Source organism: Neolamprologus brichardi, chromosome 8, assembly GCF_056152115.1.
Source record: "Neolamprologus brichardi isolate AB-2024 chromosome 8, ASM5615211v1, whole genome shotgun sequence".
Lineage (NCBI taxonomy): Eukaryota > Metazoa > Chordata > Actinopteri > Cichliformes > Cichlidae > Neolamprologus > Neolamprologus brichardi.
Genome location: NC_142111.1, coordinates 2,959,826 through 3,077,402, shown reverse-complemented (window position 1 = coordinate 3,077,402; position 117,577 = coordinate 2,959,826). Strand labels below are relative to the sequence as shown.

At 40.6% G+C, this 117,577-nt stretch overlaps 3 protein-coding genes across 8 annotated transcripts; all 3 read left to right on the top strand.

The window, feature by feature from the left end:
- The first annotated feature begins 459 nt into the window (after nt 1-459).
- On the top strand, nt 460-40,158 carry radil2b (Ras association and DIL domains 2b). Its single transcript, XM_087845271.1, has 18 exons — nt 460-934; nt 3,833-4,038; nt 5,308-5,482; nt 8,586-8,818; nt 9,795-10,216; nt 16,616-16,912; nt 17,033-17,413; nt 17,951-17,988; nt 18,074-18,300; nt 18,506-18,618; nt 22,689-22,953; nt 26,484-26,656; nt 30,631-30,775; nt 30,856-31,022; nt 35,341-35,827; nt 35,906-36,102; nt 39,542-39,681; nt 39,758-40,158. The coding sequence occupies exons 1-18, from the start codon at nt 807-809 to the stop codon at nt 39,849-39,851; spliced, it is 3,888 nt and encodes a 1,295-aa protein (XP_087701397.1). The 5' UTR covers nt 460-806; the 3' UTR covers nt 39,852-40,158.
- Nucleotides 40,159-48,531: 8,373 nt separating this feature from the next.
- sult2st2 (sulfotransferase family 2, cytosolic sulfotransferase 2) lies at nt 48,532-60,612 on the top strand. Its single transcript, XM_006796948.3, has 6 exons — nt 48,532-48,789; nt 54,984-55,195; nt 57,389-57,515; nt 58,412-58,506; nt 58,617-58,797; nt 59,310-60,612. Exons 1-6 carry the CDS (start codon nt 48,651-48,653, stop codon nt 59,417-59,419), a joined length of 864 nt encoding a protein of 287 aa, XP_006797011.2. The 5' UTR covers nt 48,532-48,650; the 3' UTR covers nt 59,420-60,612.
- A 3,448-nt stretch (nt 60,613-64,060) lies between these two features.
- On the top strand, nt 64,061-115,425 carry wu:fj29h11 (uncharacterized). Of its 6 annotated transcripts, none has more exons than XM_087845266.1 (48): nt 64,061-64,401; nt 64,735-64,922; nt 69,167-69,984; nt 71,430-71,619; nt 71,710-72,068; nt 72,506-72,625; nt 72,705-72,902; nt 73,036-73,176; nt 73,679-73,939; nt 75,774-75,954; nt 76,060-76,226; nt 76,336-76,476; nt 76,559-76,737; nt 77,271-77,443; nt 79,207-79,431; nt 79,524-79,633; nt 80,143-80,358; nt 83,280-83,406; nt 83,503-83,722; nt 83,824-83,971; nt 85,215-85,392; nt 85,500-85,677; nt 87,360-87,486; nt 87,597-87,716; nt 88,272-88,422; nt 88,512-88,624; nt 89,130-89,280; nt 90,198-90,446; nt 90,730-90,942; nt 95,430-95,611; nt 95,728-95,911; nt 96,350-96,492; nt 99,330-99,511; nt 102,337-102,596; nt 102,696-102,933; nt 103,017-103,200; nt 104,592-104,718; nt 104,909-104,995; nt 106,307-106,492; nt 106,572-106,834; nt 107,013-107,161; nt 108,895-108,979; nt 110,128-110,242; nt 112,124-112,255; nt 112,342-112,593; nt 114,250-114,391; nt 114,500-114,656; nt 114,735-115,425. In XM_087845266.1, exons 3-48 carry the CDS (start codon nt 69,178-69,180, stop codon nt 115,146-115,148), a joined length of 8,925 nt encoding a protein of 2,974 aa, XP_087701392.1. In that variant the 5' UTR covers nt 64,061-64,401; nt 64,735-64,922; nt 69,167-69,177; the 3' UTR covers nt 115,149-115,425. The 6 variants fall into 6 exon arrangements, with proteins under 6 accessions (XP_087701392.1, XP_087701395.1, XP_087701393.1 ...); XM_087845269.1 differs by having other exon boundaries at nt 64,061-64,922; nt 69,167-69,835; nt 69,932-69,984; XM_087845267.1 differs by lacking the exon at nt 64,735-64,922.
- Nucleotides 115,426-117,577: the final 2,152 nt, after the last annotated feature.

Sequence of the window (117,577 nt, the reverse complement as noted above, 5' to 3'; positions counted from 1 at the left end):
TAGATAAATAAGGATTAATTTGAAAGGTAAATCATTGCAAAGCTAGAATCTAGTAGATTTAAGAGTAAAAGAAAAAAAAAAATCGGAACTGCAAATTAGAATAATAAGCCTACATTAATAATAATAATAAAAAAAATCCTGCTGTGATCTGCTTTCAGCCAGAAGATGGAGTGATGGACACAGAAATCTTGGATTCACTCACTGCTCGAGTTCCTCTGTCACATCTTCCACAGCAAGAAAAGCGGTGCAATGCTGTGAAAGCTGGGATTTAAAAGGTCAGACGAGTTCTTCAGTAAGGTTTTATTTTGAAAGTTTCAGTGCGGGTGGGCGGGTGTGCGCACCCTTGGCGCTTTCAGGCAGTTGCGCTGTCGAAACACATCTGGAGAGCGGGTTCGTTATGAATTTGAAACAGGCTGCTTCCTTTGGAAGCGGACAGGATACGTCATAATGGCAGCAGTGTTCATCAGATGTGTCCGCTCCCTGGAATGACATCAGTAAGATATATTTCAATCACGTGTCAGCGTCCCAGAGACAGTTAAGAGATGAAGTTGTAACTGGAGAAGCTTCGTCGCTGTTGTTGGACTGAGCAGTCCGTCAACAGCTGGATGAGGGTTGGAAACATCTGCAGCGCTTATTCCGGAAAATGAAGCAGCAGCTGGATGAATTTGCGCCTCGGTTCCTGAATGGAACATGTCAGGAATGACGCAAGGCATCACCGGCTGTTCTCCAGTCGAGCACGAGAATAACCCTCTCTGATCATTTAGAATAAAACCACTTTAACGCAGCACCAGGTGGATCAGACAGGAATGAGTCGGATTAAAGATTCCTCTGAGGAGCTGCGCTCTCTACCACCAAGACCCCCGAACTTACCTGCAGCTCTCCCAAAGAGACGGTTTGTCAGGCTGGGGAGGAAGACCAGTGATGGCTCTCAGCAGTGAGTATGAAACACGTGCTAACAAATGCGTATTCGTGCCAAATTGTGTTCATATGCACTTTAATTAACAAGTTGTTCACCTGACCAAACTTTTGTCTGCCTCATTTCACCTTTACTTCAGTCTTCATGCTTCCTGTCATTTGATTGTATTGTTTGGCATGCTGTCTGACTGTTGTTGTATGCTGTTATGTATTCAATCCTGATGTGTCCTGGAACTTGCGATCCCCTAAGCCACTGGATATAACAAAGCATGAGGTCCACGTTCACACTGACAGACTGTCTGTGTATTTGAACTGTGAACTTGACTTTAACTGTAACAAAAACAGATGATCCATGTTGGTTGTTCACCTGACAAAACATTTGTATCCCCAAGTGCAAGTTTACTTCTGTCTCTTTCTTCCGATTTGAATGTTTTGTATTTCATGTAATATTAGTCCCAGTCACTGTGAACAGGAACTGATCGGAAATTTTAAACTTCAAGTGACTGAATGGGGTCATTTTTGGCTCAGTCGTGTTTTTACATAGATTTTTAGAATTATACACACATGCATTTGTCAGTCTACTTCTCCTATAGCATTTCACAGTTCAGTTTTCCACTTCTTACTTTTTTCGTAGTGTTTCGCAGTCATCCATGGCGAACAGACCTAGAGTTGTAAGAGTGGTAATGCTTTATAATATAGCCATCCACTAAAAGCACAATCATCCTGCAATTAAGTGGAATTTTGATGTATATTATTTGAAATTACTAATAATTATATTTAGATACAAATACTTAGGCGCACTTGAATAAGTGGGCAACAAGTCAGATTTTGTTAGGAAGCAAAGAAATATTTACACTCTAAGTAAATTTAAGTAGTATGTAAGTAATTTTAACTAATGAATACTTGTTTTCCCACAAAACCATCAGGTAATTGCACACAGCTCAGTTAGGCCATACTTTAAATTACTTACAGGATCATTTCTGTCTCCTTTTCTGTAAAATACCTGTAAGTTAGGCAAGGTTATCCCACTCTAAAATACAGTTCGCACTCTAAAAAGTACAGGGAAATCACACAGTACTTAAAATTATTTATGTAGAACTTAAAATGACGATACACACTTATGTAACCACATAAGTTAAATTTACTTACCGCATAATTATTTCTTTGTTTCCTGTAGAATATGACCTGTTACCTTCTTAAGTATTTGTATGTAAATATACTTCTATTGTTATTTCAAATAAAATATATTGAAATATTATTTAATTACAGTTGACAAGCTGCACTATAAACTGTTACTGTAAGATTTACTTCTCCAATACCTTCAGGCAGAGTCATCAATTCCACGCTCATCGTCCACTTTCTTACATACATCTGTTCAACCACTCATTGACACAGATATCTAATCAAACAGTCACACTGCAGGAACTCCATTTAGCCATTTAGCCATAAGTAAGGTGACCTACTGAATTTCAAACTGATCATGAGAATAGGGAAGAATGATGATTTAAGTGACTTTAGATGTGGCGTGGAGATGAAAATGCCAGAGCTCAGAGGAGAATGGTCAGACTGCTTTGAGCTGATAAGAAGACCACAAACTGAAATAATAACCACTAATCAAGTGCACAACATATGTAACCTTGAAACAGATGGGTTACACTAGCAGAAGACCACGCTGGGTACCAAACCTGTCAGCTAAGACCAGGAAACTCAAACTATAGGTATCATACACAACGAGAGCCATTACAAAAGTATTTCATCATAAAATAAAACGAGGTTCTAAATGAAAGATATTCAGCAAAATTCACCTTGCTCTACAGGGACTTATCCCACGAAGAAACACAACCATAAAGATGCCAGCAGTGAAGCTGCACTAACACATACATGGACAATGATACTGTCACACTGAAGTTCAGTTCAAAGTTGTAAAAGCTCAGGCAAGTGGTTTTTAATTCAACATGGACACATGAACTTAAGTTTGGTACAAGTAGAGCTTTGCAGTATTGTTACACACCACTACACACACTGATGAACTCAGCTACTGGTGCTCGTCTTCCTTTTTTAAGACTATTGGCCTGATATTGGGGTGGCTGTAGTTCAGGTGGCAGAGCGGATCAGCCACTAACCAGAAGGTCGGTGGTTCAATCCCAAGCTGCAAGTCTGCATGACAAATATCCTTGGGCAAGATACTAACCCCATGTTGCTCTCCGATGCATCCATCGGAGTGTGAATGTGTATGAATGTTAGATACTTAGCACTTAAGCTTAGAAGTGCTTGTGTGATTGGGTGAATGAATTAGCTGTATAAAGCGATATGAGTGCTCGGACAGAGTAGAAAAGCGCTATATAAGAACCAGTCCATTTACCATTCAGAAGCTGAACACCAAACTGAAAAAATGCCACTGCGTATTTCTTCTACAAATAAACCCACATTTTGAGCTGAGAGAACTTGAAGGAGCTTTCATTATCCTCTAATGCAACTGCTTATGTAGGAGTGCTAAGATTATTAATCAGACATGTAAAATCGTTTATTTCCAAGTGGTGGCGTAACTGCAGAGAACCTTTGAACCATAATGATAAGTAGCTTAGAGGCTCAGTCTGAAGTAAAGCAACACTTGATTATTTCATTCATGTCCCAAGAGAGCTTAGAGAAGCATGGTGAAGGAAACCAGACAGGTCAGAACGGTATGTGCCCAGCATATGTGCTGCTTTCAAGAATGGACATGATACTTTATGATTCAATTTGCTTTTTCTAATATCTTTGTTTTGGTTCCCTTTTTTTGTGGCTGATGATTGTCTGATTGGTTGAAGACACAACATGTCTTCCTTGATCTTGAACCGATGTGATGGCTTTATCAGTCCTCCAGCTGGTAAGTGTTCAAAATGTTTCTCAAACACTCTTTTTTTACTTTTTTATTTAGCAGTTCAGCTTCATCCACTGGAAGTTCATCTGCTAGTAGATCTGCTGAGGGCGTGGCCATAAGACAGCCCTGCAAAAGCCGCATTCGTCGGAACACCCACCGCCTCTCAGGTGTCTTTCTCCGCACCCCCACCTCCACCTCAGGCTCCATGGCACTGACTGCAGGACTCAAGTCATCATTGTCTGTCCACACCAGGAAGGGAAGCAGTACGTCACAGTGACTTTACTTTCTCCCTGCATGTTTACACTCAGGATTTGTTGTCATTGGAAGGGTGCTAATGCTACAGCTAGTGGGTTTTTTTAGCACAAATGACTTGTGGCTCTGGGATAAGTGATGATGTGCAAGACGATGACCCAAATGATATCATCAGAGCTATTTTGGCACTAATTTGCAAGCGCTTTAGATTAATACCAAAATCTTGCATGCTGGCTGAGCCAGTTTAGAGTAGCTCAGCCTCTGCTGTTTTCATTTTAATAATAATTGTTTTGTTTAAATCAAACAATAATACTAAGTTAAACTGGCTGCATCAGTTGTGTAGTTTGTGTTATAAAGAAGTCGTGGGTCATTGATTCATCAGCGGGTCATTGATGTACAGTAAGGGGCTGTGGCTCAGGGTGTAGAGCAGGTCATCTACTATCAGAAGGCAGGAAATTTGATTCCTAGCCAGCCAAAGTGTCCTTGGGCAAGATGCTGAACCTGAGTGAGCCTGAGTTGCTCCCATTATGTTCACTGGAGTGAGAATGTGAGATAGAGAGCACCTGGATGTAGAAATAAATGCTAGTGTGATTATATAGTGCTTTGAGTGTTCATGTAGAGTAAAAAAGTGCTATATGGGAACCACTGCACTTACTGTACATTAATTTTCACCATATTTTTTCATTACATTGTCCTTCAATTTTTGGAAAGTCACAAAAACAAAATGCATTCAAATACAAATATATAAATATGCATTCTTAAATCGGTTAAAATGGTTTTGAATGACAATCAGCTAAAGAGAAACTGAGGAACCAGCCTAAACTGCATCAGTTAGCATCAAACTTGTTTTACTGCATGCTTTTCCGTCAAGGGGGACCTGTTATACTTTTTCAGGCTTCAGGCTGTTCTATCCACTCAATTTCTGACAGTTTTTCTTCTACTCTTGGCTCTATATGATGTGACGATAGAGTAGATATACCGAAACTGGCCCTGAGCACAGACGCCCCACCAACCTTCTGTTCAAACCTTTTGTTTTTTAATGAACAGCAACTCAGAGGAAACCTGACTTAACCTGACTTTAAGAAGGAGGTTAAAAAAAAGTAAATATAGTATTTACTAAATGTGAATCATACAAAGCTACTGTAGCAGAGTTAAGAATAAAACATGGAGCTCCTTTAATAAAAACTAATTTTTGTAATCACATGTAAAAGTTTGGCCTTTCATCAATAATACCAAACCACAACTGAGTAAAGCATTAAACCTCTCTTCCCTTTCTGCAGTGATCTCTGCAGATGCTTTAATTGCAGAAGACCCATCTGAGCTGTCCAATCAGATAACTGCCCCAGGAATCCTGAAGATCTTTGGAAATGAAATCCTGGAAGGAGCTCACTATAAAAGCGTCCTTGCCACCACGCACTCCAGTGCAAAAGAGCTTGTCAAAGAGGCCCTTGAACGGTGAGACCATGTGTTATCTGGGAACGTGCGTCTGCCTGCCATATGTGCCTGCTTTGTGTGTTTGCTCATACCCTGGCTGAGTTATGTATATCCATATGCTTCTTCTGCTGGAGCGGAGTTTGTATATCAATGCAGTCAGAATAGTTTTATAGGCTGGCTATAGTTCTGATGAAAGGTTAGCGCATTTACGTTTCTGTGTTTAGTATTGTATATTTCAGATGAACAAAGTTGATATGACCCGTTGCTCTGTTTGTTATAACTGCAGTATAGTGCACACAGGCCCACTGAGTTAGTATTGCTGAAAAGGACCAGAGAAAACCACAGGCTTGTGTTAAAGACAGCCAGTGTGGCCCAGCTCCGAGGCAGCCTCTAGAGAATCAGTGTCTGTCAGCGTTTGCTTATATTTCAGCCAAAAAACATAATGGGATGATTAATGCAAGCGGTATTCACTTTGTAGAGGAAGGAGTAAATCACGACTCTTTTCTCTGCAGCAGTGACATTTAAATATGCCATTACTACATTATGCATTTAGTAACGGTTCAGCAAACAGTCTCAAATAATTCTTTTTGTGTGTGATGAAAACAGGTTTATTGTAATTTTCATAAGATACTGCTTTGACTACTTCAAAGAAACAGAAAAAAAGGAGGGTTTGTTACATCTGGAAGACAAATGTGTCACAGCTGCATTAATTCCTTTAATGTTAACCATTGACCCATTACAATATGTAAAGTTAGAAATGGTGCCAACAGTGAAGAAACCACTAAGAATCACCCCTAGTTTCTACAGCTTCCATCAATTAAACCAAACATTTTAGCCTCTTGGAGCTAATTGTTGAGTTTCTAACAGCCTGAAGCATTTTTTACTTGGTTCACTCCCAGCAAACCCATTTCCAGCTCTTAAAAACCCACTACATGCACGGCAACAAAGACAGACATAGTTAGCAACTAGCTGGCAAATAAAGTTGGGTTTTAGCATCTTTAAATACAGATATTTCCCTCAAGAGCCAATGGAAATCGAATTAAAGCCGAAAGGAAAGTGAATATTGGATTAACATTCAACAAGCAAGCACAAAACAACTCTAAAGTTAAATATTAATTCTGTTGTATGGACAAATGTGCAACTAGTTGCTAAGAAATCTATGCACACATAATAGTTTGTCAATGATATGTTAAATTTGTTAGGTTGGATGCCCTCTACATAAAAAGATGAAAAAGTGAAGCAGGATTAAAGGCTTGAAGATTCAGTTAACAGGCAATGCTTGCTAACATTAGCAGTAGCGTAATGGCTTAGCAAACAGTAAGCTAGTCAGTTTGACTTATTTGACCTTGTGTTTGTTTGTCCATGAAGGTTTATCAGTCAAATTATATTGATAAATTGTAAAGTTAGTACAGTACTGTAAGGCGCAGACTTTCTTTTAATTTGTAAGTGTTTTTATTAGCAATAGAGCTCCAGATTTTCTAAAAGTCTTTTAGTTTTTCTCTTGACGTTAGCTGCTGATTCAATCCCGTCCTTGTACCTGATCATTTTCAGAGGAATGTTTCGGGTTTTTTATTTTACTTACTTGTTTACCACTTAACACTGATAAATGAATCATTCAAGCACAAAAACTCATCTAATTCAAGGGATGAATCAGTGTTGTGTCTACACATAATAGACAACTTAGCAAAGAACAGTAAAGTTTGTTACTAAAAGCTTGTCACAAGCACACAATTTGTTCCCATTTTTTTAGCTGAACCTACAAAAGTGCCGAGGATAACAAAATCTAAGGGGCATAAAATTTTATTTTTGTACCAACAGGGTAGAAATATATCCCAGAAATATATTAGCCTGAAAATTGACATATCTCAGCATTATGCAGTGTGTCCTTAAAAATGTTGAGGAATGTTAAGTGATGGATGAAAGCAAATGTGCCAGATGAACATTATCTAAAAGTCATGTTCTTAAGAAACTGGAAAAAACCTGAAACAGGGTCAGATAGATGCATCTCACCCCCTTCAATTGAACCATCTACTGTTCATTGAAGCCTCGACAGAAAATTGGGGCGACCGCTCAGGGGGTTGGGAAGCGTATCTGTAACCGGAAGGTCGCCGGTTCGATCCCCGGGCTCTCTGTCCTGGTCGTTGTGTCCTTGGGCAAGACACTTTACCCTACCGTCTACTGGTGTTGGCCAGAGGGGCCGATGGTGTGATATGGCAGCTTCGCTTCTGTCAGTCTGCCCCAGGGCAGCTGTGGCTACAACTGTAGCTGCCTCCACCAGTGTGTGAATGCGAGAGTGAATGAATAGTGGAATTGTAAAGCGCTTTGGGTGCCTTGAAAAGCGCTATATAAATCCAATCCATTATTATTATTATAAAATGTTTCAGTGGAGAGCTCAAAAAGTGATTCTTAAGGAAGGAAAGGGGAAAGAAAAGACGTAGACATGCCAAATTATGCAAGAATTAAACTGAAAATCAATGGCAACGGGTCTTAGGGGGTGATTAATCTTGTCAAAACTGATGAAATTATGAAAACAGATGCTTTAATTTCTTTCTCAACACGTGAATAATACCAAACATTTTACCAATGCTATTAGCAAACCTGAATAGAAAAACAATATAATCAGTAAATTGCTGCACTTCCTTTCCATTATCCTAGTAAAGTATAAAGAAATTAGTTGCACTTTTACATAGTACTGCATGTAATGTATATAAACACTTATGTGAAAGCAGTTGCTTTTGGTGATGAGCTAATATTGCACTCAAGAACAGTCTCTCTCACTTGTTCAGAGCATTTAAGCATTGTTGAGCTCAGTATAAAGTTTTGCAATTTGCTGTCACTTCTTTTAAGAAATTTGTTTCTAGACGCAGCAGAAGGGTGTTTTACGCAAGAAACATTTAATAAACCCACTGTGAAGAAACAAGCATAGTTAGCTGCTAGCAAGCGAACGTAAACCTTGAGTGCTTCTGAATGTAATGCTTCGGTTAAAGTCTCAAGAGAATTAATGATATTGTCCATTATTGTTGGCAGAAGGGTGAGACAGTCTCAGGAGAAACTTTGCTGCCTACTGTTTTAGTGCTCTGTCTCTGGGTTTGAAAGGATGATAACATGGCTAACTGTGATCTAGGTATGGCCTGAGAAAGGAGGAAGCGGAGTCCTACGTTCTCTGTGACACCATTGGTTCCATTAGTAATCATCCGTGGAGAACAGAAGGTTTCCGAGTACTGGGCGACCATGAAAAACCCCTCCTCCTGCAGTCGCTGTGGAAACCCAGAGATGGTTTGGCAAGACGATTCGAAATCCAGAAGAGAAGTTCAGTAGAGGAGAAGACATCCAAAGAGAAGGATACCATCACTGCTGGTACGCTATAGCCACAGGGCAATAAGGAGTTATCGCTGCACACTATACCACATCCTGAACCAGGGTGCATGCCCTGGAATAGGAGTCTTCACCAGTAAATGAAGCATTGTCAGTGTTAAGCCCAGTTTTAAAGTTCTCACAGTAAAAATGTGGTTTGTTGGCACGTTGTTGTTCCAGTGAAAGTAGGCCAAGCCACATAGGCCAAGCTATATTTTAATAGGTCTACTATTTCTTTTTTTTCCTTTCTTTTCAATTTCTGGTGCAAATTTGGGGATCACATTTGCTCTCAGTTCCATTAAAATGTTCTTTAAAACTTTAAATGTAATTGATGTCGCAGACACACTTGTTTAATTAGATTTCTTCCAGTGACACACCCTATCTTTTGTACTTCACTGCTTGCTGCAAAATGCTGTAAAAGATTTACACTGCTACAATATCTAATTGGCCTTACAAGGCATGATGTGACAGAAGAAAAACACCAGAACTTTCCACAGATACCTGACACAAACGCTCCGTGGTACTGTAACAGCACTGGCTGGACTATTTTCTACAATCATTTCTACTAGGGGCCCCAGCTGTGGTTGACACAGCTGTGTTCGTAGTGTTAGACTGTGTCCTGTTATGTGTTTTGCTTTTATGAATGGCACAGTTTGTGATGGCCTTCTATCGGTGTCAGCTCGTAGATGCCTGCTGCGGGGGTGACGTTTTTTCTTCTTTTTTTCCATGAGCTCTGTCTTTCTTTCCACTGAGGTCTGTTTCCTGTATGGTGCTTCTCTGTGTTCATCCTGGCATAAACACACCATGGACAAATGACCGAGGCTCACACACACCTCACCTTCAGGGAGAAAAAAAAAGGGTGTTGCTCTATCACCACATTCCATTAGCCCTGAGCTCTGTATGTTTTTACTGCAGCTCAGTTTGGATGTAGTTAACGCTATTCCCAGCTCTCTTATTTGTTTATTCATCTCCCTCTCAGGTATCAATGCTCAGGCTCGTAAGCTGCAGAAGAGCCGCTCCAGAGTGACCTCCACCCTCATAGAGAAAACCATGAGCCGGAGCCAGAAACTGTGGAGGAGCAAAAGTGAGATGGACCTCTTAGAGACCAAACACGACGCAGATCACGAAAAACGTGTCAAGGATGAAAGCGAGTGCCCGAATCAAACGTCAGTGCAAAGCTTTGAGCATCCAGAACAGAATCACATTCACAGCCTTGCAGCTCCCTCAGAGGGGGCCAAAACAGAGAACCTGTGTCCGTCAAGGCCGAGAGGCGAGCAGGAAGTAGAGGAGTCGGAGAGGGAGGAGACAGAGAGCAGCGACGATAACACCACACAGTACTCTATTCACCCTCCTCACGACTGTCCATACCTGCTACTGCTGCAGGGCTACAACCCCGCGCAGGTATCATATCCAAACACACGCTCTGCATCTGACCCTGAAAAGCAGTTTTCCAATCATATGTCAGCAGCAGTAGGAAACAGTAATGCCTGTCAGTGCTTTGGCTTTTTATACATGTTCGAGTGTTGAAATCGTCCCTTTAAAGAGTTTAGTAGCGGGTGAGTGGTGTTTTTATATGATAAAAAAACCTAAAAAGACAATAGTGTAAGTTTAGGGAATGGTCTATCTGATTTCATTTTTATTTTTTCTGGCAATTTGCCTCTTCGGCCAATAGGACAAGACAGGAAGCATGCAGAAAGTGATAATCAAACTGAAAGACTTTTGGTTACACTGTGTACTTTAGCTACTGTTTTATTTACCTCACCTTCAGAACCTTCAGCAACAACCAAGCTTTACTTACCTCAGAGGTCATTATTTATATGATCGCACTAAAAAGACTAGCGGTGTATTTTACAGTGTCATTGCATTAGCATTACTGATGCACACAAGCTGAATTGGCATTAAAGTGTCATGACAATTCAGCTATTACATAAAGTTTATCTTTATAGTTAAGTAATTAATACTTTAAAGGTTTCTCAGGGGAAAAATTGTGAATTTATTCTCATGAAAGGTGAAACCCAAACTATATTTCAAGTTATTATTACCACTTAACTTTGATGTCCTCTACTGCTACTGCCAGAGCTCCCTCATTTATTTGTTCTAAAAAGTTGCAATAGCTATCATATTATGTTAACAGAACCAGCAGCATAACTGTACACTACATACAGACCTAAAAAGTGTGTATGTGCAACATTTTAAAAAATTGTCCTGTTCATAATAAGTACACATGTGTTTTTACTTACTGTGTGGACGTTTGTCCTGGATGCTGAGTTTGGGTAACACTACCAACTGTTCACTCCCACAAAAGAAACAAAAACAAAAAATAATGGCAGACAATACTATTGGCAAACTCATTTGGTTATTTCCCTTAAATTTTCTTCTTAGGCATTGCCACTGCTGATCATCTGCATCTGTTTGGGACTTGACCAATCTGCAGTATTTTTATCCATATGCATGGCAAAGATGTAACGCTCCTCATTTATCCTGGTCCTGGACCAGCACGATCACTACATTGACCCCCTCACCCCACTGTATGGTTTATTTTCTCTTAAATAAATCATACTGATTCAAATTAGTTTCACACCATGCATTTCCCCCAACACAGCTACTCTGTACAGGCTCTATGGCCCACCAAAGGGGCTCACCTCACACTTCCTAAATATAGCCTGTATGTATAAGATGGACAAGGCCACTGTGAGGTCACCCATTGGTTAGTGAGGTCTCATTCTGAAGCCTCAAGCAAAGCATTTTTCTTGTGTTCCTCTTGGAGCTTAAACCAGACAATTCATTTCGCTTTATATTGTAAGGTAGACCCTACAATAATACATACAGAGAAAAACCCAACAATCATATGACCCCCTATGAGCAAGAACTTTGGCGACAGTGGGAAGGAAAAACTCCCTTTTAACAGGAAGAAACCTCCAGCAGAACCAGGCTCAGGGAGGGGCGGGGCCATCTGCCGTGACTGATTGGGGTGAGAGAAGGAAGACAGGATGAAAGACATGCTGTGGAAGAGAGACAGAGGTTAATAACGACTATAATTCAGTTGAGAGAGGTCTGTTAACACACAGTGAGACAAGCAAGTAAAGAAGTGTTAGGTAAATGTTTGGCAAGCTTCTCAAACCCTGTAATGTTAACATCTTAAGATGTTTTGAATGGTAACACTTTCTAGGATTAGGATTAGGAAACTATACTTTTTTGCAGTTGGCCAGATTGGATCTTAACATTTTATCTTGTACTCATAGTTACATTTTCACTATAACAATGATTCTGTTTCCAGTGTTGGGAGTAACGGAATACACAAAATATGAGTAACTGTATTCCGTTACAGTTACTGTTTAAAAAGGTGGTTATCAGAGTACAGTTACTTTGTTGAAATAAATGGATTACACTGCGATCTTTTCCTGTTTCATATGTTAGGCTATGCCCTCTCTATTTTTGGTAATTCCACGCATTGCTGGAAACCCAAACAAAACACGCATTAAGAGGCTCTAATGTCTGTGTCTCAATCTCGGGGCCCATGCCACCTCTACTTGCGGCCTGCATAATGACGTGACAAAATATTTTTTTAAAGTATTATTCCAAAAATTATTTAATATGAAGGCTATAGGCAGAGTGTTACAGGCATAGCATGTATGGAGCATTGCAGCCAAGAAGAGTGCCTGAAGAGCCCAGTTGTAAGTAAGCTAATTAGACTCGACTGTACACCGTGTTCGTGTTTTCCTCCCAAACAATAAGTTCTGTTGGAGCAGCCTTTCAACGCCTCTTTCTGTCTCTCGTTAGCAGAGTTGACCCAGACAAAGTAAAGCTAGTTTTTGGCTACGAGCCCGTATTAGCCAGAGGTCCCTTTACTACGATTCGGAGCCGCGGACCTGTTTTATTTACGCGCGGAATAATTTTCTATACGAAATCACTGCATAAAGTGCAGCCTCACCTAATGTCCACCCTACTGTTACTCATTTTATATTAAGATTAAAAAATCTAGTTGGTATTGGTATGGTGAGTTTCCTTCAGTAATAGTAACAAATCACACAGCAATAGTACATTCATGTAGTTGTAAAAAGCATGACAATATATTAAGTAATCCAAAGTATTCAGAATACGTTACTCTCATTGAGTAATATAACGGAATACGTTACAGAATACATTTTAGGGCATGTATTCTGTAATCTGGAGTGGAATACATTTTAAAAGTAACCTTCCCAACACTGGCTGTTGCTGTGTCTTCTATGTCAACTGCTGAGCATGCTAACTTTTGACTGGAATAGCCAGTTTTAGCTTCAGTCTTTTAGCACCATGCAGTTTTCACCAGACAATTTAATGAGTTGTTAAGTTGAAATGCATTTATATAAAATTCATAGAACGAGAACTTGCTTTATCAGTTAGCTAGGTAGATTCTACACTTAAAAACCGCTATAGTCAGTCAGTAGCTCTGCCTCTGTTAAGTGTGGTTAGCTAAAACGATGAGGTATAATTGTTGGGCACGACTCAGCTAACGGTAAATTTAGACTGCTCTACAGTTTTAGCTGCATGTACGTTGTTTTCAGCTTCTTTAAAAAATATTTCCATATGCAAACCATTACATTTTAAAGTATAGTGTTACATGTGCTGTAAAATCCATTGTTTTCTTAAGTGAAAGCGAGAGGCAGCGGAAAGAATCATTATTGTGAAGGTCAGTGAACAGCACGTAGAAAAACTGTCAGTATAAAAACACTGTTCAGGAAACAGAAGAAGACAAGCCTGGCACTGCTTCCTGACTGATTGCCAGTGGTTTTTTAACTGTGGCCAGCAGCCGCACACATGCACACACACACATACACAGATTCTCACACACTGCAGTGCTTTAGCTCTGCGTCACAGCTCTTTCCCAAAATACCCTTCATAAGAATATAATCATGTACCCCCAAGATATACTATTATAAAGGTTTAAAGAGTTTATTCGTGCATTAATTCAGCTTTAATCTGTCCAGTTGGAAAACACAAGCATCACAAGGGGAATGTCAAACATAATAATCTCTACACACTATGCTTGCCACTCACTGGGGCTAATAAAACATTGTTTTGTTTAATCAGGCTTGGATCTAGATTTTAATTCCAGTACCTCCACATGATCAGACTGCTAAGCTTTGTTTGAGGGAGACTGTTACGTAGCTGATGGTGGACTGACGTAATGCACTAAATTCAATCTTTCTTTTTGTTAGTGGTTAACAAAAGGGCTAAAGTGTGTCGTTGTGTCTCCAGATCACAGCACTATCCATAAAATGAACTCAAGCATTACAAAAGCACTCATTACTCAGATTTGAGCCTTTTTTTTTTATAACATTTTTTACTTCTTTACAGACCAAACAAAGTCAAATAGTCTGTTAACATGTTGCAGATATGTTGCTGATTAACCACAAACTGTGTATATAAGATCGATGTGGCCGACTTCACGTTACCCTTTGGTTTGTGAGGTTTGCAGCATGTGTCAGATCAGCATCATTAACTCAGTAATGCTACCACAGGAACATAATGGCAGTTAGCTCAGTGGACACAAATGTGTGAGGTTTGAAGTGTATGCTTTTCTTTCTTCTGCTCATAATTTTCTCAAGATTTTTTTTTAATTGTTGTTTTTTTTCCACTGTCTATATAATTGGCAAATAGACAGAAGAAAATAATTCTTGAATGCAAACCTATTACTAGAAAGTCTAACAAGGACATTCAGGCGCTATTTAAGAAGCACCTTGAGCTGATGTAACATCTGCAACATCTGTTCAACTTTAATTTTGACGCTATTCTTCAACCGCAAGTAGACTGCTGCTGGCTCTTCAGTGATTGATATGCTTTCTTAAACTTGGGCCATCAGAATATGTATTTTTTTCTTTTTTATTAAAGGTACAGTGTGTAAAATCTTTTCTTATCCCTCCAAATTCCCACAGGAGCGCTCGCTGCCATGTATTTTTAATGAATTCATTCCGAGTTTGTGAGAATGCATCAGTTTTTTAGAAGATGTACATATACACTAATCAATGTATATTTATGAGTACAACTGTCTTTTTTTCTACTAAATAATGTCAAAAGATTACTTACTGTACCTTTAAATTGTGCTCCCAAGTCTCTGCAATCAAGGTACAAAGAAATTAATCAGACAAAAATATCAAACTATCAGTTTTTACCTTCTCTAAAATATAGGTGTAGCGTTAGCATTAATAGTAGTGTTCCAGCTACGATGGCTTAGACCTCAGAGTTCTGTCTGGGATGTCTATGGCATTCACACCAGTAGCAATTTGCTTTATTGCTGATGGATAGTTGATAGCGGACATTCCAGACTTCGATTGCCTGGATAACTGTCTTGGGCGGGAGACAGGGTACACCCTGGACAGGTCGCCAGTCTGTCGCAGGGCTAACACATAACCACATATGCCTAGATAACCCTCAAATATATTTACAATCCTGTCATATGGTAATTAAAAATATGGTTTGAGCTCAGTGACAGTCACTTCAGTTGCTCGCCTCAAAGTTCAGAAAAGTTGAACCCAACTGAAGTCACTGAATGTCACTGATTTTGTGTCAGCACAGATTTCCATGTTGGCATTGCCTGTGTGGACACACTTTTCTGTTACTAAATGCAGTTTTTTACCACTGTTTTTACTCAGGTACAGCATGCTAGCATTCACTGTGCAGACACTTGTCATTGAATTGTATTAAGCAGATCTTTGCATTCTTGTTTTTTAGCTTTCCTACTATCACTAAATCCTCTTCAGGCAACCATTCATAGGCTATATTAGAAGTATTGGAACCTGTCACTGGAACATTGTGCAAGTTCTGATTTGAACCAAAACTATGATCCATTCTAAAGCTTTTGGTGCTTAAACACAGCATGTCTTTATACTGTCTTCCTTCTCTCACCTCAACCGGTCACCAGAGATGCCCCCCCCCCCCCCCCCCGCCCCCCCGCCCTCCATGAGCCTGGTTAAGATGGAGGTTTCTTCCTGTTGAAAGGGAGTTTTTAGTTCCCACTGTCGCCAAAGTGCTTGCTCATAGGGGGTCATATGATTGTTGGGTTTTTCTCTGTATGTATTATTGTAGGGTCTACCTTACAATACAGTGCGCCTTGAGGCGACCGTTGTTGTGATTTGGCGCTGTATGAATAAAATTGAATTAAACCAAGTAGATCTGAAAGTTAAATGTAATCAAAGAGCAGGTAAAACCAAAACAATAATACCAAAGTAAAAAAATAAAAATCTCACATGGGAGGACAAGTAATCATAATGCTTCTTTATATACTAAAAGATAGGGATGCACCGATACCGATACCGGTATCGGGTATCGGCCTCGATACCACATTTTCTAAAGTACTCGTACTCGTTAAAAGTCCCCCGATACCGAGAACTGATACCACGGTCTGAGACCTGTCTATGTTTGAGCGGCATGTAAGGGGTTAATCACAGGCGCCGTTATTCTGTAATATGTTGCATACAACATGCTTTTCATTTTAAATAAATGTTCTTAATTCCAAACTAGTCCCTTGTTTGTTTGTTTTTTGGTAAATTATAGGACTAAAGCTGTTACCTGCAAATTTAAATCATGTTTTTATTAAGTACTCGGTATCGGTATCGGCGAGTACTGAAATGCAAGTACTCGTACTCGTTTCCAAAAAAGTGGTATCGGTGCATCCCTACTAAAAGAAATTCTTCGAGCATGCCTGAACAAAGGAGCAGCAGACAACGGCACTGTACAGAGTGGAATACATTTGAGAGAAGATGAGTATATAGTGAACTCTTGGTGATTGTTTGGTAACTTGTCATTTATTTCTTCACTCAGGACTTTGTCATCTACCTCCTTGCCAGCCCAAATATTGTTGTTGGTCAACAAAGCGGTCACAAGGAAGGGTCAAAGGCTGATATCCTTCTCTTTGCCACTGATATTCTTCCGAGACACTGCTACTTCCTTCGCCACAGCGCCGTTGCACCCACCGTTCTCTGCCCGTGTCAGGATGCCGTGGTCACTAAGAATGGAAAAGGGCTGAGAAATGAGGAACCGCTTTGCTCTGGTGATATTATTGGGTTGGGACAGCACTACTTGTTTCTTTTCAAAGACCCTCTAGCTTCAATGCACAAGGTAACGGCAGATTACCTTCACAAGAACCAAAATCTTTTACTTTTAATCAATTTGGGATTTTTCTTATGTGCAAATCCTGCTTCATGTTTCTTGTTTCTTGTTTCTTTCTGGAAAATAAAGGAAGCAATCAGTGATGCTCTTGAACCCAGCCTGTCTGCCGCCTCCTGGACTCTAGGTCACACCACCTCTGCAACTACAAGCGAAAAGATCCTCTGTAGCACCTGCATCGCCTACCAGAGCCCAAACTGCAAACAGCCCTTGAGCGGAGGGCCTCCATTTCTAAAATCACCTGAAGGCCACAGTCTGACTCTTAGCTATGCAGCTGAAGACGAGGACATTATTGTGAAGGAGATTGTTGCTATGGGGAGCAGTAGTAGACCACCATTGACTGTTGCATTCCTGTTGTGCATGTGTGTTCAGTATTCATCAGTTTGTCTTCAAACGTCAGACCTACGCAGGCTCCTGCTGCGTATTGCAAGTGGAGTTCAGAGTGCCATGTGGGTGAGTTGTAGTAAAAGACATATAAGGAGCTCTGCCACATTTTAAAGTGGAGCATAACAACAACAAGCAGAAAAAAGTTGCTCCAGATGCGTTCAATGTCAGGAAATCACAGATTTCATGTTTAAAAAAGGATGTGCACAGGTTCATATTTAAAGAGATCCATAGCTGGTCGCCATGATGAGCTTACACAGTCTTTTTCAATCATCTGCTTCACTGCTAACCAAAGGAGAGGTCACTTGCAAGTGTTGCAGAGTGCATCCAGCACGAGCACACCGAGACCAAAGAGAAAATGTCTGCAGGGAGAAAATCAGGCTGTTCCAAAAGTTAATTTCCCAAAGCAGAACTTTCTTCAGGGACTAATCATTTCTTAGGAACTCAAACTGCTGTTCACTGTAGCAACCAAGGACTGAATTACTAAATTAAGTTACTATCTGAAGAACAGAGAAATACTGTGTTATATCCCCCAGATGGCTCTGGCTTACAATTTTACCTATTGCTATTGTAAGTCACTCCAAAACTTTTAATCTTGTCGTGCAGGAGCAGACCAAGGAGCTGGCTGCAGTTCAGCCTGAAGTGTAAGCAGAGCTTTCTTTATTTCCCCGACACTAATTATATTACAGTTCACAGAGAACACTGCACAGCTTTCCTCCTGTGTTGCAGTCTCAGGTGCGAAGGTTCGAACCCAGAAGACCCCACTCTTCTCTGCCTCCAAGAGTTGATCCCTGGACTGCACCCCCTAGTGGTGTGGATGTCAAACAGCCTGGAGCTGCTGCAGTTCATTCAGCACCAGCTGCCTCTTATTCTGGAGTGGAGAGCCCGAGAAGAGGAGGAACAAAAGGAGGAACCAGAGAGGGAAGATGATGAGAGCAAGGAAGTAAAGAACTTGGGTTAGTTGTTTAGGTGCTGTAGAGAGCCGATAATAATTAAAGAGGAGCTATTCTGCTTGATCTCTGCTGGCATAATTTAAAATTCATAATATTCCTTATTTATCTTATACCGGGCAGTAATGCAACCAACATTATGAAGCACAGTCCACATTTCCAACCATATGATGACATGACATTTATGCATTTCTGAATGTATACCTTTCAGTATTGTTAGAGCTTCTGATGTCCTGCATCCGTTCAGCCAGCGAAGAGACGATAGCTGTCCTAGAGGAGGTCATCATGCTCGCCTTTCAGCAGTGTGTGTACTACTTCACTAAGGTAACAGAGTACTATCAAGGAAGTGACTCAGTGGTGCGGTTTACAAATTGCTGATTACATATGTCCTTGGTTTAACTGGAAGGAAAGAATCTGACCTGCATAGACAACTTGCGGATCATCTGGTCCACCCTTTGCAAATGGCTGAGAATAAAGAGCTTAGTTAGCATTCCAGTAGCTTTCTAGCAGACAGAGCAGCAATGCTGCCAGACCACACTGAGTGCATTGTGACATGGGAGAGAGGCGGGACACCAAGGGCCTTTGTGTGTGTGTGTGTGTGTGTGTGTGTGTGTGTGTGTTAGCAAGGAACCATTTCTTTCAACTTTTTATTTGCAGAGAAAGGACTTTGTGCACATATTCTCATGCTAACAAAGTTTCAAATGTCTGCATGATGTGACAGTTGTACTAATGAAGTAATGAAGACCTACTTTTTTTGCACCCTTTTAGCTTTTCTTTTTTTTTTTGGTTTTCAAGCTTTGTAGCTTTTCTCTTCTTTTTTACTCTTTCTTTCTTCCTTCTTAGTTTGGATGTTTCTTGCCAGTGAAAACACACTGTATCCCAGTAAGTTAGCATCTTGTTAGTAAACTATGATTCCACCTTGAGCAATAAAAGGGCCAGGTTTCCCAAAGGCAAAAAAAAAAATTATTAATTCAAATATACAAGTGAAATGTCTGTATTGGTATGTGGCTGTCTATATTTTCTAGAAGTTTAAGAGTTAGTCAAGCTCCTTTCCATTATTTATGCTAAGCTAGGCTAGTTGTCTCCTTGTTCTAGGTCCAATTTTAGCTCCTAGACTAAAGACTGATGTTCATACTTATCTCACAGAAGGAAAACTAGTAAGCAGATTTTGCCAAGTTCCTGACACTAAAGGGAAATCATTTACAGTTCTTACTCTGTATGTTTGTATTGATTTATGTTGTGCTTTATTCACACAGTGTTCCTTGGGAAAAGAGAAAAAACATATTTTATTGTAGCCACAGTATCCAGTTGTGTGCACTTTCACTAAAGCGCCACACCCATGGAGCTCTGCCCAGGAAAGTTTCAGACAAATTTCCAGTTAAGTGTGTGGGTGTGGGTGAAAATAGCATCCAAAAAAAGTTAATCAGGAGACTGTCCTATTTTGGAGTCATACAGTTACATCTTTAGGCTGATAGTTGATATGGAAGTCTCCTCTTCCAGTTACCGTGATGCTTCAAACGAACAATGCAGATTTAAAGAGTTCTGTCTTTTCATGTATTAGGCCACATCCAATACATCATTAGCACACTGCCAGCCTGACATGCTGACATGTTAAAGATAGAAAAACAGGTCTCACATAAATTCTGGCAGCTGCAATTTTTTTTTCTTAAACAATTTTCCTGTGAAGGAAGGAACTCAGTAATATGACCCTGGTTCTTTAAAGGGGGAAAGTGTTGGAGGATATGGTCTAAATATTTGCCTACAGATAGTACTTTCTAACATGATGCATAATTTTACCTTTTAGAAAATTTAATGTTCAGCTGGTTCACCTTAACTTCTCTCCTGCACCGTTTTTTATTGGAGTATATCCAAATTAACTAATCAACTGGTAATATTTATAATTTCCTTTTCATTGTCAGTTAGTTATCTCTACAAAACAATTTACAAATTAGAGCAACTAATAGTTCGTTCGGCTGTGTTATATCAACACGTTCTCACTCCCAAAGCGTAACATTTTAGCTAGGTGACAAATCGTCAACATATTACGTTTTCGGCTACCCACCACGTTCCTAAATGACGACCTCGGAACAATGAGGAAATATGAGAACCGTATGGACTCAATCTACACATGTTCGCTCTTTTTCTTCAAATCGCTTAGAAACACGCTATTTAACATAATTAAAGTCCTGGTTAAGGTCAGGAAAAAGGTTATGGTTAGGGCTAGGGATAAGGTTAGGTTTAGGGCTGGAATACAGGGCTGGAACGTCTATTACCGCGGGAGCGTCATTGCACTGGATTTCGGCCATAACCCACCGCGTACCATAAGAACGCCGAAGGTCTCCTTTCACGTTCCTCGGGAACGCCGCGGGACGTGACAAAACGTCGGCATGTTACGCCTCGGGAGTGAGAACTGGCTCGTTATATAATGGTACAGCAGATCACGAAGAACTTCAGGGGACACAGGAAAGCACCAGTTGTCCCAGTTTTGACCAGATATTTAGATGTTAACAGGGTATTACAACAAACTGCCACCTTCTCCACCAAAATACTGTTGCTGTTGTTTTTTTATCCATCTTGTAAACTTAAAATTGCTGAAGGAAGATAGATTGACTGGTAAAGTCAAGTACAGTTAATCTCTGTCTCTCTTCCACAGCATGTCTTTATCCTGTTTTCCTTCTCTCACCTGAACAGGTCGCAGCAGATGGCCCCGCCCCTCCCTGAGCCTGGTTCTGCCAGAAGTTTCTTCCTGTTAAAAGGGAGTTTTTCCTTCCCACTGTCGCCAAAGTGCTTGCTCATAGGGGATCATATGATTGTTGGGTTTTTCTCTGTATGTATTATTGTAGGGTCTACCTTACAATATAAAACGCCTTGAGACAACTGTTGTTGTGATTTGGTGCTGTATAAATAAAATTTAATTTAATTTAATTAAACCACGTAGATCTTATTTTAACTGAATGTAGCTTTTAAAACTTTATTTTATTGTAATCTATTGTATGAATCGTTCCTGAGCCAAGGATGGGTTAATGTGAGGTATTATTTGTACTGCATAATCTTGATTACCAGACAAAAGAGAAGAGGATAAAGTTATTTTCTCTGCTGATTGAACTCGTTTTCTTCTCACATAGTCTTCTTTGTTTTTTGCTTTTTTCTGTTCTTGTCCTGTTAATCCAGGCATGTTTTGTCATCCGTCACGAACGCCACAACTTAGAAAGCTCAGAGCCATGAGGCCTGTGGTGTGACCACTGTTAGTCTACAGTCGCGTTTTATGTAGTGTAGCTTGTCTGAGGCAGTATAAAGTTATATTAAATCCTGACAGGTTGCTCCACAAGGTGACCCAGGAAGAAGCTCTTGTTGGATAACATTATAACTCCTCCTAAAATTCAGCTTTAAACCTCAGCAGACATGCTAAAAGTTGGTGAAATAAGAGCATTTCATGGCTTTCCATCTGATGTGAGGGTTATTGCTGCGGGATGGAAAACAAAAGGCGCCACTGGTGAGCAGCTATTGCAGCTGAAGACATGTCGTGATGAATAAAGGCGCACTTTAACAGGCTTGTGGGCAGACTGCGTGTTTACGTGTTCGTCACAATGAATGCAGTTTTATGTTTTTTTACCCCAGGCTAATACGTGCCATGGATGCATGCGGTAATCCCAGAATCCAGTGCTGCTGAGTGAATAAATCCTCTCTGCCCTGATTCCACTGAGAGATATTTTCCAACCAGCAACATTTGCAAGATTATTTGCTTTATTGTTCAGCCATTTCCAGCGTCTTATGTGCAGTGGGATCCGTGGTCGTTACGTTCTCCTGTTCATGTTCGGCCTTTCCTAGCTGCAGAGCGTTATAGTGAAGGTAAACTGATCTCCTCAGGGTGGATTGCTTCAAAACTCTTCACTCAGCAGTTCTTTATGCAGTGCAATGCCAAGCCCACACGAGCCATATTCAGCTTTTTAGGAATGTGATCTATGGCTGGAGTTGGCCTCGGATGCTTGGTGGGTCTAAGAGTGAGATCGGAGAGGAAGGGAGATGTCTGTGTACAATTAGCCTGAACAAAGCTGCCGTTGTCCGGGCTCGCCCTGAAGAACACCAAGGGCCTTTCACTGAAAGGAAGGAAATGTTAGAAACTCTGTCTTTTTTATTTCTGCGAGCACTGGTTGGGTCTACCCAGTCTTCTATCAGCTATGTTATAGTGTGAGACAGACATGCCAGGAAATTGTGGGTGGTCTGAATTCTAGGTTAGGGGGTTACACGTTTTATTTTATCCTGCTAATCAGAACATACACCACACAAATGAACTTTTCCAACCTCAAATTGACCCACAGGAATGATCAACAATTGCCAGCTCCACATCAAAACTGAGTGACTCTAAGCTGCACATTTGTTTCCTGTCTCACAAGGTCCTTTACCCAATCCTGCCAGGACTTCTGGATTGCAATCCGTTCAGGGAAAATCCTGACCCGAGTACAGCCAGTGAAAGCGCTCAGGTCCTGGGTAGCGGAGGACTGCAGGTCCCTGGGGAGATCCAGCAGGTGGTGGAGGTTTTGACCGAGTGCCTGACGCTAGTCTCAGACTGCCAGGTTCACTCGGAGATTTCCTCTCAGCTCATCAGCTACCTCTTCTACTTCATCAATGCATCACTCTTCAACTCGCTCATGGAGAGAGGTACGCTGGTTGCTTGGGGTGTTCCAGTGTCTGTATCATAGACTATATTAAAGATGGATGTAGCCACTGTTTGCTGCATTAACCTTTGAGAGTTTTTTTAGGCAAGATGACCATATTTGGATAAGAGAAAGAAATGCTCAGTGACGAGTTAGAAAAGTGCATTCATAGACTGCATCAGTCTAACCCACAGACAAAGATACCTAATAATTAATATTAGCACATAAATACCACTAAATAAAAGAAGCACAAAGCCCTTAGATATTTAGATATATTTGGATAACCTGGAAACGGGTACATTCTTATTCAGTCTATTATCAGGATAACTAATGTCAAATATTTTGAAGCATTTTATAAATTACGCTTGAATTTCAAATGCCACTAGAACATAAAAAAAACCTGCATGTATTGAATTACTGGTCAAATTCGACCTTTAACCCTCTGAGGTTTAAAGCCTGATTTAGACTTCTGTGCTGAATCTTTGTAGAAGCTACAATGTAACCGATCTACTGTAAGTTAGCAACACTGTTGCCAGCATTTATGTGGGTGCTTGTGGGAATGCTGGGAATTCTTTCCCTCCTGGGTCCCCACTATGTGCTGTGGTCAGATTTTTTTCGGGGCAAACATATTTGTCCGTCAAGTTTTTCCACATCATTGTACATTCCCTCACATCCATTCCCGTAGTTTCGTCAATCTCGCTTCAGGAACTTGCTGACATTTGTGACTCCTTGTGCTGATGCTACGATTATTATTCCTTATATTGACAATGATTGTTACCCTTGCACTGATAAATTCAAAATCTGCAGTGAAACAGGAGCATAGGTCGAATCGATGATACTGAACAGGCCAATCACAGTCGCTGCGGGTTGCCTTAACGCAGCTTGTTGTTAAATTTATAGAGAAGTGCACGTTTACGCCGTAAGCTGCCTGCAGTGTTTCACAGGGGTTTGTGGTTAATAATTATGTAAGTAAGTAAAGACTTTTTTTTTAGACAAAAACAGGTCACAAATTACTTTGCAGAGATATTAAAAACAAGGTCAAAATGTCAGGTCAAACACCTTAGTCATGAGGATAACACAAAACGCAAAAACAGTAGAGCACTATCTAATTACAACATAGCTATGGCGTAGAATTCCCATTCAAGCATAAATCTCCAGTAAGTCATCACTGGGACAACCCCAAGCCGAACACTAACTGAGTATGTCGTTATGTTTTTATTTATTTACTCTGCAAAGTCTCTGCTTTCAGGAACCAATTATTCCAACCGACGCAGACCAAAAACTATGTTTTAAGAAAAAACTGTTTACTACAAGCTCGTCACACCAGTTTAGGATTAACATAATGTCCATGCTGATGGATGTCAAGATCCCCGATTGTGCTTCGGTAAGAAGCACAATTTGGTTTGTGGTGTGATGCACATGTCGTAACCTGTTATGTTGTAAACTGTTTGGCTGTGCTTGGAAAAGAAAGACAAATTTACTGCATAAAATATCGTAACTTTCGGACTTCTGCTTTGCCAGCTGATTGCTTGGTTTCGGACACCAGCTTTTCAGTCTGGTAACTCAAGCAGGCTCTCCTCCACACACTCCTCATTTATAAAGTGCTTGGCCCCCAAATGTTAAAGCTAGCAGGTGGATTTTCCCATTTCAGTACAGGTAGCTAAACAAGGAAATCTACTTACTACTTAAGAGACAGAGACTGAAAGTGGACACTATATCTTTGGTTGCTTAGAATAAAACTCATTGTTGTAGACAGAGGCAGCACAAAAGTAACCCTGCCCTTTCTCCTTGATTTTCACTGGGTTATTGGTTCTGTCACTAGTTAAAAATGTCTGTGAGCTGCAACCAACCAACCCGGTGAAGTTATGTCCTGTACTGGCACAAGATGGCGCTAAACCTGTTCTAAAAACTATTAAGGCTTATTTCTTAAATCCAGCCTCACAGACTGTGTTAAACATATGACAGCTTTTAAAAGCAGGGCTCTATAGTGTAAATTAGCCTTTATACATGTAGAGTGTTAAAGTCTGGAACATTTTTTTCTTGACATGCATTAAATCTCAGTAGCTTTCACTTTTTATCCAAATCTCAAAATCTTTTAGTAGTTTGGCATAGTTGCCTTCAAGCTCTTTCAACACGTTTGCTGGTTCGAGCGTCGTCTTTCCTGATCGTCTCAGCTGACAAGTAGTAAAAAGTGAGGTGGATAATTTTATAGGTCAGCAGAATCATTTCACTTTTTCAGGTCTTCACAGTTTATGCCACGACTACTTCTCAGTCTTTCGTCTACTAGTGAATTATCCTCATCAGTCACAGGAAGATCAGATTGTTACTATTAAATGGGAAAACTGTGTGAATGTTCTGCCCTAACTTTGTAATAACATTTACACTGAGTCACATTTGTCATGAATTTCTTTGCACTTCATCTTTTCTTCCACACTGGCACAGAGATTGTGATGCATCATGTATGGCTTAAACCTACAGTTTAATGTTTGGCATCCCATATGGAAAAGAAATAGTAAAAACATATATGATTTATTCATGAAAGTGGCCACTTTCTCATTACTTTCATATATATTTTTAGTAAGTATCCAAAACATACAAGTTTCATTATATAATTTTTCAAGGGATCTTATCTGTTTTCACTCTTGTATACTTTTCATACAAGTTTCACACAAGACAGATACAAACTTTATAAGATTTATATATATCTTTTCCATATGGGATCTTTTCCCGTATATCTCTTGGCTCATAATTAAGTTCTTAAGGCCTGAAAGTTTGTGTACTAACAGAAGTTACATTTAGTTGTAACTGCCCTGCCCTCTAGTGGCCATCAAGAGATTTAGCAGTGGCTGCAGAACTTGTTCACTTGTCTCCTTTGTATTTCTTCTGAAGTACGAAGGTGCCGACTTAAACCTAAGTGCTTCTACTGTGGGAAATTAACAATATGCAGTAAAGATAAAGGACATAGCAGTCGTCTGTTTCTTATAATTCAACAAACAAATGAAAGATCTAAACATACCCAACTGTAATAACCATAAATCAATAGGTTACAGCAGGTTTTTACCAACATAAAGAGAAGTTGAGATTTCTACATTTTCAGTTATCATATTGGCTAAAATATAACCATGTGTGTAAGTAATTAATACACAAGAGTTTTAAAAAAAACATTTAAAAAAATATCATCATCATATAACAAACTCATTAACCCTTCTAAATAACCCTACCCCCCAAAAATTGGGAGAGGTTGACAGGGATGTCAAAGGTCCTTAAACTATCAGCAGGACCAATACCTGCTCCTTTGTGGAAGGAGGAACAGCAGGAGCACTGCAAGAACTACAAAATGACCTCCACCATGTTGCACCTCACACTGTCCAGTGATGCCCAAGTCCAGATCTGGGAGGAGATCCCCCAGGACACCATCTTCAGCTCATTAGGAGGATTCTGAGCTGTGCATATATAGTTGGGAGACTAATATCTAAACTTACTGCACATTATACATTAGTACATAAAACATGTTTAATACTGTTGTGCACACAGGATCTGAGCCAGGGTTCTATCAGTGGTCCAGAGGTGTGCGAATACGAGCCAATCTCGACCTGCTCCTTGACTGGGCCCATGCAGCCGGACTGGGAGAATTAGCCTTGGAGCACACACACACACTCTCATCGGCTGTCAATCTGCTGGCAACGCCTAGAAAGAATTTACTGCAGGTAAAAACACACACACACAAACCCGCATCCTGCAGAGCTATAATTATCTCCAGACACACAAAGGGCAAAGAGTTTCTCAGAACGGAAAAGGGGAGTTATGATGTAGACAGCATGACAGTCTACCTTGAAAATGTTATTGTGTTATTTCTTCAAATAGTTTGCATTACAGTATACAGCACCTGATGTTGACTCTTATTTCATATCTTGTAATAAATCAGTCGATTCAGAAGCTGAAAATGTTGAATCCTAATCCTCCCTCTAAATCTCGTGTGTCTCGTGGCCAGCTGCAGGGGAAACTCTTACTAAGAAATTGGAAGGAAAATGAGAATACAAATTTTTCTTCTGTTCATAATTTTTATGAACAGAATTTAAAAGATGAGATGATGAAAGATGAGATAGCCTTTATTTGTCAGTTGCAGTTGCCCACAACCGAGATGACAGACCTTGCCGACCGTACATACTAGGGATGCAACGATACCAATTTTTTCAAACCGATACGATACCGATATTTGGATCTGAGTACTTGCCAATACAGAGTACAAAAACCGATACTTCTACCACACACACACACACACACACACAAATGCAATGAATTGGAAGACAGGTTTTATTATATTCTCTGCTGATAATAAATAATATCTTAATAAAAATGACCACAAAAAAATTTCAAGTGAAAAATAAGCACTTCTGTTAAATTATTGCAGAGTCTCCACATTGTAATTTAACAAAATATCACTGAACTATTGGCACTGTCTCAAGCTTTCAGAATAATAAATAAACACTTCTGTTTATTTATTATATTTCATATCGCAGCTCGAGTATGCTGAGAAGACGGTGCAATCCTATGTTTTCCACAACTGGCATTGGCTGGTCATCCAGAGCAATAAAATGAGTCAGAGCCTCTGTTATTTTAACTGCCCGTGGATTTTCTCTTGACATTTTTCTTCGCTTTTCCAAAACCTGAGTTAAATTTGGCTGTTCCGGTCCACACTGCTGACATTTTGTTTAGCCTAGCTACAGCAGCCTCCAGTTTCTCTTTTTTATCTGGAGCTGCCAGTCTCACTCGCCTAACCCTGTGCCTGTTTAGCGCGGGATGTCCCCCTAGTGGCCAATCTAAAAAACTACAACAGAAATGACAAGCCACCCTCTGATTAATGAAATAAGTTGGTATCGGTTCATGGTATCGGTTAACTTTTACGAGTATGAGTACACACACATTTTACAGTATCGGCCCCGATACCGATACCAGTATCGGTATCAGTTCATCCCTAGTACATACAATACACAAACATCACATTGGGGAAACAGGTCAGGCTAGGTAGCAAGGGAAAAAACATAGAAATGTGTAACACAAAAGGATAATCCAGGAATGCACAGATATCGTGCACATAGACACACCATAACACAATAAAACACAGACAAGTAACATGGGAGAAGATTCCAGTGTGTACAGCTGGATCTGGGACCGCTGCAATCTTCGATTGCGCCTCCAGCTGATCCGCTGTCCACATCGGATGGGAGGTAAGCATGGGAGGAGGCGATGGATTCGAGGGAGCAAGGGTGGTAGTGCGTATCGGTATCAGTGTACATGTTTCCTGCGTGTGTGTGTGTGTATCCCGTGTTCAGCTGAGAGAAAGTGTCACTACGCCGGTTAAGCGAAGGTCAACAGTCTCCAGTGGACCCAGGTGGCCTTGAAGGAGGGACAAAGAGTTCTGACAACAATCCTGTTATCATGGAGAATTTGTTGTTCCAGTCAGCTTCAACCTTGGCAGGCCTTCAGCTGGCGCCAGTGGGATAGCCGCATGAGTGAAGATGGTGAATGTTTGGGTTTAGTGCGAACAACTGCATCTAATTTTTACAGTTGGTCTCTCAATTCCCGTTCTTCTTCTCCAAGATGTTATCCACATTGCAGAGCCATGAGCTTCTCCAAGATCTTATCCATATTGCGTTCAATAACACAGTCTGAGTACTCACAGCCCTGCCGATTGTCTATCATTTCGGCGAGCCTTATGGGATTTTGAACAGCTGTAGCCGCTTCTTGTACTTCGATAAGCCAGGTCCAATCAGCCAGAACTCTGTTATCGTGGTTCAGAATTGGTAGATGTCGTTCAATGTCCTCCAACGAGAGTGTCGCCAGACACACGACGCAACTGACCATCGAGTATCCAGCAGCAAACGTCTCCGCAGGACAATCGGGCTCTCCCAATTCCGTTACGGGACCAGTTGATCAAATCCATAATTCTTTAGGTTTTAGAGAACAAGACTGAGAAACTCTTTGAGGGTTCGAGTTAGACGAGACTAGAAAAAGACATAGAAGCAGCAGGGAGGGAGAGGGTGAAAGATGCATCCACCTCTGAAGAATAAAAAGATATACCATTCTCAAGCGTATTCCCTTGCCGGTCGTGCGATCGAACATTACAGCCTTTGGTGGTCTCAGAACCTCGCCTCTGCTTTTCGCAGATGATGTGGTTCTGTTGGCTGGTGGCCAACAGGTGGCGGCCTCCAGCTCGCACTGAAGTGGCTTGCAGCCGTGTGTGAAACAGTAGGATTAAAAATCAGCACATCCAGGTCTAAAGCCATGGTCCTCAGCTGGAAAAGGGTGGAGTGCCCACTCTCGGTCAGGGACACGTTGCTGCCCCAAGTGGAGGAGTTTAAGTATCTCAGGCTCTTGTTCATGACTGAGGGGAGATTAACAGAAGGATTGGAGTGCTGCAGCTGCAGTGCTGTACTGGTCCATCGAGGTGAAAAGAGAGCTGAGCGTACAAGTCAAGTTCTCGATTTACTGGTCGTTCTACGTCCCTACTCTCACCTTTGGTCACAAGCTCAGGGTAGTGACCCAAAGAATGAGATGCAAGCGTCAGAAATGAGCTATCTCTGAAGGGGGGCTGGCATCTCCCTTAGAGATAGGGTGAGGAGCACACGCATCTAGAAGGGGCTTAGAGTAGAGGTGTTACTCCTCCACATCAAAATGAACCAGTTGAGGTGGTTCGGGTTAGCATGCTTCTTGGGCGCCTCCTTGGTGAAGTGTTCTGGAAATCTCCTACCGGCAGGAGGCCCTGGGCAGACCCAGGACACCATGGGATTATGATATCTCTCAGCTGGCTTGGGAATGCCTCTGTGTTTCCCTGGAAATGAGCTACAGGAGGTGGCTAGAGGGAGGGAGGTCTGGGCTCCTCTGCTTAGGCAGTTGCCCGGCCCAGATAAGTGGAAGAGAAGGAATGGATGGATGGTTTGATGATGTTTCTCATTCCAGTATTTAATTGACGTACTACACTTAGCCTAAAGGCATCTACTTGCTTGCCCTGTGTTTGCTTAACGTCATATTTAAACATGAACTAATTCAACAAAATGCTGGAAACATTTCTTAGAAATTTTGGTCCATAGCGATGTGATAGCATCCCACAGTTGCTGAAGATTTGTTTGTTGTGAAAATAACGTTCCCCAACCGAAAGCATTTCAGACCAAAGTCTTTCTTGATGGATAGACAGCTCAACTGCTGCTCTGGAGGTAGAGTGGGTGATCTGATATTTAGAAGGTCATTCTCGTCTACATATTGAAGTGTCCTTGGGGAGTATACTAAACCCTGATTCAACAGTCTGTGTGCAGTTGATAAATTGCCTAGTTCTGTTTACACCTGTGGATGAATGTGGGTAGTTCATCAAGTTCAAGCTCAAGCTGACCGAGACATCAGGGTCACCCCAGTCAGGTTTGAGGGAAACTGGCTTAAGGTCGTTGGTCCCAGTTTTTAGGTACTCACCTTTAAATGGCTGCTTTTCACAACAGCATACAAACCTTTCCGTTGAGCAGCTGTAACTGTGTTAAAAAAAGACAACTGACTTGTAGAGCTTCTTATATAGCGCTTTTCTTTTTTTAAAGAAAGTTTTTATTTCACTTAACAGATGAAAATGTAGTAGAAGAATCATTCTAATGCACTGTGTGTGTGTGTGTGTGTGTGTGTGTGTGTGTGTACACAGAAAACTTGGGTTTCTCTTCGCTTAGACTATCCTGCCCTGAGTCCAGCCCAGCTGAACCATCTTTTGAGTCTATATAGCCCAGCATCGCCTTGTAGACACACCTGGACTCCTTCAGTGCAGGAACAAGCTGCAGCACGCCAAACAGGTGAGAAGTGAGTGTACTGTGAACACAATAATCTTACCTTTCATTTTTTTCATTTTAATACACTCCGTCTTCTTGCTTAGCTGACATTCTTGAGAGCTTTGACACCCACCATCCACTGGTGCTGCCAGACGTGGGCTACCAGCTTCAACTGAGAAGAGCAGTAACAGATTCAGCCCTGAGGAGAGAACTGGACAAGCTCAAAGAGTTTATCTCCACCTTAAATCTCTCAACTGCCGAAGACCACAAGGTAAGAAAGTATAAAGTTTGCACATAAAGTCAGATTGGAAACCTTTGCTGAAAAAACATATATCAGAAAACTTTCTCGCCATGCTAGCGGCCTTGTGAGGCTACAGCAGCATTAGCTTTAGCTTAAGCGCTAGCACCGCTAAGCAAACAGTGTAAAACCAACCATGTTGATTTTTACTGCGTTTACCTTCTTAGTCTGTAATGTTAGTCGGATGACACTTGCTAATTAGGAGTAATAACTGCTAATTAATAAAGTTCAGCAGTTCTTAGTCGATCTGACCGGTTTCTTAGCTCTTCTGAGTGTTTCTTTCCAGTAACTAGAATATATAATGGGGTATTTAGCAAGTACAAATTCAAAGAGCTAAACAAAGATTGCACATAGAAGTGATGTTCAACAGGTAGCCACATTATCGGTTTCAAATGAAGAATGTTATTTAAAAAAATGTTGCTTCCAACTGAAAAACAACAAAAAATGTCTAGTACCACTCAGTCCTTTTTCAAGAAAAACTTCTTGTTCAGCTTTTAGCTTGTCTTTAATATTCAAATTCCAGTATTTAATAGGTATACACTCTGTCACTGAGAGTAACAGTCAGTTAGCATCAGTGTTGGGTAAGTTACTTTAAATTAGTAACTTAGTTACATTACTAGTTACTTCTATCAAAAGTAACTCAGTTACTTCAAGTTACTCGTTACTTTCAGAGTAACTAGTTACTAGGGAAAGTAACTTTGGTTTTACTCAGAATTCTCTTGTTAATGTGTTGCTTCCATAACTGGATACCTAGCAAGATTGCCAGTCTTCTACCTTGCTTACTTGCCACAAGTGCACTGTGCCACCTACCAACAGAAAGGAAAAAATAATGTGCACATTTCCACGAGAGAAATCCCACGCCTGATTCTATCCTAGCCTGCTTTTTACATCCAACACAAAAACTGCAGTCATGGTGCTTTCGATTGTACTCAGAACTCGGAAATTCTGCCTTCTGAATAGGAAGATGTAGGCAACACCAGACTGCAGATGAGCTGCATACAGGGCTGGACTGGGACAAAAAAAATTGTCCCGGGCATTTTGACTAGAGACCGGCCCACCATTATAGGAAAAATCTTAAAGCCTTTGAATGAAAATAAACACTGTTGTGACAGTGATGTTCACTGTTCTGATGGTATATATGTATCAATCTATCAATCGTTTGTTGTAAGACTCAGATAATTATTTTTTTAAAAGTGAGACATTTTAAATGAGAATAAGAAAAGTATTTCCTTGTGCCCCCCTTTCCCTTTTAATGCCCTACATGGAACCCTGGCAACACTTTGCTAGACCCGCCCCTGCACAGTTACCAGCTGTCATCTCCTGGTTTCATCTTCATGTTTCCCTCTCACCACATATTCAAACCGATATCATGACCAGCAGGTTTACAGTTGTGGCTCCAGCAAACATCAGCTGATACTTAATTAATAATAAATAAATTCTAACAACAGCTGATCAAGCTTAAAAGTGCTGCTGTTGTTTAACGCGACATCCGCTGGTTTCCTCTTTCTGGCGCAAAGTGGGCGATAAACAAACAAGAGAGAAAAGCCGATCAGCTGATCATTGATCAGTTTCATGATTGAAGTAGAAACAGGAGAGGGGGGGTGAAAGGATGAGAGAAGAAGAGGCAGCTGTGCAGCGTAAGCACAGAATAACTCCAACTTTGTGTCTTTTTTATTGTAGCTTTAGTCCGGGACAAACTGTGTTCCTTTTCAGCTCAATACAAAACGCGTGATATTTTCTCTGAATACGAATTCCGTTTTTTACAGGACGGTTGGCAACTCTAATAATTAACCTTATGAACAAAATAAAGTTCAACATCAGTAACATAGCACCCACCCAGCTGTATAGAAACTCCGTCATGCTAGCTAGCACGCAGTACGAAAAAGTCAGCATAATGAAAATAAACTCCACCTAAACCTGGTTTATATCTGACCCAGATGGACTGCAGGTTATAACTTCTTACCTGAAGTTCAGTTCACCTGACACTCTCGGACCAGCGGCCGCTTCGGGTCTCTCCTCTTGCCTCCCTTTTCCTTCATCCACCTGCTGGCTTCCACCACTTGCTAATGTTAGTGAATCTGTGGAAGCTCCGCGATAGCCACCATACGAAGTAACGAATAACGAGCCTATCTAAATCCCAGTAACGAGTAACGCGTTCCTGGTTTTGGCATAATAACTAGTTACCGTGCTCGTTACCACAATAATAACGTAGTTACTGTAACGCGTTACTTAATAACACGTTAGTCCCAACACTGGTTAGCATAGAGACTGGAAGTCCCAGCTAGCCTGGGCCCGTTTAAGCGTTAAAACATCTGTCGATGATTTCCATGTATGAAAAACTAGAAAGCTGATCATCTGTGAAGGTTGTCAGTCATCCAGGTCATCGTAGTCTAAGGAGCTTGGAAAGAAAAAACTCTCCTGAGTTTTAAAACATGTGGTTATCCTAATTGGGCTTTCATCAAGTCAGCAAAGAGGCACCGAAAAGATGACCAGACAACAACGAGGGAGGATCAGAAAGACAAACGCAACAACATTGTCATCCCCTATGTAGCAGGTTTATCAGAAAAACTCAGGCGAGTCTTCTCCAAGCATGACATCCCAGTATACTTCAGACCCAGCAACACTCTCAGACAAAAACTAGTTCATCCCAAAGATAGAACTCTTAAACACAAAATTAACAATGTAGTGTATGTGCGAGGAATACTCAGGAATGCTCAGACCTCTACATTGGAGAGACCAAACATAAACACATGACACAACATAGAAGAGCCACCTCGACAGGACAAGACTCGGCGGTCCACCTGCATCTAAAGGATAAAGGTCACTCTTTCGAGGATGCCAATGTTCACATTTTGGACAGAGAGGACAGATGGTTTGAAAGAGGAGTGAAAGAAGCCATTTACGTCCACTGTGATCGACCATCTTTGAACAGAGGCGGTGGCTTATAACACCAACTGTCTGCCATCTATAATCCAGTTTTGAGATCCCAGACGCCTTAACGCCCACTCACATCCTGGGCCTTCTGACCTCAGGAAATCACATGATAGGGTGGGGCTAGGCTCCACAATGAGTTCACCCGAAACCCTGGCTGATTGTGACCTACACCCGTTTTCACACCTTGGCTCGTGTGATTAGGTAGAGGATCATTAAGGGGTTCATTGACCCTCTACAGGGGATACTCCCACTGGGTTTAAATCTAGGACTCTCCACCATTCGACCTTAGAACTGAAGAAGCTTCTCGGATGAGAGGTGAAATTGTCACGATCCTGGGTCTTATGACCCAGTGTTTTGAGTTTAGTTTATTTGGATGTTTATATGATTAAGCTCATGAGTTTTTCTAGTTCTTTGTTATTAGATTCCCCTTGTGTCTTCCAACCCCTGTTAAGTCTCCCTTGCCCTTCATGTGTTTCACGTCTGTTATGTTGTCAAGTTCATGTAGTCATGTCTGCGTTTCATTATGTTTCCTATTTTATTTTCTAAGAGGTTCTGTGTTTTGTTTTACTCTTTCCCTGTGACGTTGTTATGTCCACGTTGTGTCTACTGTGCCTTTCTGTCCCATGTTTCAGGTCCCTATGTTCTGTCTTCTCAGTTGCTGTTAAGTTTGCATGTCTAGAGTTCAGTCAGTGTGTTTCCTGTTTTACTTTGAAGGTTCATGTCTCATGTGAGTGTTTCTAGTTTTGCTTCCCTTGTCTTGTCCAGCCTTATTACTCCCAGCTGTGCTCTCCTTCTATGTCTCATTCCCTCGTTATCCCTCTGTGTATTTAAGCCCTGTGTTTCTCTTTGTCAGTGTCGTAGTCTCCCTCATGGCTGTGTTTCCTTGCGTGTCAGTTTATCCATGTCCCAGTTTAGTTTAGTTTTCCATGCCGTTCTGCAATAAAGCAGCTTTTTGAGTTTAATTTTGTTGTCGTGAGTTTTGCGTTTGGGTCCTTCTCCTGCCTGTACACAGCCGAAACATGACAGAAATGTCTTCAAGCAACTTAAAGAAGTCCAGACGTTTTTTCTTTCAATGCTCCTTAGACTAGAAAGCTAATCGCAGATCTATACCAGAGCAAGGGCAGATGTTAGGCCTGAAAGTGACCATTAAAAGTGAAAAATCAACAGCTCGAACATTGCAAGCATATGTGTTGCACATTTCACAGTCACAAGTTCTTCATCGGACAATAATGCAATAAAAAAAATCTGGTGACACCCTTTTTACCGTTTACATCATGTTACAATGAACTATACTATGGTGGCTATTTTTCTGCTCATTGGTGTCATTCATGCTGTTCTAATGTTATTTGTCCACCAGGGTGATGAGATTCAAATGGAGGCTAACCTGACTAATGTGGCTAATCTTCAAAACAGCAGTCTAGAAACTTTGAATACATTACAAGCTGATTTGAACTTATGGGAGCCTAATGACCAAAATCACCAGTCCCCTTCAAGTACCTTTGCTCCCTTACCACCTTCACCGCCATCACCGCCATCACCATCATCGCCGTCATCGCCGTCAACACCATCACCCTTTCCTCTCTTCACCAGCTACCTGGATGAGTTCAGCTCCTCTGGTGCCAATATTTTGTCCCAAAAGCTAAGAAATCTAGAGCTGCAGACAAGAGAGACTGAGACCAGCGAGTCGAGGAGGTCAGTCCTGGACCCCTCCTGCCTCCTCACCCCACCTAACAGTCCCCTCATACTAGGTCGAACTGATCAGGTGAAGGAAGACCAAGACAAATGGATGAAGTCTGATGATGAGACACTTCCCTGGCTCTCTGGTGTAGATGCACACGATGAAGGTATAGAAAGACATTTCCATTCCTAGTTTCTTCTCTGCGTCTTTTTTTTTTGAACATATCATTTGTTTTACTCTCCAGGTGGATTAGTGTTTCAGTGCTTAGCTGCTCTCAAAGTAGACCGCTTAAAGTCCGATTGCAGCAATATGAAAACACTCGTAGAACTAAAAGAAGAAGAGGAGGAGCAGGGAGATGAAGAAGAAGCAGATGAAGAGGTTTTTAGCCTGGAGCTGGAGCGAGGTGAAAGAGGGATTGGTCTTGCTCTAATAGACACAAGGGTAAGTCAACGACAATTTAAGCTGCAGACAGTTTGTCACAGGGCTAGCAGAGTCTATGGCACAGCTAAGATTTTCTGACGATGAAATTTCAAGAGTAAAGTTGAAGATCTATTTCAAGAAAAAAGAAAAAAAAAGATTACAATTGTACCACAGCTGCTATACCCTCTGAGTTACTGCAATCGTACGTCAGAATGGGTTTTAGCAACAAGGAAGGAAGTGGTGTCTCTTTTAGCACATAGAGTTAGTGTGGTGAGGAGTATGGAGTAAGCTGTGTCTGGTCAAGCTTTGTACAAAATGCTGGTAATGAACAGATGTGAGGTTATTGATGGTTATGCCATCGTGCAATAAAGACGATGTATGTTGTGGCCCGATACTCCATCACAGCGCTCATTTTAATAAAAAGAGATAAATAACATTTTTATGTTTTTGGAAGAGGAAAGAGAAACATTGTCAAGAGATTTATTCTAAAGACACTTCTTCAGCTAAGAATCTAAAGGTAGAAACACACAGACGTTGCAGCTTTTACTTGCAAGAACGCTCACACCAGAGTGGGGGCCCTGTGATGTGCTCTCTGTTCCTGCACTTGTCTTTATTTATACACAAAAATAATTCATATTCATAGGAAGAGGAATGTTAGCGCGTATGTATGTGTATGTGTGTGTGTGTGTGATCCTGAAGGACGTGGCCCCTCTTCTTGTTAGGGAGTGCAGATAAAAGTGTCCAGCTCTCCTGTTCCTGGCAGGAGTGAAATAATAACAGCTTGTTCAGCTATTATCGCTGTGAGAAAGAATTTATAAAACAAGTCTTGTAGTGGACAACAGTCTAAGTCATAAAAAGGTCATCATGCAGTATTCTATCATATGCAAACTTATATCATTAAAAGTCTATACTGACTACTAAGTACAATTTTATATTGACAAACATTTTGATTTTAAAAAATATATAATAATAAAAGGTTCAGAAAGATATAATAGAATTTTCACTGCTTAAATATTTGTATTTTCCCACACAGGAAAAAAAATCTTGTGATTAAAAAGGATTGAATTTAGCAGTTGTTGCTGGATAAGGACAAATAGCTAGCAAACATGCTACTGATTATCATTTTGTCTGAGTTAATAATCAGCTTTATGTTTTGTTTTTCTTTTTATTAGTAATATGTTAAACTTGTTTAAATATTTGCAACATTATAATTATTTAAAAACTGTGTTTTACCATTTAAATAATTTTTTTTAATTATTATTATCTATTCCATTATTTTTCTTTTTTGCTGCTGTTACTTTGCACAGTCCACTTTCTGCTGTGACACGACTAATTTCCGAGATGTGGGACTAATAAAGGTTTATCTTATCTTATCTCTGCTAACATAGCTGTAAACTTTTACAGCTAATACAATGAAAAGAAAAAGAAATAAGTTTTGAGTAAGCATTGAGCCACCAACCAACCTAATAATGAAGTGCCTAAAAATACAATTTAAAATGACTCTTTGCTAGGTATGAAAATGTGCCCGATATCCTCTGAAAAACTTTGAAAGAGCTGGACAGCTGTTACTCAAAAACACTTAAAGTTTGGCTTCTTTGAAGCAGAGTACAGTACTGTGTATCGCAGACACTAAAGCTGATGCGCCAGAATGTCATACGAACGATTCCTTAAATACAAGGGGGAGCAAGCGAGTCAGATACCAAGGGCACAAAGATGAAGCAGGTCTGATCAGCAGCAGTTTATTTCCCGAGGCAGTAGAAATAAAACAACCCAAATACTAAGAAAAAAGTATATACCAAAGGCCTATGTCCCTTCACCACACTCCCTGCCGGTAACTGATGCCCTCAGGGGTCGGTGCGTTGGTGGAGCTCACTCCCGGTGACTACTTGGCGGGGCCTGGTGCCTGTTGCTCGGTCAGGCCTCTTCCGGGGCAAAGGGGGCTCTCGGGCCTCCGGCCTCTGGGCCTGCAGCTCGGTTCACTCTGGCACAGCTGGCTGCCAGCAGAGCCGGCGGGCACGCCACTGCAGCCCCCTCTGGCTTCTGCTCCGTGGCTACTGGTCCCTCGTCTGGGGCTCTCCTCAGCTCTTCCCAGGAGGGTGGCACGGATGCCCCTCCGGTGGTCCTCCTTGGGCTCTCGCACTCTGGGGCCTCTGGATGTCTGGGGCCTGGATCTCCTCCATGCCTGCTTCATGCCCTGGGGGACGGGGCTATGGCTCTCTACACCCTCTAGTAGACCATTACATGGGGAAACCTTTTGAATACAAACGCGCCGATCCACACAGGTGTACACACGGGTGTTCACTGTTCGTAGACATAAGCTACACCTCTATTGGCTGCTATTTCCAAGCACATTGTGCGCTGTCGGTCCTGCTTGCTACACAACAACATTCAATATTTAGTATTTACTGCTGTTTACACTTAGCTAGATTAACGTGATGGTGTTGTGTTTAGTATTTTGCTTGTTTTCTATTCTTTTTCTCTCAACAGGTGATCCAGGAGATTTTTTTTCCCCCCCTTTCTCACTGTCCCTCTCCCCTTCTGTTTTTCTTTTCCTTCATCTTTCTTTCTCCCTTTCCTATCCCTCAGTCATGTCTGTCCCGTCTGTAACAACTGAAAATAAAATAAAATAAATAATAACAACAAAGGTCGATCAAATGGACCAATATGGCAATGCCGTGATGATCCATTTGGCAAAATAAATCCATTGGGTATCCTTGTTGGTCTTCAGACAACAATTCTGACGGCTAAAGAACCAAATGGGACAGGCAAAAAAAGAAAAAAAAAAGAAAAAAGTATATAATAAAATGTTCTCCATATGCTAAAATTCCCACGGAGACTAGATAAAACAATTCTAAAACCCATAAAAATACCATTTTCTACTTGCACTAAAATCCCCTGGTGTAATTGTCCCACAACCCCAGATGAATGCTCATTATGGGCTCCACGCCAGCCTCGTCCCAGAATGACGAGGAGGAGCCTCCTGTCCCCCTCTCGTCCCTTCACTGGGCCCGTCACATCCCAGCCCACCTCGCATTTTGCACCAGAGTCCGTCCCTATCAGCTAATTGTCCCATGCCCAGCCAATCCACAGTGGATTAAAACAATGTCAAATAAAACACTAAAAAACATGCAATACGAACATGAATAAAATCATGCAATAAAAACTACACTCGCAAATAAACGCTAAAATCAAAATAAAACCAATATAAAAGATAAATGCAAAGTTCCACTGTGTGACAACTGTACTTGAGTTGTTAACAGCAGATGTGTAACACTAAAAATATATGTATAATACATAATAACTGTATATTATTATGTATTGTGGCATGAATTATATTACTTCATGCCATTTATATATAAAAAATATAATGCAGGTAAAAATAAGGACCGTTTTAAAAACCTCACAGTCAGAAACAGTGAAATCTTTGGTTTAATCGAGAACTCGACACCTTATGTTTCAGGACACGTCTTTGAAGGCGAAGGGCATCTTCATTCGTGCAGTGGTCCCGGACTCTCCAGCTGCCCGGTGTGAGAAGCTGTTACCAGGAGACAGGATCTTGGCTGTTAATGGAATCAGCCTTCTTGGACTGGACTACCAAAAGTAAGAAATCGATCACATCTCATATTTTAAGAATTTGGCACGAGCAACTTTGTTTTCATATCTTTCCCTCTTTCAGCGGGAGGGAGCTGATCCAGTCGTCAGGGGCCAGACTGAGGTTACTCGTGTCCAGATCAGACTGGATGGCTAAGATTATACAGAATGAGTGCTGACGCTACATTTGCTGAGAGACTTGTGACACACCATCAGCACTTAGAGATGATTCTGAGAGCTTTTGGAATTTTCAAGTTAAAGGATATGGACAATTTAAAGAAACTCTTCAATCTTCTATCAGGTTTTAGATGTTTTGCAGCTTTTTAATTTACATCACAGTGGCATCATAGTCCTTTTTTGTGTGTGGTCAAGGTTACATTAGTGTTATCATTTCCATTGGTAGAAGACAAGACCTTTTCTCTCCATGCTCTCTCCAACTACAACACCATCATCACAGGAACAAGAAAGCTGATGCAATAACACACATGGAACATTTTTCCACAGAGGAAACAGAGGGAAACTCAAACATGCAGACACAGACTTACACAGAACAGAGGGTACACAGAGAAACATGAAGGGCAAGGAATCGAAACTAGAAACCATAGAATAACTCACAGAAGTACAATAATACAAAAATCACAAAGAACTAAACATGCTGGGTCGGGAGACCCAGGACCCTGACAGTTCTCCCCGGTTTTGCAATAACATTTAACATTCAGACATCCAGAAGTAAGTAAGTTTGCTAGCTTGTTGACATGTTGATAGTTGATATACCATACTCTGATTCAAATATATTTTTAAAAACACAACAACAAACAAAAAATGAACATGTAGACCACTGCAACAACTGTAAAGGTAAATGAAGACAGAAATCTAAATTCCAGCAATGTTTGGAGGGTTAGTGAAGTGAGGCTTCTTGACATATGATCATCTGCTACTTATGACAATAAAGCACATATAAACATATCAACTAAGTGAAGATGTAGGATGTGGATTCAGTTGTTCTTATTGTACATGTCAAAGAGAAGGCTCTGAAAACTTCAGTCAAGAGAACATCTGAAATAAGACCATCTAAAACATTATGTTACTGGATGGTCTGGATTTCATACCATGAACAAGTCCTGAATACTTTGGAAAACAAAGGTGTTTTTTTCTAACTGTATATGTCTTGGCTCTTCATTCACATGTCAGTGTTTAGATTTTCACACATTCTTTTTTTTGCATTTATATATGGACAAGAAAAACAAAGATTTTGTTACGCAATGTCAAAGTTGTACACCTTTTTGATGACAAATTGTGCTAATGTTTGTAGGTTTCTTACTGGCTAACGTGTCTATAAACAGTTAGGATTATATCACTGCAGCAGAAGTGGAGAAAAAAACAAAAGCAGAAAACCCCTTTTTTAAAAATAAAATATGCAGATTAAAAGCCACTTATGCAGTGCCTTCACTTTTTCAGACTGTCTATTTTTATATTGTCTATGGCTGCATATCAATAACTTGTAAAGAAAGAAAAATAAACAACTTAAGAGAAAGTTGTTTATTTTTCTTCAATCATAATTGGAATTTTCTCCTTCACATGTTTATATATACTTTTTTTTTTAATTTTTAAATGAGAGTGGACAGAACCAAGAGACAGGAAAGAGAAAGAAGGAAAGAGAAGCTGGGAAGTGAGTTTACAGAAGGAGAGGGAAAAGAAAAATAGAGGAGAAGAGGGATGGAGAGAGAAAAGACGCTGAAATCATAGCAACAACCAACATATGCAAAAGTAACACTAAATAATAAATACTGCATGTTACTGAGCAGCACGCAGTGCTAATAATGCACAATATGTTTAGAGGCAGCAGCCAACCCAGACAGTGTGTGTCTGAGTAACCGTGGGAACAGCTGTGTTTGTATTCAAAAGGTTTCTCCATGTAAGTGTCTAATAGTACGTGTGGGGAGCCATAGTCCTGCCCCCCCCCCCCCCCCCCCCCCTCCCCCGGACATGAAGCAGACATGGAGGAGATCCAGGCCATAGACATCCAGAGGCCCCCCAGAGCACGAGAGCCCAAAGGGGGACCACCACAGGGGCACCTAGAAAAGAGCTGAGGAGAGCCCCAGACAGGGGTTACCCAGCAGCCACAGTGGGCCTTCAGCGATGACCATGCAGGCAGCCGGCCAGCCAGAGCAGGCCGAGTCCTGGTCCCAGAGATCCGAGAGCCCTCATTGTAATTAAACATTTTGAGCCATCACCTCAAAGCAAGTTAAAATCAAATTTACAAGATTCCCTCATTTCTGTGTACTCCAACTGTGTAATCCAAAGACATGACATTAGTTCAAGTGGTAACTCCAAATTGGCTAAAGGTATGAATGTCAGTGTGAATCATATCTGTTATTAACCTCTGTCTCTCTTCCACAGCATGTCTTTTATCCTGTCTTCCTTCTCTCACCCCAATCAGTCGCAGCAGATGGCCCCGCCCCTCCCTGAGCCTGGTTCTGCCGGAGGTTTCTTCCTGTTAAAAGGGAGTTTTTCCTTCCCACTGTCGCCAAAGTGCTGCTCATAGGGGGTCATATGATTGTTGGGTTTTTCTCTGTATCTATGAAGCGCCTTGAGGCGACTTTTGTTGTTATTTGGCACTATATAAATAAAATTGAATTGAATTGAATTGAATTGAATTGAATTGAAAGGTTGTCTCTCTGTTATCCCTTTGGTAATTGGCTACATGGCCACAGTGGGGATATGCTCCAGCCCAACTGATACCCTGAATTGGATAAATTTGGTAGAACAGGTCACCTACTAACTGGAAGGTTGGTAGTTTGATCTACAGAGATTGCTAGTCACGCAAAACATAAGAATTACAAAATTAAACGTAAATTTGGAATTTCTTTGTAAACCAGTGTAGCATCTGTCATTTTGACACACGGTCCAAACACTTTGACACACTTTTCTGCTCAGGTATAGCCTTACTGTGGATAGCCTGTGCAGGTGTGAAGGCGTTAGCGCGGTTAGCTCGTTAGCGCAGTTAGCTTGTTAGCGCAGTTAGCTCGTTAACGCGTTAGCGCCATGCAGCCCCACTCACGGGGCGATCTGCGCTAACTCGCTAACAGAGATATGCCATGTTAATGCAGTTATGCCGTTAACATCATTTTAATGAGATTAACGCTGACAGCACTTATTATAATATTAAATTTGGGACACATCATCAGTGGACCTTGGATTCATTGGGTGTTTCAGCCACCCAATGAATCCATTGGGTGGCTTATTTTATTTTATTTTCAGTTGTTACAGACGGGACAGACATGACTGAGGGGTAGGAAAGGGAGAAAGAACGATGAAGGAAATCCATCACTAGACACCCTCATCAGGAAGGCCCTGCCAAGGTTGATCAGGCCCAAGAGTGTGTCACTGATTTACGTTAGATTGTTATTTCTCTTCTACTTTCTTCTATTTAGTTAACTACAATTTATTTTCTTCTATCAGTTCAAAATGAAAATTAATACTTACCATTTAATATTTAAGGAGCCTCACTTCTTCAAAGGGATAGAAAAGGTGATAGAGAGAAGTAAGACAACTGAGACAAGACAGGAGAGAGGAGAGCCGGATGGGGGGCGCCTGATCTGGCATCCCCCCACCTGATCGGATCGGGCTGTACGCTCCACTGAAAGGTTTTCCGTCAGTGCACTGCAAGAGAAATGTATGGAATGCTGTGGCTACTGTAAAACAAATGCTTCTGTTTAGTTAACCAGCGACATTCCTAACACTGTATGTGTATTCAACTGTGCAAAGAGGGATTTAAAGGAATTTCAGAGAGCACTTGAAGAGATGGAAATTTAATAAAGAAGGCACAGATGAAGCTGAAAAGAGCAAAGGACAAGGGTCAACAGAGTTGCCAGTAACCCTGAAATGAGGTATATGGGGACAGGGTACTTTGACCTAAAACTGAGGACCTTCTGATGACTACTGAATACCTTTAGTAAATATTTGAATACCCAATAAAGTATAAGTCAAAGTACCTATCAGTAAAGTAAATAAATAAACAAATAAAATGGCCTGTCCTGTCTATACTATGCACAGCAACATCAATGTAAATACAGGCACAGGTATTAAGACAGGCAAACGAAACAGATCTGTTCAGCTCAGTGTTTTCCACCAATAGGAATGCGTGTGCAGTCATCCTTCAGGAATGTTCTTTGAGTGTTAAGCAACAATTTGAAATATTTTTTACTGTGAACAAAAACATTTTATAGAAAATCCTGTAGGATATATATCACAGCAAAACGTATAATAGACACGCCAAGTCCATCGCATCCACCGTGTCAATTTCACATTTTAACTCTCTGAAACATGAAATGGACATGCATGCAGATGTTGCATTAATGTATGGGATATTCACTGTGAAGATGTGAAGAAGTTAAAATTGGAACAGGCTCATGAAGTTTATAGTGGTTTGTCCGCTTAATCTAAAACTAATTATACTCTCCTGAAAGATGCTATGGGGAGGTGTTTGGATCCTTGTGATAGTGAAGATTGGAACTGTGTGAATTATTCTACATGGAGGAAGTTACATAATGAAACAGTCCAGGAATTTTGATTTGCCTCACATAGGCTGGTATGTAGAGAGTACACGCCAACTGATAATGATACACATATGTGACACAAGACTTGCTGGCAAGGGATCATTTTATTACACATGTGGGATGTAGGATTTTGCATGCTACTCTTAGCTTGTGGGGATAGGTTAATTGGATAATCCAAATTGCCACTAGGTGTGAATGTGCGAGTGAATGAGAGTGTGAATGGTTGTCTGTCCCTGTTTGTTGGCCCTGCGACAGACTGGCGACCTGTCCAGGATGTACCCCGCCTCTCGCCCTATGACAGCTGAGATAGGCTCCAGCGCCCCCCGCGACCCTGAAAAGGATAAGCAGAAGCGAATGGATGGATGGACTCTTAGCAGTGCTAAACCAGCAACATTAGCGGCTGCAATAGATTTGACTGCAGAATTGGAACTTATTAGAGGTTTGCGAAATGGCCACTTGGCTCAGGATAGTAATGTGTGGGGCTTGTAGAACAAAAGTCAAAGAGCGATGGGCAGCTGGAAGTTTTACTTGGTGTAGTGGAAGGACTGAGGCAAGAAGTTAAATCCTTGCAGAGAGCAGTTCAGTGCCTGAAATTGGAGCCCATGCATTTTGCTTCTATTCCCACAGTTGTCTAAGGAGCTTGGAAAGAAAAGCGTCTGGACTTCTTTAAGTTGCTTGAAGACATTTCACCTCTCATCTGAGAAGGAAGAAGAGGGAGAAGAGTGGGAATAACTGTGGGAATATATATTCCCACAGTTATTCCCACTCTTCTCCCTCAGCCTGCTAGTTCCAGTAACAGGAGAAGGGTTTTGGTAGTGTGACTGTAGTCCACACATATGGTGAAATTGCCCTTATTTCCAGGAAAGGAGGCGTGCATAGGGCCCAATACCTGTCCATCCAACCCTTTTGGTATCTGTCAGAGGCTCGGAAAGTGCTAAAGAAGGTTCTGAATCAGGGGCGATTCCAGGATCAGAGCTTTGGGGGTGCTGAGCACCCAGAGAGCTGCCCAGCCAGAGCAAGATAAACTTTACACGTCACGATGAGACTTCTTCCCCGTCTCTCTCAGTCCCTGCATCCTTAAATATCTCCAGTTGTCCCGAGTTCTCTCTGACTGTCTCCTTGGTGCATTTAAACCCCTGTTCCTCCCTGTCCTCGTCGTCTGTTATCTTCGTCTCCACTATCAGTCATCATAATTTTACCATCTCTGTACAAGTCTGCAAATTTCTTTATTAAATCATAAGATTCTTAAATTCATCAAGTCTCTCTGTGCCTGGGTTCTCGTCACAAAACATGACATCACTGTTTTGCACATTTAAACACAATTTAATCCCCACATTTGTGAAAGAAATGCAAAACACTTTTTTGAAAAGTCTGTAACAAAACCATCAAATCTGATAAAGGTTATTTAAATGCTGCAAAAGAAGAATGGATTGGAATAAAAAAAACCAAACATATCCTAACCTTAATTACTGGGGGAGAATAATGAATGATGCTCATTTTTGTGAGGTTTTGTGAGGTTTTGACCTCACAAAACCTAACAAACACATTTGACAGACATGGTAGTTTTGCATTCATAGATGAGATTATTATTGCCTGTTACCTGTGGTAACGCAATTTATAATTAATATATATTCTGTATTCAGTTATGAAGGTTCTATTGTTGTTTGCGAGCTGCCGTTGAGATGCTTGCATGTGCCGGGGCTGTTGATGGTTTGTTTGGTTGCAACGATGGGCGTAGCTGTGGGAAGCTTATTGTTTTTTGTTGATGAGTGAGTATAGGGGTGGGATTTAATAAGTTTTCTTCGTCCCACTCCTTTTCAGGTAATTTTTGTTTTTTGTTTTGTGCACTTGATGTTCAATATATGTATTTTTGTTGTGCCTGAAATGAACAAATAAATGAATGAAAAGGGGTGCTGCCGGCAACGAAGATAGATAGAAAGGGGATTGGTGTTCTAGTGTGACGAGGTAGGCTAGTTCCCTTCCTTACTTAGTATAGGGCTGGGAATAAGATGCCACCTATAAGTCCTTGCGGACTTTAGTTGCCATTGTAGCGCCAAAAAGTCATTGATTGAATTTAAACTGTGTTATATATAACTTTTAAGCCTTAGTATATGTGAAACATACATTAAACGTATCCCTCATGAATGATATCAAGTTATCTTGAACCACAAACAACATTCCTGTCACAAGGTAGAAGCCACAATCAGTTTTTTGACAGAGTGACTTTAATATATCCGTTATTTAACCCATACAACATCTGATTGACATTAAAAATGTATTTTTTAAGACCAATCCGGCCAAAGGATAGCAGAAATATAACAATAGATCTATAAAGATATTTTAAGTGGCCAAAAAGGACGGGATTGGTAACACAAACATATTTTAAAAAATATGTAATTTTTTATTTTTATATATAAGCCCTTTGCAAATCATGTACACTAAAGTCTTTTTACAAATATAAGTAAAGACATTACACATAAAAACACTGAAACACAGACCAGATCAGATCCCAAGGGAGGTCTGGTGTTTCTGTAAGATCAGCATCGTTGTTTTATTGTCGGAGGGAACGTAGACGGGGAGAGGTGAGCCAAGTTCAGGCTGGGAGCTGTAATCGGAGCTCCAACCCATAGCTTTGGTTTTTAAAGAATGGTTTTGACTGTTTGCAGTGCCATTCATTTACATTCGGTTGTTTGCAGTGTAAAGATCCCTTTGTGCTGTTTTTTGCCCTCCCTCGGGTACATAGGTGGCCTCCCTTCAGCCTTTGTTTGTAATCCTCCTTTTAAAGTGCCAGCTGTGAAATACAGTTTTGGATCTTAGCTTGCGTGGCAGTGTTTTATTTTCGGCTCTCTGACTTATAATTGTGAATATTACAATTATCAGCTCTAATAACAGCTCTATTATCCCAACAAACAATGAAAAATAAATAAATATATTGTGTATTACTAAGTCCTTGAATTTTACACGAATCGTTCAATGATTACTTGGTCATGAATGCTTGAGCTTTGACGAAGAATCGCACACTTGTTGGAAAGTGACGCAAACAGAAGCCAGCGCGAGACCACAGGAGAAGCGGGAGCTGCGCTACTAGTGATGGGATTTCCGGCTCTTTTTAGAGATCCGGCTCTTTCGGTTCGCCTCACTAAAAAGAGCCGGCACTTTCGGCTTCGAACCGACTCTTCAGGTTGTTTTGTTGCTTTAATTAATTTATTATTAACAATAATATAAAATTATGCACAAAAGGAATTACTAACGTAAAAAAAGTGGTTTTATTTATATATGTTTATATATAAATATATGCGGTGGCCCCTAGAGACAAAACAAGTACAAACTCCAAATCACATTTCTAGCATGAACTGAATTTCCAAAGCAGAGCTACTAGATCACTTAAATTACACAATTGAAAGCATGAAAGCATATGTGTATTGTTTGTGTATTTATACACAGGCACTCATATATATTCAAATAATTTAAAAACAATGTTCATTTACCTGTTACTACCACACACCAAATCCGGTCGTTGGTACTTGCTGGCTTGTGTAGCCACTAGGTAACAAAAGCTCAACACTGCACCTAGCATCCTGGAGCACTTCTGTTGTCTTTTGTACGTGTTTTGAGTTTTTATGTGCTTCGGAGTTTGTACGTGTTTGTATGTGTTTTGGAGTTTTTACGTGTTTTGGAGTTTGTACGTGCTTCAGAGTTCGTACGTGATTTGAAGTTTGTATGTGCTTTGTCTGTAGGGGCCACGGTAAATATACTTTTATTTATTCACTCCACATAAAATGTAATACATAAATCATATAATACAAAAATCAACTATTCACATTTCAGCTTTTAACTATTTAAAATTTTCAGCTTTTTCCTTTTAGAAATTTAAAGCGAAACAACACAAAAAACTGCAAACCACAACACAATTAAATATAAATTAAATATGAAAACAAAAAGAACATGCATATTCTCTGTCATATGGGCCTGCATGAATAAACTTTCTGAATCCTTTATCATCTGCAGCTGAAAATAGTTGTGGATGATTACTATACCTTTCTAATGTGATGTTGTTGTCCCTGGCTTTCTTTCTCTCCCTCTGGCTCTGTTCCTGTGCTACTGAGTGTAACTACCCCCTCCCCCCCTCTTCCCAGCGTAAAGCACAAGGCTCGCGTGCTGAGTGAAGCAGAAAAAAAGTGAGAGAGAGAGAGAGAGAAAAAAAAAACCATGCGGCTCGCAATAAGGAGCCGGCTGGCGTCGTTCACGTCAAAGAGTCGGCTCTAAGAGCCATTTCGTTCGCGAACGACCCATCACTTTGCGCTACAGTCTCGAGCTGCAAAAACAGTGATAGTGCGTTAAGTTGAGACAAAGTCCAGCAGTTTTTCAGCTCGAAGCTCTCAGAGCTGTTTTCAGTGAGTTGCCTCTGCTTGTTGAAGCATGACTGAGACAGAGTTATACACGCTGTACAAAGGCGTCTATGTGCCTTCAAGTCTCCATCCGCCCGAGAGCCTCAGGTACTACGAGGAGTTTGCGTTTCGTCCGGATGACAAACTTATTGTAACGTACCCCAAGTCTGGTGAGTGATCGCGGTTCGACGGCAAATGGTTTCTTTTATGCTAACGAGGGGTTTGTTTTAGTAGTCTGGGAGAGGATTTTTCAACCTGTCGTTTTCTTATTATAAGCAGCAATTACACTATATAATCGTCCTGGCGTTGGTCTAACACGTCGTTTAAAACAAGGATTGCTCTTCGTTTCCATTTTATGCGACCACGTAAATGGTATGTATTTAGCATTAAATTTCATTGTGGGGTTTATTTTAAATGTGGGAACCTTGTTGGAAAGCTCTCATCCCCGACTGTCCGTTGAGTCTCCGGTAGAAACAGGTCTGTCAATGCTCGGCGTCTAAATATATGCAATTCACCCCAAACCTGAGAACCTCATTTCTCTGGATTTATGCCTAATGTCTTTGTGTTGACTACAGTCTATAGAAGCAATGTATGAAGGTTATAAAATACATAAATTACCTGTTTTATATTACATTTAGTATATTTATGACTCTGTGTTATTGTATAACTAGTCCAGTCATTTTAGTCCACTTAAAATATCTCTATAGAACTGTAGTGTTGTATTTGTAATTTCTGCTGCCCTGTTGGCAAGATCTCTTAAAAATAAATAAATAAATAAGTGATGTCAGTGAAAGCTGGATAAATGAAGGATCTGCCTCGTGATAGGAATGCTCCTAGCTCAAAATGACTGGATTTCATTCATGAAAGATGTGTTTGACACATGTTTTACAGATTAGAAGAAATTTGTTTATAACAATCATTTTCTGGGAAAGACTGGAAGTCACTTTTTTGGCACAACACTGGTTTTTAAACAGTCCTGTTACAAGCTAGCAGCTGCAGGCCCTTCTTAGCATAGTGACTCTGATCTTATCGAGAGAGCAGCGGAAGTGCCACAAATATGAAATGACAGGTCTTTAAAGAGATTTTAAGTGAGCAAAAAGGACTGGACTGATTCTAATACAGGTACAGTGGCACAGAGCAGCTGTACCTGTATTAGTGCATTATACCTGCAATATAACAATATACAAACCCCTCGTAAAAATATTTTCAGTACATTCTATTTATCAAGATCAGCAATAACATAAAAAAATCACAGAATCACTTTTTGGAACAATGCTGGTTTTTCTGAAGAGACTGACCTTATATACCCTATATGAATGTGCTGCGTGGTACTAAGGCTCAAAAATGTCTTCTGGCACTTTTCTTTATGTTTTTATTAAAGGTGCTGTGTGAATGTAGTTAGAGTGCTTGTGAGAATAGGTGAATGTTGTATGGAGTGCTTTGAGTAGAAACTCTATATAAGAATCAGTGTATTTACAACTTAAAATGTGATGTTCAGTACCAGAATGATGTTTTTTACTTGCAAAAACAGAGGAATACAAGTGAAGTTTTATTAGAGTTTGGACATATTCTCTACAAAGTATTTGTGAACACCAAAAACAATCAGCGGGTGATGGATGGATTTAAAAGGACAGACATGAAGTGGACTAGATCCCCATAGATCAGCTCTGTCTTAGACTGGGACTTTAGCTTGGATACAATGTAAAAAGTTAAATAAATACAGTGCTAACTGAAGAAAATGGATGGCTTATTGTGTTTTAGTTTAAGCTTTCTCATTATTACAAGAGAAGAATGCATATTTAGGGAACTGTGTACAACTGGTTCATTGTCAAGCCAGCATTCAGTTTCGCTTAAATGGCAAGACAGGTCTGAGCAGCACAAACGAAACTTTGTGCAGCACAAACCAGCACAGAAAGATCGGTCAAAAGACCTTTTAGTAACAGACTCGTGAGTAGAACATAAAATGCCCACAGACTGTCCGGACCGTACGATGCACAATCACAAGGTAAGGCAAACAAGTGAAACATATATCTGGTCTAGTACATTAAGGTGAAAGATTCTGGAACTCACTAATTTCTAAACCCTGATTATTGTCACAGTTCTGGGTCTGGGGACGCCGGGTTTGTGTTTTCTGGTTTTTGAATATTCTTTGATTTAGTGTTATTCATGTCATAGTCTTTGTATTTCTTGTTTCTTAGTTATTTTCTGTATTTTTTAGGATTTAGGTTGTGTTTCTATGCTTTTGCTGTATTCCACATTTCATATCTAGTCACCTTTTTCTCTATGTTCATGCAGCTCCTGTGTCCAGACTACGTCCACACGTACACGGGTATTTTTGAAAACGGAGATTTTCCGTTTTCGTTTTAAAAAATAATCCCGTCCACACGTAAAGGCAGAAATGAAGGAAAACGCTGCTAGGAACATGCCAAAGCAACAGGTGGCGATATATTCCTAACCGTGCAGAAATGTTGGCCAATCAGAAGTCTAGAAGCCTCGGTGGGAAAAAGTAAACAAAGCTGGGGCATAGAAGCAGAACTGAGTTGTATGTGTGGAGGGACAGTAACTGTGTGTGTATATGTAAGCATTTCAACACTGCAGAGAGTAAAATTAACAGTAACAGTATTGTAGAAATTCATTTCACCGAAACAATAACGTGGCGCACAGTGTGACGTCAAAAAATGCGCACACCTTTGATGCTGCGTTTCCTCCGTTTTTCTCATCCACACGTAAATGCAAAAACGGAGTTTTCAAAAATATCCACCCTGGCCGGAGTTTTTAAAAATCTCTGTTTTCAGTGACCGAAAACGCCGTTTACGTGTGGACGAAAGGTGCAAACGCATAGAAAAATCTGCGTTTTCAAAAATACCCGGGTACATGTGGACGTAGCCTGTGTCTCATGTTTCCTGGATTATTTTGATAGTTCCTTGTGTAGTGCTTAGTGCAGGGGTGGGCAATCTCAGTCCACGAGGGCCGGTGTCCCTGCAGGTTTTAGATCTCACCTTGGGTCAACACACCTGAATCACATGATTAGTTCGTTACCAGGCCTTTGGAGAACTTCAGGACATGTTGAGGAGCTAATTTAGCCATTTAAATCAGCTGTGTTGGTTCGAGGACACATCTAAAACCTGCAGGGACACCGGCCCTCGTGGACTGAGATTGCCCACCCCTGGCTTAGTGTGTTTAGGTTTTCTTCCTCCCTGTCTCGTTATGTTTGAGTACTCCCAGCTGTGCTGTCCTCCCCTGTCTCATTCCCTCGTTATCCCTTTGTGTATTTAAGCCGTTTGTCTTCCTCTATTTGCTGCCGGATTATCTGCATATCTCCCCTTGTGTTTCTACGTCTCGTGTTTCCCATGCTCCAGGTTTCCATGTCTCAGGTTCTCAGGTCTTTAGTTTCCTTGTACTTGTTTTTTACATTTCTCCCAGTTTAGGTTTCGCTAGTTTAGTCATTGTCACATTTGGCTTTGTCTGTATTCTGCTCCGCCATAACAAAGGCTCACTTTCAGTTCAAGTTCTGTTCTATCTCCAGTGCTTGCGTTTGGGTCCTCCACACTCCACACACTGCCAGCGTAGACGTGTCAGAACAATCTGGCCACAGCATGGACCCAGCACTCGCTCCTTGTGAGGAGCTCCAGGAAGACTTAATTCACACAGTGGATTTACTGTGCGATCAGTGGCTGGATAGGTCCAATAAGGAATACCGTCGTGGTCATAAAGATTGTAGCTAGCCGGCTACAAAGCCTGGTTTCCGGCTTCCTCTTTGTAGTGGACTTTCTCCGACCTTTGATTACATTTCCCCTGAGCCTGGAAATTTAAAGTCTGTGTTTTCAGAGACAGAATCATCTGCTCTAAGGACTTAAAGAACTGTGTTACTCCCACTCCTCCCTGGTCTGGAATAATAATTCCAAAGATTGTTTATTCTGAGACTGTGTGACTGTGAAATTGGGCTCCTCAGAAACTGAAACTCCCCCCAGAGGCTGAGCCTGTGACCTCAGCTGGCTCTGCACTCCTGGAGGCAGTGCAGCCTTCTTCTCCTCCTCCGTCAGCTGGGAGCTAGGCGAGTTCATCCAGCCAGCCATCCCGATCAGATTGCATGTGCTGCGCAGCCCCAGCTGCTGCATCCTGAGCCAGCTGTGTGCCCTGCACAGCTCCAGATAGCTCTGCTTCATTCAGAGGTTTCTGCACCTGCTGGCCCTGTTTCGCCTCAGCCGAGCCCCTGCAGCCTCCTGTTTCAGCTGGAGGCTCACGTGAGCCCGCTCAGCCATTACCTGCCTCAAGTCGCGCCATAAAGTTTATACCACAACAATAAAATGTATTATTATGACTATCTTCTTCAGTCCTGCTGTCTCCCTGCCGGATCTTCTCCTCTTTCCGTCCACGTCTGACCTCACCTCGTATCTGCTCCTGTTCCTGGAACAACAGAAGACGCCTCCCTGACTAGCCTTGATTATTAATATTATGCTACTGATTCTATTTGTTATTTAAGTTTGAGAAATTCTGTTCGGACACCCTCAGCCCAGTACGATGTGTAAGCGTGTTGCAAAAACCCTCTGCACTCTACATGTTAATCAAGATAATTCAATTCAGTCAAAGCGCTGAGTGAAGATTTGACCCTCAAAACAGAGCGCCAACTCTTTAATGAGCACATCGCAATGTGTGCTCATCGCACTCATTTTATTCCTAACACCTGCCCGTCCACGTCCATCCACCAAGTCATGTCAACACCAGCCGCTTTGATGGCGAAGACTCACACTTAATACCCTAGAAAGGTGGACTCCAGACCTGCTCTGCTGTCACCGCCACTTCCCACCCAGTCGGCCTCCTGACCTACTTCGTCTCCGCCGCCGCCACTTCCCACGCAGTTGGCCCCTTCTGAACTGTCTTGTAGTGATGTGCGATACCACTGATTTTCTTTCCGATCCAATACCAAGTAATATTCAGGGTGGTATCGACAATACTGATCCGATACCGATACTTTGTACAAAAACGTATTTTATTTATTGCATCTCAAATCCTAGCGTCACAATGATTACAGGACATCAGATTACTTGTTCTTATCACTTAATAATGCAGAGTTCATCATATAGAAATAAAAGAAACTGAAGTTGTGGCTATTTGAACACCTTGCCTGCCTGCAGCACTAAAGGACTCCGTGAGAGACGTCACCTGTCCCTGTTCTCCTCTTCAGTTCGTCTCAACATACGCTCGTCATATTCTGTGATATGATTTACTCTGAGGTGTTTGATAAGGTTAGTGATGTTGCCACAACCATACACGCCAACCCTCCCGAGACCGGGTCCTCAGGTGGAAGCAGCCTCCGAATTTGGACACCCCCGCTGTTTCCGGGCCGGCCAATAATAACGGTGACATTTAACGTATTTTATCCAATAAATAAACCCTGTAAAATGTATTTATCTCCCCCCCTCCAACAGCCTTTTTGAATGTCTCCCTAGTATGGCCACAACACCTCACTCTTGGAGCACTTTTTTGCCACATGTACCGCAAACCACGTCTCAGCTGTTTGTGGAGGTAAAATAAGTCCGCACACGACTCCAGTTACGCTCAGCCATTGTTGTGAGTGCGCACGCCAAGGGGCTGCCAGACATTTATACAGCCGTATTTCACACATGACTATGAAAGGCGGAAGAGGAAGTAGTTCCTTTGAATGTAGACAATCCGAATGTTATAGTTTCTTTCCACTTCTTCCTGTTAATGAACTACAAATTTACTCTAAATTACTAAAATATCGATATTTTAATGTGAGAATCGATTCTAGAACATAAATGACTGGTATCGGAGGAATCGATATTTCAGGATCGATCCGCACATCACTACTGTCTTGCGGTTCACCTCCTGAGTAGATTTGTTGTGTCTTGTTGTAGACTCTGGGTTTGGGTTTTTTGCTTCACATTTTCCCATTGCTTTTGTTTTACATGCTCCAGGTTTCGATGTTCCATTTTCCACATCTCAGGTCTTTAGTTTCTTTGTACTTCTTTTTCAGGTTTTATTAGCTTAGTCATTGTCACCTTTTGCTTTTGTTTGTGCTCTGCTCTGCCATAATAAAGGCTCACTTTCAGATCAAGTTCTGTTCTCTCTCCAATGCTTGCGTTTAGGTCCTCACACTCTCTCCACTCCACGTCTGCCAGCGTAGACGTGACAGTGACAGCCATGGTTTCTTTCTGTTTATTGAAATATGGGCTTCAAAATAACAACTTGAAGTTGTTACCCAGGTGGCAGTGAGGCATGCTTAATCAAAATTGACACTGTATTTTAGAAAGTTGGTGTACAATGACACTTTAATAGCTCTAATATTGGGAGGCCCAAATAAAAGCTAAATCCAAACATGAGATTGTTTCTTTTTTTGTAGGTACGACATGGATGCAGGAGATGCTCCCTCTCATCATGAGCGGAGGGGATCCGGCCTCCGTTGAGACTCTCCACAACTGGGACCGTGTTCCATGGCTGGAGGAGAATCGAGCCCTCATCCTCAACCTTGAAAAGAGGCCGTCTCCACGCATGTTTACAACTCACTTCCACTACAGCATGATGCCGCCATCCTTCTTTGAAATTAAACCAAAGGTAGGTCTGCCACATAGTTTGGTTCGTGGGTCATTAAAGCTGTTAATTTAAATGTGAAAGGGGATGTTTTATGGGTCTCTTTAATTCCTGCTATAGAGTAGCAGCTTCTCCTCCTTAATAATAAATAATTGGCATAGATATGCTGTGATTCATCCAGGCATAATCTGAGGCTACGTCCACACGTACACGGGTATTTTTGAAAACGGAGACTTTCTTTTTTCATTTTAAAAAAATAATCCCGTCCACACGTAAAGGCAGAAATGAAGGAAAACGCTGCTAGGAACATGCCAAAGCAACAGGTGGCGCTATATTCCTAACCGTGCAGAAATGTTGGCCAATCAGAAGTCTAGAAGCCTCGGTGGGAAAAAGTAAACAAAGCTGGGGCATAGAAGCAGAACCGAGTCGTTTGTGTGGAGGGACAGTAACTGTCAGGGTTTTAATAGTTTTGCAATTTTCATTAGTTTTTATTTTTATTTAGTTTTGACTTCAAATTTTCAATTTTATATCAGTTTTAATTAGTTTTTACCAATTGTTTGCTAGTTTAGTTTAGTTTTTATTTTTTTGAAAATCCTTAGTTTCAGTTTAGTTTTGATTAGTTTCAGTTATAGTTTTAGTTGTGTTTGCAATAATTAAGTGTAACAAAATCCCAGTTTCATCATATCAGTCATTCTGCTCATCCTTGGGTATGTTGCTATTCCAGCTACCATACTGCACCCTGGACAGGTCGCCTGTCTGTCGCAGGGCTAACATGCAGAGACAGACAACTCACATTCCCACCTATGGGTTCTTTAAATAAATAAATAAATAAAGGCAGATGAACAACCATTGATACCAGGCAACTATAAAATGTATATCTTGGCCCCAATGAGACTATTAACTCTTGCAGCACCGGGTGTTCGTAATTTTGGTTCAAGTGAATTGATAAACTTTTTGAAGGTAATTGACTCACACAGTTATGTAGATATCCCCGTCCTGTTGTCTCGGGATGCATCACGCTGCCTTGCCTGGGGTTAGCTTCTGTTTTCTGGGGATGAGGGTTGAGTGTGCTCCCTTACCTTCTCAAGGTAAGCTAGGTTAGCCTTCTTGTGTGAGCTTTTCAAGTGCACTTTAAGGTTTGTGGGATTTTTTTCCCTTTAGAAATGTCCCTCATAATTTGTCTGTTTCCACTACAAGACACTTGCTTTATCCAAAACACAGTCATATTCAAAGTAATCCCAAATTGGACTCTGGCGCTTTCTTCCAACTTTTCCTGACATGATTCTGCGCGAGGATGGAGCAGCAACACAGACGACTCGACTAACGTACTGCCACCTGCTGGCATAATGAGACAGCAAGAAAAAAATCTGGAAACTAAACTTCATTTTCACCCTTGACTATTGTATGACACGCACACATCAATGAAAACTAAACACATTTTTGCTATAAATTCAGTTAATTTTAGTTCGTTTTGTGAACACTCATTATAGTTTTAGTTAGTTTTCCTTTTTTTGTTTTCATTTTTATTTCCGTTAACAAAAATGTTTTTTCACTTCTAGTTTTCGTTATTTCGTTAGTTTTCGTTAACGATAATAACCTTGGTAACTGTGTGTGTATATGTAAGCATTTAAACACTGCAGAGAGAACAATTAACAGTAACAGTATTGTAGAAATTTATTTCTCTTAAACAATAACGTGGCGCACAGTGTGACGTCAAAAAATGCGCACACCTTTGACGCTGCGTTTCCTCCATTTTTCTTGTTAAATGTGAAATTTAACAAATTGTTTTCTTGAAAAATGTGAAAGTCTTTGTCAGGTTTCCTCCGCACAGAGAACTGATGTGGAAAGAAAATGAAATAACTGAAAGAACATTACAACACAATTTAAAAGACACAACAACAAGAACAGAGGATTTTTCATTACTCACCACTGACAGCTTCTTATGAGACCTCAGGCTATTACTTAGTAGTTCCTATAAGAAATACAGGGTTTGTATTCTGCTGTGCCTGTGTCCAAGTGTCTGGCACGGCAAAGTAAGTAACCATACAAAAAAAACAAATCACCAGTGAGAAGGTCTGTGATTGCATGTGAAGGACAGGTTATGAACTCAAAGTGCTTTGTCTGTGTAATACATACATTGTAGTTTTATTTGGTCATAAAGCTACAAACTTAAATGTTGAATGTTTAAAGTGAAGTAATGATTTGTCATTACTCCAGGTCATCTATGTCATGAGGAACCCCAAAGATGTCTTTACGTCTGCTTTTCACTATTTCGGGTCAACTTCATTCCTGGTGAAACCAGGCCCACAGAGCGAGTTCCTCCAGAAGTTCCTAGATGGACAAGGTTGTTCTTTTTTTTTTTTTTACTCTGTATTAGAACAGCAGGTGACATTTAGCCTTTTATTCAGTTGTATTTTACAACTGGTAACAAGAGGAATAAGGATTGATTGATTGATTGATTGAATCTTTATTTTGAACATGTTAAAAAAGTACAACAACATAGAATTAAAAGAGACAAATAAACAAAGCAAAACAAAAAGAAAACGAGCAACCACAACTACAAATAACTTTCATGTTCAAAAAGGAGCAGGAAGAAGCATGAGCTTATTTAATCCCACCCCTTTTCCACTATCTAGTAATCAATAGACTACAGAAATACCTCCTTGCAATTACATTATATGTCATGTGTATTTTTTTTTTTAAATTCTTCTTCTTTTTTTTTTATATATATATATACATATATGTTTCTATCTATCCATACATACGTATATACACATACGCACATATACACATTTTCAATAACCCCAGTAACACCTCAAAGGATACACAACCTACAGATATATATATACCCATACCAACATACCCGTGCACCCGTACACACATGAAAATATTAGACAAGAACACCCTATCAAATCTCTACCTCTTCCCTGTACCCTGTAAAAACCACCTCCTTAAACCGCTTTTTAAACTGCGCCATGCTCGGACTTTGCTTTATATCTTTACTTAGTCTGTTCCACAGTTTCACTCCACACACAGAGATGCAAAAACTTTTTAATGTTGTACGGATACAAGAATGTTTTAAATTTAATTCCCCCCTCAAATTGTATCCCCGTTCCCTTTTAGAAAACATTTTTAGAATATTGTCAGGAAGCAGGTTATTTATTGATGAAGTTGAACCATTAGTGCAGAGAAGTTTGCTATTGTATTCATAATAACTCAAAGGGAATCTTTTTCTTTTAGTTATATTTGGTTCCTGGTTTGACCATGTAAAGGGTTGGCTCAACGCTAAAGATAAGGAGTCCATCATGTACATCTCCTATGAAGAACTTTTAAAGGTGAGAACATTTGCAAATGCTTTCCAAATAATTTAAACATGAAAAAAGAGTCGTACACTGAGAGTCGTGGTAAGAACATGAGCTGAACGGTGTTTGTCTGCACGGTGCAGGACCCGAAGGACTCTGTGACCAGAATCGCTCAGTTCATGGAGAAATCTCTGGATACTGAAGTAATAGAGAAGATAGCAGACCGATGCTTGTTCAAGAACATGAAGAAAAACAGCATGTCAAACTACTCGGCTGTTCCTAAAGAAATCATGGACCAGAGCAAGTCTGAATTCCTCAGGAAAGGTGTGTTTTTGTAATGCTACTGAGACTGGTTACCACACCCAAACCTCCCCAAAGTATGTTGGTTTTGAAGCTGTACTGTATGGTGAAATAGCTTGAGTTATATCTCTTATCAACCCCCCTATAGCCTCGACGGGTATGTCTAAACAGGACTCTGGGAGGAGGTGAATGTGGATGTAGGTTTTAAAATGAAAGTATGCAGGCAGGAAAATTATTTGTAATTTTTTTTGTCCTTGTGTTCCTCCTTTGCATCACCGACCCAGCGCTCTTTTATCAGACTTTTAAAGGTTCCAAATAATTGCAGAAAAAGTTTTAACTCTGTTTGCACCTGGACGTGCTACCTAGGTTTTAGAAATGAACCAAGGACTTTCTAAATGATCACCTGAGATAGGGTTTGGATTTTTATCTTATAAGCCTGGTAATAGTACGTAAGGAGCTGAGAAAAACTGTAACAGAATCTTACATTTAACAGTTCCTTCAATTTAGGTTTAATTCTTCTCTGTGTTGTGTTTCAGGAATTGCTGGAGATTGGAAGAATCAGCTAACAGAGGCAGAAGCAGAATACTTTGATGCTGTTTACAAAGACAAAATGAAAGATGTCAAATATAAATTTGTTTGGGATTAAAAGACTAAATGAAAGTCATTTCGTCATAGAATTAGAGAACAAAGTAGAGCATTAAATGGTTTGTTGACATGTATTCATGACGTAATTTTGTAGTTCTCAACATAAAACTGGTAACAGCGTTCTGATTGGTGCAAAACCAAAATCAGCTCTGTTTAAGTGAAACCCTGGTGGAGTGAGGGGGTTGTCGGGGTCGATGTCAGTGATGATGTTGAAAGAGTCCGTGAAATAATTTTCCACTAGGCTAGAGAACTGTGAAACTTAAAATATCCAATGTCACTGAATGAGAGTGACAATAGGACCAGTAAAATGTAACACGTATTTGTTTATTCTATACCATTTTGTTTTCTGCTTCCAAACTTTCACAAGATGTACTTTTAACTCAATACCATTTATATTAACTCTTAAGTTGCTTATTCTGCAGATTTTAAAGCATAAAATGTGATAAAAAAAACTATATATGTTACAGATAAAGCTACCCCCTGATGCACAAGAAAAAATTATGATCTAGTAATATAGTGCATATATTCTGCATAATTAAAGTATATTCTAATGCTCAAACATTTGTTCCATTACTTAAGTAGATTTATGCCTTTATTCAATATGAAACCGTTTTTACATTTGGGTGCAATGCCACTTTACATATAATACTTTTGCATCCGCACACAGGTCTGCACAAGTATGCAAGTCTTCCTGGGCTGTGTGTTTTTCTGGTCAAATGCTCTGAAGTGTCGCAAGGAGTTATGCTACCGTCTGTAGCTCAGATCGTACATCTTATTGTCTGTTAAAGTGGTCACTGTGCCAGATTAAAGCCCTAAAATCTTGCCTAAGTCATGTTTGTTAAATGTTACTACATGTACAATATTGTTAGAAAGAATGTACAAGCTAGCAGTGTATGGGACATCAACGATAAAGTGGTGTAAATCATAATTGAGTTCAATGCAATTTTACATCACCAGTCATCTGAAGGCACTTTAGATTATAAGGTAAAGATCATTCAGTATAAGACAGAAAACAGCAACAATCAGACTATCCCTTATGAAAAAGCCCTTGGAGAGAGTGGGAAGGAAGAACTCTATTTCAGCATGAAAATACATCTTGCAGAACCGGACTCAGTCTTCTGCCATGACGGGCTGTGAAGTGACCATAAAGACACAGAGTAAAACACAAAATGTATGAGAAGATAAAACCAGTGACGGTTAATGGTGTCATACTGATTATCATGTTTGCTTTCACAGCAGTGGGATTGCTCAGCCTCACAGAAAAGAGGGCACTGTCAAGAAAGAATTAGAAGAAACCAAAATGATCTGCTTCTCTAGCTTGCTATTTAATCTTCAGTAGCAAGCTGCAAACCTTAACTAAGCAATTATTATGAAGTCATTCTGGCTCATAAACCAGTAAAATGGTTTAGACAGGGTTTTTTTGTGTGTGATTCTGAACAGACAGCCTTTGAAAGGTCATGCTGTAAAAGCTGGCTGTAACTGAACGCAAGGTTGTTCCATATAGTTGTCTGAATCACTACTGCTAATCCTTTTTTCTAATAACTAAGTGCAGGGCGGAGTTTAGAAAGAAATCTATATCTGTTAAATTCTTTCTTTGTCAGAACGTGAACTCTTTGCTCTTTCACGTGGGTGCAGAGGGAAAGGATTTACTTAAACTAATCATAAGTACCGATTATGGAATGCCTCTTTCCCCCCCATAGTTTCCACCACTTTTCTTTTCTTGTTTCAAATGTAACAGATTGCAATCTTTGTAAATATGTAACTATTTAATGACTTAATTTTTTGTATTTCCGTTTACTCACACTTGCAAAATCTTTCCTCTGCTCCACTTAAAGTCAGAGGAAAACTACAGTGCTTTGTCCTGCAGTACACAGTCCTTTCGCTATTTTGCAAAGAACAGTTGTCCAATTAGCGCCTCATTCTATGTCACACCAGTTTTTACAGTGTAATGTCCCTGATGACACATCCTGCTTGCGTTTCAGGGTGACACTGATGTGGTTTCCATTTCCCAAAAAGGCAGTGAGTGTTGTCAGAAGTGTAAAAGTTGTTTGTTTCAATTTAACATTTTAAAAAATTTGTGATTTCTTGGTGCCGCATTGTAAAAGAAGTTTTCCACTGTTAAGACTTTGTATTAGCCAACAGTACACAAACTTAGTTAAAGTTAGAGCAGCTTTTCTTTTAATTTATTGTATAATAATACAATTATAAGCAATTCATATATTTTTCCATTAGTTTTTTTCCCCACAAAAATTGGCATTCGGTTGTGGGAATACTGTTACGGATTCAAAGTATTGGAGATGGATACAAGAGGAAAACCACAATAACAACACTGGTCCGGCCGGGTCAAGTCAAACGATGATTTTAATGAACACATGCGTGGGAGATGGACACTGTACGCAGACAGCATCAGATCTCAAAATGGTGGAGCCTTGATCAAACTCTTATAGCCTCTAGTGGCCCCCACCTAGTCGTAAAAGCCTAAACATTCACATTCTCTCTCTCACACGGCGCCTAAGCCTGTTTATCTGCTCCTGCTGAGATGGGGCAGTATGCTCTGTTCTCTTCTAATCAGACAAATAAGGCGATGACTTTCTGCAAACATTATTTCTTCTAACTCAGCAGTATAATGCATCATAAAACAATATCATTCATTCACAATAAATCAGCAGTCTAATGTAATGCAAATCAGTTTACCAAATGTAATAGTTATCACCTTCTTCTAATTCAGGAGAATAATGCAAACTAAAACTACATAATAATTCACAATCTTCAATTAGGGGTATAACATGGCATAAAATAATATTATACTCCCACAAAATACTTCAGCATTCTTGAGTTGTGTAAAATTGAGCCAGAGATCATTGTAGGACTGAGCAGAAGATCAGCTGTGCCATCCCTTTATGATTTCAGTATTTTACTGAATAATTGTTCAAACAACAAAATTACAAATTAGGGCACAAACAGATTTTATTTAATTAAAAAATGAGGGAAGTCAGATCCCTCTTCCGTGGAACCAGGTCCCACTTTTGGTTCAGGAGACAGGCACCCTCTCTCGATCTTCAAACAAAGGCTTAAAACTTTCCTTTTTGCTAAAGCTTATATTTAGGGCTGGATCTGGTGACACTGAAGCTCCCCCTGCTGGGGACATCAAGAAGCACTGTGTGTTTATAGAGCAGTCTGTGTTTAATCATGAGTTATTATTCATCTCTGGCTCTCTTCCACTCTGTCTTTTATCCTATTTTTTATCCTTATTATATTATGGCTGCCCCTCCCTGAGTGTCCCAGAGGCTTTTTTCTGTTAAAGGGGAGTTTTTCCTATCCACCGCTGCCAAGGGCTTGCTCATGAGGTGCTGTTTGATTGTTGGAGTCTGTTATTGTCTATTACTGTACGGTGTTAAACTTGCAGTAAAAGTTGCCTTGAGGGAACTATTGTTACTGTTTGCTGCTATATAAATTGAACTGAAACTGAATTTGTCCAGAGTCTGTTGTTATCTGGGCAACTGATCTCACAACTGTCTGCGTCTGATCTGTTTCTCCAGATGTTTATCTTCAGTTGTTGTGACCTACACTTGGCCCTGTCAGGGGCACAGCTCAATAATTAGATTTAAAAACTAAATGCAAAATTAGTGCATCTAATGGAAATTCACATTACAAAACATTTTATATTTTATGCCACACTTGTATTTTGCCTGTAACAAAATAACAAGCCGATTAAAACTCCTATTTTTTCTCTCCTGTTTTGTAAGTTAAATATCATGGTCAGCACGGACACAAACATACAATTCCTCCATCCACTGGAAACGGGGTCTCAGAGTTGCTGATCAACTCAAGAGTTTACTTTTAAACTCAAAGTTTCTTGTACATGCTTCCAGGAATAGAGGACTCAAGTGCACAAGAGTGAAAGTTTAACAAGTTTAATGAAGTCACAGAGTCAACAGACGTGGTTGAACTGGTTGAGGCACCAAACGACATTCCTACAGTAAGTGCAACGATCTTTTGACTACCAAGAGGCTTGAGTAGCAGGTGACACACCTGCATGCCAAGCTGAGACATGCTAAGCTGATCAGAAAGGTTGTTTGACGTCTATCAGGCTGTTGTCATCGGCATTTTTAAATATTCAACCAAAGAAATGGTGAAACCTAAGTTCAACTTTACACTTTTTTTTTTTGTTGTTGTTTGTATGTGTTTCTGAACTCATAAACAACTGTTTTTGTTTTGTTTTTTATGACATACTTGTTCCTCACAGACACCCACTACAAATATATGATTTATAGAATAGGATACTGGGGATTACATAAAATATAAAGCGTGTATTCATCAATCTCACACTGAAAAGGGAGCGTTAAAGGGGGAAAGGGGGAGGAAAGGGGATCTTAAACAACTTGTTTCGGACACTGGATCAGCAGTTACTGATAATGTCACTAACACAAAAGCTGCACTAAGGCTACCTCGCTACCTCAGAATATACATTCACACGTCTCTGAAAACTGTTTATATGTCTGTTTGGTTTTATATGTCAAACTTAGAAACAAAACAGTGACAAATTTGATTGTGAGTGACATACTATGTGTGAGTAGCTTTCGCACATGAACGCCTCTAAAGCAGAGAACGATGTTTTACCACCTTTATCGAGCAACGTGAATGCAGCTTAGCAGTAGCTAGCTAGTCGGCCAAGATGTTAGCATGCACAATGAGTTTCGATTTAAATTTTTCTACAAAATTGGACTTTTTTAACAGTGTTAAGATTCCCTAATACAAGTGCCGCCCCGATTAATCGCTGTAACTCTTTATATTGACCGACTAATGCCATTGTTATTACTTCATAATATTTCTGCTGTTAGTTTCGAATGCTAGCCAGCATAGCGCCGTTGCTAGCCATCATAAGTATCTGTCATGCTTATATCCTGCCGGACAGAGATGTTGAATGCAGGCTAAGACACACGCCCCACAACTGTAACTAAAGGGTTGTTATCGTAATAACAGGTAGATGGACAGCGTTTTCACTTAGTTATTTCGTTCTAGGTTGTTGCTTCTTTTTCCACAGTATTTCGTAACAAAATAATTATTTTGAATATATGAATATAAAAGTTGCAATGCAATGACGAGGTACATTAGTGTAAAGTAGTCGTTTCTTAGTGGATGTTTTGTTCTTGTTCTCCGAAGGCTCAAAAGCGCTTGCGCTGTACTAAATGACACACTGTAAACCCTGTAGTTTTACATTTTGATTAGATAATGTTATAAACATGTCATTTCTGCTCTTATTAAAGAGAGCTCTGATGACATAAAGATATACTGTCTGCTTGACACTTGTCTAAGTGCACGGGCGGTTGGAGACCTCTGTTTCAGGTAGCTGGGTAATTATCATATATCACAAGACTGGGACAAAACTCACATGGACTCTCATAACTATTTTACTTCTGCTGAGGTAAACTAGTTAAGACCTGTTACCCTTCGTGGTTTATTGTGATGCACTGAGAAGATCGAAGCACACTGATCACTGTAAGGTATGTTCTCACTGACAGACTATACACATATATACTATTCTGTGTCAGTAAAATAGCCCCGCATTTTTGCCTATATTAAAAGCTATCCAGCCTCTAATTTCCAATATATTTCATGTTAAATTGGAGCTGTTTTAATTGTTCTTAGTTTGATATTTCATGTCAAACATATCAAGGGTTTCAGATCAGGTCGGTGTATGTACGAGTAATCCCTGTGTGTTTCAGACTGCTCTGTTTCACCTTTTATTGCTCTTTGCTCAGCATGACGTCATTAAGGTAATATCGCCCGTATATATTCAGTGACACACCTGCTGTTTGTGTTTTTGGTTTGTGAGGGATCTCAAGTGAGGAAAAGAGAGCTAAAAGAACTTGTTTCAGACACTGGATGAAAACGGTGTGGCTGAGATAACTGATGACTTTTTTGGACTGTGAGCTACCCCTCTATAGTCCAAGAGGGTTTTGAACGCCACAGGAGTTGAGCAACCAAACGTGACTGGCAGGAACATCTTAGGCCTCTGAAGTTTCTTGTGTGTGTTTCTGTTTCCCCACGCCTTATTGTATCACCATAGCTTGACAGGAAGTAATGTAACAGACAGAGTTTAGTAAGATCAAAACTTACTGTGCTGCAAGTTTTTCAGTGCAAGCCAAATATTCTGGTTAGTTATGATGTAATGTATCCAGAACTACACAGAGCTGTGATTACTTTCTGTTTCCTTTCCTTGTGTACTGGATTGTTTTGAGCCTAATCATGTCACATGGATTATTACCCAACAGCTGATGTAAATCAGCTGAAGCAAAAGCCAGGAATGTGAAACCTAAGGCCTCATGCCCTCTGTTTTCTCCCCAATTTCCAGTGTCCAATCAGAGAACAGCTTCACTTAATTTACACTGTGTTGTCTTATAAATTCTCAGTCTTCATTAATGCTTTGACCATTTCTGGAAATGTAAGTGTGGGTACATCGAAATTAAGGACAGGGACATGACATACATGCATACATGAACATGGCTGTTGGTTTCAGTTTCATTTCTCTTGTGCTTGAAACGAAACACAGCTGGGTGGGAGGGAAGGGAGGAGGAGGAGAGTATTTAAGCTTGGACAGGATGTTTCAGGTTCATGTCTTTGTTCAGGGAGAGATGAGTGCAGATCTTATCATTTGAAGGAACAGGTAAGATTGCTCTGATTCAAGCACCTTTGTACTATTGGCTGTATTTTATGCACACATATAACTGTTATATAGTCTATATGTTTATAGACCCTTTTGTTTTTCATAGATGATAACAGTGTAAACTCAAACAGTAGTCATCAGCAAACACATTGTGGTTCTTTTGGATAAAACATAATCTGCTTCTGTGGTTAACATGTTCTCACTTATTGCTATTTTGATATAACTAGTGCCATTTTATTCACAGTGCTGCACATTTAGTGTTTGCCATCAGTGATAAAACATTGACTAGTGCACAGGATTAGTAACCCAAACAGTTTGATTTAGTGTTAATTTAATCTTGGACCTTTGAGCATTAAAACCTGCACATTTCGCTAGTTTAATTTAAGTAAAACACATTGACACAAAGTCCTTGAAGAAGAAAATCCAGTAGCTCAAAAGTAACTGGACAAACAACCGTCTTAACTTTAAATATAAAGGAGTGTTTTTAATACTGGTGTGAGAGTCATTAACCATCAGCCTCTTGGAAATGGGAGAGTATGTATAAAAATGGCTGTAATTCCTTAACAGTTAATTTAACTTTTGTTAAATCGTTTGAATTAAATTGAAAGTCTGCACTGCATTCACACCATGGTGCTTGATTAAAATCAAATCTACCGTGGTTGTGTTCAGAGGCAAAATTATAAACAGTCTTATTGTCCAAAGACTTGTGGAACTGTATGTGTGCTGTTAATTGGAAGCATCTATCTATATTTACAGAGAGGGAGTGATAGATTTCATTTCAGATCATGTGTGATCATAAATAATAAAGACATTTAGACACCAGACATGTAAAATTTGTGTGAATATTTGGCCTATTAAAAATGTTTTTTCGGAATCACTTCTTAATGCAGCCGTTCACACCAGCAGCGTAATTTCACAAGAGGAATTTATGGCATTTCTTTTTCCAAACTAAGCTAAATTTTTGCTAAATTTGGGCTGTAGCTTAAATCACACACTATTGAATATTTATTGTTGTATTTAACGGTTAAGTTCAGACATGGAATACATGCAATGAAATGCTCAAAGGAACAAAACAGTAGCACACAGTGTTGAGTAAATACACTACGCATCTTAGAAAGTAAAGTCTAAGGAGCTTGGAAAGAAAAGCGTCTGGACTTCTTTGAGTTGCTTGAAGACGTTTCACCTCTCATCCGAGAAGCTTCTTCAGTTCGTAAATGGCTTCTTTCACTCCTCTTTCAGGACAGATGGTTTGAAAAAGGAGTGAAAGAAGCCATTTACGTCCACTGTGAGCGACCATCTTTGAACAGAGGTGGTGGTTTACGACACTAACTGTCTGCCATCTATAATCCAGTTTTGAGTTCCCTTCCCAGACGCCTTAACGCCCACTCACATCCTGGGCCATCTGACCTCAGCAAATCACATGGTAGGGTGAGGCCAGGTTTCAAAATGAGCTCACCCGAAACCCTGGCTAATTGGGACCCACACCCGCTTTCACACCTTGGCTCATGTGATTAGGTAGAGGATCATCAGGGGATCCTTTGTCCCTCTTTGGGGGAAACTCCCACTGGGATTAAACCTGGGACTTCCCACCATTTGACCCTTAGAACTGAAGAAGCTTCTCAGATGAGAGGTGAAACGTCTTCAAGCAACTTAAAGAAGTCCAGACACTTTTCTTTCCAAGCTCCTTGGACTACGATGACCTGGATGACTGAGAACCTTCACAGACATCTTAGAAAGTAAAGCAAACCCTTCTTAGTAAAAAGACACCTCACCTATGAATTACCTTCTCACCGTCCTCATGCATGCATCAGCTGGCAGCCACCAGCTTCAACAGCCACAGGCAATCTGCAGCAACTGTTAGTTTTGGCTGTCTGTCTTGTTATGCCAGGCAGGTATTTGGCAATGGCTTTGTAACCTTATGATAAAACAGCTGACTGCTGGGAATGTGAACATGTAAAGTTGAGTCATTCTCTGGGTTAACAAATACCTGCCTTTATTTACATATTCATTTATCATACAATCTAAAACATGGTATTGGAGAACATAAGAAGCCATTGAAATATACATCAAAATAATATAATAATTAATTATATAATTATATTTGACAATAGCCACATTTACACTGGAGCTTTCAGGGCATATGTGTTAGAGACAGATTCTAACCTTGATGTGTAAGGAATTTCAAACACCGTATAAACACACAACATGAAGAACATGTTCTCAGTGAGTTGGACATTTTTACAGTTGGCTGTAAAACTAAATTTATCAGCGATTACTTAGAGCAGTGGCGTCACCATTGTGAAACTGGTTAATAGCCGGTTAACACATTAAGTACACTGCCAAACACAGTATACACAGTAACACTAACTTCGGTCCTGCTTTTCTCACTTAAGAAACATTTCTAAACTAAGCCCCATTGTATCTCGTATTGAACTGGAGATTGTCATTGGTGCTTTCATTTCATCAAGACTGGACTGTTTACATGTTTAAACAAAAATTCCTTGGAGAGTCTACAGATTGTTCAAAACGTTGCAGCAAGACTTCTGACCAAAACATCTAAGTATTCACATGTGACACTGTTGCTAATACAGCTGCACTGGCTCCCCATTGACTTTAGAGTCCATTTCAAGATTCTGGTTCTGACTTATAGAGCTCTTCATCGACATGCTCCTGCCTACATCATTGAACTTCTACAGCCCCATGTCCCTAGCAGGTCTCTTAGGTCATGTAATCAGGGTCTACTTGTCATTCATCATACAAGGCTGAGAACTAAGGGAGACAGAGCTTTTGCCACGGTGGCTCCCAGACTGTGGAACTCTCTCCCACTGAGCTTAAGATCTCTGGACTCAGTAACTTCCTTTAAAAAACAACTAAAAGCAAATTGTTTTAGAATTGCATTTTGTTAAGTGTTGTCTGTTTTGTTTTATACTTTGTTATCCTTGCGTGAAGCACTTTGTGGTCTTTTATCTGGAAAGGTGCTATATAAATAACGTTTTACTTATTTACTTACTATACAGCAAGCTATATTTCTAGCAGATAATCATATTGTCCATTAATGCTGGTCTCTTTTCTCCCTGATAGTGTCACTCAAGATGGAAAAACTTCGGACGGAGCTAGTGTCCATTGTCAGGGAGCACCCTGATGGGATCCCACTTAAAAAGCTGGCTATCGTCTATAGCCAGACATATCACAAGAACTTGACCTTATCCAAACTGGGCGTTGACTCCATGACCAGCCTGGTATCCTCGATGGAGAGGGATCTGGTTCTAGAAGAAGAACTGGTGTTTCACAGGGACCATCGTGGGGGAAACCAGGCGACAGCTGGAGCCGAATGTGGAGCTGCAGCTCAAAGTAAGGAATCAGCAACAGCTCCAGAAGTGAAAAAAAGATGTAAGACTTTGAAGAGAATTGTGAAAATGATGAAAGGACATCCGGATGGGATCACTCTGAAGTTGTTGACTGCAGCCTATAAACAGAAATACAGCCAAGACGTCTCCTTAGTCTCTATGGGCTTCAAAACAGTTTCCAGCCTGGTAGACTCTTTGAATGAAGATCTGGTTGTGGTGGAGGATGTGGTGTACCATAAGAGTCACCGGCCTCACAATCAGCCTCAGGCTGGGATGTTTACGAAGACTAAAGAGAACAGCAGACCTACAACACCACGTACGCCTGACTCGCTTATCAGGAGCAGTAGCCCTGCCCTTCGTACTCTACCACAGCGCGATGCCAGTCCTCAGATTGTTCCTCCCACTCAGGCAAGAATGAACCTTCTTGGATCTCCTTCGATTTCCACTGCTTCCGTATCTTCCTCCCATTATGTTCCTGTTATTCCCCTTCTTACTGTACCCCAGCCAGCTGAGGAATTGTCCCAAGAGCAGCTCTACCAGAGGATCTTAGAGGTTAGCTGTGCACTCTGATACTATATATATATATATATATATATATATATATATATATATATATATAGGCGTCTTTTATCTTTACAGTTTGATGCTGACTATCTTGACATCTTAAACCAGTAAAAGTCTGCAATACTGTTGAGGCTAATAGTAGCATCTTAGGTTAAGAGGTACAGACAATAAAGGAATCATAATTTATTATTAATAATAATAATAATAATAATAATAAAATACATTTTATATATAAAGCACCTTTCAAGACCCCCAAGGACACTGTACAATAGGATAAAACACATAATAGAACAATGACACAATGAAGAACAATAAAACAAAAGCACAAGATAAAAAACTGAAATTTTTAATGTAAAGATAGTAAAGAATGCTTTTTATCAAATGTGTTTACTGGTTAGCCTAAACAGTAAACTAGAATACAGTCAGCAGCTGAGCATCTACCATCTCTTATAGATAGTTCTCAGTCCCGTTTCTGTTAGCTCGCGAAGATGAAAATATAAAAAGAGGCCTAAAATGTTCCCTGACATGCTTAGGTTGGGGGGTAATATTCCTGGTGGGCTTATTTTAATTTACAGAGTAATGAGTTTTCATTGCAGGAGGATAAATGAATTAAAAAGTCCACTTAGCATAAACATGTCTCACACTACCTGTGTATACAGTACATTTTTTTTAGTACATAAATTTTGACAAGGTTGTCTCAGATTGACCATGCAGAGTTTGGCATTTGTATTTGCAGCATTTGATTTCATTTGGATTTTGACAACATTTCCCATTCCTCATACCTCTGACTACACGTAATATTACTCAAAATTACTTATATAGTGAATAAAGCAGTCGATCATACACAAACCCTAATAAATATATATAACACTGGCATCACCATCAGTAGTTTTCCTAATTTTGTTAGCTGATCGTTCCTTCCTTTCCAGTTTTGCAACATCACAACCGTTGACATAGAGGAGTTCAGCAATCAGCAGTTTTACTGCTTTAAGTACATTATCCACTTCCATAAACCCATTAATGTAGTTATATTTGATAGTGGGAACACACCCGTGCTTGTAAACTAAATAGAAGGATGCAGTTAGAGACAGCTCGTTTTCCCTCTCACTACTTAATTTGGTTGAAGCCATCTGTAAGTAATTTTCTCACCTAAGAATGTGAAAACATAAAGCGTGCTTTGCTCACTTCAATGCATTGTGAGATTGTCTTACATTAAAACAGTTGAAATATGAAAAACTGCCAGACACAGAGAGAATTGTGGAAGTTCTTAATAGAGTTCTTCATTTATGCATTACAAGCTTGTATCTTAATGAACTCATCTCCTACCAATGTACTCTTAAAACTGACCTTTGGCTTCTGCAGTACACTGTGTTATAGCAGGTATTTGCCTATGGAAACCAGTTGGTGTGTAAAAGTTTATTGATGTGTTTCAGGTGATGGGGGCGTACCAGCTAACTGCTCCATCAATGGAACAGCTTCAAACCTGCTATTCTCAGAAGTTTGGTAAAAAGTTTCCTCTTGCCCAGTACATGTCGCTGTACGACAACTGGGAAGCCAAGAAGCTCCCCACTCAGTCTCAGCCAACAACTGATCCTAAGACTGGGGTATGGCAGACCGCTGCAGGTAGCCAAACATCAAAACATTCAATTTCAAGCATAATAAAGATTCTCAATAGTCCATATTAATTAAATAGTTTGTATTATCCTCCCACAGCAACACAGAGTCCTAAACCTGAAAAAGAACAGGAACAGGCCAGTGGGCTTAGCTTCCTGTCTGCCTCTGATTTTCCAGTGTTGGGGGCAGATTTGAGTTTGACCAAAGAGCAGAAGACCAAAGTGAGGGATGCCAGCCCGAGAGAAGGCAGCGGCCCTGTCTTTAATAAAGGTTATCATGCACAGCAGAGGGAGCTCCTTGGAGAAAATATGCGAGCTGTGGAGGCCATGGAAGCAGACCAGGAGGACTTCAATGGGAGGTGGAGAAACAGGGACATGGATCAGGATACGATCAACACTCTGATGGAGAGTGTCATACGAGAAATCGCTGGGGATGGAGAGCTGGTCACCACAAAGAAGGTGAGGACGAACTATACTTATTTTTTCTACTGTGTAGCTGTGCATAATATGCTATTAGATCATTTTCCTAATCATTTAGTCTGCTATGCAACATTAAATTATTCTCACAGGTTACCATCAATATCTTTGGCCTTCCTGATATACACACATATTTATTTACGCCAGTTTTCTCGCTCGCAGTTTTCTTCCGTCTTGTTTTTCCTTTAGTTTATCACCAGCTGTTTTTCAGCTGCATCTTTGTTTCTCATCTGCTGTCAAGTTTCCAAGAGGATATTTGATTTGGCCCTTCCCATTTATCTGGGCTTGGCACCATCACTACGGGTGCGCTAGGCTTGTGCTTCCCACAATGGGTCGTGTTTCACTCTGTTACATTTGGACTAACTCGCGGCGTTTGATTTTGTCGTTGTCCTCTCACTGCCTTTCATTCCTGCTTCCAGGTGATATCCCGGGTATGCAGGCTGGTGCCTTCCCTGGATCCAAGATGGGTAGAGCACTTGCCTCTGAAAGCTCTAAAAGATCTCCAGTACCTCATTAGAGAGATCAACATGTTCATAGAGGTTGGCACGCATTCGTTTTCACCTGTTTTCTCACTGTCAGGTTGCCAAACTGAATTTTATTTGGTCCTCTTTCTCCCAGACCACCTCAGCAGTGACATCCATCTGTACCCTGTATGAGCTGGGCCAGTCATTAGCTGGCCTCAAGGACAAGAAGCGCTACGAAGAGCTAAACCTCGGCCCCCTTTGCAAGCTCCCCTTCATTCACCGCATATTCAAGATTGGCAGCAACACGAAAGATGACGATATCCACCAGATCGAGACTGTAGACATCTTAAAGGTGCATTCACAGGGATTCAGTTTTGTTTTGCACTTTAATGTTTATAAGAGCTTATTTTGTTGTTGTTGTTAAATTATGTTTTACAGTTACAGTATATGTCATAAATATATGTCGTTTCCATTCTTTTGTTTAGCAACTTCGTGTTTTTAGGAGGAAGCAGACGAAGGTAAAAGTGGACCTGGCTGAGTTTATGAAGCATCTGGCCGACCACTATAACTGTGACTCTCCATACGAGCTGGGCATCAGGATAACTGGTCTTGGCCTGCCCATATCGGTAAGAAGCACAATGTTCTGCTACATCTCAGGACGGTTTACTGATGAGTTCTGATCAGCAGAGGTTTGGGACATATTTGCTGGGACATAGTATGGTTACACAAGCTGCATGTGCATCCACAGCCATACCCCACACACCTCCCAGATGAACCTTCTAGGCAAACATACAGGGAGGTTTGGGATCGAGTTAAAGTGCCAGCATGAATTATTGTTTTATTCTGCTTCCGGCTGTGGTCTGTGTCCGCTTGGGACCACACTGATTATTTCTTTTGCTGAAGGTAGTTTCAAGTAACTGCTAAATTTAATGAATAATGCTGTGATTTCTTCTCTGTGAACCCAACTGTCCACGTGTTGTTAAGTATTAACTATGACAAACAGTGAGATGTGTGGAACTCTCATTGGGTGAACTTATAACAAAAAAAAACGACTTCACTTGTATTTTTGGTAAAGATTAACCTGCTATACTTTCTCATATTAAACACAAACACATTTGTCTACTCTAGACAATCTCGAAGGTAAGCCGTAACGAGCACACCATCTTGGAGAGCGCCAGGGAGGTGATTCAGAAAGAGCTGGAGGAGGAGATATACGAGCGGCTGAGGAAGCTCAAAAAGATCATCTTGGAGCCGCTGAAAGGAGCAGCTTCCTTCTCCTCTGCGGGCAGCTCGGATCTCTCGAAGAAGTATGCCTCAATGACAGCGGCCGAGGTCGTGCTGGCGGTCTTTACAAATGCAGGGGAGGTGTTCAGCCCCAGGATGGCCAAGGTGGGTGTCACACACTGACAAATGTCTTGTGTTACTGAATCTGGACTTCTGTCATTTCAGCGTGGAAATTTGGGCCTACTTTGGGTGGAGTGGGTCATTCGCCAGTAAGAAGGTCACAAAATGACGCTAAAGCATCCATCAAAGTTTGAGTGAGAGCGTGTTAGTTGGTTACAACTTTAATAGCCAGACTAAAGCATTTAGGTGTGAATGAGTTATAGCAGGGCTGTAACTTGAGTTATGTGACTGATGGCACATAACTAATAAGAAGTGGTTTATATGTTTAATTTTCTATGTTACCTGTGAATCCAACTGGCTGAGGTGAACACCCACTAGACAGTAGTTTTGTTTTGTTTTCTTCATATAGTCATTATAATATTAAGTGATGACAAAAACTCCTGTTCAACAAGCTTTTTGTATTACGAACAAATAGAAATGAAAGCTGTCTCTAGTATGTCTATACGATACATCCCAGCTCTGTCCATACATACAAGAGACTGGAAGATAAAACTAAAAGCAAGGCACAGGGAGCAAATATCTATCAAAATCAAACAGGAAGTGAGCAGCGATAACTGAACAGGGAAACACAGATGCACAAATGAACAATAGAGGGGAAGTGACGCACGAGGAAGAAAAAACAATCACTAAGAGTAGAACTAAACCCAAATACAACCAGGAACTAGAGACTAAATACATGAAGAAGACCTGCAACAGGCTGGCGACCTGTCCGGGGTGTGTCCTGCTTCTGACCCGGGGCCCTTTGCTGTGTGTCTTTTCCCCATTTCTCTGTCTCTCTTAACTGCTCTACCGTTGAATAAATGCCCAAAAAAAGTTACACCAACAAAACAAAAGTCCATAAACTCAAAAACACAACATGACATATGAAGCTGCACTTTGCTGCCTGCTGAGAGCACCTATTCCCCTCTCTTTCTACTAGTAATCTATTATTTTGTTATTTTAAAAATTTAGTTTCTATTTCATTTACAGATTTGGATTATTCATATAAGATATGCTATTTGATTATAAATTAAGATGGCATCTAAAGTACTTAAAATACTAGTAGATGTTTTGTTTTTTCTGCACACCAGTAAGATAATACATGAGGCCTGTAAAAGACTGGCCTACTGGCCTGCAGTGCTGTCTATATGTAGTAATTATGTGCTGTGGCTTTACAAATGTAAAGCCTATACAAATGTGGCCCAATCTGAATGGTGACACACGCCTCCTAAAGAATTTGGTTGCATGTAAAACAGCTTTTGCCGGTTTTCATCAGAGAAACCAACCTACTGTGGATCATTTTACAGGAATTATCAGTGACACATACTCCATGGAAAAGGTGGTTTTCACCTCTTGTATATGAAAAGACGAATGGAAAAAACACCGAGTTGTGGGATTGTTACTCAAAATAAACACACACTAATTCTTACATTGAGCATCTGTGCCCAAACTAAGCCTGTGTTTCTATTATATTTGCTGTAAACCAAGCGAGACCTCACATTCTGCCCCAGAAAAGACAAGTGAAAAACAAAAACAAAGACAAGACTGTGCTGGAAATGTGTTAGTCCAAATTGGCAGGTAATAGCAAAGCAGGTTTCAGATTTCACACCGTCCACATTTATCAGAAAAACGAGACTTTTGGAAAAGATTTTCTAGTTTGTTTGTTTTTTTCAGAGTCAGTTCTTCGATCTAATAAACAGCCTCCACACACAGTAATGGCACACACGAGATTGAAGTCTGTGTTTGCTCTGAGCAGAGAGAGAAGCAACAGAAGCGCTCAGCGATCATATAAATGAGTCCCATGTCTCTGACACAAAGCTCTATTTGTTTTCTGCTCCAGCACGTCCAGAACTTCCTGCTGCAGGTGTCAGGTAATCGGCTGGAAACAGCTCTGTTTCAGCTGGCCATCTGTGGGGGATCCCTGGCTGTTCCACACGACCTAGTGCCCAAAGACAAGACCTCCAAACCCACGGAAAAAACTAAACCAGAGGACAAATCCACCAAATCTCTCCCAAGCGAAGGTTTCTAACGCAAGATGTTACACGTATATTAGCCTATCCTATCCTAAACATGAATCTGTTATATTTTTAAATGGAAAATGCACGTTTCTGCTCTCTATTTCTCAGCCAAAGTGAAGCAGTATCTAAGGGACAAACTGGCTGCTCAGAACTCAGCTATCACTTTGGCACACATTGCTTCCTTGGAGAAAAAACTGTCTGAACACTTCCACGTGAAAGACTTCCTGTCTTTAGAGAAAGGCAGCTTCCTGGAGTTTTTGGTGAACAACATTCAGGTAGTTCTCTCATTTTTGATTTACTTTAACTCTGCAAATCGCAGGTATGGGACCAAATTAACAAAGCAAAAGAATTTGCGGTCATAAGGTCTCATCTGGTTGTGTGCAGCTGCTGCAGGACACAGTGGGGTCCACCTTGATTCTGGGCAGCAGCATGGAGCGAGCCGGCAGTGGCTTCAGACCCTCCAAACAAGATGTGTTTGAGTTCATCAAACAGTGCGGCGACGTAGCCTCCACTGATCCAGATGAAGTGAGTCATAAAAACAGACACAGATACAGCCCTTTTTTCACAGTAGATGTTCTAAAACTACACTGCAACTGTGTTTCCTCAGCTCTCCTACATTGAGTCAGCACTGAGGTCTCACTATGGGGTCCGGGACAGTCGTGACTTGGGGCATGGTCCTCTGCACAGACTGGCTGACCTGGTCCAACGGCAAAAAGCACTGGGTGGAGGAGGACTGAGCCCAGTCTGCTATGAATCAGCCCTGTTTGCTAAACAAGGCAAATCAAGGTTAGAAGCCTATCACCAGACAGACAGAAATGCACCTCAGTACATGGGAAGGATTTGTAATGTTATGCTTTTCCTTATGTTTATTGTATATCTGTAAGAGTGGTGGAGGCAAAAACTCAGGCTTTGTTTGTTCTTTTACCTCTGGCACGGTGTGTCAGTGAGAGGCTCCACCCACCTGCTGTTCAAACCTTCTGTTTGTGAGGAGAAGCTAATTAGAAGAGGTTAGCTAAAAGGGACGGCAGCCTTAAATGGAGACTTGGTGAAACGGCTTGATTCAGACATACTGCACCAAGGCTTAGTATTAAGATAAATAAGGATTGCTATGAACTCTGAATCAAACAAAGCCGCTCTGCCTGGACATGTAGAGTCCAACAATAAATATGTAGAGCTGGACGTGAGCATGCTAGGTCCTCTTTAAAATGAGAAAACCTTATGGGAGCATGAATGACTTAAAGATAAACTCCCCATCATTTCACAGGTCCAGTTTTCATGTCAGTTGCCTTTATCCTTCTGTCTTTCACATCCATGAACAGTGCTGAAGGTGGATTTGAGTCAGTGGGTCGGCTTGGTGAAATGTCCAAGGACCAGGCCCTGGCCAGCTTGCTCTCCTGCCCTCTGCTGGAGGATTTAAGTGAGTGGAGCCAGTGGGAGCTGATCTTTAAACCCCTTCACGGCTCCCTCAAGGAATTCATTGAAAAAAATGCAGGTAGGCACGAGGCATATTGCTTTGAACATGATCGTTTTTAGACTTTTTAAACTCAACTAAATGTGATGTATGGCGTGGCTGTAGCTAAGGAGATATAGCAGGTCATACTTGCTGAGCTACAGCATACCGTATTCCTGAGTCAGCTAACTCAGGCATGTTGTAGAAAGCACTTTGAGTGCTTAAAATAACTTAACCATATACAAGGTGTCCTATTTCCCATAAACCAGTGAACTGTGTAAAATGAGTTGATAAAACGATACGTCGTTCAGTATATGTGTAGACTGAATCCAGAATGAATCCTTGGTGATATAGAGTGCATTATTTTTACCTTCTGCCATTCAGTTCAGATAATTGTGCACAAACAAAGCCTTGTTTCGATTTAAAGATATAAATAAAAAATGTTTGTTTCTGCTGTCAAAAAGTGCCAAACGTGTGTAGAAATCATGTTTGATTATCACATTAAGTCCACAAGAGGGCAGTCGATACAAGGTGAGACGTAACTAACTGTACCGGTGCACTCATTTCAACATAAACATGACTACACGCTGTATAATAAACAGATGATTAGATTAAGTTATATACTGTAAAATAAATGTGGAAGACACAGAGTGGGCACTGCTGTGACTGTAACAACAAGTGTAGATGAAAACTGCAGCAGTGCCACACACAGCTGCTCCCACTTTACCACGCTGTGCTGCAGTTGGGTCGTGCACTTTGAGCTCCTGCAAGCTCTTACTAAGATAAATATAACCTTATTTGTTGAAGGCCTTAGTTTGCATATTTTAAGTTTTAACATTAAAGGAAAGGACGACCACCACCGTGTCTCACATTGCACAGACAAACATTTATCCTTTCACCTTTTGGTTTGGTTTTTCCACTTTAGCTTTTGAAGATCTTTAATTATAGTTTAGTCAGTTGTTAATTTTTATTAGACATTTGTAGTGTTATTATATGGAGAATAAATGCCAGAGATCAGTATGGATATTAGAATAAAAACACAGAACATTATGAAAGCAATTGACTCACATTCATTCAGACATCCAAAGTCTCAATAAGCACGTCCGTTACAGCCTCATCGAAAGAGCTGTGATAAAGTTTTTACCAAATTAACAAGGACTTTGCAAAACCATTACTGTTAGTTACTTTGCTACTTTTTTTTATTTTAGGTAATAAAAATGTTTTTCTAGTTTTAGTTCGCAGTTATTTTTAGTTAACTAAATCAAATTTCTTAAGACATGTAGAATCTAGTGTCTCTTTTATTGTTTAGTGCTGGAACAGTTAAAAAAGCCAGCAACCTCTAAAGCAAATTTTAGATAACTAAGTACTAATTTGATTACATCATCTTTTCATGATGTTTTCATTTCAGAATTTGAATGAAAATGGGATAAGTTGAATAAAAAAAAAAAAAACAGAAGCTGAATAAAAACAACAGAAGTTGAAAAACACAGAAGAGAAGTTGAATAAAAGCTGAATTTCCAACAAAAAAAGATTTCAGAATTTGCAGATTAAAGTCAGAATTCTGAGAAAAAAGAATTCAGAATTTGAATTAAAAACAACAGAAGTTGATTGCGGAAAAGAAAAAAAAGACCACTTGTATTTTTCCTAGTTGCCGTAATCCTCTTCCATACCGAGGCACATAAGCTGTCGGCATCATTTGGGTATCCAGGCTGTGATAATTAAATTTGATGTTCTCTTGAGCAGTTAGCAGCAATACAAAGGCATCAACAACTAATGGGTGATTTCATGTTTTACTTACTGCACAGGTAATACGGGCCTAGCAGCATTAGAGGTCAGCCCCGGTGTGCTGTTTAGGGTCACCACAGACACAGGAGACAAGCACTTCTCTAGTGCCACTACGGCCCTTGATCCCGTGGGCACAGCTGGCCACCTCGTGTCCATGGTGGTAGCTGACGGAATAGTTAACGCTCCCATAGCCCTCCTGAGCAACCACATGCAAAGCTCTCTGGCAGCAGCTGTGGCTAAAGAAGGTAGGTATTTAACAGGATAGATGATGGAAAATCATTTTGCTCCATAGAAAAGAATTATGCACAACTGGACTCACAGAATTTGTGTCGTTTAGATTTGTCCCTGGCCGAGGAGGATGTGTCATGTTACGACAAAGTTGCCAAGTTCCTCCTGGAGTGTCTCACACGAATCCCCACCAGAACCTGTCAGGCTCTTCTGCTGCAGGTCAGGAGTGGATGCTGAAAAATGCATCTCATGTCTTCTGCAGAAGGCTAGAATTTCAAGATCTGATATGTTATATATTTATATCCAACTGAAATCTAGTTGATGTTTTGATTAGTTTGTGCTCTTTGGCACAACAAACCCTTGATCATATTTAGTGTTATTGGACATCGATGCTGGCACTATGTGTTGATGATTCCAGTAAACAGCTTTCAATCAACAAAAAGGGAACATGCGACAACATTTCAGTGTGTCCTGGAACACATGAGTGGGCAGCTTTAGCCTCTGAATTTAGTTTGTTCAGCTAAATCGCTGTTATTCAGTTGTCATGCCAACCACAGACTTAGATGGCTTGTTGGACATCTCAGAGCTAAAGCTCTCTCAAGTTGTCTGCAACATCTTGTCTCTTTTTGCTTTGCAACAATTTGTACAATACAATGTACATAACAAATATGTGTAATCAAACATCACGGTCATGTGCATTTAAAATTCTGGCATTTATGTTCTTCCAGGTGTTTTTGGAGCCCTTCTCCCGTGTCCTGGGCCAGGCCAAATCTAAACGGGTCCTGATGACCGTGGCTCAGTCGGAGCCGAGGTACATGAACTGTCTGCATCGTTTGGGCATCCTTGTAGGCATTCCAGACTGGATCAAAGACTACGAGAAAAAGCTGAACCCACCTCAAAGCCAGAGCTGTAACACATACTCAGCACCTGTGGACCAAGCCAAGGTCAGAACACAAGCGAAGAAATCTATAAATGTAGCTTAGATATTACTACTGGAATTGAAGAGTCCTTTTTGTCAGTGACATATATCAGCACAACATCAATCCACAAAGTTATGGACTTTGTATTTAGAGTATACTGGAATCTCACTGCTGCTCAAATAACATAAAAAATGGCATGCGGTATATGATAGCTGAGTTGTAAAGTAAGCAGTAAGAGAAAAACACAAAAAAGGGTAAAAAAGCAACATATAAGAACTGGTTCTAGTGGAAAGTCTGCTTTTTTTAAGGGTATAATGCCAAAGCCCTGCTGCCACGACAAAGCAGCATTGTTTAAACATTTTTTATTGCGCAAAAGGAACTCTTGAGGTTCAGAATTGAGACTTATTATCACTAGATATAGGAGATATCTATATTTTCTTCTGCATCAGAGACTTCTTAACCCTTTAAAACCGGTAGGAGCGGGCACGCTCCGTTTTGCGTAACTATTTTTAAATCCCGGTAGCTCTGCAACCACGTAAGCTAGCGCAATAATTTTTTTTGCATATGAAACCAGAGGAGTTGTACTTACATCTTATGCCATCAGCTTGTCCTCGGTCACAGTTTCCTTCCACATATAGCTTTGCAAAAACTGCATAAAAAGCACTTGCAGCAACAAAAACATAATATTCCAGAAACACGCTTTGCCGATCTGATCAGCTGTTTGTAACACTTCCTACGTTGGAATAGACATCAGCGCGAACTTGGTCCGCCATGACCTGCCCGAAACCGGAAGTGACGTCATTTTGCGGAAATGTAGTTTTTTACCATCAGGACCTTATGAGCCTATAGTGGTGTTTTTAAAAGTTATGTTTGACTTTATGACTTTCTGTGTCGTTTCTGGGATGCTTAGGACTCATATTGCACTGCTGGAAATAGTTTATTTTGATGCATATGCTGCTTTTTTTTTTTTGCAAATTTGAGGGATAAGCCTCTTAAATTTCTCTAACTAGAAATATATGTTAAAAAAACAAAAACGATTTTCAATTTCTTTGTAGTTTATTGCACTTTTTTGCAATTTATGTAATTACTATGCACTTAATGCAGATATATTATTAAAATTTAGGCCGTATTGGTTGTATTGATGTATAGCAACTTGAAATGCTCCCAAAAATGGCTCCACAGCATGTAAAAATATAATATAAGCTCTGGCGGACTTGGTTCTATGGTAGGTCTTAAAGGGTTAAAGGGCAGATGTAAACTGCTGGATAGCTAACGTTTGAATAGAATGTATATAAAATAGGTCCTGTGAGCCAAAAACCTCGATTTCTAGACATCTTTCTCCACTCTTGACTCTTGTATGATTTCTAGGACAGAGTCACATCAAGAAAAAAATATATTGTTAATCATTTTCAAAATTAATTTGAAATTCCACATTAAACACTAAAATGTTTTTAGAGTAAAAGGTTGAAATGTGGAGATAACTGCGTCTACATATAACCCTCTACAAAATGCATTGTTAAACAAACGGATCAGCCAACTTGTGATACATCGTCTTGGTTGCACAGCCATAACTATCATAACTGCATCTGTCCATTACCAGGCTGTTCATTTTGTACAAATCCACTCTTCCACATTCGTGTGTTTTTCTGTCTGATCTTTTCTACATCCTTATTCTCATCACACAATATGTTTGCGTTCTGAAGAGAAATCTTTTCCTTCCTTGTTACTGAAAACGATTCTGAAGTATGATTTCACTCCCAGGGCAGCTGTGGCAGTTTGTTTTGAGACAACAACTGTAATCTCCACATTTCTACTACAATTTCTATTACAATTACAATTTCGACCTTATTCTCAAAAAGGTCGATAATAATTTTTTTTTCTTAACACGGCCCCAATACTTGTTCGTAGATTTCAGTGATATTCCTGATGCAACTCTGGCTGTTTGCACGTGAGCGGCCTCCTGGTGGTTTTATTAAAATTCTGCAGAGGGTAATTAGAAAATGTACAATTAAAGGGAAATCAGCTTGTTTCAGACAGTGGATTACCTGGACGGCTACACAAAGGCCCACTATTAAATTACTAAGGATTATGTAACGGCAACCTTCGGTCCTTCTTTGCCGTTTCTGCAGGACGTAAAGTTTCTGCCTCGTGCTCTTGTTTAGTAGCTTGGATGCCTTCTGGTAGCAAAAACGAGGCGAAGGAAAAAAGGGGGCAAAACATTTATTTTCCATACAAATCGAAAGGTACAAAACAAATGCCTCTGGTGGGAGCTCCGTTTACATTCCCTTTATGATACAACAAAAAATAACATTAAAACGGCGACGTTCAGAAAACTGTTGCTCCCCGTCCTGCTTGCTTACCTAACCTTTTACCCACACCCCTCCGCATGCGGGCCAAATACACCCCCCTTTACGACACCTATCAACACTTTACAACAACAGACTAACAAAGCAGGATTAATTTATGGAGCACAGCCGATTACATTATAACATAAAATGATCAAGATTATAATAGAAACTTAAAGATCTTGACAAATACTTAAATATGGCATGATGTAACTGAGTAAAATATTGGCCTGGACTCGGCTCCAACAGATTATTTTGCACTTTGAATCATGCGGAGGAACTCTACGAGAATCCAAAGTATAAAAATGTGGAGCTCCTCACAAATCCATTTTGCTGTGAGGAAACAGCGCTAACCAATGAGGTGCCACTAAGTCATATTGATCAGATTGATTGGTCAGTGACAGCACAGTAAATTTTGGACATTATGTATCGCCATTAATCATTTGAATTGTGTGGAAAGTACAAAGCAGTGAAAATACAGAAATGTGAAGAAATACTCAACAATGTTGTTTACTAGTTGTAATTCTATACCAATGAACCGTTGCTCAGCAGCATATTTCTGTTATTAACGTGTTCTTCTTACCTTTCTTATGTCTTCAGTCTAATTTGACAGATTCTGAGTGCAGCAGTCTGTCAGCTCTCAACATGAGTGAAGATGACTTTCTTGAGGATAACATCATGGACAACAGCTTTGAATCCTCCCAGCTGTACCACAGCCCACACCAAGGTGATTAAAAGTGGCTCTCCACTGCAGGATTTTGAACTTTATTACTGTTTTCACACTGCGAAAAATTATAATCTTTTACCAAATGTGTTCTTTAAGTCAACGATGAGCAAGACATAGAGGCTGAGGAGGAGGAAGAGGATGAAGAGCAGCTGTATGAGTTGGCCTCGGTGCCTAACGGAGAGATATCAGACGTCAGCAGCGACGCTGAAGGAGGCCAGGGCGAGGAACAGCTCAAAATGTCTGACGGAGATGAAAAGGAGGGTGACAGCTGTGAGTCCGAGGACACAATCCAGAGAGCCGTCATTGAAGACATCAGGTTTGTCACCTTTATCCATAACTGCTCTGTCCGTTTAAGTGTCATGATTTGGTTGTGGCTGCTCTGTCACTCTTTTTTGGTCTCCTCTTTCTCTCTGACAGGAAAAGTGAGTTTGGCATCGGGGTGAAACTGACAGCTGAAGGCCAGAAACTGATGCAGGTCCACCAGGAGCGACTGGGCCGCAGCTTAGACCGCCTCTCCACTGAACTCTACAGCAAGGACACACACTTCGTCCTGGAGCTCATTCAGGTAGAAATCTGAACGTGTTTATCAGAAGCTTCCAGAAGTTTCTCCATCCTGATTTCTTAGATTTTTTACATTTGTCACACTTTCAGGTTTCATATTGTCAAATGTATTTTAAGATTATACGAAGATAACCTGAGTTAATACAATATGCAGTTTTTAAATCAAGATTATAGGTCATAAAAACCCAGAACAACTTCTAAAGAAGTGCAGGCCTCACTTGTCTTGTCGCACTTGGGTAATACTGTCATGGTCCTGGGTCGGTGACCCAGTGTTTTTGGTTATGTACTTTTACTTTTGATGGTTTTGTATTTTCTAGGGTTTAGTGGTGTTCCCTCTGGTTGGTGTCTTCCCTGCTTGTGCATTCCCTTAGTGTAGTAGGTCTCTGTGTTTAGTCCGCGTCTCTGAGTCTGTGTAATTACGTGTATGTGTTTCCTGTTTTACTTTGAAGGGCTCTGTCTTATGCCAGCGTGTTCTGTTTACGTTTCCCCTGCCTCGTCAGTTGTCATGTATTCCAGGTGTGTTCCCCTCCTGTTTCCCATCCCCTGATTCCTGGCGTGTGTATTTATAGTGTGTGTTACCTCGTCCTCGCTGCTGGTTCGTCTGTGTTGTTCCCCTCGGTCTTCCTGCGTCTCTCCGTCCGTCTTTCTGTGTATTTTGCCGGACCTCCCTGCATCTTCGTTTCTGATTTGTTTTGTTAGTTTTACCCAGTTTAGGTTTTCCAGTTTCATGTTCACCCACCATTGCTGTTTGTACCCACTCCTGTAAATAAATATTCACCTGCACCAGAGCTGCCGCCTTTTGGGTCCTTTCTACAAACTCCACACGTCTGCCACACCGGACGTGACAAATAGAGTATGGAAATCATCTGAAACACACCTGCATGTCCACCTCTGATTGGCTAAAAAAGGCCAAAATGAAGGTTTTAGCGTTGCCTAAAGTCCTGAGTTAAATCCGATTGAGATGCTTTGACATGAGCTTAATGTTTGGAAATTAAAGCAATACTGTTAAGAGTAGGTAAATTTGGTGGATCTTAAAAATTGTCTGATGAACCGAAACGTGGCCAGTGTGACAAATAAGAAAAAATAAGAAATCAGGAAGGATAAAAATAGTTTTTAAAGATCTGTAAAACAAAAAACAGCAGTTTGATTGTGGGTGTAAAATCTATGAAAGGAAACTTCTTTGCTTTTGTATTTTGATTTGAATTTTGTCCAATTTCCTCCAAACTCTTTGTTTTCCTTTCTTTCAGAATGCCGACGACAACAGTTACCCGGCAGAGTCCGGGGTCGTTCCAGCGCTGGCTTTTATGGTGGAGCGAGACTGTATCACTGTCCTCAACAATGAAACCGGCTTCCAGGAGAAGAACATTCGGGCTATTTGTGATGTAGGCCGCAGCACTAAGGGAAAACACAAATATGGATACATTGGTAACTGCATTTGGCCCTCTTTCGTTCTTCCACCGTTACAACTGTGTAGTGTTGGAGAACTTAAAACCACATAGACAAATGACGTTCGCCTGTTTTACTTCGTACAGGACAGAAGGGCATTGGCTTCAAGTCAGTGTTTAAGGTCACAGACTGTCCTGAGATTCATTCCAATGGCTTCCACTTGCACTTTGACAAGAACTGTGGCCCCATGGGATACATCCTCCCCCACTGGACTGAAGATACGAGGCCTCTGGATCCACAGCTGAGGGACATAAATCAGCACAGGTCAGATGACTTATTGATCCCAGTACCCTGAGAGTCGATCAGCTAAATTGAATTGATCTGTTACCAGTTTCAGTATTTACACCAGCGCTTTTCTTGGAGCTGTTTCTAAAAACAAACCTCTTATTTTAACTTTGGAGATCAATATTACACAGTTGTGATAAACTACACTACAAAGTGCAGCTAAAACCCATCTTTACCGTCATCTCCCTATATACTTCATGTTTGTGAGATCCAAAGTAACAAACGGCATCTGCATTGTCAGCTTCTTGGTCAGGTCGGCTCATTTGTTGCCCTGTAATCTGTGGGGCTCTCAGTGGATCGCTGAAACGCTGACTGTGTCTGTGTGCATAAATCGGCACATTGTTTGTAGGTCACCAGCTAAACGTTCCTCTGCTTTTTGCAAGCGTGGTCTCACGATAATTTGCTCTGCGTCAGAATCTGACCCTCTTTGTTTATGTCCCCACTCTAGTATAAATACACTGTTAGAAAAAGCATCTTGAAAAAACGGTGATATTCCGGCAGCTGGGGCGCCAAAATACGACCGTATAATTACAGAAAATGACTCCCGCATAAAAATACGGTTATTTCCAGTAATGAAAATACAATTAGTTGCGCTAATTTGACATGGGATCTCGCCTTTTTCAAGTGCCGCTAAACATTAAATTAGGAACATGTTAATGTCATTAAACAATGAAATCATCTATAAATAGGAAAAAAAACATCTTTAAAAAACGGTGATATTCCGGCAGCTGGGGTGCCAAAATACGACCGTATAATTACAGAAAATAACTGTCCCATAAAAATACGGTCATTTTCAGTAATGAAAATAGAGTTTGTTGCGCTAATTTTACATGGGATTCTGCCTTTTCCAAGTGCTTTTAAATTAGGAACATTTTAACGTGATCAAACAATGAAATTACCTATAAACAAGGTCACTGAATGTGGCAATATGAATCATAATACGTAAATGTACAGAAATATACAGTTAACAGTTGGTTTAAATAATAATGGATTGCATGGCCTGGGACAGACTGACAGAGGCGAGGCTGCCATAACGCACCATCGGCCCCTTTGGCCATCACTAGTAGGCGGTAGGTTGACCACGGACACAATACCGAGAGTGTCCGAGCCGGGGCGCGAACCGGCAACCTTCTGATCACAAGGCGAACTGCCAACGCTTGAGCCACGATCGCCCTAACTAGCAATGACAATAATACTTATGTGATGTAACACAAGCTTATAGGGATCATGTTATATGCTTTTTTATAGCATTACATTTGAATTCAACAGTTCAATCTTTCAAATAACAGACAAAAATTTGTGAAATTATGATACATTTCTGGATGTATTTTTACAATCTAAATATGCATATGTACAAAAGAATATATTAAAAAAACAAGTAAATTGTGTTTTATTACATTTACAGTGATGTTATGTTATTTTACATGTAACGTGTCAGATCACAGTCTACTTATGTAAATGTAATGATATTCTAGAAATACACAGTAAAATAATTTGACATTACTATTTTTTGGAACAGTGTAGTTGAATTCCTTGTTTATTGTTATAATACGGGTAATTTAGTTTGGTTATGGGGAAGCCAAAACATCTGTTTAACGTTATTAGCCGTCTGCTGCTCATATTAGACCCATGGTCTAATTTTTTGTCTTCTTCTTTTTCAGCTGGACCACTAAGATCAGCCTTCCTCTCCGGACCGAGAGCCATCAGACCAGGAACCTGTTTCATGACGTGCACCCGTCGCTGCTGCTCTTCCTGCATCGACTACGCTCCATCACCATCTACAATCAGGTAAGTCAACAACAAGCGCTTGCACATGTGTGTTTTTGCACATAAACCCACCTAAATGGATTAGGAATAAAAGACCTTGTTGCTACTGTATTTATTGTGTCTGTGTGCAGAGTGAGAAGCGTTTCATGACGATGACTCGTAAAGATCTCAATCACAATGTGCTCGAGGTGGAACACTCGGAGGGTACCGAGCGCTGGCTAGTGGTCAAAACCACACTGAAGCCCAAGAAGGTGATGCACACGAGCTAACTCCCACAACTCACCCTTTTCAGGCGCACATATCATATTTGGATTTCAGAACAACGACTAACCATCTGTTCCTATATTCCATCCCTCCTGGGGCATAAATAAAATCTACTGTGGATTTGCATTTCTCTGATGTACTCCTGTAAATATGAGTGTTGATCGTTCTGCTCCTCAAATGTCTTTTCTCGGGTTTCCATCAGACTTTATGAACACTTATTCACTGGATTCACGCGGGCAGATAAACACCACCGAGCTGATTTTAATGATCTGTCAGGCTGAAAGGGTTCAGTAATACCTTCTCTTACTCCTTCAGCTGTTTTCCTTCTTTTATTTCCCAGAGGCAGCGTCCTGTTACCTGCAGTTAGGTTATGTAAGAGAATGAGCAAAGCTGAGTGACAGAGGCTATTTGAGACACGCTGTGCTCTTGATTTTCTTCTCTTTTTTCCAGTGGCCTCACTTTTTGCAAACCCATTTGTGCAAGAAGTCAGCCTGTTAGCAAGTTGTCGGCTCTGTTGTGACATTGATTTGTGCCTCCTTCAGATCAAAGAGGATGTAGAGTCGACCGAGCTCGCTCTGGCTTTCCAGCTTGGCAGCGACTCCACGGGAAGTAACATTGTGTGCCAGCCTCAGAAGCAGCCCGTGTTTGCTTACCTGCCCCTTCGCAGTTTCGGCTTCCGTTTTATCATCCAAGGTGAGACTGGAGACGAGAGCAGTTTATTCACGGGCGCCGTTGGATGAAGAACAAGTGCAGTCAATAACTGATGTTTGTTTCTTGTTCAGGTGATTTTGACATCCCTTCTTCTCGTGAGGATGTTGACAGAGACAGCTCCTGGAACCAGTGGCTCCGGTCTGAAATAGCACAGCTCTTCCTCCAGGCCATGGATGTCTTCACTGTAAGACATAGCTGCAGAAATAGAGAAAAATAACCAAGAAAGTACAATGTTATATGATACATGTGTATGAAATGCACATTATGTTGCAGTATGAGATCATTAGAAACTAATATGCAAGTTGATTTAGAAAATATGATTTAAGGATCGTTTACTGTGACATATCTGGGCAGGAGGATAAAATTTGAACATTTGCTCAGTCATACTAACCAGAAATTATTAGCAGATACATTAAATCATTCTATTAGAAGAGAGCGTTAAAACTGCATATTTGATACATTACGGTGTAAAATAAATTCTGAGCACATGAAGCAATGAAGTTTATGAAATCTGATAATATGCAGATTTGGTATGTACCAGGAAATTACAGGTCTGTCTATTTCCCATAAAGGCTTGGTTCTTTTTGTAGCTGAGGTAACTAAGCTAGGCTAATATTAGATCTTGGTTGTGTCTCCATCTGAAGAGAGCTTTTTCTTTTATGTCACATTCCTTCCTCTCGTTGTTCCAGAATCACCCAGAGTTCACGGGACTGAAGGGCCTGTGCCAGTTCCTTCAGTTTATCCCCCTGTCTGACGAGGTTTTGGACTTCTTCAAGCCTGTTGCCGGCCAGATTATTCAGCTGCTCAAGGGCAAATCCTTCCTGCCTACTCTCAGTTCAGGTATTATAAAACTAAACTAAAAACTAAAACTAGATGTTAAAAATGAAAGCAAGACCAGCAATTTCTAATGCAGAGTGTGATACAGATTAACTCAATTTGGGAATATTTCTTGAATGAAAAAAGCTCAAGTGAATCAAAGATTTCACTTCATTTAAAGTTAAAGCTGAGTCAAAAGGAACAAGAAATAACCTCAGAGTGTCCTAAAGAGGGAGCAGATCTAACATAAACAATAAGGCCCCCAAAATGCAACCCTGCGGCACACTGTAGGCAAGAGAAGTGGAACAGGACACAGAAAAGGATCATTCAGGCAGATATGAGGAGAATCAATCAACCAAAGCGGAGCCCGATACCAGCCCGAACCCAGTATCTCAGGCTATCGACAAAACCTGGTGGTCAGAATTTAGTTTTTTACGAGTTTAGGTCAAAGTGTCACTCTAAAGAGGAGCTGTTTTAGTAAGATGAGCAATGCAAAAGCCAGACTGGATCACCCCAATACTGCATTTATCCAGAACATCTGTCAGCTGGTTAGCTACAAGCTTTTATTAAATATTTGCAAGAAATAATAAACTGGAGATTAATGCGTAAGTGCTTTTTTTTAAAGTGGAAGATGACAGCATTCTTAGAATAAGCAAGGACTTGACTAGAGACCAGTGAAGCACTGATTACAGTTCGCATACAGAGACACAGACACGGGTAAACCTGTTTTAAACAAAAATGCAGGTAAAATGTTGAGTGAGCCAGAGGATATTTCCATTGAGTCAACTACAAGTTTAACCAGCTCAGGTAAAGGTAAAAACGAAAAACCAAACAGGTTGAGCTGGGGTTAGACCAGAGCACAAACAGGAGCATGTCAAAGAAATATGAAAGATTATTTCTTCACTGTAACACTGTAAACATTCCTCTGCTTTCTCTCTCAGATGGTAAGATTGTGTACAAGCTGCCCTCCCAGGTGGCCGTCTGTCAGGACCCTGTGATACGGGAAGTGATCGGTGGAGGTGAGCTGGAAAAGCATCTGTCTCTGTCCTATCTGCATCCGGATCTAAGCCCAGCACCGCCCACCTCCCTGCTCACTCACCTGGGAGTCCGATACCTGCGGGGAACGGATGTTACCATAGTAACCACAGCCATGGCCAAGGAGCTGATGACAGTGGGAGGTATCCATTCAGGTGTGTGCAGAGCAACCCTGGCATCTCACAGTGAGGGCAATATGATGCTGCATAGTTATATTGTCATTATAATAAATGGCTAAACTTTAAAATATTCCATTTGATTTCTTTTTCATTCAGTAGAAACAAACTGATGTTTTCTCTGCCTATGTAATGGCAAATCTGAACACCAGACTGTGTCATATGATTGTTGGGTTTTTCTCTGTATCTATGAAGCGCCTTGAGGTGACTTTTGTTGTGATTTGGTGCTATATAAATAAAATTGAATTGAATTGTGTTTCAGATGCAGGTCTACATCAGCTGGCCAGGCTTCTGGTTTGTAACTTCCGAGCTCTGGAGCATGGATACGGAGAGGCAGATTCCATCCTGCAGACGCTCAGAGAGCTACCCATAATCCCTCTAGCTGACGGACGTGCGGTGGCACTAAGTGTGGAAGGAGTGTTCTTTCCAATGGAAGAGAGCAAGACCAAGAAAAAGAAAGCTCAAGCACAGACAGGTAATACTCTGACTTCATAACTCTATTAGTGGCAGTATGTAGTGGCTAAGAGGCTTGATCTGTGAAATGTGATCGGTGATTAAATTGCAAACTGATATCTTGATTATGTGTGTCCTTCTGAAATAACTTTGCCTTGCTTTAAGTCAAAGAATAGAATAGGACAAGCCTAAAGTTTGGGGCTGAAAAGAGAAGCTTGCAGAAGTCCAAACAGCGTCACTTCCTCCAATGGCCACTAGAGGATGCTCCAAAAGTAGAAAATGGAATCATTTTCTACTTTTAGCATAAAAAAACATTTTTACAGGCAGGTAAAAATAGCACTTGCTTTCTTAAAAGTTAATTTCAGCCCCTCTAACAACTGTGTGGGGGTGATTATTTTTTTTTGTGATTAATATTTTATTCTACCTTTAGAACACTACAGTCCACTGCAGAGACAGATTACATCACATAAAGAAAACATCAGCATAGCAGCAGAACAGTAGAGAATACCAAACCAAAATGAGGGGGGGCAAACAAAGCAAGAGATAAACAATAGGAAAAAACAACAACAAAAAAACAAACAAAAAACAAACCAAAACAGCCAGCCTTTGACTATATGGGTCTTACTGCACACCACACTCTGACATCCCTGAGAGTGCTTCGTCAAAACTCCAATGTCTATCCCACTCTAAGTTCTAGTCTGTTCGTTTTATTCTGGACAGATATGGATCCCACTTCAGATGGAAACTCTCCACTTTATTCAGGAGCCTGTATGAGAGTTGTTCTAGTGCAGCGAGTCTCCCTAGTTGAATATGCCATACAGAGACAGGTGGGGTGGAAGGAGCCTTCCACTGGGAGATAATGAGTTTACGCCCCAGCATCAATGCAGTCTGAACCCACTCAGCAGCCTTAGGCGGAGCATATTTAAGGAGTGATGGGTCCCCCAAAACAAATAGCCTTGGTGAAAAAGGAATATCCCATCGTATGGTTGATTTGATAAAGTCATGTATCTCAGTCCAAAAGATTTGGGTTTTAGGACAGCTCCAAATCATATGGGTCAATGTGCCTACCCCAGTCTGACATCTCCAGCATTCAGGGGACCGTATGAGGTTGGGGTGATTATTTTTTAATATAGAAAAGGTTAAACGATTCGTACACGATGTGCTTGAACGTCATACACTACTAGAGGCAATAAATAAGGAAATGTGAGTTCTGCAGTGTGTGGAGCTGTTTATTTCATGTACTGTTACTTTGCTATAATTTGCAAATATGTGTCTCTGTGCACTTGTTAAATTAGCCTGATAGCTGATAGCTTATCACTCCAAGCGCTGTTCTAAATATGATATCTTTGACTATACAAAAAAAAACAAAACTACATTGCACTGACCAAATACTAACACCTTCAGCTTGAAATATGGAGTGAGTAAAAAAGTGGATGCTATTATGGTACTGACACAAGGACAAGCGCCTTTAGTCCCTAGCTGTATACCTAGCTTGTTTTCTTCTTTCAATGCTAAACAAATTTGCTAACATTAGCTGAGAGCTTAGCCTTGCACACTCACATCCAAATATGGCAACTTCTGGCTCCTAAAACCAATGTGAAGAGTAAAAGGCTTTAAAAGTATAATCCACAAAGAAATAGGCCACATCAGCTTATGTTTTACATACATAAGTAAAACTAAAACTACTGCATATTTTAATACTGTTTCTTAACAGATGAATAGCTGCAGTATTGTGATAAAAAGACAGGCGCAGCATACAGTGTACAGCTGCATGTAGAATTAAAGAAGAATTGTGAAAGAGTCAGCAGCAATGTCTCTGTGTTTTTGCTGCTTTGGTGCAGATAATTGCTCTGCACCTGCAGAGAATTTATAGATACGCATGTGATGATTGCACTTTGCTAAAACAAGCGTGAAAAAAAACAAAACAAAAAACAGTGAACCAGCAGTAGAGATGGAGAAAGGAAAGCAGTGAGAATATAGAACAGTACGCTTTCACAGGTTTTCAGTTTCTAAAAATGTAACAAACTGATGTAGGAGAAACAAAAACGGATAAATAAGTATCACCTTGCTGATGGTGAGAAGTGCACATGTAACACTCTCCATCTGTGCTCACAAACTGCAGCCAGGAAATCCTTGCAAAGCTGGAAATTGTTGTGGAGCTTCATAAACTGAGTAAAAATAGCACAGTGCATTACCTGGTACATTTGAATCAAGGCACTTAGGTAAACAGACACGGTAACAGACTACAGAACACATTCAAACTTTCTTTTTTAATGTCTGAGTAGATATAGAAATGGCATGGGGGAAAGACTCTGACCTCTCGAAAAGGTTAAAAGGATCTGCGTCAGTAGCTTTGTCTTCTGTTTTCAAAGTCAGCAGACTCAGACATGCAGGTTAGCCAAGTAGGTGTATGACAAACTTGTACACAGTCTGCAGATGAAGTTGACCTCTTTCCAAGAATAAGCAGGCATGTAGCCACTCAGGTCGGAGCACGCTCGCACAAGCATTGAGGAACGGCACCGGTGTTGTGTTGTGCGTCATCGTATTTGAAAATGGTACCCAAAGCAGACGTTTAGAATGGCGCGCATGAATAATGGATTTTCACACTTTGATGTAAGCATCCTGCCGCTGCAGCTTGCTGGCTTTAATAGATGTGTAGTCTAAGTGGTTTAGTGTTTCTTTAAGGAGCCAAAGTGCTCGTGTTCCCCTCTCCCTCTGCTGCCTTTGTCTTTCTCTGGAATCTGTGGCTCACATAAGCATCACCAATGTCTGTCTTTCAAAATTGTTTAGATTAGACAAATATCTTCCTTTCCTTAGAAAGGGGGAGGGGAGCATTTAAAAGAATGACATCTGGCTTGCTAAGGATCAATTTATCAAGTTTATAGAAAATTCCACCATTGTTTTAAGACCAAGAAATATTACAAAATAGCTTTTTTGCACCAGATTTGGGAGGCAGATCCATCATATTTATCTAGAACACAGCTGGTCGTGAGTCATTAAAAAAATACCAGCAGCATCACAATGAATGCAACAAAAAAACGTATAGAGAGTAGATAGTACACTGGATCCGATAATCAATAATGTTCCTTCCTATAGGTCAGCTGTTAGCACAGATTTCAGGTCAATACAGGGAAGTCGTTTCTAATAAAGCAGTTCTTCTCTGGATAAATCTTCCATTCCACCTGGGCTCCCATATTTCATCCAAACATAAACCTTTCCTGCCTTAAAGACCTCACGCTGCCCCTCTCACTTTTTGAAGGAAGATTTCCCTCGTGCTACTCGTGTCAGAACGTTTATTTTTCCACTCCTGCTCCTTGGTATGAATTGCCGTGTCGTTTCCAGAGAGAAACAGTTGCATCACATTAGAAGCAGCACAGCTGAACCTGTGCTGTTGGTAGATTTACCTCATCTGACCTGCTAATTTGTGCCGCTCTTGATGCATTGCATTGATTGTTATTGAAATGAACTGGCTGCTTCTGTGTTGGTTAATTAGCATATAGGAACACTGTGGACAGTAATTCGCCTTGTGTAGTAAGTCTGACAGAAAGTGTGTGACCAGTGAGGTTTCAGATTTTAGGATTTGCTGCCAGAAGCATGGTCTTGCACGAGGACTAACAGTAAGGCTGGCTTTGATTTTGGGCATTGATCTGCCTCCTGTGGGTCGACTGCTTCATGTAAGAGCACTAAATCACCAGTGCACACCACCGGTGTTTGGGAACAATAAAGTCTGACAAATGATTTTGAGTGCAAGGCTTCTATTCATAATTATGAAAAGCTTTTGTCACTGGAAACAGACTCAATAAAGAATGTTTGGAAAGTTGATGGGGAAATAATAAAAGTCAGAGTGAAATCTTTACTCTAGCTGGTTTTTCGGGTCAGTGATTGTAGATTAAATCAGCCTCGGTGCAGCATAAACCTCAGGCTCTGCTCAAAGGCGAGGTGAACAGAGATGAGTGTGATGGGTTTAGAGAGACAGCGAAGTTAAACACAGTGTTCTTCTGAAATATTGAGCAGCGCAGAGATCAGTGGGAAAGCGTTCCTTCAGATGCAAGCCTTAAAAGGAAGAAAAGTAGGTCACTGGAGGTTTTTACTTAAAGGTAGTTGCTGTGTTTTATTGTAGTATTGTATTAAAAATTAAGACAGTGTATGAGTAATTCAAGATTTACCAAGAATTGTGTATTTCCCAAATCCAGGACAAAATGAGACTAGATGCCTGTTCAGAAAAAAACGTCTTCCACATTTAGCACTTTGCCACAACAGCAGTCTTCTGCCTCTCTTCACATCTGTTACAGGCGAGTCTCTGAAGGGCGAGTCTGTGACATGAAATGAACTGAACTGGAGTGACACTTTCTAGAGTCTGATGAAAAGGTTCACTCAAAAGAACTCAACTTTGAACAGGGTGGTTATTATATAACATATAACCCGTAAAGTAAAGTAAATGAGGAGCATGCAGTAGGTTTTGTTTTTGTGACCAGTTTGGTGATATAACCTGTACTTTTCTTCTCACAGGACCACTGGCTGCATTGTACAAGGATGTCAGTGTGGTTCACCCGTCCCTGCTGAGCTGTTTGGAGCCTTTGGAAAGTCAGCAGGTTCGTGAGCTGCTCAGAAGACTTGGGGTTCACGAACTAGAGCCTCAAGAGCTGCTGGAGCAGCACATCTACCCTACAATAAGGAACAACAAATGGAAGGTAACAAACACTGTAAATGAATATGAGAAAAAAGATGATCAGTGATCTTTTTAAAAAAAAACTGGCTGAATTTTCTTTCTTCTTTCTCTTCTTTCTGTTTACCCTTTTCAATGAAGTCAAAGCCTACGTCTGTGGTTGTGAGTTACTTGGTTTTCATCAAGCAGCACTCGTCCTCTAGCCAGGAGTACTCAGACACCGCAGTACCCGTCCTCACCTCCAGGGGTCTGCTGTGCCCATCCAACGAAAGGGTGCATTTCTCTGAAGAGTACGGAAACGTCAACTTACCATCGAAGCTGCCTGGTAAGGAGAATCCCACAGCTTTGATTAAAAGAAAGAATAACAGCTTGTGTTGTGTAAGGCGCACTGCAAGCCACTTTGCAACCCAACTTCACATCAAATCATCCTTTTCATGACGTGTCCCACATAATCAATTAACACTGATTAAGTCTGCTGTCAATAATACCTGCTCTCTTCTCTGCTCGGGTCTTGCTGCTGCTCCCCTTGCCTGTGTGAAAGGGACAGCAACAGCCTCGCCACCAAATCTAAATATCAGTGTTCCTGTGACTATTCTTATAATATTCTAGTAACAAAGGCCCATGCATCACAGGTACCTTGTTTGTATGACTGAACAACTCATTTTAATCAGTTACATTTTCAGTTACCAGGTTCAGCGTTTCTTTGTTGATATTCCTTCTGTAAACCTTCGTGTTGCTGACTGTTGTGTTTCCCTTTCACCAGGCTATGATTGGATCTTGCTGAGTCCCTGCTATGTGCAGACAGACGGTGATGTGGCAGGATGGAGAGAGCTGTTCAGTAAACTGGGAATCAAAGATGGTCTCATCATCTGCAAACAAAGACAAACACTCACTGCTACAGAACTGGTGAGGACGATATTCCTGAACTGTTACCTCAGCTAGAAAAGAATGACACACAGCTGCACTGATCCAGTCAGATAGGCAGAAAAAGATCCGACAAAGGTCACGATGGCTCTGCATGTAAGCACAGGTGATAAAAGGCTATGGATGTGTTTTGTAAGGGCAAAATATTTAGTGGTTCCATGGACACCAGAGGAAGACCAGATTATATGTCTGCATCTGTGAGTCATCGTGATGAGTAAGGTAGTGATTAAAGGACGAAAAGACTAACAGTTATGAGTCGCACCAGGACTAGGAAGATCAATGGCTGCTTTGAGGATAAGAAGAAAAACAGGTGGCTGCTGAGAAATGTCACTCAGGCATAGTCGGAGGTGTGCAGCTCACACATTCCTGACGCCTGTTTTAGACTGAGCCACAGCTACAGTGGAAAGTATGAGGATTTGTGATGATACTATCAGTCATGGTGTGACTGATACTACCTACATACAATGCTGGAAAATAGCAATAACATCATTCCTGTTTAAAAACACTGTATGCATCAGATGCTATTAACAAGTCATTACATTAAGGATTTTTTATGCTATTGTTAATGATGTTAAAGCAAAAGTAGGCTTTGCTCATTCTGTGATTAGGGCCATGATAAGAAATCCTTCCAGAAGATCCATTTAGTAACTGTTCTAGAGCTTTTGGTTGTGTCATGTGCCACCTATTAGCAGTAGAGTTTGCCCACTTGTTGAAGGATTGTGAATGTATAAATTATCTGACTCAAACGGCTAATTCAATTAAGTTCAATTCAGTTTTATTTGTACAGCGCCAAATCACACCAACAGTCACCTCAAGGCGCTTTATATTGTAAGGTAGATGTATTATTGTAGACTACGGCTGCCACAAACGATTATTTTGATAGTCGACTAGTCACCGATTATTTTTGCGATTAGTCGACTAATCAGATCATCATCCATTGGACGTAAAACGTACAGATTATTGCACCAGCAGCATCTGCTCTTATATAACTATCATTAGCTTACAGCTTTAAGTGTTTAAGGTATGTGCTAACTAAAAATAAAGACAAGATGATAGTTTATTAAATTTTAATGACATTTGTAGATTGTTTCGGTGAAGTTTAATAAACTCCTTGCTATCTAAAATATAACAGGACACCGGAGTATATTCTCGAGCATCTCACACTTCTGATAATCAGCTGTCTGCTTGGCGTTTATTCAGCTGTGTAAAAACTATAACTTTAATCTCAGCCAAAACGATTTACTCAGGAACAAATAAAATACTAAAAAAAGCCAAACAATAACATTTGTAAGTTATCTAAGTTACTTATATATGTTTAACCTGAGTAGCAAAAGACGGCGGTGGGTTTGAAAACGATTTGCCGGGAGTCCGGTGTTCTCACCGGGTCTAGTGAGCCTTGAACCCCGGCTAGCTATCGAGCTAGTGGGTAACAGACGTCTCCAAAAACGTAGGAGCGCTTTTGAAAATATGTGGTGTCTTGATAAACTGAGCAGATATTTAAAGTTTACACAGCTACATTCTCGCCTGAAAATATGTTAAACGTTTATTTTGTGACCCAGAAAGAATAATAAGAGTTGTTGGAAACTGAGCTGGGCTGCGCTATGAATTCTGGGACACAGTCTTCTTCTTCGGGGTTTAACGGCAGCTAGCATCCTTGTACATGCAGTGCTGCCATCTTCTGTTTCAGTCCGTTATTACACTCTTAAATCCTACCACTTATTCCTGCGTCTTTTGGGATCTTACAAAGCTTCAAACGATGCATCGACTATTAAATTAGTCATCGACGATTTTGATAGTCGACGTAATCGTGACTAGTCGACTAATCGTGGCAGCCCTATTGTAGACACTACATTCTAGGGCCTACAATAATTCATACAGAGAAAAAACAAACAATCATATGACCCCCTATGAGCAAGCACTTTGGCAAAAGTGGGAAGGAAAAACTCCCTTTTCACAGGAAGAATCCTCCGGCAGAACCAGAACTGGACCTTGTGTTTTTTGTCAGTTGGTTTAGTCAGAATCAAAAGTGATTCATAGTAGTTTTAAAACTGATTTATCTCATTAAGCCATTTATCAAGCAAGTTAGCAGAAAAAAACAGTCTATGATTACTTTACTTGCAACTATAGGCAACCTGAAACACATAAATCTAACAGTCTTAACAATTGTTTGTTGGTGTCTTATACTATAACTGTATAAAAGTTGACAAAACAAAGTAAACACTAATGATTAAAGTGAGCAGGTTTTGGACCAATCAAAAAAAATCTGGTTCTGGCTTTGTTTGTGCTGCCAGCGATCAGTGTTCCTTGGACATGATCAGACTTCCTTCTTCTTCTTCTGGCTTTAGTAGATAACAACCTAAGAGAAGACACATTCAGTTTGCTACTGTAAGCCCATAAAGAAGCAAGCAATGCTTGCAGGACACCTCAGTCGATTTAACTTCAGATGGATTTGAACATTTAACCTCCTAAGACCCAAACTCTTCCACGGCATGCATTTTTAATTTCTCTTTGATATCTGGGCATATTGGGGCCTGATGAATGTAAAAACAAAGAATTACCAGATTTTTTTTTTACCTTGTTTTTGTTTTAATGAAAAATAAGAGCCACATATGAAGATATTCGTTTAAAATTTTGATAGAACAGTAGCAGTATAATGTCCTCGTAAGTGGATATCAGGCCCTTGTAGAGCAAAACTGAGTATTTTGGTCTAAATAACCCAAAATGTGATGTCCACATATGTGGACGCCAGGTCCTAGGAGGTTAAAAGAGATGTCCATATCAGTGGTAAAGCTTACTTTTTTGCCATACTCCTCCACCAGGCCTCCAGCCCCTGGTCAGTCGAAAGTGCAACGTGGCGCCAAGTCCCAGGGGAGGGCTATGTACTCGACGACTACCCGTGTGAGGAATTTCACGCTCTGGCCACAGCAGAACTGCCTGGCTCCCTCTTGTTGCAGCAGAGAATGGCTTTGCTGGAGCTGCTGGAGGCCAACTGGGAAACTGGGTAACAATCACACCATGAAACACACCCTGAACATGTTCCCCTTCCTGTGTAATGTTTTTCCAGTGGATTTTGCCCAATTTCAGGAAAGTAATGGTCAGACTAATGGGTTTGGGATTAGTCAGCATCAGGTGGCAATTCCTATTGTTTCTACTGTGGCCATTAAGTGATTACTGTGTTAGAGTGCAGACATTGTTTGGCATCCATCCGTCCATTTTCTTCCGCTTATTGAGTTCAGTGTTGTGGGGAGAATGGAGCTTATCTAGGACGAGAGAAAGCACACCGTGGACAGGTCACCAGTCTGTCGCAGGGCTAAAGCATAGAGACAGACAACATTTATCCTTAGAATTACCCGTTAACCTAACCCCATGCATGTCTTTGGACTGTGGGAGGAAACCGGAGTACCCATTATTAGAAATTCAGTGTAGTTTCATTTTATTTATAAAGCTCTAAATCACATCAACATTTGCCTAGATTTGCTTTGTACTGTGAAGTAAAGAGCCTACAATAATGCAAAGGAAAGCCTAACAATCAGATGACCCCCTATGAGCAAGCACTTGGTGAGAGTGGGGAGGAAAAACTCCCTTTAACAAGAAGAAACCTCCAAGAGAACCAGACTCAGGAAGGGGGGTGAGGGGAGGGAGACCGGACAAAAGACACACTATGGAAGAGAGCCAGAGATCAATAATAACTAATGATTAAATGCAGCGTGTCATATAAACACATAATGGAAAAAGTAGGGCCTCCTGGGAAGCCCCCAGCAGCTTAGGCCTATTACAGCATAACTAAGTGAGGATTCAGGGTCACCTGATCAGCCTTAAAGATAAACTTTTAAAAAAGTTTTACGCCTAATCTCAAAAGTAGAGACTGGGTCTGTCTCCTGAATCCAAACTGCGAGCTGGCATTCTAGCATCCACAAGTAAACCTGCAGTCTCAGAGTCAAGTGCACCATTGGGTTTATATGGTATTATGAAGTCTTTAACATAAAGTGGATTAAATAGCCTCTGTGTGTAAAAGGCCCCAGAATACATTGGAGCCCTGGACCTGGTGCTGTGAGGTGACAGGGCTGACCTCCCCAGCAGTTCAAAATCATTTCTTCCTGAGGGAAAAAAGCAGTGACACACCGAGCTTTTGTTTGGGCTTGAGCTCACACAGGCATAACATTCATAATCTGGATTTAGGTGCTTTTAGTGCGGTACCATCTCATGACTTCCTGTTATATTTGTGTGGGAACAGACAAGAGCAGTTTAGGTAAGGAGGTCACCCAAACTCATGCCAGTGAGCAGCACACAGCTGAATTATTTCTCGTGTAGATTTCCGTACCAGCTGTTGCTATACATCACATTTCAATGAATAATTAAAGGATCCCAAAATTGTTTTTGCGTGTTAAAACTCATTTATCATTTAGACTTTGGCTGACTGCCAAGCACTACCCTATAGGTTTTAAATTAGAGCTATTCGTTGTGCCTGTCTGTGTGTCTACTTTTGCTTTTTCTCCTTCGTTTGAATTATCAGCAGCTTTGTTTATGCTTGTAGTTCTTATCAGCTGCACTGTTTTAGATGGTGTGGCTCCCGAACAGATCTCAAATGCATCACAGTAGTGTCATTTTCAGTGTGACCTTTGAAAAAAAGGGACTAAAGCACATGAAAATAGAATGAATAGTTAACAATTAATCTTTAAATCAAATTTCAAATACAGAATGAGTAAAAAAAACCCAAAAACTTAGTACTAATGTACTCCATGTCCCTTATATATACCATACCATTCACTAGCTCTAGAAACTGGTGTAATTCTTTTCTTTTTCCTTCTATTTTAATCTGCTTTTTCTACTATGATGTCAGTGAATGGATAACCCTAATATGGTGATATCATTTCTGATCATGAAAGGGCAGCCAACCAGATGAAAGCTGGCTTAAATGCAAAACAGTTTATTTTAGAAAGTAGGTGAACAGAGGGGCTTCACCAAGACCCAATGTAAGAAAAATTTGGATTTTTTTGAATGATGAATTATCCAAAGTCAGTCTAGTAAAATCTAAATGGCTGGAAATTCGCATAGTAGGTCCACTTTAATAAAGAAAGTTAAATAGACTGGCATTTATAAATCACTTTTCTAGCCATGTTTACCTACTTATTATTCATGCAGTGCTTTATTCTATTAATTTTATGCTATACACACAATCTCACACACCTATGAATGCATCAGTTTAACATCACTTTAAGACAAGCAGCTCAGTTCAGCTGGAAAAGTTTAAAAGTCATCTCAAACCATTAAAACAGTAAATAGACGCGTTCTTATATAGAGCTTTTCTACTCTATCTGAGCATTCGAAGCGCTTTACACAACTTGCCTCATTCACCCATATCTAATATTTACACATTCCAGTGGATTTTTCGGAGAGCAACTTGGGGTTAGTATCTTGCCCAAGGATGTTTAGCACCCATAGGTGGGAGAATTCCCATAAAGGCACGTGGAAAATGCTTAAACAACAATATCTACCTTCTACAGGGTAACAGGATGGGGAAAGTGTTCCACAGCATACATGAGACTGACTCAGAGAATACTATTTTTTAACTGCTATCTATTGCACTGATCAGGTTGGTGAAAATTCATCTGTATATTTATCTCACAATGCTGCTGAGAATGTAGGTCACACACTTCTGTCACTTTTCTGAGTCATTAAATCAGGACAGCTGGAGAATTGTCAACCATGCACTGTAATGACCCCACATTAATGGTGTCACGTGGGACAGTCTGTAACTTGTGGTGTTTTCAATCCACTGTAGAAGTGGGTTGAAAACATCTCAAACAGTCTTTCTCTTTCTTTCAGACATTGCTACTCTCAGTACCTCACAGCCCAGGTGATCGACAGTGATGGGCAACCAATCAAAAGCACCAAGTCTTCCTTCTACCATTCCTTGTGTCGTCTTGAATGGGTGCCAGCCTATCGCCCAAAACAAGGAGGCCAGCTGGAAAGAAAGTACCTCTGTCCGAGCTCCGTCTACCTGTCATCACCTGAAGTCACCAACTTGCTGGGGACCCATGTCGACTATGTGGACATTAGCTCCAGCGACTTCAGCAGAGCTCTTGGTAAAAATGTGTCTTTTACAGTGGAGATTACTTTTGTCCATTGCTATTCTTGTTGGTTGTCCTGTAAAGGAGTCTGTAACTGTGTTCCTGCTCTTGTAGGGATGAGAGAAACAATCTCAGTGGATGTTCTGATTAACTATCTGAAAGAGTGGTGCGTCAAACCAGAGGAAGATGTCCAGGAGCAGAGGCTCCCTGAGGATGAGTCAGAAAGGGGAAAATTCACTTCCACAATTCAGCACATCCACAACGTCTACACCTACCTGCAACAAAACTGTTCTCAGAGCAGCCTGAAGGAGCTCTTCCAGCATACACCTGCTGTGTTTATAGAGTACAAAAGGTACATTATCATCATTTTCAGCATACCTTTTCAGATTATTCTCAAAGTACCTGAAAGCCACAAGCAGTACTTTGTTTCCTCAGGCACAGTGATAACTGGTGCACTGGACGGTTCTACCACCTGAAAGAGGTGTGCTGGAGTGACCCAACAAACATGTTCCAGCGCTACAAAGACCTCATACCTAGAAAAGACAGCCCTGTACAGGAGCCCAAAGTGCTGGCTCCTTTCTATAACCGTCTGGAAGACATGAAAGACTTCTTCGTCAGGGTAAGCTGCCCTATTAAAGAAGAAAAGAAACATATACGGTTTCTTTTTGTTTTGTTTTTTTTCCCTTTGATGTCACTGTCAGCTTTTCAGCTTTACTTTCAATCAGTAAAAGCACTGAATCAATACATGAGAATAATGCAGATTTGCTTCTGTTAAGTTAACAAGAAAGCAGGTTTTATTCAGCACAGTGAGACCAGTGTGATGACAGATTGTGTAGCCATGCTCTGAGTTAGTTCTGAGGATACTGAATGGTATTATGGTATGGATTCAATGTTGTTTTTCAAAAAACAAAGCTCACATGATTTTTCTGTCTCGGAGTGTAAAATATGACCTACTGATTATCTACAGAGAGGTTGTTTACTTCCCATCAGTCTGGGTGTCCATTGGTGTACTTAGCATTTGGGGTGCAACTGTCAGGTTTCCTGGTATAACTAAGATGTCATTGTATACAAACTCAGATTAATTTTAAAAAGCCATTTAAAAGTCTTAAACTTTCTGTTACTGTTCTTGTGCTAGAATTGGCTGTAGTTCACCTAGAGGGTAGTTGTTTGGAGGATTGTATGGCTGTATTGTGTTTGGGCTAGAGAGCCATTGGATTTTTATTTTTGAGTATTGCCTATAAAATTTCAGAGTGGGAATTTTCATCACAATTGTCTGCTTTATTGTAGATTTGTCTTCAGATTTCCTTAATAACTAAAGTAAAGCAGCTCCATTATTCCTACATAGCAAATACTGATTGTGCTAAATAAAACTTTATTGGCTAGCTAGTTAGCCATTTAAACAATGGCTTGCTCTGACTGTTGTCAGAGCGCTTGCTCATACAGCAGGGGTGCCCTAGTGGTGCCATATGGGGCAACTCGAAACACTGGGGTGGCACACCAACAGAATCTCCAGATGTATTATGCTGTTGTCAAATTTAGGTTCCTAGAAAAAATCTGACAAAAAAGAGAGAAAGAAAATAATTATATGCTTAGTTAATTTCTTGCTATTAAAGATGATATCACTGAAAATAGGCAGTCAATGTCTCAAATCATTGTAGGCTGTCTTCCTTTCTCTTATGCTCATGTGTATTAGAATTATTACAAACAGAGGACCATCTTACCAGAGGGGGAAAGCAAATTTTAGGTGGCAGCCAGTGCTTGCCTTGGCCGCCCCTTGGTGACACCCCTGTCAGAGAGGATCATATGACTTCCGTGTTTTCTCTGTTAGGGTCTTTACCTTACAATTTAAAGCACCTTGAATGAATTGTGATTTGGCACTATATAAATCAAATTGAGTTAAAAAAAGATAAAGGAGGACCGACTGTTAACAAAAATGCAGTACTATATACTAATAATAATACTAATACTAATTCAACTCTTTGTGTCTGCATTTCTTTCTCTCATGCATAGCTGCTGAATGTGGAAAACGACCCCAACATGAACCAGTATGTTGGCTTGTTGGAACTGATCTGTTCCTCCTGTCCCATACCAACTGCTGAAGTGCTACAGGATGTCTCGATACTCTATGCCAGACTTGGTAAGAACATTTATATTGCCTTTCTTTCATTGACTCATACATTTGTTTACTGTTGATGTCCCATCTGCCTGCAGCTCATTATTTCCTGCTCAATAGTCTCTCCATTGACTAGCTTAATTTGATACTTGATCCTTACTCTGTTTTTCTTTGCATAAAATATTTTAATGCAATGTCGTATTTGTTTTAACAGCTAAAACCTGTAAGTCCAAAATGTCCAGAGACCAGGAAAGAAATCCTCAGTCCAAACTTAATGACAGTTACTGCTCCACTTTGAAAGGTGAGTCATGTATCTATTCCAAAAACAATGCACTTTTCTTTACCTGTTCACACAGAATTTCTGTTGGAAATCCAGCATTATCTGCCATTTGTCAGTGTGCCGCATGCTTTAAATGCAGCTGGGATGAATTTGTTGCTGCAGCATTAAAGCATTTTGAACTTGGGACTGAAGACAGTCAGACTGCACTGTCTGGAGTGGGAATGTTTATATTTTTTCCATTTAGCAATACTCTTGTAGTACCTGCGGAAAAATATTTATTCAGATGATAAACTTAAAACAATATAAATACTCGGCAGATCCTTCGTGCAGAAAGCTGAATGTATGCATCAGGTGAAAGATGTGACGCAAAGATATTGTGTGAGGTAAAAGACATGGGTGCATGCTAGTGTTCTTAAAATGATGGAAAGTTGTTATGGCAGTTTGGATCACCAGTATGGTCAGCAGTTACAACAGCATGTGTCAAAGTTAATAAAGCAGTCAATTAAAGTAAAAACCTTGGTGCAGATTGCTGCAACTTGCATCATAAATCATTAAAATATGAGCACACAGAGAACCAACTTAACGGTCAACATCGGGCAGTTCTTTCTACTTTTGTGTCTATATGATGCTGACCGCAGATATGTTTTATATGGTCAGCACAGAAGTCCCGCCCACCTGCCATTGAAAATAGTTTTTTGCAGGGGCAACCAAAAGATGGTTAGCTTCAAATGAGTGGAAGGGAGACGAAATGCTAAATCGAAATCTGCATTTAGTGTGAACACCTTACCAGGCCATCAGACTGCTGAACACTTCATAGACACCTCACCTCCACTACTGGAACTTCAACATTATGCACTACATACTGTACATTAATGCCACTGTTTTGCACAATATCCAACTACAAACCTCTGTATATTTTATATATTTTATTGCTTACTCTATTTAATTTGTAAAATATGTACACACACACACACACACACGTAGAAAAACATATCTAGTATACACATCCAGTAAAGCATATACTATTATATATTGTACATATATTTATTAGTCTCAGATTTAGCCATTCTTATATTTTGCTTGTTTTATGTTATTGTATTTTTGCACAACTCTGTTGCTTGTGAAGCTCGCACACAAGAATTTCACTCGCATGTACTGTACCAGTGTACCTGCACATGTGATGTGACAATAAAAGTGATTTGATTTGATTTGAAGTTTTTGTAGTACAATGAGAAAAAAAGTCATGCTAAATGTCTACAGCTTATTCTATGTGTACCTTTGCTGTTTATGTGTTACGTGTCTGATTTCTATGGTTGTGTGCATGTCTGATAGGGATGGTGTTTGATAAGAAGGTCTTCCCTACTAAGAATAACAACTGGGTGAGTCTGGCACATAAGCCTATGATCAGTGACAGCAAAGAGCTGGAGAAGATCTTCAAACCTCATAAGCAGGTGCGTCTGCTCAACCTGCCCCCACCAGAGAAGAAGACAATGCTCAAGAACAAGACAGGAAACTCTGGTATGGTGCTTTTACATTTTTATTGTTTGTGTTAGAATATACTGTGATTGATACTTTTATGTTTTTTTTCTCTTAATAGACGCGGCAGACCGAACTGCATTCAATGAGGAAGACAGACAACTGTTTCTGGAGATCTGTGGTATTCATCATCTCTCCAAATGTGTCAAGAGTGAGCCTCTGACTGAGGTCCTGAGGCCCTGTCCGTCCATGCAGAGCCTGGTGCGCTGGATTGTTCCCTACATTCAGAAGTTTCTCTATCACCATGACGAACTGAATGAAGTCTATTCAGAGCTGACTGAACAAAACATAGCAGGAAAAATCAAGCACCTCTCCTTTGGACAGGTAAGAGGATAAATCTGAAGGAATTTTCAACCCTAATTTGTCTTATTTTTTCCTCCTAAGAGTCTTCTTGTAGGAGTAAGGAGAATACATCCACAACACCTAAAGCTCTGAAAGGAAGAAAGCATGAAAACAAAGACAACAATCATGCACTCTTTTGTTTCTGTCTGATTATTCACAGGTGGGCAAGCTATACATTCGCCACCAGCTGGATGTAGCTGACGATGAGGACCCTGTGATTGAGTTCGTGGATGTCATCTGTCTGCTGAAGGATAAAAAAGAGCTTTACATCCAGAAAGATAATCTCTCAGCTGATCTGGACATCTGCAGGTTTGTGTGTGATGGACGGTCTCAGAAATTAGTTTCTCCATCTAAATTATTCTTAAATGTCTTAAATCAGTGGTTCCCAAACTTTTTTTGCAGCGCCCCCCTTTGTTTTACAAGAAAAATGTTGCTGAACCGGGGGAACAAATCGTAGCAGAATCAGCCTGATGTTATTTGTATCCCGCTGTAACTTTACTGTATAAAGAGCTAACATCCAAAATGTCAGGAGTAGTTAGTCATTACAACAAGTGTTTGTGAACTAAAAATCACGAATGTGGGATCCTGTTTGTCCATGATTTAAACAGCCCAGCGCTGCTCCCAACAAAGGGAAAAGCAATTCTGCAGGGAGACCTACCTCTGCACTTGTGCAAGTGAAGCCAAAGGGAAGATATGCTTCACCATATTTTCTAGTCTTTGGCTTAGAATGAAGTTGGTTTGGAAACATATTCAGCGATGCTTCATCTCCTGCTTTGCGTTTCTGTGGGCGCCCTGTGCTAGCAGTGTCCAAGCGTTTTGTTTTTTTCCCCCCTTGTCATCCTGCGGCCCCCCTAGGGGGCGGGCCCAACGATTTGGGAAGGTCTGTCTTAATCAGTGATGTTTTTCAACCTTCACTAAGTCAGGAAAAGTCTTGTAGAACAGTTCAGTGTTAAATGTTGTCCAACTATTTTTCTATGAACTCCACAGAACTCTATTTTATTTTCCTTTGTTTTGCAGTTTTATGTGTAGTCATTAGAAAAATATTGAATTGAATTTGGAGGGAAAGACAGAGTAGAACCTCATCATTATATGCATTACTATAGCATATTTACACATGTTCTGTTCTAATTCAATTCAATTCAGTTCAGTCGTATTTATATAGCGCCAAATCACAACAACAGTCGCCTCAAGGCGCTTTAAGGTAGACCGTACAATAATTCATACAGGGAAAACTCCAACAATCATATGACCCCCTATGAGCAAGCACTGTGGCAACAGTGGGAAGGAAAAACTCCCTTTTAACAGGAAGAAACCTCCGGCAGAACCAGGCTCAGGGAGGGGCGGGGCCATCTGCTGGGCCATCTGTTGGGGTGAGAGAAGGAAGACAGGATAAAGACATGCTGTGGAAGAGAGACAGAGATAAAAAAAAAAACAAGTATGATTCAGTACAGAGAGGCCTATTAAGGGACTTTTACTAGGGACTAGTAAAAGCACTATACAAATACAGGCCATTAACACATAGTGAGTGAGAAAGGTGACCGAAGAAGAAATATGCAATTCTGGATTTTGGATTTTTACTAAGTGATCAACGGTTTGTGGTGCAATTTGGACCAACCTGATGTAATTTAACAAAGCATCATTCACGTAATGTGTGTTCAGAACATGTGAACAGCTATTAAAGAAATACTAATATCAACAGAAACTAAGTTCTGCAAGCTCTGGCACTGAAGTTCTAGCCATTTTCCCCAGAGTGTTTCTCATTGAGATATAAGTGAATTAATAAACCCTTTTATTATCAGATTATTTCTACAATTAATTTTTAATATGGCATCAAGCTGTCAGTTGAGATCCATGCATCCACATGATTTTATTAATATGATGAAGACTCATATTGATCTTTGCTGAATTTCAGAAGTCCTTCCCTCACATGCATTTAAGTCTCATAAAGAGAATATATCCTGAGTAAGCTGTTCATAGACTTACCCTGTACATGCTTTGGCATTTGTCTTACAGTAGCTTGCAATGCTATGTGTGTGTTTCAGGGAGGTGGTGAAATTGTTTTGCACAGAGAGCAGCCACCAAAAGGAGCTGACACATTTCCTGACTGGCCTGATAACCTCGCGCAGTGTAAGTGATATATAATTCCTTCCAGCATTGATCACTAATCCACAACCAGTGAAAAGAGTCTTTAGTCATTTGCACTTTTTCATCCTGCCACTTGCACAAACTCACCACATAGCTGACCGTCGCACCGGGTAACGGCCATTTCCCTGGAGAGCAGTTGCATTTGCATTATTTGCCGACTCATAGAGCAGTGCAGCAGCAAAAGATGCTCAGATCTGGCCTCAGCTTTGATCCTGCTCCACTGATCATTCTCTTCTGGTTTTCCAGTAGAACAGAGCTGCGTTATATAATCAGTTTTGACATCTGGTTTGATTTAGGTTCCATTTTGGGATTTTTCAAAGTCAATAAAAGGAAATTCTTCAGTGTCTGATTAAAGGCTTTAATGATATGATTCTGAAGCGTAACATCCCTTTACACTGCAGTCAGACAGATATTTGAGGCTTAGGGGAAATCTGGCTCCTAACTTATTATATTCACTTATTACTTAGAGTATCCCAGGAAGTTGATGACTAGAAGTTCGTGTTAATTAGGACATCAGAGTTTTACTGAGAATGTCTGTCGTTGCCACTGTTGGCAAGAGAATCTGATCTAATCTCAGATCTAATCAGCACTGGTCTTATTATGTAGTGCTTTTATAAGGAGGAACAGGCAGAATCAGACAGATGATGAATGGATCAGACCTCTGTGTTCCTCCTAAATAACTCAACTGTAAGTCCCACAGGTCTTCCAGTGTGAATAAAATAATGAAATGCAGTTAGTTTTGTTCTTTGATACAAAACAAATGCTATATTCTATCCAGGCAACAATAAACATGAAACAGGCGGACGTGCCAAAACTGCAGTTCCTTCCATTTGAGGCAGGCTCCTAAGGCTTTGTCTGTACATTGCACCTGGTACAGTTTACGGATGCAGCTTGTTATCTATGTTAGTTAGCTGTAGCCTCATCTGATTATGGTCATTTCTGGATGTAAAAAAAAGAACATGGCAGCAGGCAAAATGTAAATGTTTTAGTTTTAAAATACAAAGTCCACAAACCACTGGTGATATGTTGCTACGCCCATCTTTTTTATACAGTTTGTGAACCTTGCCTAATATTATGTGTATGCCGTGTTTACTATAATAACTACAATAACTATAATAAATAATATGCAGGACCCAAGAGCCCTGAAGAGATTCTTGGCCAAAGAGGAAATCAGAGAGCTGCCCAGTGAGGTGGAACTGTGGGAGGTCCCAGAGCCTCACAAACCAGACATTCCCCCTGAAAGAGGTACAGAAGACACATGGTGGAAAAAACACACACACAGCCATCCTGTCACACATGAAATGTTGGATTTACATAAATATCAGAAGATATTGGCCAGTCAGGACAACAGTGACCCTCTAGGCCACTGTGAGGGACCAAGCAGCCAAAGCAAAGAGGACACAGGCAAAAAATGTGTCTTCAAAAAGGGTTTTCTTTATTTTAACCCTCAAAAAGTCCAAAATTAACAAAATTCAAAAACATACTTAGCAGGCCCATAAAAGAGGTCAACTAAATATAACTCTACAAAAAGTAATTTCCAGAAACCTAAACAAAACAACGTGAGATACAACTTAACTCACAAACTGACCTAATTACAAAGACACATGAGGGTAGCTTTTATAATGATTTGGCCAAACCATTTGAACACAATAGGGGGGAAAACAAAAACACACTAATATTAACTAAGCACAGAATAACCTAACTAAACCTAAAACACCCCTGCTTCTGGTAAGCCCATGGTTGGTCCTGCTGAGCAGGCATTTTTCCTCAGCCACGCCTTTTGCCCAGACAGGAAACAGCCACCGCCCAAACCCAGGTAACTCAAAGGAAGAGAAATATAATTAATATAACAAAACATTTTAGAAAAACCACACAATGTTACTATGTGCGCGCCTCATAATACCAGTGTTAACCAAATGATTAATGAAGAAAACTGCAAAGCAAACTAATAAAGTAAAAAATGGACTAATTTACCCCTGTGTGGCTGATGCCATCACAGCCACAGAGGTAGTAACCTTTTGGAAAAACAGCGTAACTGATAGGTTATCGTTATGTTGATGGAATTTGATCGAACAGAATGCTAAAGGTGAAAGTTGAAAAGTCAAAGCTTCCACTTGTTTCCATTAATTTATCCACCATAAGATAATGTGTCCATTAACCCTCAAAGTGCAATAGGTTTGATTAAGATAACAGTTTAATTGAACGTAGCATTGCTTGATGTCATTGCGATGGCTCTGTTTACACTCTTCTACACCTCTAATTGGCTATTTTCACACACACCGTGCGATTTAAGCTGTCGTAACCTGGCCACACCTGCTGCACATCTGCAAGCTGCTTTGCAACCCAGCGCCACTCCAATGTTTTTCTTTCATTTTGGCTTGTCTGCATGGGTCGGACTTGTCATTAACACCTGCTCTCCCACAACAGAGCCATAGTGCCAAAAATATATATCGTAAATAAGGTTCTTTGTTACTCTATAGTGCTCCTCACTGATTTACTTACCTTTTTAAATTGCAGAATGTTTGAAAAACAGCCTGAAAAATCCATGTGTTCAGCCCAGTGTTGATGTGCATGAGAATCACAGTTTGATGCAGAATATCAGCTCAGTGCTACAACTGCAACACGAGCTGAATCCTAAAACTCACTGCTGCTTCCTCTCACGCTTCCATCTGCAGTTCCTCCAATTCTCTCTGTGACACTTGCCCCCATTTCCATTATCATTTCATAATATTCAAAGTGTTTTTCTTCGCAGTCTCAGCCTCACACAAACACTCTCCTTCGGTACGCACACACACACACACAGTGCACATAACTGGTGTGTTTCTCGCATATGCTAATTCGAGTTTGTTCACTCTTGTGTGTGGTGACATAAAAGAGCAGCTGTTGCCAGGGCTCAAAGAGCAAGAGGAGCAGATCCCATACTGCAGCAGAGAGCACACACACACACATACACACACATTTTACAAGGATTAATATGATCAAAGACTTTTTCATTACACATTTTGCTTTCATGGCACAACAGCTCTGAGACAGGCTCACGCTGTGTATGATTGGTGTTTTATTTAAGGTTTCATTTCAATGTTTCTTTTATATTCTTTGGATTTAACTGAAACTATTATCCTCCAGTGCTGTCAAGGAGTTTCTCCTCCACCAGCTCCACAGTCGAGCAATCTCACCCTGGACAAGAGGACGGGGAACAGACGCTGGTCTGCTGGCCTCCTCGAGCACCAATACACAGCACAGGAGGCAGTCGAGCTGGTACTTAATGCAGATGCTCAGAGTAAAGAAAAAATTGTTTATATTAGCAGTATAAAAGTGCATGTTTCATTTGTCACATTTGTCAGGAGGTCAGGAAGATAGCAAAGTGGTGGAGGCTGTCATGAAGATGTGGCCTCCTCCAGCTGGACCAAAAGAACAAGCCATGGAAAATGAAGTCGCACCCAGAGGAAGCAGCCACGAGGGAAACCATCCACCCAGAGGCAGCAGCAGCACCAACAGACCTGCAGACCAACCCAGCCTTCAGAGGCTTCCCAGTCATCCAGAGCAAGCTAACGCAACTGCTGCTGCAAACACCAACACCCCACCACCACCGCCAGGTTTCACATTCAAGATCCTTAAAAACACAGATATTCGGTTCAGTTTTATTTATATAGCACCAAATCACAACAAATCACATCAAGGTGCTTTGTATTGTAAGGTAAAGATCGTACGATAATACAAAGAAAACCCCAGCAATCAAACAACCCTCTGTGAGCAAGCACATGGCGACAGTGGGAAGGAAAAACTCCCCTTTAACAGGAAGAAACCTCCACTTGAATAATTAGATTCCTGCACCAGTTAACATTCTGGTATCAGAGGTGACACTTCTCCATATTTATGCTGCAGCAGAAAAAAAGAGTGATTAACCAGCCTAATCTAGTAAACTTTCAGGTGGTTTAGTGATTTTGCCGCTGCAGGCAGGTTTGTGGGTTTCCAGTATAGCGAGGGTCTCTGGATGAGAGATAACAGCTTAGGACTTTTTCCTTTTTCAGTCAATAGCAACAAATGCAACTAAATTTTATAGAACGAAACTGAAGCCAAAAATAAACACACTTCTGTTTACTAGAATCTGACACACAAGTGAGTCAGATTTTCACAAAAAACAAACAAAAAAACATCACAGTTTTAAGATGGATTTGACTATTAGCAATTTATATTCAATTCAATTCAGTTTTATTTATACAGCACCAACAGTCGTCTCAAGGTGCTTTATATTGTAAGGTAGACCCTACAATAATACATGATACATGACCCCCTATGAACAAGCACTTTGGCGACAGTGGGAAGGAAAAACTCCCTTTTAACAGGAAGAAACCTCCATCTGCCGCGACTGGTTTGGGTGAGAGAAAGAAGACAGTTTTCAGGCCCCTCTTCTGTGGAACCAGCTTCCAGTTTGGATTCGGGAGACAGACACAATCTCTACTTTCAAGATTAGGCTTCAAACTTTCCTTTTTGCTAAAGCATATAGTTAGGGCTGGACCAGGTGACCCTGAATCCTCCCTTAGTTATGCTGCAATAGACGTAGGCTGCTGGGGGATTCCCATGATGCATTGAGTTTTTCCTTTCCAGTCACCTTTCTCACTCACTATGTATTAACAGACTTCTCTGCATTGAATCATATCTGTTATTAACCTCTGTCTCTGCCCCGCCCCTCCCTGGAGGTTTCTTCCTGTTAAAAGGGAGTTTTTCCTTCCCACTGTCGCCAAAGTGCTGCTCATAGGGGGTCATATGATTGTTGGGTTTTTCTCTGTATCTATGAAGCGCCTTGAGGTGACTTTTGTTGTGATTTGGCGCTATATAAATAAAATTGAATTGAATTGAATATATATGAAAATTATTTTCTTCTTCCTCTGCTCAGGCTGTTTGTGTTAGAAATGGACAAAGAATAAATCTGTGCAGCTTTAAGTGTTTTACCTTTGCAAAATTATATTTTCACCACAGGGCAGAATGGTAACACAGAACCGTCTTTCTCAGTTTGTGATAATCACAGGTAGATTAAAAGATCGTCCACAATAAGATAGTTTTATTGTCTTAACCAGCTGCATCTTGCATTATCAGTTAAGATGTTGATTTTAGCTTGTTAGTGAGCAAAGACACAACACTACAAACAGAAAGTTCTTGTGTAATTCTGCGTTGTGTCATTATTCCCAAACTGTTACAGCACATCCTGTAAAAACGAACGTTTTCCATTTGGTGTTGTCTGTCACCAACAGAGCGCCGTCAGCAGAGTGAGACCACTCAGTCTGACACAGCTGAAGGTGGAGAGAAAAGCCTTGCAGCTCCCAGACCTCCACCGAGTCCTCCATCTGAACCACCTGCTGAGACAGCCAGCAGCCAGCCCGTTCCAAACAGCCTGTAGGCTTCTTCTCCTCTTCCCAAATATGTAAAATATTCAGAAAATGTTGATTTTCACTCTTACTGAGTATGTATTTCTAATCCGTCGCCTTTGTCTCTCTCTGTCAGTGCTGTACCTGAGGCTGTGGTGCTTTCTAGTACTTTCCAGGGGACTGCAGCAGCTGCTGCAGAGATCCGTCCTCCTCTGAACCTGGACTTTCCTCACTGGAACAAAACCCAGGCCACACTTGAAGACATGGAGCTCACCTGCCAAAGACCCACCACCGTCAGTATACCGACTGCAAGCTTTGGTTTCCTAGTCGCTGGTTATCAAGTTTTTCTTAATAGCTCCTCTGTTTTGTAGGTGGTCTTATCAGAAGACGAGATAGATGTGGCAGCGATCGGCGAATGGGGGGAGCAGCTGGTCAACTCCTTCCTGTGCCACTGGAGAGACAGCAGCGACCCTGGACGACCCACGCACATCATGTGGTGCAATCAGAGCGGGGAGACCGGTCAGCCATACGACTTTAAGCTCACCTTCGGATCCACAGAAGAGCCCGAGGTGGTGTATGTGGAGGTGAAGTCGACTATAAAGAAAGAGAAGTCATTTATCCACATGTCTGCCAACGAGCTGGACTTTGCACTGAAGGAAAAGGAACGATACCACATATACAGAGTGTACAGCACTGGAGATGCTCAGAACGTACGCCTTTGTCGGATTCAGAACCTAGCGCAGCATCTCCACACCAAAGACTTAGCTCTTTATCTGTTTGTGTAGTTCCTTTTAAAATCTGTGGAGATATTTGCACAAGTTGCCTAAAATAATTTTGTGTAATTTTTAATGTTCGTAGTAAATGCACTGATTTGAGTCTTTTTAGCTGTATATTGTGCCATTTATGTTTAACGTATTGCCTGCTTTTGAGCAAAAGATACATTTTGCTCCTTTTAATGTCAACTGTTTTCCATATTCAGTGAAGTTAAGCAATCTGCTAACCTTTTTTACTTTCTGTACCATTCCTTTATTCCTTTGAAATAATAAAAGTGTGTCTATTGAAGAGTTTCTTTTATTGAATTTCAAGGTAATTTATATGTTTACATGATGAGAAACCCATGATCCAATGTTTCCCTATAAGCAAACACTTGGTGACTGTGGGGAGGAAGAACTCCCTTTTAACAAGCGACCTCAAGTGGAAGATGAAGGACAAGAAAGGAGGATGCAAAGAGGAGCATAGTGAGGCTATGAACACCAAAGAGGATTAAACTGAAACTACAGGAGAGAGAAGACAAACGTTAATGACTCACAGTAGTATATTATATGTTTGAGGAGGGAAAAGAGGCGAGTGAAGAGTAAGTGCATCAGAATAAAACATTCATTTGTACAGCACTTTACAAAACAGTTACAATGTGCTTAAAATAGTTCAACCAAAAGAAAGTGCTCATTGTGTCAAAATAAAGCTCAAAGATCACAACCAGACTAGGGGCACAATACTTACATAATACTTAATGTTGGATGACAGATTTCCATGTTTTTCCAAACCACTGGCCACCTTTGGGTCAGACAAATAACTGGAGACTTGATATTTGGAATCACTGAGCTAAAAGATCTTTTGTGACACCCATCATGTAACGTCAGGCAAAGTCCCCCAGCAGTCTGACCCTGTGCTAAGGGATGGTTCATGGTCACCTGATCCAGCCCAAACTCTGAGCTTTATCAAAAGGGAAAGTTTGAAGTGTAATCTTGAAAGAAAAGAGCACAGCTCTGTTTCCCAAATCCAAACTGGAAGCTGGTTAGAAACTCTGGGAACCACAAGTAAGCCAACAGTGTGAACTTAACAGGGCGTCAACAAAGAGGCACTAATATGAGGAAAATACAACCTCTCGTTATTTGTTTCTGGTACATGTTAGTAACTGTGATTTGGCATTTTTGGCCAACTGAAGATTCAACCCTACAGCCTGAATTACAGTCAGAATTACATTGTCCAGCCTTAAAGTAATATGGCTGCCTCTACCTAAGCCGGGTTCTGGTTTTGAGCTCACCTCTCAAATTCATTCTGCTATAGTTAGAAGTCTGACTAAGCCCTGATATTCTGTCTACTTCAATCACTACCGCAAAGGGAAGCTAATGAAATCCCAGCCTGCTACGGTGGTCTTGGGCCCCCTCTTTGACAGCCACACCCTGTGTAGCTTCTGTAGGACAGTAATATCTCCAAAGCAGGACACTTATTAGGCATGTGAGGAGTGCTAGTGGAGAGATCAGAAACAGCCTGGGGAAACGGCACCTCCCTATTTTCATCTCATGATGCAACCTTATGGTAACCAGAGGGCTGTTCCTACAAAGAATCAGTCACGGGGAGCACTGAGGCACAAAATGTACAAAATAAATCAATAGCAGGGGGTTATTCCTGTAAAGCAGCAAAGGGGTCCTGAAATGATTTGTCTACAATCCTTTGCAGCATTGTACATTCTGTTGGAGGGCCAATAAAGTGTTTTGAGTGTTGTCGTTATATCGTGCAGCACAGAGCTGAATATTGTGCTGATGGTTTGTGATATGAGGCCACAGGCATGAGTCAAAAAGGAGATGACTAGCAGGTGATGTTTGTTTTCGTAAACAACACATTGATATTAGAAGTGGGACTCTTCTCGCACTGCATAGCTGCCCCCCTCTGTACTGGACTCATGCTGCATTCATGTGTAGCTTGTAAACTCAACGTTCAGTTCTTTTTATGGTTGCTGTTGGAAGCTAAAGCATGGGTCATACTGCCACATGGATCTCAGCTAAATACCATTTAGATCTGTATCAGACTCCAGACTTGTTTTTAAAGATAGAATCCATAAGACAAATAATACTGTCACGGTTTAAGTTATATTCTTTGATTTATTGTTTTTCATGGGTTTGGTTTTCTTTATTGTTTTCTGCTTGTGTTATTTTTATAGTTTCTAGTTCACTGTATCTTCCCTCTGTTCCACATTTACTTACTCTCGTCTCCGTGTTTCATGTTCCCTTTGTTCCCCTCATCAGTCACGTCTCCACTTCACAGTGTCTAGTCTGCGTCTTTGTGAAGGTCTCATGTTTCCTGTTTTATTTTGATAGTTCCTTGTCCTGTGTTCAGTGCATTCAGGTTTGTTTCCTCCCTGTCTTGTTATGTCAGATTAGACCCAGCTGTGTTTCCCTTGTTACTCTCTTGTGTATTTAAGCCCTGTGTTGTC

Bases quoted from the DNA above. Each gene is read 5' to 3' on its own strand.
- sult2st2 (XM_006796948.3), top strand. From the start codon at position 48,651: ATGACTGAGACAGAGTTATACACGCTGTACAAAGGCGTCTATGTGCCT. The intron at 48,790-54,983 runs GTGAGTGATCGC...CTTTTTTTGTAG, and splicing joins TGTAACGTACCCCAAGTCTG to GTACGACATGGATGCAGGAG. The intron at 58,798-59,309 runs GTGTGTTTTTGT...GTTGTGTTTCAG, and splicing joins GTCTGAATTCCTCAGGAAAG to GAATTGCTGGAGATTGGAAG.
- radil2b (XM_087845271.1), top strand. From the start codon at position 807: ATGAGTCGGATTAAAGATTCCTCTGAGGAGCTGCGCTCTCTACCACCA. The intron at 935-3,832 runs GTGAGTATGAAA...TTTTTTATTTAG, and splicing joins ACCAGTGATGGCTCTCAGCA to CAGTTCAGCTTCATCCACTG. The intron at 18,301-18,505 runs GTTAGTTGTTTA...TATACCTTTCAG, and splicing joins CAAGGAAGTAAAGAACTTGG to TATTGTTAGAGCTTCTGATG.
- wu:fj29h11 (XM_087845267.1), top strand. From the start codon at position 69,178: ATGGAAAAACTTCGGACGGAGCTAGTGTCCATTGTCAGGGAGCACCCT. The intron at 72,903-73,035 runs GTGCATTCACAG...TCTTTTGTTTAG, and splicing joins AGACTGTAGACATCTTAAAG to CAACTTCGTGTTTTTAGGAG. The intron at 104,719-104,908 runs GTAAGAACATTT...TTGTTTTAACAG, and splicing joins GATACTCTATGCCAGACTTG to CTAAAACCTGTAAGTCCAAA.